This window comes from Dipodomys spectabilis, unplaced genomic scaffold, assembly GCF_019054845.1.
Source record: "Dipodomys spectabilis isolate Male_0828 unplaced genomic scaffold, ASM1905484v1 ptg000394l, whole genome shotgun sequence".
Taxonomy (NCBI): Eukaryota; Metazoa; Chordata; class Mammalia; order Rodentia; family Heteromyidae; genus Dipodomys; species Dipodomys spectabilis.
In genome coordinates this window covers 1,263,642-1,407,820 of record NW_024871071.1, presented here as the reverse complement: position 1 = coordinate 1,407,820, position 144,179 = coordinate 1,263,642, and the positions used below count along the sequence as shown (strand labels likewise).

Genomic DNA, 144,179 nt, shown 5'->3' with positions numbered 1-144,179 from the left:
ACAAAACAATGCAATTGTATCTAAGTATCAAAAAACTTCACAATCCTACCAGGAAAAATGGACATGTCAATCTAAAATTTTTCTTTATATTTTCATAGTATTGATCCTGAAACTTAAGTCAAAATATATTTTTAAAATGTGTATGTATATATACTTCAAGTAGATCCTTTGACAAATTGCCTTTATATTCCAAAGTCAATATACCACTGTCTCATTAACCAGAATTCTCTGTCATATTAAGACAAACATAAAGAGAAAATGAACATCATTCATTAGCCATACTCTATGCTTAATAAGACATTGAGAAGCAGTATCATTTACTGAAGAGTGTAGGTGATAGAACAAATTTAGTAGAGAGGTAGGTTAAAGAACAAATTCTAGGTTTTCATTATACAAAATTTTAATAGAGTTACCAGTGCCAGCTTAATTTAAGTTTTCTTCTCTAGCATGAAACATACCAATGAGAGAGAGGTTCAATCATAGAGGATGGTCAAAGGGGGCAATTAGTACAAAGTCTCTAACATATTGAAGTGTTCCTACTGATTGTTGTCATTTTTATTTAAATCATATATAGAATAAGAACCTAAAGATACTTTAGTGTTTGTCTAGTTGCAGAGCTAAATAACAGTGACAATAAGAAAAGTGATCAAAGGAAATATATATCTACCTCTGAAAGTTTAAATGTATGTATATTATTAAAATTAAAGTTGGGCTGGGAAGTTGGCTCAGTGGTAGAGTACTTGCCTTGCATGCATGAGGCCCTGGGTTCGATTCCTCAGCACCACATAAGCAGAATAAAGCCGGAAGTGGTGCTGTGGCTCAAGTGGTAGGGCACTAGCCTGAAGCTGAAGAGCTGGGGGACAGCACCCAGGCCCAGAGTTCAGGCTCCATGACTGACCAAAAAAAAAAAAAAAAAACTTTAAAATTAATGTAAAGTATTGATCCTGAAATGTAACAATTTCTCTCATTTGTAGTTAAACATTCAATGCCTTTCTTAAATGAGCAGAATTCATTAAGTGCAAAACTTCTTGCTTATTTCAATAAAATTTTGTGTTTCATGATTTTGTTCTGGCACAAGTGTGACACAAAGGAAGAAGTAGATGTCAAGAAAATCTGTGTTCTCTGAATCTTAGCCCTCTGGAATGAGTGTTTGAGCAGATGGAAAGAGGCTTTCATTAGAGAAGCATGGGGAAACAGGTCCCTTTTGCCCTGATGCCAATAGCCCATTTAATGTTTTAGTTATTAAGAACATGAAGGGTTAAAGTTTTGAGGCAGTGACCACTTGTTGCTTGTTTCTAGCAGAGCCACACAGCGGTGGTAATCCAAACACGTGGTTGGTTGTGTGCCTTTATTTTTTTTATTTTTGGGGGGGGTCCAGTTGTGGGGCCTGAACTCTGGGCCTGGGCGCTGTCCCTCAGTTCTTCAGCTCAAGGCTAGCACTCTACCACTTGAGCCACAGCGCCACTTCTGGCTTTTTTCTTTTTGCTTATGTGGTGCTGAGGAATCGAACCCAGGGCCTCAGGCATGCAAGGCAAGTGCTCTACCACTGAGCCACCTTCCCAGCCCCGGTTGTGTGCCTTTATAAACCCTGCAAATCTTTAGCTCCAGGTTCTCCTCCTAGGCTCCGCTGTGTCAGAGTGTAGGGCCTCTGAGCTGCAGCCCATTTAAATAAAACCTTAATACAGCTGCAAAGTCTGACTCTTGGTAGTCTTCTTGGTGGGGGTCCTGCGACCTGGGCACAACAAACAGAATATTTGTCATTGAATTATTCCACGGAGCAAAGAGCAAACAAATGTAAACTTATAAATATAATATATATTATATATATAATTATAATATATATGTGTTGTATAAATCTTAAATGGTATTGTTAACTTATAGCTTGAACAAAAACAGATATTTAAGTGTTATAAATGTCAATCATCAATTGACATCAAGTAAATGAGACATACAAGATAAACTTATATAATCACTAAATGTCCTATCATTATTATATCATATCATATCATTATCCACAAAAAGACAGGAATTTTCAAACATTGGTAACCAAAAAATAATGTCTTAACTGTATTTTCACAGATTGTGAAATTTTATCCAGATGTATAGTTTACCTTATAAAATAATTTTAAAACAATATAAATATTTTACTGTGGACATAAATAATGTGGAAATTTAAAGGGAAAATTTTATAGGGTATGAATTGGGAAATTTTTAGATGTGATATTGTCTTTAATTAGCTGTAAATTTTATGTCAAAATGAGGTCCAGATAGAATTTTTAACCCTTAGTTTTATTTTCTGGTTTTATGTGGCTACTCACATTTCCAAGCACTTACTTGAGGTACTATTTAAATATCAAACGAATCATCAGAGAGCTAAAGTGTTGCAGAAAAATGAAACAGAAAAGCTAAAACAGGCAGACAAGTGCCATCACAAGTAGCTCACACCTGTAATCCTAGCACATTTGAAGGCTGAGATCTAAGGAGTGTAATTCAAAGTCAACAGCAGTAGGAAAGTCCATGTTACTAATCATAAAAAAAGCCAAAAGGAACTGGCCTAAGTAATAAAGCCTTTGCCTGCCTTGAATTCAAGCCCTAGGACTAGCACTAAATAAATAAATAAATAAAGTCTACAGAATGGGAGAAGATCTTTACCAACTATGTATCTAATATCCAGAATGTAAAAGGATCTCAAGAAACTATACCAATCAAAAATTTTAAACCCAATTAATAAATGGGCAGTAGAGGGCTGGAAATGTGGCTTAGTGGTAGAGTGCTTGCGTAGCATTTAACTCTGGGTTCGATTCCTCAATACCACATAAACAGAAAAGGCCATTAAAGGCACTGTGGCTGAAGTGGTAGAGTGCTAGCCTTGAGCAGAAGCAGCTCAGCAACAGTGTCCAGGCCTGCGTTCAAGCCCCAGAACTGGCAAAAAAAAAAAAAAAAATAGGCAAAAGGGCTTCTGAGGAGAAGTAAAAACAGTCAATAAGCACATAAGAAAATGCTCAACAGTTCTAACCATAAAGGAAACACAAATCAAAACTAAACTGAGATTCCATCTCATCCAGTAAGACTAGCACCATCAAGAATAGAAGTAACAACAAATGCTAAAAGACTATGTGGACAAAGACCTCTATTACACTGCTGGTGAGAATGTAAATGAATGCAGACACTTTTCAAGATGGTTTAGAATTCATCAAAACTTTTAGCATAGAACTACCTATGATCTAATGATACCATTTATGGACATCTATTGAACACATTACAAATCAAACTACATCAGAGCAGTAAAAATACAAGTTAGTATACAATACAGTCATTTTCAAAACCCTGTTCATTGCTGCACTACCCACAATAGTCAAATAGTCAATTTATGGATAATGCTACAATGGATGAGAGGATACAAGATATAGATAGATAGATAGATAGATAGATAGATACAATATATATCACATTTTCACATTTTTCTCTCTACATATAATTTTCTTCATATGTATAAACACAATGAAATTTTCCCATCTACCAGAAAGAATAATATGTCATTTAAAGAGACATGAATAGATCTAGAAAAAATAAACATGTTAAGTGAAGTAAATCACTCTCAGAGAAGCAAATGACATATGTGGAAACCCTGTGGAAATTAGATCTAAAATACAAATATACCTTAATGTATATACTAGATTATAGGCATATATGCACAAGTTAACTAAAGGATGATACATTCAGGGAAGATTTCAAGGTTGTAACTTCTCTGAACAACTAAGGAACAATATAACAAAGGAAACAGAAAAAATGCTGTTATCAACAGCAACCTTTATTAGCCTCAATTTACTTTATTTTTTAAACTGCTACTTTTCATATTGTCTTTTTTTTTTTTTTTTTTGTCGGTCGTGGGACTTGAACTCTGGGCCTGGGCGCTGTCCCTCAGCTCTTCAGCTCAAGGCGAGCGCTCTACCACTTGAGCTACAGCGCCACTTCCGGTTTTCTGGTGGTTTATTGGAGATAGGAGTCTCACGGTCTCTCCTGCCCAAGTTGGCTTTGAACCGCGATCCTCAGATCTCAGCCTCCTGAGTAGCTAGGATTACAGGCGTGAGCCACCAGCGCCCGGCTCGTATTGTCTTAAAATTGTTAAATACATACATTCTTTACGGGAAAATTTAATCCTTATATTAGTTGCCTTTCAAAATTTAAAGTTAAAATTCTAATGAGAAAAGCTCAAATAATAATGTCTGAGAATTTTATATAATGTATGTATGCATCCAATGTTTTATTGCAAATAAAAATGAACAACTAAACTTATTTAAAGTCTTCAAATTTGATAGCAAGATAAAAATGTGTTTATAGTCATTTGGCAATTTATGCAATAAAACAGGCTCATGCCTCTAATCCTAGCTACTCAGGCGGCTGAGATCTGAGGATTGCGGTTCAAGCTCAGCCCAGGCAGGAAAGTCCGTGAGACTCTTAACTCCAATAAACCACTAGGAAACCCGAAGTGGCGCTGAGCCTCAAGTGATAGACCATTCGTCTTGAGTTGAAGAGCGCAAGCACAGCACCCAAGCCCAGAGTTCAAGCCCCACGACCAGGAAAAAAGAAAAAAAGAAATATTTCTACAAGGACTGCATTGTGCTCTGATCTGAAGAAATTTTTCTATATAAATTACTTATTTTTCTAGTTTCCAAACGCTGATAATCAAATTGAATGAAATCACTTAGGTTTTCTTCCATTATGTTTGTTTAGTTATTGTTCTGAAGTTTTGTTATTTAGATTTGAATGAAGAGAAAGTTGCAAATCTGGAGAAATTTTTCATTTCAAAAGTGTTTTACGATGATCCGTTGTTTTTCTTCACATTGCAATCTTTAATCTTTCTTAAGCAAACAAGTTTTTAGGTTTACCATAGGTTATTTATATTAGATACTTTTACTTAGTAAGAAAAACTTAATGACAATCTTTTTCACTAATTGCTGTAACTTCACATGCTAGAATTTGGTATTTGCAATATCCAGAATTATTTGCTAAAAAGATTAAAATTAAATAGTATATAAACTAACAGGATACACAACAAGCTATTACAAAGTGTTTAAGAATCATATCAAATTTTCAGTATCTCCTTCATAACTCATGGTCAGTTATTTTTAAATATGTAGATTATTTACTGTAAAGAATCTAAGACAATATCTGAAAATCTCAGAAGAGATGAAAGAAGCAGATGAATGTGAACTTGCACTAGCACTAAATGAATCAGTTCCAAAAACAACTTGTTTTTGGACTTCGTTGCCGCTGCAGAGTAATGTGGAACAGTAAACCTAGTATATAATTTTACATACATTCCAAGGAAACATTCACAAGAATTGTTTTCCAAAAGACATATTCTTTACCAATGAATAGTGGCAAGAAGTGCTCTTAGGACCAATTCTAATTTTTGGAAAACTTTATCCTCCTTTCTTATATAGTTGTACTATCACTAGCAATGCATTTTGAAGAGTTCAATTAGATTGCTAGGTTATATAACATTTTAATGCTATGCCTTTCAGATGTATTTTTTTCCATGACTCACAGGTCTAAAGTGAGAATTAATCAACTTGTCTGATCTATTAGAATTAGCTTCCCTAAATTTTTGCTATAGAAATGAAGATGATTTGGAGAATATCTCATTTTAAATTTTCAATCAAATAAATAATCTAAACAATTACATTCTATCTCCTGAAATTTAATAACAATCACAGCAAACAATCAATCAAGTGAACTTTGATACATACAAAATATTTCACAAATATAGATTAGTATTTTTTTATCAGTAGGAAGATTAAAACTAGGAATATAGAATCCCAGGAGCAGGAAATGGTGCTGTAGCTCAAGTGGTAAGTGCTAGCCTTGAGTGAAAGAAGCTCAGGGACAGTGTCCAGGTCCTGAGTTCAAGCCCTAGGACTGGCAAGAAAAAAAATCTGAGAGTGAGTTTCTCTGAAGTAATAAAAAAAAAAAATGTATTAACCCTGCAATGTTGACTTATTTCTGTGATCCTAGCTACTCAGGAGGCTGAGATCTGAGAAACAGTTTAAAGACACCCTGGGCAGGAAATTCTTGAGACTCTTAACTTCAATTAACAAGCAAAGACTCAGAAGTAAAGGTGTTGCTCAAGTGGAAAAGCAATAGTACTTAGTAAAAACAAACAATAACAACAACAACAACAAAAAAAAAAAAACCCTAAAAGCTTAAAGATCAGCGTACTGGCAAAAATAAATAGACATTGTATTAAAAGAGTAGGAAATTTGTGAATCTTGTACACTCATATATTTTTCTTCAGAACAACTTATCTTTATTATTCATACAAAATGTGAAAAAATAACATTGAGACCTAGACAGCTTTATAAGCCTCCTAAGTCAGTAAGTAGATCAGTCATAAGTCAGTAAGAAGATCCATCATAAGCACAAATCTGTATGCAAAGGATAAGATCTCATTGCTCATTTCTTCTTACCCACAAAGATATTGTGACCCTTGTGATTAGCAATATGTTTCATCTTTCCAAACTACAACTAAGGGCTGGGAAGGTGGCTCAGTGGTAGAGCGCTTGCCTTGCATGCATGAGGCCCTGGGTTCGATTCCTCAGCACCACATAAGCAAAAAGAAAAAAGCCAGAAGTGGTGCTGTAGCTCAAGTAGTAGAGTGCTAGCCTTGAGCTGAAGAGCCAGGCCCAGAGTTCAGGCCCCACGACCGGACCCCCCCCCCAAAAAAAAAAACACCAAACAGACAAACTACAACCGATTCTCTCATAAATTGTAACTATTTGAGTTAAAGTTCTCATTTTGCTTTGAACCTTAATATATCATGATTTTAACTGGTGACATATATTGATAGAAGTATTAGTTGGGAATGGAGGAAGGCAACAACAGCTCTGAAACTTTCCATAAATGGCTTAAGAAAAGTAAATTCAAACATGACAACAGTCTTAGGGTAATTCACCTGTGTTCTTTCAGCCTAAGTTAATACACCATCCTGAATTCCTTGTCTAATATCAAACAATGATGCCTTCCAAATGAAGCATTTAGAAGATGGATATCTATGACATCTCTCTGTCCCCACATGTATATGAGTTGTAAAATAATTAAATAAAACCTAAAACCAGGAAATTCAGAAATTGAAAAGCTCTCTGGTGCACTCTTCCATCAGCAATCATTGTTGTACATTAATGTACAGGATGTGGTTGTGATTTAGGATAGCAGTCCTGACAATTTGATGAAGAAAAGATAGAGCACTATGATACTATAGAGAGCAAAGCTGCTCTCCTATTTATCAATAAATGCATTAGGAATCTTACACCATTAAACCATAGATTGATTATAGTATGAAAGGAAAAGAAGCAAGTGCCAAATATGGTTCCCTGGTGTAACAAAGGTGTAAAAATGTAAGCTTTCAAAGTCCTATCATGACATCCTTGGATCGATGGCCTAATTCTATAGTGAAATTAATAGGAATGTTTCTATACCTCTCAATCAAGCAAACTTTCTTTGAAATAAAGAACTTGCTAGACTAAGAACTACAATGTAAGTACCATAAATAATAGGCAACATTTTTAACTCATAGGGATACATATATAAATCCATACCTCTGTTAAAATCCTGTAATTTTGCCTCATAGGAAGCAAAACATGTAACAAACAGAAAGCAAAACGAAAGTGTTTTATACATAAAATGCATTTTCTTTAATTGACCATTTTGAAAGAAGGGAAATTTTGGAATATATTTTATTGACTATAGTTTTCTAAAAATTGTGTGTATATGAGTGTGTGTGTGTGTGTGTGTGTGTGTGTGTGTGTGTGTGTGTGTGTGTACAGCATGTTCAATGCCAAGAACATGATGGTAACCTCTGCCACAGCCACTACCTGATGGCAGCTGCCATCTTCTAAGGCCACATGTCCATGAAGGAGGTAAACAAGCAGATGGCTCAACATGCAGAACAAGAACATTAACTACTTTACAGAATGGCTCCCCAACAATGTGAAGATAGTTGGGTGACATCCCCCCACATGGTCTCAAGATGTTGACCACCAACAACACAGCCATGCAGGAGCCCTCAAGTACATCTCAGAGCTGCCATCTTCTGGCAGAAAGCCTTCTTGCACTGGTATATGGGCAAGGGCACGGACAAGATGAAGTTCACTGAGGCTGAGAGCAACATCAACAACCTGGTGTCTGAGTACCAGCAATGCCAGGATGCCACTGCTGATGAACATGGGGAATTTGATGAAAAAATCTTGGTTGAGGAAGAGACTTAAAATGTCAAATCACTGGCAGTGCAACTGGAGTGCGAGAACCTGCTTATTGCTTCTCAAATGAATGGTGCTTTCCTGAGATCCTCTTGTCCTGCAGCAGGGTTCTTGCTGTGGATCATCATGCTCAGCCTTGCCTGTCAGGAACTCACTGACAGTGAATGTCATAATGTGGATTTCTTTTAAATATGATTGTTTTAAACTCCTACTTATATAAATAAAGAAGCACATGCTTTAAACCCTGAGTCTTTATTCTATTAAGTTTTATTCTTTAAATGTTTTTGAAGTATAAAGCTTCAGGATCTAATCTTAGCAATATAGGGCTTCTGATCTAAGAGTTTAAAATTACTGGCATTCTTGCATTTTCCCTGGCCCAGTTTTTTTTTTTTTTTTATTGTAAAGCTACTATACAGAGGGTTACAGTTACATGAGTGAGGTAATGAGTACACTTCCTCTTGAACATTGTTACCCCCTCCATTGTTTTCCCCCTACCATCCCCTCCCTCCCTCCCTTCCCCGAGGTTCTTTTTTTTTTTTTTTTTTGATTGTGATTAAATGATTACATAATTTCAAAGTCACAAGTTCATTCTAACTTCCCTGGAGCAAATTGTCTACCACAGTCTGTAATATATAACAGTGTTCACATGTTATATACCACATTTGTGATCAGCAGCATGGGGATATTTAGTAGTGGTTCAACCAGATGAGTGGGAGTTCTTTGTTTCTTAAGTCCTGTTAGTTTTGTCGTATCACCTAACCTTTTGGATTTAGCATCCACTTATCAGGGAGACCATGTACCGTTTGTCTCTTCGTTCTTGGCTTACCTCGCTCAACATGATTCCTTCTAGCTCCATCCATTTCCCTGCAAATGCCATTATTTTGTCATTTCTAATGGCTGCATAATATTCCATTGTGTATAGATACCATAATTTTTGGATCCATTCATCTGTGGTGGGGCATCTAGGTTGTTTCCATATCCTAGCTATTGCGAACAGTGCTGCAATAAACATGGAGGTGCACGTGTCCTTGTATATTGGTTCCTGTTGTTCAGGGTAGATGCCTAGAAGTGGTATGACTGGGCCGTAAGGGAGGTCAATCTTTAGCTTTCTAAGGACCCTCCAGACTGCTTTCCAAAGTGGTTGTATAAGTGTACATTCCCACCAGCAGTGTAATAGGGTTCCTCTTCCTCCACATCCCCTCCAGCATTTGTCGTTGGCTGATTTGTGGATGTGGGACATTCTGATTGGGGTGAGGTGGTATCTCAGGGTTGTCTTTATTTGCATTTCCTTCACCACCAGGGATGATGAACATTTCCTCATGTGTTTCTTTGCCATTTTTATTTCTTCATTTGAGAAGTCCCTCTTTAGTTCCCTTGCCCATTTAGTAATTGGTTTGTTAGGTTTGGGAGGGATTAGTTTCTTGAGTTCCCTGTATATACAGGATGTTAACCCCTTGTCTGATATATTGCTGGTAAATATTTTTTCCCAGTTAGTTGGTTGTCTTTCTAGCTTAGTTGCGATAGATTTAGCTGTGCAGAAGCTTTTTATTTAAAGGTAGTCCCATTTGTCGAGTCTCTCTCCAACTTGTTGTGACCCTGGGACTCTGTTCAGGAAGTTCCTTCCTGTGCCTATTAGTTCAAGTGTCTCTCAGAGATTCAGGTTTAATGTTAAGGTCTTTAATCCATTTTGAGTTGATGTTGGTGCATGGTGATAGGCTGGGGTCCACTTTTAGTTTTCTGCATGTGGCTGCCCAGTTTTCCCAGCACCAGCGGTTGAAGAGGCTGTGTTTCTTCCATTGTATGTCTTTGGCTCCTTTGTCGAATATCAGCTGGCTGTAGGCCTGTGGATTTATATCTGGATCTTCTATTCTGTTCCATTGGTCTTCGGGTCTGTTTTTGTGCCAGTACCATGCTGTCTTTGTTATTATAGCTCTGTAGTAGAGTTTGAAGTTCAGCATGGATAGCCCTCCCATATTGTCTTTATCCCCTAGAATTGTTTTGGCTATTCTAGGTCTTTTGTTGTTCCATATAAATTTTTGGACTGCTTTCTGTATTTCAGTGATGTACGTCATTGGGATTTTAATAGGAATTGCATTGAATTTGTATATTAGTTTTGGAAGTATCACCATCTTTACTATATTAAGTCGGCCTATCCAGGAGCATGGGAGGTCTTTCCATTTCCTAGCGTCTTCTGCAATTTCTTTCTTTAACTTTTTATAGTTCTCATTAAATAGTTCTTTTACATCTTTGGTTAGGTTAATTCCTAAATATTTTATTTTTGGGGAGGTTATTGTGAATGGGGTTGCTCCCTTTATTTCCCTCTCTTCCTGTACGTTATCAGTGTATAGGAAGGCAACTGATTTTTGTGGGTTTATTTTGTATCCTGCTATTTTGCTGAAGTGACTTATGATTTCTAAAAGTTTGGGGATGGAGTTTTTGGGATCATGGAGGTATAGTATCATGTCGTCTGCAAAAAGGGATAGTTTAACTTCTTCTTTCCCTACGCGGATCCCTTTAATGTCTTTTTCTTGCCTTATTGCCCTGGCTAAGGGTTCTAGGACTATGTTGAAGAGGAGTGGAGACAGTGGGCATCCTTGCCTTGTTCCTGTTTTTAGGAGGATTGGTTGTAGCTTTTCCCCATTAAGTATAATATTAGCTATTGGTCTGTCATAAATGGCTTTTATTGTTTTTAGAAATGTTCCTTCTATTCCTATTTTCTCCAGAGCTTTTAGCATGAATGAATGTTGAATTTTATCAAAGGCCTTTTCTGCATCTGTGGCGATAATCATATGATTCTTGACCTTGGCTCTGTTGATATGCTGGATTACATTTATTGACTTACGTATGTTAAACCATCCCTGTGTCTCTGGGATGAAGCCTACCTGATCATAGTGTATTATTTTTTTTATGTGTTTCTGGATTCTGTTAGCTAGAATCTTGTTAAGGATCTTTGCATCTGTGTTCATCAAGGAAATTGGCCTGTAATTCTCCTTTTTGGTTGGGTCTTTGCCTGGTTTGGGGATGAGTGTGATATTGGCTTCGTAGAATGAGTTTGGGATAGCTCCCTCCTTCTCTGTTTCTCTGAAGAGCTTGAGGAGTATGGGTATTAGTTCTTCTTTAAAGGTCTTCTAGAATTCTGCTGTGAATCCATCTGGTCCTGGGCTTTTTTTGTTGGAAGACTTTTGATAGCTTCCTGTATCTCATTATAGGATATTGGCTTATTTAATTGGTTAACTTCTTCTTTGCTCAGTTTGGGTAACTTGTATTTCTCTAAAAATGCATCCATTTCCGCCAGATTTTCTTCCTTTAGAGAGTATAGCTTTTGAAAGTAGTCTGTTAGAATTGTTTGGATATCTTGGGTACGTGTTGTGATGTTTCCCGTGGCATCCCTAATCCTATTAATATGGGTTTCCTCTCTTCTTTTTTTAATTAATCTTGCCAACGGGCCATCAATTTTGTTTATTTTTTCAAAGAACCAGCTTTTTGTTTGGTTTATTTTGGTTATGGTTTTCTGATTTTCTAATTGGTTAATCTCTGCTCTCAATTTGGTTATCTGGCTTCGTCTAGTAGCTTTAGGTCCCATTTTTTCTTGCTTTTCTAGCTGTTTTAGTTGCAACATGAGATTATTTACTTGGTCTGTCTCCATTCTCTTGATGTGGGCACTGAGGGCAATAAATTTGCCCCTCAGGACTGCTTTTGCTGTGTCCCACAAGTTTCTTTGTGAGGTGTTTTCATTTTCATTGAGTTGTAGGAAATGCTTTATTTCTTCTCTGATCTCTTCTGTTACCCAGGCCTTGTTAAGGAGTGTGCTGTTCAATTTCCATGTATTAGAGAAATTTCTGCGGTATGCTTTGTTATTGAGAGCTAGCTTGATTCCACTGTGGTCAGATAGGATACAGGGGATTATGTCGATCCCTTTGTATTTGCTTAAGTTCCTTGCATGAACTATGATATGGTCTATTTTGGAGAAAGTTCCATGAGCTGCTGAGAAGAATGTGTACTGTGTTGTTTTAGGGTGAAATACTCGGTAGATGTCAGTTAATTCCGCTTGAAGTATGGCCTCACTTAATTCGGTAGCTTCTTTGCCAATCCTCTGGTTGGTAGACCTGTCCTTTGGTGAGAGTGGCGTGTTAAAGTCTCCTAGTATTATCGTATTGGGATCTATTTTATTCTGTAAGTTTGAGAGCATTTGTTTGACATATCTGGATGCACCGATATTTGGGGCATATAAGTTGATGATGGTTATATCCTCCTCTTGGATTGTTCCCTTTATTAATATGTAGTGTCCGTCCTTGTCTTTCTGTACTGATTTTAATGAAAAGTTTATTTCGTCAGATATCAGGATAGCTACACCTGCTTTCTTACTGGGGGAATTTGATTGGTAGATCCTTTTCCACCCCTTCACTCTGAGTTTGTTTGTATGTTTGGCTGAGAGGTGGGTCTCCTGAAGGCAACAGATGGATGGGTCTTGTTTTCTGATCCAGTCCTCAGTCATTTTCTTTTAATTGGCGAATTCAGCCCATTTATATTAAGAGAAAGTATAGAGAGATGCATTGTTGTCCCTGCCATTCCGTTTTCCTAAGTTTTTCTTTTTTCCTTTCCTCCTGTGCTTGCTCAGTTAGACTTTGAGTAATGCCTGTTTGGGGCAGGTCCCAGTTCCTGGTTGCTTTCTTCAGGTTGTGTCCCCCCTCTTAGAATTCTTTGTAATGCTGGCTTAATGTTTATGTATTCATTTAGTTTTTCTTTGCGATTAAAAGTTTTCAGTTCTCCATCGAATGTGAATGCTAGCTTTGCCGGGTATATCAGACTGGGTTGGCAGTTATTGGCTCTCAGGGCTCGTATGGTGCTTTCCCAGGCTTTTCTTGCATTCATTGTTTGTGTGGAGAGATCTGCAGTGATTCTAATTTTTTTCCCGTTGTAGTATAGCTCCTTCTTCATTTTTGCTGCATGCAGGATTGTTTCCTTATTATTCAGATCCATCATTTTTACTATAATGTGTCTAGAAGTGTTTCTCCTGGGATCTTGCTTGTTGGGTGTTCGATAGGCTTTTGTGATGTAGTTAAGATGGTCGTTTTTGAGGTGGGGAAAATTTTCATTGACTATCTTGTTAAATAGGTGTTGCATTCCCTTGCTCTGGAATTCCTCACCTTCGTCCACTCCGATTATGCGAAGGTTAAATTTTTTAGCATTATCTGCTTGCTCTTGAATTTCCCTTTGGTTTAATTTGAGTGATTTTTCCATATCTGTCACTTTTTGGTCCAGTTGGTGTATTCTGTCTTCTGTATCTGACACTCTACCTTCCATTTCATTCACTCTGTTGACCGTGGCTTCTATTGTGGTTTGCATGGAGGAAATGGATCCCTTTATGGATTCAATGTTGGTTCTCAGAGTACTGATCTCACCTCTCAATGAGGTGAGATCAGTATGCATTACCTCTAATTTGGCGTTTATCTCACTTCTTACTGAGGTTTGTGCAGCTTCTATTTTTGCATCCAACTTTTGTTTGATATCCTGTATATCTTTTGATAGTTCATCCTTGTGCTCTTTCAATTTCTGATCCATTTCTCGCTTTATTTCTTGAGTCATTGCCTCCAGCAACCCTTGGATGTAGCTTTTGTCTTCCATTCCTGCTTTGCTCCCACTGGGGCTCTCCCCTGCGTGGCTGCTGGCTTTTGAGGTGAGCTTGTTGTCCTGGGTAGTGGTAAACCTTGTGATTTTTCTCTGTGATTTTCGCATGGGGGTTCAGGAGACTGCTCTTCAATCTTGTTTTGGTGTGTCTGTCTTTGCTTGGTTGCTGATTCTGTATTGGTAGAGAGAGTCTGTGCCTGATCTGGATTCTGTTGGGAGCCTATTTCCAGCTGCTATTCTGACTTATTTAGGATTCTCAGCTCTCTGCTGTAGCAATTCCCGCCTTTGGAAGGGTTGAGCAGCCTAGACTGCTTGTGTTTGCTCCTGCGGGTGCTCTTGGGAAGATCAGATGCTCTGGATGCACTCTCCCAAATACTGGAGTCTGCTATGGGCTCCTGATGTGTTTTTGTTTGTTTGTTTTGGGCTGGTTGTGGGCTTGAACTCTAGGTTTGGGTGCTGTCTCTCAGCTCTTCAGCTCAAGGCTGGCACCCTACCATTTGAGCCACAGCCCCACTTCTGACCCTTTTTGCTTTGTTCAGGCGCCGGTCCCCGGGCCTGGTTCCGGCCCCAGCCTGGAGCGCGCTCGTTAGGCCTGTGCTAATGTGTATACCACCTAGGTTATGCAGCCTGGAGGACACAGTTCAAATTTCTTCTACTGTTGGTAGTCTTGACCCAGGGGCACTGTTCCTGGCTTGGGCATTTAAGCTCCCTTCCAGGGGCACTCTTGCTCTGGCCTGGCCAGCAGAGTGTGCTCCACCGGCTGGTGGAGCTCTCGAACAGTTCCCAGTTTTAGTGGGTCCTGTGGTCCGGGTGTTGGGGTAGGGAGTCTAGGTCAGGGTCTGGGGATTCCCTCCAGCTCTGGTCTCCCTTGAGGGATTCACTGTCCCCTGTGGGGTACTCACCCTGTAGGTCGTCAGTTGTTGTTGCAGTCCAAGTTCAGTTGGGGTGGTTGCGGGCTCCCTGGCCCAGTTTTAAAGAATCTCTCAATAGTGTGCCAGTAGCAAAAAGCAGCTTGGGGATAAAGCAAACCAGACCCACGTTACAGTTCTAGTATCATTATAATGTTTGGAAAACTGAGAGAATTGAAGTTCAAGGGTTGCCTGGGGATAGAGTTAGCAGGACTTCATCTTCCTCCTTCCATCTGACACAGGACACCTGCCACCCAGTATGCAATCCTCTTTGGGAACAGGACCACAAAAAGGCAGGTGTAAATATCAGCCATCAAGGATCTACTTCTCTTTCAGACAACCAAAGGTTCGAATGTCATGCCCTATGCAGAGGGGTTTTCAGTCACATTCCCCAGCAACAGTAACAGGAACCCTGATCCCTGCCTTCAAACACAACTCTGATGGCACTCACAGGATGAATGTAAGATCCTAGTTACCAGGGTAGTTTCTCACAGCATCTGGCAGCTTTAAGGACAGAAGTGACAGCTATTTGGGGGAGTGAGAAGCTGACTAGTCCCATGGCGTACCTAAGTCAAGAAGGGGAGGGGAGACATGGCCTGGCCAAGTGACCCATTCACACTCTCACTTTTCCAGCCTTCAAAGCTTACTGAAGGTCACAGGGGGCTGGCAAGGACATAAGGAATGCATGGATCCAGCCTGTTGGGTATCTTTACATTAGATGAGTGTGACTGAAATCTCAAGTGCTTAGAACCTACACAATGGCCAGGAAGAGGGTGAGCACTTCTGTTTTTACAGGAAACCAAATCAGTCACTGGTTCTTTTTTTGTTTGTTTTGGTTGGTCATGGGGCTTGAACTCTGGGAATGGGTGCTGTCCCTCAGCTCTTCAGCTCAAGGTGAGCACTCTACCATTTGAGCCACAGCAAGACTTCCAGTTTTCTGAGTGGTTTATTGGAGATAAGAATCTCACAGTTTCCTGCCTAGGCTGGCTTTGAAGAGGTTTTCTCAGATCTCAGCCTCCTGAGTAGCTAGGATTACAGGTGTGAACCACCAATGCCCAGCAAGTCACTGGTTCTTTATGCCAGAATTTTTTCTCTCATTCTCCTTGCAGCAAGACTCCAGGGAGGTTGTCTGTGCCGGGCATTCCTTCCACAGCCACAAAAAAGCCTGGTGCTCTGTTAACTTTTTTTTTGAGAAACATTTTTTAATCCTGTAACTTCTAGAAAGCTCTAGGGAAAAGGTAAGATACAAGGTCCTTCCTACTGGGAAAACTGGGAAAAAGTAGGCTCCCTAAGCTTCACTCTACCAGTCACTGCTTCATTCCATCCAAGTCTCACTCCTTAGAAAGAAAACTGCTCCTGAAGCTGACCTCTTGTCCAAGAGAAATATCTGTCTTCACACTAGGGCAGAGTTAATAACTTCCAAGGTGGTAGTCATAAGGAATTGCTGATAGCAAGCAAACTTACCACCCCAGGTCTCTTGTCCATGTACCAACAAGGCTGGATAACCCCAAATCCTCCAAGGTTACAGGGTCACAACTGAAAACCAGGTGTGGGTGAAGCACTAGGATCCCCTCACCCTCACCTAGGGTCCTGGTCCTGACTCTCCTAAATCACAAGTATGGGCCTAGTGCACAATTGTCTCAGTCTTTGACTCTGAGGGTCTGCCTGTTGATAAGTAGCTTTTGGTTTTCTTCAAAATTATAAGAAACTGGAGAGAAGGACCAAGATGGTGACGGGGCAGTAGGGAAACGCCACAGCTCTCTCCAACCAAAAAGAGAGTTCGAGTTCCAATGTTTAATCTCCCCAAGAGACCGACAACAACAAAAAGACGAACACTCAGAGAAAAACCAGAGGTGGAAAATAACAAAAAAAGAAAGAGAGAAAAAGAAGAATTTCAGAACAGAGAAGAGCGAAGACCCCTCCCCCAACCTTTACTGGCCGCGCGGCAGTGTGCCAAGCCGCCGGCCAGCCGGCCCGGCGGGGGCTGCCTGAGCCACAGAGACACAGGGGGCTGCTTGCAGATCACCAGGTACCGGATTGCAGAACAGCGGATCGCCAGGAACAGAGAAACCTACCAGCCGGGAGTCTCCACGAGGATCCCACCCCCACCCCTCACTCTCCACCGGAGCGGAGAGGCTCCATCCCGCCAAAGCCGCCCGGCACCAGCAGCACGACAAAGGGACCTGTCCGCAGACCACCCGCCCAATCGCGATCGCAACTACCTGGAGGGGGGCCGCCCAACCCAGCCCGCAACCACCCCAACTGAACTCGGACTGCAACAACAACTGACGGACTGCAACAACAACTGACGACCTACAGGGTGAGTACCCCACAGGGGACAGTGAATCCCTCAAGGGAGACCAGAGCTGGAGGGAATCCCCAGACCCTGACCTAGACTCCCTACCCCAACACCCGGACCACAGGACCCACTAAAACTGGGAACTGTTCGAGAGCTCCACCAGCCGGTGGAGCACACTCTGCTGGCCAGGCCAGAGCAAGAGTGCCCCTGGAAGGGAGCTTAAATGCCCAAGCCAGGAACAGTGCCCCTGGGTCAAGACTACCAACAGTAGAAGAAATTTGAACTGTGTCCTCCAGGCTGCATAACCTAGGTGGTATACACATTAGCACAGGCCTAACGAGCGCGCTCCAGGCTGGGGCCGGAACCAGGCCCGGGGACCGGCGCCTGAACAAAGCAAAAAGGGTCAGAAGTGGGGCTGTGGCTCAAATGGTAGGGTGCCAGCCTTGAGCTGAAGAGCTGAGAGACAGCACCCAAACCTAGAGTTCAAGCCCACAACCAGCCCAAAACAAACAAACAAAAACACATCAGGAGCCCATAGCAGACTCCAGTATTTGGGAGAGTGCATCCAGAGCATCTGATCTTCCCAAGAGCACCCGCAGGAGCAAACACAAGCAGTCTAGGCTGCTCAACCCTTCCAAAGGCGGGAATTGCTACAGCAGAGAGCTGAGAATCCTAAATAAGTCAGAATAGCAGCTGGAAATAGGCTCCCAACAGAATCCAGATCAGGCACAGACTCTCTCTACCAATACAGAATCAGCAACCAAGCAAAGACAGACACACCAAAACAAGATTGAAGAGCAGTCTCCTGAACCCCCATGCGAAAATCACAGAGAAAAATCACAAGGTTTACCACTACCCAGGACAACAAGCTCACCTCAAAAGCCAGCAGCCACGCAGGGGAGAGCCCCAGTGGGAGCAAAGCAGGAATGGAAGACAAAAGCTACATCCAAGGGTTGCTGGAGGCAATGACTCAAGAAATAAAGCGAGAAATGGATCAGAAATTGAAAGAGCACAAGGATGAACTATCAAAAGATATACAGGATATCAAACAAAAGTTGGATGCAAAAATAGAAGCTGCACAAACCTCAGTAAGAAGTGAGATAAACGCCAAATTAGAGGTAATGCATACTGATCTCACCTCATTGAGAGGTGAGATCAGTACTCTGAGAACCAACATTGAATCCATAAAGGGATCCATTTCCTCCATGCAAACCACAATAGAAGCCACGGTCAACAGAGTGAATGAAATGGAAGGTAGAGTGTCAGATACAGAAGACAGAATACACCAACTGGACCAAAAAGTGACAGATATGGAAAAATCACTCAAATTAAACCAAAGGGAAATTCAAGAGCAAGCAGATAATGCTAAAAAATTTAACCTTCGCATAATCGGAGTGGACGAAGGTGAGGAATTCCAGAGCAAGGGAATGCAACACCTATTTAACAAGATAGTCAATGAAAATTTTCCCCACCTCAAAAACGACCATCTTAACTACATCACAAAAGCCTATCGAACACCCAACAAGCAAGATCCCAGGAGAAACACTTCTAGACACATTATAGTAAAAATGATGGATCTGAATAATAAGGAAACAATCCTGCATGCAGCAAAAATGAAGAAGGAGCTATACTACAACGGGAAAAAAATTAGAATCACTGCAGATCTCTCCACACAAACAATGAATGCAAGAAAAGCCTGGGAAAGCACCATACGAGCCCTGAGAGCCAATAACTGCCAACCCAGTCTGATATACCCGGCAAAGCTAGCATTCACATTCGATGGAGAACTGAAAACTTTTAATCGCAAAGAAAAACTAAATGAATACATAAACATTAAGCCAGCATTACAAAGAATTCTAAGAGGGGGGACACAACCTGAAGAAAGCAACCAGGAACTGGGACCTGCCCCAAACAGGCATTACTCAAAGTCTAACTGAGCAAGCACAGGAGGAAAGGAAAAAAGAAAAACTTAGGAAAACGGAATGGCAGGGACAACAATGCATCTCTCTATACTTTCTCTTAATATAAATGGGCTGAATTCGCCAATTAAAAGAAAATGACTGAGGACTGGATCAGAAAACAAGACCCATCCATCTGTTGCCTTCAGGAGACCCACCTCTCAGCCAAACATACAAACAAACTCAGAGTGAAGGGGTGGAAAAGGATCTACCAATCAAATTCCCCCAGTAAGAAAGCAGGTGTAGCTATCCTGATATCTGACGAAATAAACTTTTCATTAAAATCAGTACAGAAAGACAAGGACGGACACTACATATTAATAAAGGGAACAATCCAAGAGGAGGATATAACCATCATCAACTTATATGCCCCAAATATCGGTGCATCCAGATATGTCAAACAAATGCTCTCAAACTTACAGAATAAAATAGATCCCAATACGATAATACTAGGAGACTTTAACACGCCACTCTCACCAAAGGACAGGTCTACCAACCAGAGGATTGGCAAAGAAGCTACCGAATTAAGTGAGGCCATACTTCAAGCGGAATTAACTGACATCTACCGAGTATTTCACCCTAAAACAACACAGTACACATTCTTCTCAGCAGCTCATGGAACTTTCTCCAAAATAGACCATATCATAGTTCATGCAAGGAACTTAAGCAAATACAAAGGGATCGACATAATCCCCTGTATCCTATCTGACCACAGTGGAATCAAGCTAGCTCTCAATAACAAAGCATACCGCAGAAATTTCTCTAATACATGGAAATTGAACAGCACACTCCTTAACAAGGCCTGGGTAACAGAAGAGATCAGAGAAGAAATAAAGCATTTCCTACAACTCAATGAAAATGAAAACACCTCACAAAGAAACTTGTGGGACACAGCAAAAGCAGTCCTGAGGGGCAAATTTATTGCCCTCAGTGCCCACATCAAGAGAATGGAGACAGACCAAGTAAATAATCTCATGTTGCAACTAAAACAGCTAGAAAAGCAAGAAAAAATGGGACCTAAAGCTACTAGACGAAGCCAGATAACCAAATTGAGAGCAGAGATTAACCAATTAGAAAATCAGAAAACCATAACCAAAATAAACCAAACAAAAAGCTGGTTCTTTGAAAAAATAAACAAAATTGATGGCCCGTTGGCAAGATTAATTAAAAAAAGAAGAGAGGAAACCCATATTAATAGGATTAGGGATGCCACGGGAAACATCACAACACGTACCCAAGATATCCAAACAATTCTAACAGACTACTTTCAAAAGCTATACTCTCTAAAGGAAGAAAATCTGGCGGAAATGGATGCATTTTTAGAGAAATACAAGTTACCCAAACTGAGCAAAGAAGAAGTTAACCAATTAAATAAGCCAATATCCTATAATGAGATACAGGAAGCTATCAAAAGTCTTCCAACAAAAAAAGCCCAGGACCAGATGGATTCACAGCAGAATTCTAGAAGACCTTTAAAGAAGAACTAATACCCATACTCCTCAAGCTCTTCAGAGAAACAGAGAAGGAGGGAGCTATCCCAAACTCATTCTACGAAGCCAATATCACACTCATCCCCAAACCAGGCAAAGACCCAACCAAAAAGGAGAATTACAGGCCAATTTCCTTGATGAACACAGATGCAAAGATCCTTAACAAGATTCTAGCTAACAGAATCCAGAAACACATAAAAAAAATAATACACTATGATCAGGTAGGCTTCATCCCAGAGACACAGGGATGGTTTAACATACGTAAGTCAATAAATGTAATCCAGCATATCAACAGAGCCAAGGTCAAGAATCATATGATTATCGCCACAGATGCAGAAAAGGCCTTTGATAAAATTCAACATTCATTCATGCTAAAAGCTCTGGAGAAAATAGGAATAGAAGGAACATTTCTAAAAACAATAAAAGCCATTTATGACAGACCAATAGCTAATATTATACTTAATGGGGAAAAGCTACAACCAATCCTCCTAAAAACAGGAACAAGGCAAGGATGCCCACTGTCTCCACTCCTCTTCAACATAGTCCTAGAACCCTTAGCCAGGGCAATAAGGCAAGAAAAAGACATTAAAGGGATCCGCATAGGGAAAGAAGAAGTTAAACTATCCCTTTTTGCAGACGACATGATACTATACCTCCATGATCCCAAAAACTCCATCCCCAAACTTTTAGAAATCATAAGTCACTTCAGCAAAATAGCAGGATACAAAATAAACCCACAAAAATCAGTTGCCTTCCTATACACTGATAACGTACAGGAAGAGAGGGAAATAAAGGGAGCAACCCCATTCACAATAACCTCCCCAAAAATAAAATATTTAGGAATTAACCTAACCAAAGATGTAAAAGAACTATTTAATGAGAACTATAAAAAGTTAAAGAAAGAAATTGCAGAAGACGCTAGGAAATGGAAAGACCTCCCATGCTCCTGGATAGGCCGACTTAATATAGTAAAGATGGTGATACTTCCAAAACTAATATACAAATTCAATGCAATTCCTATTAAAATCCCAATGACGTACATCACTGAAATACAGAAAACAGTCCAAAAATTTATATGGAACAACAAAATTATAAGAAACCATAGTGTCTTTGTGGGGCATTTTCCCCATTGTCACAAGATGTTTATGAATCATGTTCTTCTGGAGCCCAAGATGACTGCAAAATGACTAGCAGGGAATGACATAGATCAAAGGGCATATATGCAAATTGTGGTAGTGGGGTGGGAGGCTGGATGTGTTTTTTTTTTTTTTATTTACAAGCACATCATAAGCATGTTTAAGTTTCCTCTTTGTTTCAAAAACTGCTGAAAGGGCTGGGAAGGTGGCTCAGTGGTAGAGCGCTTGCCTTGCATGCTCGAGGCCCTGGGTTCCATTCCTCAGCACCACATAAGAAAAAAGAAAAAAAAGCCGGAAGTGGCGCTGTGGCTCATGGTAGAGTGCTAGCCTTGAGCTGAAGAGCTGAGGGACAGCGCCAAGGGCCAGAGTTCAGGCCCCACGACCAGACCAAAAAAAAAAAACAAAACTGCTGAGAGATCACTTAATTTCAAGTGTATATATTATCTGTTTCTGGGAAAAGAAGATAGTAAAAGACTCACATTTAGATTGGCTCTGTAAAGGGAAATTAAAGTAAGTTGTATACAAAACACTGACAAGCACATCGGCATAATTCTACTTATATTTCTTCAAAATTCCATTTACTGTTATTATTTGTTCCTTTCTATGAAAAAAAATTCCACGAGCTTTTATAAACATTAAATTGGAATTTTGTTATTGTGAAAATACCTTACAGAGGGGCAAGGTAATCAGTACATTTCTTATCAAGCATTGTTGCCTCCTCTTTGTTTCCCGTTCCCACCCCTTCCCATCTCCCATCCCCACCACCCCACCCCACCCCCGCCCACCCATCCCACCCAGCCCAACCCAGCCAAAGTTGTAAAGTTCATTTTTCGACATAATGACTTGTACATCTCAATGTTGCAATGGGTCCACTATATCCCTATTTAAATGATTTGTTTTTGCCCTTCCCCTCCACAAATTATACCAACATCAAATACAGCAAAAGCGGGTTATACTGTGGGGAAGGGACATACAAAGCAGCAAAGAAATCATCATATAAATATGTTAGAAAAAATAGCATGAAAGCAAAAACATTTGAATACTTGTCTTGGGGTTCATTTCACCTAACATCAACTTATCTGACCATTTCTGCTTGTCTCAAACATATACTAGTTATTGCAAATAAGGGAAACCATGGGACCTATGTTTCTTTGGGCCTGGCTTACTTCACTTAATATAATTTTTTCCAAGCCTTTCAATTTCCTAACAAATGGGGCAATCTCATTCTTTCTGATGGAGGCATAGAATTCCATTGTGTATATATAGCCCTTTTTGTTGATCCATTCATCTACTGAGGGGCATCTGGGTTGGTTCCATATCTTAGCTATGGTAAATAATGCTGCAATAAACATAGTTGTGCTGGTAGCTTTAGTATGGTCTTGTTTGTGACCATTTGGGCAAATGCCCAAAAGTGGGATTGCTGGGTCATAGGGGAACTCTATGTGAAGTCTTTTGAGAAACCTCCATACTACTTTCCAAAGTGGTTGAATAAGTTTACACTACCACCAACAATGCAGTAGGGTTGCCTTCTGTCCACATCCCCTCCAGCATCTGTTGTTATTAGAGTTCTTGATGCTAGCCATTGGAACTGGCTGTTGTTTTGATTTGCATTTCTTTTATGGCTAGAGAGGTTGTCTATTGGCCATCCTTCTTTCCTCTTCAGAGAAGTTTCTCTTTAAGTCTTTAGCCTGCTTATTTATTGGGCAGATGTTTCTTTGAGGATTTGTTGTTGGGGGATTTAATTTTTTGAGTTCCAAGTATATTTTAGATATGAGACCCTTGTCCGTTGTATGCCTAGTGAAGATCTTCTTCCAATCTGTGGGCATTCTATTGTTCTTGCTAGCTATATCTTTTGCCATGCAGAAGCTCTGCAACTTTATGCAATCCCATTTGTCCAACCTTTCTTTTGTTGTGTTTCTGGGTCTCTATTAAGAAAATTTCGGCCTGTGCCAAGGAAACCTAGGGTTTCTCCTATTCCATCTTGTAATGTTTTCAGAGTGTCTGCTTTGACTCCGAGGTCTTTGATCCATTTGGAGTTGATTCTGGTGCAGGGTGATATATAAGGAACTAGCTTTAGTTTTCTACAAGTGATTAACCAATTTTGCCAGCACCATTTGCTGAAGAGGCTTTCTTCAATTCTATTTTTTTAGCTCGCTTATCGAAGATTAGATGGCTATAGGTCTTTAGGTTCATTTCTGGGTTTTCAATTCTATTCCATTGGTCCTGAGGAATGTTCTCGTGCCAGTACCAAGCTGTTTTGATTACTATGGCTTTGTAATAGAGTTTGAAGTTTGGTATTGATATTCCTCCAGCACTGTTCTTTCTGTTAAGGATCGTTTTCGCTATTCGGGGTATTTTATTCCCAATGAATTTTTGGATTGCTTCTTCTATTTCCTTGAAGAATAAGGTTGGAATATTGATAAGTATCTAATTGAATTTGTAGATAGCCTTGGGAAGTATTGCCATTTTCACGATGTAGATCCTTTCAATCCAGGAGCATGGGAGGTTTTGCCACTTTCTGTTTTGATTTCCTTTTTCAGGTTTTTAAAGTTTTCATCATAGAGATCCTTCACTTCTTTGGTTAATTCCTAGGTATTTTATTTTTTGTGGGGCTATTACAAATGGAGTTGCTTTCCTAATTTCAACCACGCTTTTCTCATTGTTGGCATACAGAAAAGCCACTGATTTTTGAGGGTTAATTTTAGACCCTGCTACTTTGCCAAAGTTTTGAAACAGCTTGAGTAATTTGGGAGTGGAGTCTATGGGATACTTTACATACAAGATCATGTCATCTACAAAGAGGGAGAGTTTTACTTCTTCTTTCCCTGTTTGGATCCCCTTTATGTTTGAATTTTGTCTTATTGCTGTAGCTAGGTATTGTAATACTAGATTGAAGAAAAGTGGAGAGAGTGGACATCCTTGTCTCCTTCCTAAGTTAACAGGAAATGGCTTTTGTTTTTCACCATTAAGTATAATGCTGGCTGTAGGTTTGTCATGTACAGCCTTTATTGTATTGAGGAATGTTCCCTGGATTCCTAGTTTTTCTAGTGCCTTCAGCCTAAAGTGGTGTTGGATCTTGTCAAATGCCTGGTTTTGGGATAAGGGTTATGATGGCTTATAGAATGAGTTCAATAGTGAACGTTCTCTTTCAATTTCATTGAAGAGTTGGAGGAGTATTGGTGTGAGCTCTGCTTTGAAGGCCTTGCAGAATTCCTCTGTAAATCCTTCTGGTCCTGGGCTTTTCTTAGATGAGAGGTCTCTTATTGCTGTTTGTATTTCAATGTTTGATAAGGGCCTGTTATGATGATTAAACTCATCTTAGATTAGTCACGGCATGTCAATATTTGCTAGGAAAAGGTCCATTTCTGCTAAGTTCTCAAACTTATTGACATGAAAGTTTGAAAATTATTCCCTTATAGTTTTCTGAATCTTGGTTATTTCTGTGGTGATGTTTCCATTCTCATCTCTGAGTTTATTTATTTGGGTGTGTTCTCTTCCTTTTCTGATAAGATTTGCTAAGGGTCTGTCAATTTTGTTAATTTTTTCAAAGAACCAAGTCTTTGTTTCATTGATTCTTTCTATGGTTTTTTTTGGATTCTAATTCGTTTCATTCTGATTTAATTTTAATTATTTCTTTCCATCTACGGGATTGGAGTTTATCTTCCTGCTCTTTATCAAGGAGGTTCAGCTGTCTCATTAAATTGATGGTTTTAGATCTCTCCAATTTGTTGATATAGGAATTCAGAGCTATAAACTTGCCTCTGAGTACTGCCTTTGCTATGTCCCAGAGGAGCTGGTAATTTGTGTTCATTTTTGTTAAATATCATGAACATTTGAAGTTAGTTTCTAATCTCTTCCCTGACCCACTGGTGATTCAACAGTGTGTTGTTCAGCCTCCATGTGTTACAGGACTTTCTTTGGTGGCTTTTGGTGTTGAGTTCTAATTTTATTCCCTTGTGGTCTGAGAAAATGCAAGGTATAACTTCAATGTTTCTGAATTTGGACAAGTTTGCTTTGTGACCTAAAATATGATCTATTTTGGAAAATGTTCCATGTGCTGCTAAGAAAAACGTGTATTCTGATGCTGCTGGGTGAAATATTTGGTAGATGTCTGTGCAATCTAGTTGATCTATGCAGTTGTTTAGATCTTCAGTTTCTCTGTTGAGTTTTTGCCAAGTTGATCGATCTAGGGAGGATAGTGATGTGTTAAAGTCCCCAACAATTAATGTCTTTGGATCTATGTGAGATTTGAGGGAAAGTAGTGTTTCTTGGATAAATTTGGGTTCTCCGTTGTTTGGCGAACAGATATTTAGAATTGTAATATCCTCCTGAGAGATCTGAAATTAGTATGTATCGACCTTCTTTATCTCTTCTAATTTTAATTTGAAGTCTATTTTATTTGATATTAGTATTGCAACTCCCGCCTGTTTATGGGGCCATTTGCTTGGTAGATTTTGTTCCAGCCTTTCACTTTCAAAATGTTTGTTTTTATGGGCAAGGTGTGACTTCTGAAGGCAGCAGATAGAAGAATCTTGCTTTTTAATCCAACTAGACAGTCTGTGTTGCCTAATTGGAGAGTTAAGTCTGTTAATGTTGAGAGATAGGATTGAGAGGTATTTGGGAGTTCCTGCCATGTTATCCACCTTCTTGGAGGCTGAGACAACTGGGTTCTTTCTGTGGTTCTTGGATTCTCAGTCAGGGTGCAAATTCTTGGCCTTTATTGTGGTCTTGTTGGTTTTCTATGTGTAGGACATCTTTAAGTATCTTTTGTAGGATTGGTATGGTTGAGATATATTGTTTCAGTTTTTCTTTACTGTGTAAGTTTTTTATTTGACCTTCAGTTATGAAGGAGAGTTTAGCTGGGTACAGTATTCTTGGTTGATAGTTGCTTGTCTTTAGGGCATGGAATACATCATTCCAGGTTCTTCTTGCTTTGTCTCTGCTGAGAAATCTGAGGTGATTCTAATTGGTTTCCCTCTATAGGTGACTGATCTTTTCTCCTTGACAGCTGTAAGGAACTTTTCCTTGGTCTGAATTGATTCTGAGTGGATTATGTGACGGGATGTCCTCTTCTGGTCTGGTCTATTTGGGGTTCTAAAAGCTTCTTGTATCTTAATAAGCCTATCTTTTGGCATGTTTGGGAAGTTCTCTGCTAGGATCCTGTTAAACAAATTTCCTAGACCATTAACTTCTGTCTCTAGGTGCTCCTCTACACCCATTATCCTCAGATTAGGCCTTCTGATGGTGTCTTCCAAATGTTGAATAGATCTATCATATTTCTTGGATTTGTCTTGGATAGTTGTATGTTCTTTCTCTATAATAGCTAGGCTGTCTTCAATCCTTGAGTTCGATCTTCTCCATGGTCTAAGCTACTGCCAGGACTTTCTACTTTATTTTTTCTTTTCCTTCTGTCAGCTTTGATGGCTTCCAATTCTTTGTTGGAGCTTTGTTTTAGATCTTGTATGAACTTCTTTACTTCCTTAATTTGGTGTTCAGTGTTTATTCTCAAATCACTTAGTTGATTGGTTATGGTTTCCTTGGATTCCCATTCCTTCTGTCAGGTTCCATTCTGCATTCCCTTTGTGGTCTCCCCGAATTTTCAGCTGTTTATGGATTCCATGAATGTCTCTATTGATCTTTGTCTATTCTCATCCTGCACTTGCAATTCCTGTATTACTCGTTGATTAGCTTCTTCACATTCATGCAATTGCTGTAATTCTCTTTGACTGTTCTCAGCCTGCTCATGCCATTCCTGACTTTCTGTCTGTTCTCAGCCTGCTCATGCAATTCCTGTTTCTCTTTGACTGTTCTCAGCCTGCTCACACAATTCCTTTACTTCTCTTTGAGTGTTCTCAACTTGTTCACTCTAGTTCTGTATCAATCTTTGAGTAGCTTCCTCATGCTCATTCCTATATTGACCTCTGGTTTGCCTCCTCTCTCTTCCTATCATGCCCAAACTGAGTCCTTTGCAGGTTTTCAATCTTTTCATTCACCATGTTTACCAGCAGTGTTTATAGAGCTTTTTGGGAACTCTCCTCTGGATTATTCATTATCTGTTATGTCACCTGATTATCATGAGTGGGAGTTGAGATACCTGGACTGGCCATTTTTCTTGTGTTTTTCCAGCTTGTTCTGCCCATTTGGTATGAAAGTAACACCAATTTTGGGCTAGACCACTATTTTAAAGGAAGCATCAACTAAAGTCCTGTAGTTGCACAGTCAAAATGGTTGCAGATACAATCTATTCAACATCAAACAACTATGGATTAATTGGCTAAGAACAGCAAAGAAGAATTTGGCAAACCAGAAATTATTAGGTTTAGGGACAAATGTGGGTGGAGAGGTAAAAGGAGAGTGAATTTAACCAAGGCTCAAAGAGGGAAATGGATTGAATAAATGATAAGAGATATTTTTTTAAAAAATAGAGGTCGAAAAACAAAAATTTAAATTTAAAAAGTGAGACATTTATAAATTATGCAGGTTTAAAGAAGTAATATTGAGAAAAGAAGAATAGGATCAGAGTAAGGGAGGGATAGAAAAGAGACAGGAAAAAATTAAAAATAAAAATTCTTAAAAAATTTTTATAGGTATAAGGAGATAATACTGCTATTAAAGAATTTAATCCTAAGAGGTTTTGATTTGAGTAATAAATTTCTGGGTTGTGTGTACACAATGAGGGATAAAGTCTAATAATCGACGACAGGTACATATCTGATGATGAGCAGAACAGAAATTAAGTCATGCAAAAAAGAACGAAAAAGAAAAAATGAAAAGAATGAAAAAGAAAAACAAAGAAGAGAAAAAAAGGCTCAAAAGGTCAGTAGAGATTTTTTTAAAAAAAAAATCACACACACACCTAAAACAAAAACTATGTGAGGAAAAAAAATAGAAAATAATTTTTTAATTAAAAATGCTTTAAATGTACAAAAAAAAAGTTCTTTAATTTTTTTTTTTTGGGGGGGGTGGATGGGAAGATTCTGTATCTCCCTTGTGTTCTAACCAGTCTCTTGGTGGAGTCTATGGTCTGCTTGTGGTGTTTGGTTTTCCTGTGGCTTGATTGGTTTCTTAAGTCAGTTTGTTTGAGCAGGCAGAAAAATGCTTAGCTTTACCCAGGATTTTCTGATCCTCCTCCCAGGCTAGTTCAGTGGGAGGGAGATCTGCTTTGAGTATCACAAAAGAGTGAGATGGCTGTTTCCTCTAGTTTGGAGATGATGTGATGAGGCTAGCTTCTGGGCAGGGTTGAGGCCTTTCAGCAAAGTGTAGCTTTTCCCTGAGGGGCTAGCTTTTGAGACACCCACAGAGCCCAGCCAGGAGCCATTCTCAAGGTTTATATTTACTGAATTTCAATTGATTGTCTAGGCTGCTGTAGGGAGGGGCAGCCTCTGGCTCTGTTTACCCAGTAAAGAACACACTTCTCTGGGGGCGGAGCTTCTCTGCCTAGGCTGGATGACTTTCCCCTAAGTGGAACTGAGCCTGGCAGGCCAGGTCAGGTTCCTGTGACCTACTAAATGACTCTTTTGTTTTCTTCCAAGGCCTGAGTAGGAGCTAGCTTCTCAGCTGGGCCTTTGTCAGTATCAAAGATGGAGATCTCAGGTGATGGTAGGCGGGAGATGGGGGGGGGCTTCCCTCCTCTACTCCCTGAGGAATAAGGATGTCAGGGTTCTACTATTGCAGGAGTCTTGGTTCCTGGGTCGTCTCTGGCCTGGGACCTGCAGGATGAAGATATCTGCTCCTTGTCAGTTCTTGCTGGTGTTGAGTAGAATCCACTCGTCTGGCGCCTTTGTCCTGGAATTTTTGTGTTGTAGGTATGGAGGCTCCAGCTGCGGCTGCTGCCATGGCTACCAGCAAGTACTCAGATCTGTCTCCTTGCCTGGATTTTCCCTCTCTGGCCAAACTGTCTGTACTGTGATGGCACACTTGGTGTAATTCTCTGGCCTTGGACTGTTCACTGGAACACCAAAACTGCTTTCTATGCAAGAGCTTGTTTAGCCTCTAGCTTCTCCTCCTCCATCTTCCTCCGACTTTTTTTTTTTTGAATAGGGGAAGGGAATTGGAACCAGAGCTTGAACCAAGTCCCTCATGTTTACTTGGTTTAGGCTAGTGCTCCACCAATTAGGCCATACCTCCAGCTTGGCTTTTTTTTTTTGGTCCAGTAGTGGGGCCTGAACTCTGGGCCTGGGCACTGTACCTCAGCTCTTCAGCTCAAGGTGAGTGCTCTACCACTTGAGCCACAGCGCCACTTCCGGCCTTTTCTTTTTTCTGCTTATGTGGTGCTGAGGAATCGAACCCAGGGCCTCATGCATGCAAGGCAAGCGCTCTACCACTGAGCCACCTTCCCAGCCCCAGCTTGGCTTTTTAATGATTGAGATGAAGTCACATAGAATTTTGCCTGGGATGACTTGAAACCCATTCTGCTCTCAGCCTTCTGAGTAGCTAGGATAACAGATATGAGCAACAAGCTACAAGTAATTTTTTCCCCCAAACATTAAAAGATTGTACATGGTATTCCTATAACAGCACTTGGGGAAAAAAAAACCCATATTAATATTTTTCTCAATCTATAAAAAGATAACATGTTACAGATAACATGCTACACTGGCACTGTGACCCATAATGAGTTTGGAAAATATAACAAGATTCAGCTTTATTATTACATCAGTATAATTTTAACCAAAAGGCATATTAATGTCAGTTTTTTAAAATATAAATATGTTTAAAAGTTGTTTTACAGTATGAGATACCAAGAAAAATACAGTTGTATAAACAGTCATATTGACCATCTGAGAAATAGGATCAGAACCTTACTATGGTAAAAGAAAATACATTTTTAAATCAATCACATCAATACTGGAAATGCTCTATGTAAACAAACATTCCAATCAATACCTCTTTTCTGTGTCAAATTTGTTATGTGTCTACTGTTGTTTTGACGACTGCATAGCTCAGTATAAAAATACAACAGTAAGTCTAATTAGGTAAATTCCAATTCAGAGCTCTTATTTTAAGACAAATATTATGCAAATACTGTATGGAAACAGACCTGTTATAAAGATAACTACTGTAGAAGAACAGTGCACATGTGACACCTTTTGCACAATCTTGATTATCTGCCTTTCTTCCTCCTCTTTGAAGTGCTAGGTTAATGTACATTTACTCTAAAAGTTACTAGAAGAGCATTTAAGAAAGGATTTTCTTGATAAGTAATTGCCAATTATTTCCTATTTTATAGGTTTTTGTACAGCCTTTCTTAAAAAGAATGTTTAATGTGCAATACTTGCAGAAATAAAATCCATCTTTAACTCAAACCCAATTAAGTATTATCAAATATAGTAACATATAGCTCAAAGCAGCAGTGATTCTCAGGGCAACAGGTGCAAGATCCAACGTTTTGATATATATTTACATCATTGTGGTCAGAATAGAAATGTACCAAAACTCCCTTTTCCATTCCACTTAAACTGGTTTCCCATGATTGCAACAAACATCTCCTGTGACATTAAGTTGTCATCAGCTTGTGTGATGCCTAGTTCACTCAATCTTTTCTTCCTCATCTGGCCTTTCTGTGTGGATGCAGCAACTATTTCACTTGCAATTTCATAGTTCCCCTCAGCCTGTTCAGAAAGGTCAGCTTTTACATGAAGTTCCATTTTGCCAGTCGTACACTGAATCAGCTCTTCTAGATCAACCCTTATGGCAGCATCTGCCTCTACACTTGTCTTCAGTTTCATTGCTTCATTTTCTAAAGAAATGCAAATCAAAACAACACTGAGATTCCACCTCACCCCAGTTAGAAGGACTTACAAAATCTAATGACAACAGATGCTGGAAGGGATGTGGCCAAAAGGGAATGCTACTGTTCTGTTGATAGGAGTGTAAACTTGTTTAACCAGTCTGGAAAACAATATGGAGGTTCCTCAAAAGACTACACATAGAGCTCCCTTTGACCCAGCAATCCCACTTCTGGCATTTAACAAAAGACCACAAATAAGGCCATACTAAAGCTATCAGTACAACCATGTTCATTGCACAACCATGTTCATTGCAGCATTATTTATCATAGTTAAGATATGGAAACAACCCAGATCCCCCTCAGTAGATGAAAGTATCAAGAAAATGTGGTAGATATACACAATGGAATTCTCTGCTTCCATCAGAGAATGACCTCGCTCCATTCATAAGGAAATGGAAAGACTTAGAAAAAATCATATTAAGTGAAGAAGGCCAAACTCAAAGAAACATACTCCATGGTTTCCCTCATTTGTAATGATTACTATATGTCTAGGATAGTCCTAGCAGAGTATCATAATAGCTCAATAGCTAGGTACATATGACCACATAAGATGATGCTAAGCAAAATGAACTCCAAGATATGGAAACAAGAGGTTTTCCTTTGTTACTGTTGTTTTTAATGTACTATGTGGAGTCATTTCATTTTTCTTTCATTTTTCCCCCAATGATTTATCCCCTGTTGTCACTGCATTTGATTTTGGCACCCTATGTATTCTATATACATTTATCTGAATTAAGGAAGGGAAGAGGAACAACAAAATGGTGAGACAAAGGACAAAGGTTGAACCAATGCAACAGTGATACTCATAAGATAATATATTGGAAATGAACTTTACAACTTGGGGAGCCTTGGAGGGGAGTAGTGGGAGAAAAACAAGGGAGGGAGCCAGAATGTTTGACAAGAAATGTACCCACTACCTTACATACATAACTATAACCCATCTGTACGTCATCTTGACAATAAAATTAAATTTTAAAAAATTACTAACCATGGTTTCCCTTATTTGCAATATCTAGTATATGTATGAGTCAAGCGGAAAAGGTCAGATAATGCGATGTTAAGAAAATGAACCCTTAGATATGTATTTTAATGTTTTTTTTCCTTTCATGCATTTGTTTCTAACGCATTTATAAGATTATCTCTTTGTAGCTTTGTATGTCCCTTCCCCACAGTATTACCCCTGCCTTCACTATATTTGATGTCAGTATAACTTGTAGAGGAGATGGGGAAAAACAAGTCGTTTAAGGATACAGGTGGACCTGTTGCAACAATGAGAAGTACAAGTTGTCATGTCCAAAACGAGCTTTACAACGTCGGTGCGGTGCGGGGTTGGGGGGGAGTGGGGGGAGAAGGATTGGGACTTGGGGGGGGACGGGGGAGGCTGGGAAGGGATGTGAAGGGTAAACAAAGGAGGAGGCTGCAATGCTTGATAAGAAATGTATGCATTAACCTGCCCATGTAATTGTAACCCCTCTGTACAGTGTGTACACAAAAAATTAAAATTTAAATTTAAAAAAAAATTATTAAAAGCCAAAAACTTGGAAACTGCAGAACCACAGAATTACAATACCAAAGTTCTGGGTGAAAAGTTGAACTTGAAAGTTTCTCTTATTCTGAGATTTTATGTTAGGGTTTCACTAAGCTTCTCTATCTCTATGACCAAGCATGTTCCTGTAATTATTTTCTTTTAACTATATTTTTTTTTTTGTCTTTTCTTTTTTTTGGTACTGGGATCGAACCCAGGACATTGCACTTGCTAAGCAAGCGCTTTGCCACTGAGCTACATCCCAGCCCTCCTGTAATATCTTTAAGTAGGGAAAGGATACTCATGTCCTAATTAGATGTTAGTGCTAAAATAAATTAAATCTGGTTCTCATATTAAGAAATTACAAAATAAACCATACCTTCAGTTTCATCTTGGGTATTTTTTTGCAGGTCAGAGAAAATTACAGGTTTCACCAAAACAACACCATAACCTTCATTATTATGTATCATATTATTTACCATGGATATCTTGGGAATGTCATAATGCTCATCTAAGAAGTCCTGTGACATTGAAAACAAATCATACTCAACATTGTCTGTTTTAAAAATCTTCTAAATTTTTCACACTATTCTAAAAATAAAATAGAAAAGATATGCTTACATGATACAACATTCCTTTAATTTTTAAAGAATCTAAGGCAGCAAAGCTTTCTCACAAGAGCCTTTCAATCACCAACCACAAATAGTATTAAAATTTATGTGATGTTTATACCTCTCAAAATAAGACAACAAAGCCTGGAATTGGTGGATCATGCCTATAATACTAGGTACTCAGAAGGCTAAGATCTGAGGACTATGATTTGAAGCTAGCTTAGGCAGCAAAGTCTGTAAGACCCTTATGGCCAATTAACCACCAAGAGGGCAGAAATCTAACTATGGTTAAGTTGTTAAGTGCTAACATTGTGAGAAAAAGCTAACAATAGCCCATTGGCTCTGAGTTTAAGCCACAGCACAAGCACACACCAAAAAAAGACAACAAAACACAAAAAAACTTCTTAAAAAAAATTTTGTTGGGGCTGGGAAGGTGGCTCAGTTGTAGAGCGCTTGCCTTGTATGCATGAGGCCCTGGGTTCGATTCCTCAGCACCACATAAGCAAAAAGAAAAAAGCCGGAAGTGGTGCTGTGGCTCAAGTGGTAGAGTGCTAGCCTTGAGCTGAAGAGCTGAGGGACAGCACCCAGGCCCAGAGTTCAGGTCCCATGACCGGACTCAAAAAAAGAAAAGAAAAAACTTTTGTTGTTGTTGTTGTTTGTTGTTGTAGGTCGTGGGGCCTGAACTCTGGCCCTGGGTGCTGTCCCTCAGCTTTTCAGCTCAAGGCTAGCACTCTACCACTTGAACCATAGCAACACTTCTGGCTTTTTTCTGCTTATGTGGTGCTGAGAAATTGAACCCAGGGCCTCATGCATGCAAGGTAAACATTCTACCACTGAGCTACCTTCCCAGCCCACTAAAAAAAGTTTTTTTTAAGTGAAACCATTCTAGCCTTCAGGAAGAGCACATTTTAGCCACCAACTCACCTTGATGAGAATCCCCTCCTTGCAATGATGGATCACATTGTCAATCAGGGAACACTGACTCCCAGGATATATCTCTATACCAGCACCCTGCAGGTTAAATAATGTCATCATTATTTAAAAGACAGTTTTTTAAAAGACAGGATTATAAAAAGTTTATTACAATCACATTCTAGCCTTTAATATAGTACAAAAATAAAATACAAAGGTAACTTTTATTTGATACATCTAATCAAGACTTCTATTTGCTCCATTTCCAACAAACTGATGATCACATCACTTTTTTAAATTTAACTTTTTATCTCTAAGAAGTTGTACGAAAAGGATTTCTGTTCAACATGTCAGTGTACAATGCATCTCCATCAATGTCACTCCTTCCATCATTCATCCTCTTCTCCAACTCCATCCATCCCTTCAAGTTACCTGGTTCCATTTTCATACATGTACACCGAACATTATGACTATAGAACATTATGACTATATTCAGGGACCTTTTCTCACTCCATTCATCTGCCCTCCCTCTACTAGTCCCAACTATTCCTTCTACCATCCTCCCAACAACATGTTTCCGCTTTCTGGTATTCAGCTTGTTAAATTTTAAGTCAGTCATTCAAAGGAGATATACCATTGGAATCATCCCAGTGTATATTATACTTTAGTTAATTTGTGTATATTGATCACATTACTTTCAAAACCTCACACACTCATACATATAGACACAAAATGCTTAAAAATGTCACATTGACTTTTGTTCTTTCATTCCAGATAATTTGTCTAGTTCTGTCAAAAATAAGCCATTTAGCAATAACTATTAAAATACTAAGATAAAAAGACCATTCTGAGAGGTAATAGAGAGAAATACGTTCTACTTTTCAAAAACAAGCCAGCTTAAAATAGACCTTAAAAAACTAATTCAGAAATCACCTCTGAGTTAAACAGCTCCTACTCCTATTACTACCCATGACAAAATCAGCATCTAATTTCAATGCTATTTATACCAAGTAATTTAAAAGACCCCATACAGGATCCAATTCTTGCATACTTCATGCAAAAAAAAAAAAAAAAAAAACGCCAATACTTTATTTCCTCATGATATGGTAGACACTTTGAAAACCAAATGTTCACTCATATCTTTATGGCTATTTGAGAAACCATTTAGGAATAATTTAATTCCCAATATATAAAAGAAGACATGTGTGCTCATTTATGACACAGCTATTGTATTATGCTAAATTGTTTTTCTAGGAGTCATAGTATACAGGGAGAAAGCATTAGCTCCTCATTTACAAGTGGATGGAGCACATGTAATCAGCCTAACACTTCTAGACAGTCTGCTAGCTGGGCACCGATAGCACATGCATGAACTGACTTTATATCTTTATATCTTGAATATCTAATTCATTCAGAACTTAAACCCAATAACTACTCCTTTTAAAGCAATAAAAAATTATCATACTTTGGCACCATATAAATCTGAGTCCTTCATTAAAAATTCAGCCGATGTTCGTATGGTGACACCTGTAGTTTCACATTGCAGTACACAATTGTCCAGTGTAGTCTTGCCATGATGAATAACTACAATGGAAACAAAGGGTTGCAGTAACTCATACCATAATCCTAGTTACTCAGGAGGTGGAGATTGGGAAGGTTTCAGTTTGAAGCCAACTTGGGCAAAAAATTATACAGATTGCATATCAACAAAAAAGTGTGATGATTCACACTTTTCACTTCAACTATGTAAATAAGGAATTGTAAACATGATCCTAGTGTAGGCCAGACTGAAAATAAACATGAGACACAATCCCAAAAATAACTAATAACAAAAGAGGACAGACACTGATGATGTATGCTTTAATCCTAGCTATTCAGGAAATGGAGATCTGAGGATTGCGGTTTGAAGCCAGTCTAGGCAGGAAAGCCCATGAGACTCATATGCCCAATTAACCAGTAAAAAACCAGAAGTGAAGCTGTGACTCAAGTAGTAGAACATTAGTTGTGAGCAAAAACAAGCTAAGGGACAGCACCCAGGCCCTGTTTTCAAGCCCCAATACCAGTACACCAAAAAAAAAAAAGAAAGAAAAGAAAAAAAGAGCTAAAATCACATCTCACATAGTATAGTGCCTGCCTAGCAAGTACAGTCTTGAATTCAAACCCTAGTACTGGAAAAAAAAAAAAAAAAAGGGAATGTGCCTATTTCAATATTAGAAATAGACTACAACACTAGACAGTCTAAATATTTCTCAAAGAATACCATTTAAAGTTTGTTAAATTCATAAAATATAAAACAAAGACTATAATATTTTCTAAAAGTCAACATTCTTAAAAAGAGACTAACAACCTCAGAAATGCAAAGTATTCATTCATTACAAAAAGTGCGTGTGTGTGTGTGTGTGTGTGTGTGTGTGTGTGTGTGTGTGTGTGTGTGTGTGTGTGTGTGTATCTTGGAAGGAAGAAGAATTAGTATCCGAAAAAGTAGAGCATACAAATTCTAGGAAGTCATACTAGAACAATGTGTCTTAGTTGGTTTTGGGTTGCTATAACAAACTGCCCAACATTGGGTAACAGTTTTTTTAAAAAAGAGGTTAATTTGAGTCATGATTCTATGTGTATATGTGCGCATGTGTGCGTGTCTGTGTGCACTCACGCACTAGTGCCAGTACTGGGACTTTAACTCGTGGTCTTGTGCTCTTGCTGGGCTTTTTCTTCTCACTGCTGTATCACTTGAGCCACACCTCCAGTTTCAGCTTTGTGAAGGTTAATTAAATCTATCACATTTGTCTGCCTGGGCTGGCTTTGAACCTCAGTCCTCAGATCTCAGCATCCTGAGTAGCTAGAACTATATATATGAGCCACTAGCACCCAGCTCTGGTGGCTTTCAAGTTCAGTCTGAAAAGATCTCCCCAGCTGTATTACAACAAGCATAAATGTAAAATGTCATATGCAGCAAGGGCACATGGACTACTAGCAAGGACGATTTTAGGGATGGCCCATCCTTACTCTTTTAAAACAACCCACTCTCAAGAAAACTGATCCACTCTTGTGATACCTGCATTAATCTATTAATGAAAGTGGACCATCTGTGACCTATTAGTTCCCACAAATCTCCAACACTTAAAAGAGCAAGCTCCCTTTAGAAGGCACACTGAATCTAAAGCATACCACAGTATTAAGAAAGCTGGCTTTGGCCTAGCATTACACCAAATACAAAAAGCACAGACCACAATATGTAGTGAGTTAAAAAATGTAATGACAAAAAAAAAATCTAACAAAAAAGAAACCAGTATTATATAACTCTTGGGGCTGGAGGCATGGCTCAGGCAGTAGAGCATCAGCCAATGAGCAAATGCATCAGATATGAAGTCTGAGTCCAAGTCTCAGACCAAAAAAGTCCCTCTTCAATGAACTACCTTTTCACTTTAGAGTAAGCTTCCTAAGTCATTATGTTATATACATAATTAATCAGCCCTCCATATACTCAAGGCATTTCATTAAATTCTATTTTCCATAGAAAGTATTCTTTCAAAGCCTAGAACAAATAATAAAACATGCAGATACTTACTTAAGATTCCTTCTACAGCATCATGCTGAATAAATTTTATGCTTGAGATTTTAATATCTGCCCCTGTGCAATCCACAAAAGTGTCCCCTTTGCCCCTCTTTTCTATCACAATATCATCTGGTATACCATACCCTATGGAAGAGAAAAAAACCCACTTAAATGTGAGGGGCAAAAACTCTAGGATAGATTTCTCTAGTTCATGATTCCAAGGGATACAAGTAGACCAGTATCTAAATAAAATCTATCTCCCCAGATACTTACATTAATTTAATGCAGTGTATTAAATTTTTAACAAATTCCCAATTTGTCCCAACATCAAAAAAATAATGATTCTCAGGGGCTGGGAAGGTAGCTCAGTGGTAGAGCACTTGCCTTGCATGCATGAGGCCCTGGGTTCAATTCCTCAGCACCACATAAGCAGTTAAAAAAAAAAAAAAAAAGTGGAAGTGGCACTGTGGCTCAAGTGGTAGAGCACTAGCCTTGAGCTGAAGAACTGAGGGACAACACCCAGGCCCAGAGTTCAGGCCCCACAACCAGACACCCCTGCTAAAAAAAATAATAATGATTCTCAACACTATGAAGGCTAAGGTAAGAAGATCACAAATTCAAGAAGGTATAACCCCTGTTTTCACTGTATTTGATGTTGGTATAATTTGCAGAGGGGAAGGAGAAAAAAAAGAAATTGTTTAAATAGGGATACCGGTGGACCCATTACAACAATGAGATGTTATGTCGAAAAACAAACTTTACAACTTTGGCGCTGGGGATGGGAAGGGATGGGAAGGAGAAACAAAGGAGGAGGCAACAATACTTGATAAGAAATGCACTCATGGGGTTGGGAAGGTGGCTCAGTGGTAGAGCGCTTGCCTTGCAAGCCTGAGGCCCTGGGTTCGATTCCTCGGCACCACATAAGCAAAAAAGAAAAAAGCCGCAAGTGGCACTGTGGCTCAAGTGGTAGGAGCACCAGCCTTGAGCTGAAGAGCTGAGGGACAGCGCCCAGGCCCAGAGTTCAGGCCCCACAACCAAACCAAAAAGAGAAAAAAAAGAAATGCACTCATTACCTTGCCCATGTAATTGTAACCCCTCTGTATGGTATTTTCACAAAAAAAAAGAACAACCTATGTTCAAAGTCAGCTTGAACTACATAATGAGTTCTAGGTCAACACAGACTACATATACTATATAAAAAAGAAACTTCCTAAAGATTCACAGCAGAATCAAAGGACTTTAACATATTCAATTTCAGCCCTTTTATCATTCTAATATTGTACAACTCTATGTGAATTTAAATCCAGCATTTCTCAAGATTAGCTAACTAATAATTCTGTTAAACACACTGACTTAAATGTTACAAGCTGACTTCAAGTAGAAAAAAAAAGGCTCATTTTACTAACACTAAATAACATCAAATCTGAGTATTTATAACTAAAAAGTAGTAGATTCCTATGGTAAACTCATTCCCAGTAATATCAACCCTATTAAATTGCATATTTCTTAATTAAATAAAAATCTGTTAATTCCTGTCACAAAAAAAAAATAGCATCAAATCTCTACAAAAGTTTTCTTTCTTTACAGTGCTGGGGATCAGATCCTGGAACTTTCACATGTAAAGCAACCACTCTAACACTGTATCAGCCCCAGCCCCTAGCTAAATCTTACAACTAATAATGCAATTTAAACTAAATGAATTTATAGAGTATCAGAAAACAAGAACTTGGGCTGGGAGTGTGCTTAGTGATACAGTGCTTGCCTAGAAAACTGAAGAACTTGCCAGGCACCAGTGGCTCACATCTGTAATCCTAGCTACTCAAGAGCCTGAGATCTGAGGATCATGGTTCAAAGCCAGCCCAGTTCAAATGCAGCCCAGCAGGAAACTCCATGAGATTCTTATCTCCAATAAACCACCAAAAAACTGGAAGTGGCCCTGTGGCTTGCCTTGAGCTGAAGAGCTCAGGGACAGTACCCAGGCCCAGAGTTCAAGTCCCACAACTGAAAAAAAAAAAAAAACAAAACTCAAGAACTTGACTGTATTTCATCATAAAACTACATAGACAAAACTTTAAGTAACAAATAACTCTTAGGCTGGGAAGGTAGCTCAGTGGTAGAGTGCTTGCCTTGCATGCATGAGGCCCTAGGTTTGATTCCTCAGCACCACATAAGCAGAAAAAGTCAGCAGTGACGCTGTGGCTCAAGTGGTAGAGCACTAACCTTGAGCTGAAGAGCTGAGGGACAGCACCCAGGCCCAGAATTCAGGCCCATAACTGACAAAAAAAATAAAAAAAAGAAATAACTTATTGTCTAAAGATTAATGTTGGCTTGATTAGATGAAAGCATTAGCTGCTCTAAACAGCAAGGTTACTTGAGGAGTACAGACAAGACTTTAAGAACAGTAGAAGATGATAAGGAGGCTCTATTCACAAGAATGTTACAGATATGGACACTGGATAATTAAGGATGTGGGTAATTTGTCTCTGTTTCCTTATATGAGCCTGCCTGTACTCTGCATATTTTCTACAACAATTATAATCTTTAGAAACATATATATAAAAAGAATTTCATGCTGAGGAACATTACATTTGATGTAATTATACAAATTACATAGGCTTAGCACTTAAAAATTGAAAACTCTAATTGATTTTCTAAACGAGAATACAAAGCTCTATTGTAATGTAAACCTGAATATAATACTCAATATATATCACTTGTTAATAAGAGTTATGAGTCACTCCATATATTCACATCAGACATATCATCTGTCCAATTCTCAGAAATGCTTGTTAATAAATGTAGTCATTTTTACACTAAACCAGAATTCAATATTATTAATATATAATTCATATTAATAGTGCCACTAATACTAATGATACTCTGGCAATTGTAAGTTCTTTGCTAACCTACATAGAACTAATAATATCAATAGATTGATAACTGTAACTATTACGCCAATGTTATTTTCCCTGTGCCAAAAAGTATATATAAAATGTCTTTATTGCAGTGCTTTATCCTGGAGATCACTGTAAACATATAGAGTATAACTGTTAAAAATTTATTTTTAATTGAATCTACCAACATTAATGTTATTAAAAATATATTTTAGTCAGGATACAAAGTGTAGCTTCTGTGACAGTCAGTAAGTTGTAAGAATTAAGATAACTTTTTGGTATCAATTTAAGGTGAATGCACTTCACAAAAATAAACTATATTAGCCAGGTACACCAGTGGCTCACACCTATAATCCTAGCTACTCAAGAGCCTGAGATTTGAGCATTGTGGTTCAAAGCCAACCCAGGCAGCAGAGTCCTTGAGACTCTTATCTCCAATTAACCAACAGAAAACCAGAAGTGGTACAGCCCATTGCAATAACCCGTATATCAAGATATCCATGTGTTGGATAAGAGCAAACAACAATTTTTTTAATATTGAAAAATTAAAAACATAAACTAAAATTAAAAAATTAAAATATTGCTGCAGTTGTTTTACCATCCTAGAAATTAAGTTTCTTTCTATAAGCTACCGACAATCTAAAAGCTAAAGTACTTTCTCGTAATGGTATTATTACTTTACATGTGCCTATAAACAACTTCCCATCATACACTACCACAAAGATCTGCAACTCGGAAGTGGTGCTGTGGCTCAAGTAGTAGAGTGCTATCCTTGAGCTGAGGGACAGTGCTCCACGACCAACAAAAAAAAAAAAAGATCTGCAACTCAGATCTAGGCTTTAAATACCCTTAATGTCCCAAGGCAACTCACTGAAAATCAAATGGGAGTTTTGGTAAGATTTGATTCACTCTCATACATGAGAGTTTGGCTGGATCCTCTTCTATACTCACCTTCTAACTCAATGGAGTCAGCAATGGAGAATGAACCATGTACCGTGTAATGGCCTGGACAAACAATAACAGTGTCACCTTCATAGCAGGCATTTACAGCTGACAGTGGATCACTATGAAACTAGAAAACAACACAGTGTAAATACTCAACCTGCAAAAGCAACAAGTATTGCTACAAATACTTTCATGGGTCACTTACAAATGGAGAAAAACTGCACACTTAAGTATTTCCTATGACAGTGCTCTGAGCCCAATGCACTCTTGAAGGGTTACAATGCTGACCAAGGGCAGAGCTCCCACCACTTCCTATTCCATAGAAAATCAGTTCTGGAAGCTCCCATAAATAATGGAGAATTCAGAACAACCTAGGAAAAACCTAAAGACAAAACCACCTGGTCCAAGAAACACCAGTACCTGAATTTCCATTTCTTCCTTACACAGCTTGTCCCTCAGCAGAGACTGAAGCAGACCAGTCCTCACGGTGGAAGAGACCACATGAGTCACCTTCTGGCCATTTGGACGTGTGCCCTTTGCTTGGATACTAGAGTTCTTCTGATAACCAAACACATATCTTAAAGAAACCAAAAGATCCATGAGTTCTCAGTAACACAGCTCCTAAGAAAGAAGCTAACTAGTTAAGAATAACAGAGACACACATACCTTAACAAAGGATTCTCAATGAGTTTTAGCTTTTGTTTCAGCTGTTCAATCTCTGAATACAGTTTTAACCCTTCTACCATAGTGATGTTTTCTTGCTCAGAATCAGAATTACAATTTGACAAACTGCTTCTCAGATTCAAGAATTTCCTATAATTCTCCTCACATTGCGACAAGAGATTGTGGTAGTCAACAATAAGTCCTGAGGGAACTCGGTCTTCAAGAATGTCATAATGCCTGAAAGTTTAAGAGCAAACTGAAATTCACTGGTTTTTGAGAACATTTTCCTATCTTAACTGGGATTATTTAATCTTCAGAGTAAGTTGTTCTGAATAAGTAAAAACTATTAGAACTTTAAAGTAGTACTTCATTAGGATCAGTACTTTTTCTTGTTTTGTAAAGTTTTTCCTTAAACGTTTGTACCTTACAAACATTATCAGGTCATAGTTGTAACATATAATTGTAATCGCTAATAAATTATTTTGCAGGGAACTGGTGGCTCATATCTGTAATCTGAGCTACTTAGAAGACTGAGATCTGAGGATCATGGTTCAAAGACCCCAGAACTTTTATCTCCAATTAATCAGCAAATCCCTGGAAGTAACTATGTGGCTCAAAAAAGAAAAAGCTAAGCAAGAGCATGAAGCTCTCAGTTCAAGCCCTGGAACTGGCACCAAAAAAAAAAAAGAAAGAAAAATAGATTTGAAAACATTCATAATCTAGAAAAATGTTTCAGTATTTTAGAAATCTGTATTTACCACAAATATTAACCATTTAATATTTTCATCTTTCAAGTAAGAACTTGACAGAACATCTTGAGTCAATTTAGTCTACTGTGTTTTATTATGTAGAGCAAAATTGTATACCTTTTAATTTTAAGTGAAAGCAAAGAATCTTCTATAATTCAATTAGTTTCACTATTTCTCAAATAACTATTTTTGAATGCAACAATAGGATTTTTTATGTACTCTAATTGAACTGTTTTGGTGTTTTTTGTTGTTGCTGTTGTTCTAGCAAAGATTTATTTTAGTATAACAGGGCTAAAGTAGGGGGAAACTGCAAGGGATTGGGAGTTAAACTGTGGCTCAAGTGGTAGAGCACTAGCCTTGAGCAAAAAAGCTTAAGGATAGCACCAAAGCACTGAGTTCAAGTCCAGGACCATGACAAAAAAAAAAGAGAGAGAGAGAAAGAGAAAGAGAGAGAGAAAGAGAAGAAAAAGAGAGAGAGGAAGGAAGGAAGGAAGAAAGGAAGGAAGGAAGGAAGGAAGGAAGGAAGGAAGGAAGGAAGGAAGGAAGGAAGGAAGGAAGGAAGGAAGGAAGGAAGGAAGGAAGGAAGGAAGGAAGGAAGGAGAAAGAAAGAAAGAAAAAGTAGCATTGTGGCTCAAGTGGTAGAGCTTGAGCTAAGAGCTCAGGGACAGTGCCCAGGCCCAGAGTTCAATCCCCACAACCAGAAGAAAAAAAAAAGGTTCACTGGGTGCCACGGCTCACACCTGTAATCCTAGCTACTTAGGAGGCTCAGATCTGAGGATTGCAGTTCAAAACCAGTTTGGGCAGGAAAATCCATGACACTCTTATCACCAATAAACCACTGAGAAAACCAGACATGGCACTGTGGCTCAAGTGGTAGAGCGGTCGCCTTGAGCTGAAGAGCTGAGGGACAGTGCCAAGGCCCAGAGTTCAAGTCCCATGGGAAAGGGAAAGGGAAAGGAAAGGAGAAAGAAAATAGTAAGAGAATAAGAGACATTTTCTGCTCCCCTGGCAGAAAATGGAAGTTACAGACTCAAAAATAAATTGAGGAGCTGGGAAGGTGGCTCAGCAGTAGAGTGCTTGCCTCACATGCATGAGGCCCTGGGTTCAATTCCTCAGTACCACATAAACAGTAAAAAAGGCTGGGGGGCTGGGAAGGTGGCTCAGTGGTAGAGCGCTTGCCTTGCATGGCTGAGGCCCTGGGTTCAATTCCTCAGCACCACATAAGCAAAAAGGAAAAAGCCGGAAGTGGCACTGTGGCTCAAGTGGTAGAGCGCTAGCTTTGAGCTGAAGAGCTGAGGGACAGCACCCAGGCCTAGAGTTCAGGCCCCACAACTGGACCCAAAAAAAAAATAAAATAAATAAAATAAATAAAAAATAAAATAAAAAAGGCTGGAAGTGGCACTGGGGCTCAAGTGGTAGCCTGCTAGCCTTGAGCTGAAGAGCTCAGGGACCTAGAGTTGAAGCCCCACGGCTGACAAAAAAAAAAAAGAATTTTATTCAGATTTACAGTGAGCCATTAACTTATTCTTAAACTGTCAATCTTTAAAAGTACACAGGCAAATGTGGTGGCATGCACATTCATTAAATCCCAGGAGTCACCAGGCGACGGTGGCTCACGCCTGTAATCTCAGGAGGCTGAGATCTGAGGATCACAGTGTGAAGCCAGCCTGGACAGGAAAGTAATCCTACCAGCTATAGAAAACACAATGTTCTCTAAGGTGAATATGGTATTTGCTATGGTTGATAGTCACAAGGTATACAATATAGAGAACTTCTTGGAACAGTGAAATTTCCCCACATTAGTTTTATTGAGGCTTCCATTTTATCAGAACTATATCAACATCAACTCAGCATAAGATAATGTCACTCATTGATATAGCAAAGACTAGGAAAAAGGCTAGGTATGACAGCTTGTGTTTGTAATTCAGTTTCTAGAAAGGCAGAGATCCAGGACTGTGATTCAGGCCTGGCTTTGTGAAAAAACTTGAGACCTTATCTGAAAAATAACCCAAAGAAAAAGAGAAAAGGGAGAGGGAAAGAAAGAGGAAGAGGCAAAAGGAATTAGAGAAGGGGAGTTGGAGAGAAAAGAGGAGTTGTAGGGAGAGGGAGAGATGTGACAAAGAGAAGAACAGGTTACAGATGAAAATAAGATTCTTATGTCCAATAACCTACTCAGAAAAAGCTGGAAGTAGTGCTGTGGCTCATGTGGTAGAGTGCTAGCCTTGAGTAAAAAGAAAACTCAGGAACAGCATCTAAGCCCTGAATTCAAGTGCCAGAAACAGAACACAACCATACAACCACATACACACACACACACACAAACACACAACCTAGGACTCTCAGGAGATAAAGGCAGGAAGATTTTGAGTTCAACAACCATACAACCACACACACACACACACACACACACACACACACACACACACACACACACACACACACACACACACACAACCTAGGACTCTCAGGAGATAAAGGCAGGAAGATTTTGAGTTCAAAGACAGCCTGAGCTACATAGTGAGACCTTGTCTCAAAAAAAATAAATAGGGACTAAGAAGGTGTCTCCATGGTAGAGTGCTTGCCTTACATGCATGAGGCCCTGGGATCAATTCCTCAGCACCACATAAGCAGAAAAAAGCCAGAAGTGGCGCTGTGGCTCAAGTGGAAGAGCGCTAGCCTTGAGCTGAAGAGCTGAGGGACAGCGCCCAGGCCTAGAGTTCAAGCCCTATAACCGACAAATTAATTAATTAATTTTAAAAAATTCTAGTGTCTCTACATCAATTTCACTTAATAATTTGTCAAGGGCTTATACTTGTTCTATATCTGTTTCTGTTTCTGAAATGGGAGTGGGAGTAGGGGGGTGTTTGTAACAAAGGTAAAATTAACATGAATAACTACTTTTCCAACACATACCAAGTCAGTTATAAATACTTACAATCTCAAGCGAGGCTCAACACATCTGACAAAATAATCATACTCGTCCTCCTCTTCTTCATCCCAGCTTCTCCAGATGTTTTGGTAGAAAAATCTGAAAAGGAGTTTACTTGTATTCAAATTCAATCACTGGCTCAAATGTTTTGCAAGGGTGACAGCTATAAAACAAATCAAAGTAATCCTACCAGCTATCACAAACACACAATGTTCTTTATTAATGCAGTGTTTGCTATGGTTGACAGTCACAAGTTACACAACATGCAGAATTTCTTTGAATCAGCTAGTGAAATTTTCCCACAACACTTGTTTTACTAGGATTTCCTTTTTATAAGAACTGTATTGAAGATCAACATCAACTGGGCAGAAAACAGTGCAATTTCTGGACATAGAAAAGATAAGGAGAGGGGCTGGGAAGGTGGCTCAGTGGTAGAGCACTTGCCTTGCATGCTCGAGGCCCTGGGTTCAATTCCTCAGCACCACATAAGAAAAAAAAAAAAGCCGGAAGTGGCGCTGTGTGGCTCAAGTGGTAAAGCGCTAGCCTTGAGCTGAAGAGCTGAGGGACAGCGCCCAGGCCCAGAGTTCAGTCCCCACGACCGGACCCACCCCCACCAAAAAAAAAAAAAAAAAAAAGAAAAGGTAAGGAGAAAGAATAGGTATAACAGCTCATGATTATAATCTAGTTACTCCAAAGGCAGAGATCCAAAAAGGCTGGGGCATAGCTCAAGTGGTACAACTTGCCTAGGAAACATGAATCCCTAGGTTCATTCCCCAGAACAGCCAAATATAATAGATAATAACAATAATAATATATTTCCTTATTCCTTATCTTAGACCAGTAAGAATCTCAACTGGAGGAAGAACAGTCTATTTTTGTATAGCTCCCCAAATGATTTAACATTTTTATTATAAAATTTTTCAACTACATAAAGAGAACAAAGGAATCATGAATAGTATATAAAGATCACTATCACCTGTTTTCAATAATTATCAACTCATAGGTTATCTTTCCTCATCTCTACCCCTCCCACTTACCCCTCTGCTCCTCTAACACACAGTCCTGACACGGGGTTATTTTGCAGCAAATCTCAGGGATACAACTTTCATAAATTTTAAATCTTTATATCAAAAAGTTTTAATTCCTAATATTATAAAACATCTGACAATGTTCAAATTTCTCTAGTTGTCTCTTGCTGTTGTTGATTTTATCTAGAGTCAAACAAGAGTTGCATTTGCTGTATCTCTTAATCATTTTTATTCCATAGATTTCCTTTCCTTCTTTTTCCCTGCAATTTATTTAACAGTTCCAAACACTCTGAATTTTGTTAATTATATACTTAAGAAAGTCATTTTCTGTGTTCTTCTATTTCCTTTATTTCTAGTAAACTGAGAGATCTAGAGTTTTCTGGTAAGAATACTTCAGGAGAGATATAATGCAATGCCATTAGGAAGCACACACAATGCCTGGTCATCCATTTTTTTGAGGTTAAGATGGATGGATACTGGTGTTATCAGTCTGATCTACCTGCTACATGTTCCCTACAAGTTTTTCAGTTGTACTTACCATTGCTCGCTGCCTGGAACCTTTTTTTTCCCATTAAGAGTTATAAAATACATATATTCTGATTTTTATCATTCCTTTCTTCTTACATAAGTTGGAAAACTTCTATTTAAAAAAAAAAACAAAAACAAAAAACAGGGGAGTTCACATGGGCACCCATGCCATCCAGCACAGGGTTGCCATGTCAGAGCTGCTGCAGCTCCAGGTGCAGGAGACAGTAGAGTGTACAGTGAAGACTGTGGAGAGAAAAAACATTTGGAAGACACAGGGCCTCATGTTCTGGTGCAGAACCACATGCTGTGAAGACAGCCAGGCTCCATGCAACAAGTGCCAACAGTATATCACTGACTGTTGCCACAAACCTCTGGCTCAAGCTCAGAACTGGTGACAAGTGAACTGGAAAAGTTCCAGGACCACCTGGCCCAGTGTATATATTACAACAACAGAACCAGATTCAATAGATGCAAGGAATAAGGAGATCCCTAAGCTTTTTTTGTTCAAGGATACCACTCTAACACTTCTGACTTTTTGGTGGTTAACTGTAAATAAGTATCTCACAAACTTTCTCACAAACTGAGCTAGCTTCAAACCACAATCCTCAGATCTTAAGCCTCCTGAGTGGTTAGGATTACAAGTATGAACCATTAATTCCTTTTAAACCACAAAACTAGAAGTTGGCCTAGATTTCCATATCATTTTTATTGGGCCACCACATCCCAGACCCTTCAGTGAGTCTCCATCAGTGCTCATTGCTGCTCTCTTGCCTCTTAAATGGGTTTCATATTGCATCTCCCTCCATTTATTTTCCATGCAGAAGCCAGAAATTTTCAAATACAAAGCTGGTCACCCTCTACAAAGAGCACAGTTGCTGCTAGTTTTAGTGTTGGACTTAGACCTCCTCCGGCCTATATGCTTCTCATATACCTGGGACTATAGGTATGAACCACAACTAGCCAGCACGATCCACAATTTTGAAGGCAGTTTCTAACCTACACAAACAAAATTGAATATCCTCTATCTTCTGCTAACATTTGCAAATACCAAGTAAAGAAAGTCCTTTTGCTATTTTTAAACTTTTTTGCAGGTTTGAAATGACTACAAAGTAAATATTTTAAACATTTTTTGTTTTTATTTTAACTTATAGTGTCCTAGAGGATGGATGTGTGGCTCAGTGGTAAATAAAGCATGTGCTTTGTAAGCAAAAAAACAAGATTCAAGAAAGAAGTTAAAAAAAAAAAAAAAATAGGTTCAATCTCCAGCAAAACAAAAAGGGATATTCCCCTAGTCTTTGAATATTTTTATCTTTTTTGTTTTTGAAGGTATTGAGGTTTGAATTCAAATTCTCACATTGCTACACTGCTGTTATATAGCCTCCATCCCTGTATTTCACTTGTCACTTTGAAGAATAGGATCTCATTTCTTGTATGGGTGCAAACCTGAGCTGCTATTTGTCTATTCTGAGGCTTCCCATAGTAGCTAGATCACAGGCACACATCAGTGTCCAGTTTCTCTCTGTGGAGATGGAGTCTTGCAGATTTTTCTGCCTGGGCTGGCCAAGTTAACCCACTTTAAGTCTTCTACATTCTAAGTCTTCTCATTTTAGGATGGCAGTCATCCTAAAATGAGAAAGGATTGTATTCCTGTCCATGCTGGCATTAAATATGATCTTATTGTTCTGAGCCTCCCAAATAGCTAGGATTACAATAATAAGGCAGTGGTGCCCACCAAGTTCTAAATATTTTTAAATACAGCAGTAACAAAGTTTTTACATCTTGAGTTTTAAACTGAGTCTAATCAAGACCAGAATTATTTAATTTATTGTTGTAATGTTATTTTTATCAATTTCTCTTCCTACCTGACATGCTCAATTGCAAGGGCTGTCTGGTCAAACACTCCAGAATCATCAAATACTACCCACAACTCCTGTAAGGGCAATCGATATTCCTTCAGATCAAGAAGCTCCTTCATACACTCCAAAGTAAAAGTGCTCACTTCAGATTCACAAATATATGGCTCAGCAAGTTTCACCACTGCCTTTAAGGCTGAAAAGTCCACATCTGTAACCTGAAATTTAAAATAATGTGACTCAACACATGGAAAGCAAAGGTAAGATGCACATATAAAGCACTATAAATAAATAGTTTACTTGTGTATAGGGAGAGGGGAATTTGTTCCAGCCCTGGGGCTTGAACCCAGAGCCTCAGTGCTATCTCTGAGATTTTTCTCAAGGTTAGTGCTCTACCACTTGAGCCACAGCTCCACTTCTTACTTTTTAGTGGTTAGAGATTAGAGTCTCACAAACTTTCCAACCTGGGCTGGCTTACAACTGTGATCCTCAAGGATCACCCTCATGAGTAGCTGGGATTACAGATAGGAGTCACCAACACAACAATGACTGTGTGCTTGGTTTTTAACCATGAAATAGGAGCAAAGAATAAATAAGCCCAGCAAGGTAAGGGTGGCTCAAGCCTTAATACTACTTACTCAAGGCTAAAATCTGAGGATCACAGCTTGAAGCCAATATAGTCAGTGAAGTCTAAGAGACTCTTATCTTCAATTAACCACCAAAAAGCCAAAAGTGAAGCTGTGGCTGAAGAGACAGCAAATAAGCTAAGGGACAACAGCAATGCCCTGAGTTCAGCACAAATAAAAATAAATAGAAAAGAACAAGCCCAGTACTGGTGGCTCACACCTGTAATCCTAGCTACTCCGGAGGCTGAGATCTTAGGATCACCATCCAAAGCCAGCCTGGGCAGGAAGCCCGTAAGACTCTTATCTACAATAAACCACTCAGAAAATCAGAAGTGGCACTGTGGCCCAAGTGGTAGAGCACCCGCCTTGAGCTGAAGAACTGAGAGACAATGCCCAGGCCCAGAGTTCAAGCCCCACAACTTACGGAAAAAAAAAAAAGAAAACAACAAGCCTAGTGTTTACCCTCATGGAATTCACACTGTAATCAGAAAGAAAAATAAAACAGGATAGTGTTGAACATGTAACAAAGTAACTATAGGTCTATGCCTTTACAAGATTATTTTTCTTTTTTTTCTATTATTTTATTGTTATTATTAAGGTATTATAAAGAGAGGTTACCATTTCATAAATCAGGTAATGAGTACATTTCTTTTTTTGGACATTGTCACCCCTTCCTTCACCCTCTCCCAGTAAAGCAACTCATAGTCACATTCCCTATTTAACATTTAACAAGGTTTTTTTTTTGTTTTTTTTTGGGGGGGGGGGTTTGGGGGGAGGGAGTTGTGATACATTGACAAATAATGAGAAAAATTCCAAGTTGTGATTTAAAAGGTTCAGTCAGCTGAAAAATAAAATTGTTCTTACTTTCTATATTAAGACACATTTGATTAATCCTGTTAGGCTAAAAAATGGGCTAGTTATCTAATGCCTATTTGGTTTATACTACTTAAAGAACTTCAACCAAGAAAGTAAAAATTTAAATAAAGCTCCACTGGACATAAAGAAGATTTTTCTTTTTTTTGATGTGCTGGTCCTGGGGCTTGAACTCAGGGCCTAGGAGCTGTCCCTGAGCTTTTTTCTCAAGGTTAGCACTCTACCACTGAAGCCACAGCTCTACTTCTATCTTTTTACTGGTTAATTGGAGATAGAGTCTCCTGCCTAGGCTGTCTTCAAACCTCAATTCTCAGATCTCAAACTCCTGAGTAGCAAGTATTACAGGTATGAGCCAGACCTTATTTTCTAGATGATCTCAAATACCTCCTTTCCTTTCACAGGTTTATAATCCATTTCTTCTTATCAAAGGACAAAGAAACTTAATCCACCTTAATTCCCTGGTAATTCCTTCCTGCTAACATTTAAAATTTGTGGAACACTTCAACTACTATGACAATTAGATGTAAAAAAACACATTATTTTCAATCTATTTATAAAATAGAATTTTGATATTATCAGTCTGAGGTAAAATGATTATAGGTAGAGACATCTATCTTAACAGAATTTAATTTACCTCAACCAACACCTCAAATACATTCGTGTGCCAGACTGCTCGCCATCCAGATGGTTCAAGGACCTTCTCTAAGAATTCAGCTGTGAATTCCCTCACCTCAGAGGCTTTGCAGTCAGCTACAAACAAATTCAACACAGTAAGAATTGAAAATGCACAAAGTAGACAGAAGTTAATAAATACATTTAAATCTACTTTTTCAGAACCAATAACTAGCAACCTAAGGGACAATCTACTAATAAACTTAAAAAAGAAGCAAAAAAGAACTTACCTAAAATGTAATCCTGATAGGCTTGGAATCGCTCATAGAACAAAAGTTGATTTGTTTGAAAAATTTCTGGGAAAAGAGTTTTTCCTTCTGGTACAAAGCTTTGTAAAATGGTACCTGGCTTATCACAATAATTACAGTCATAACATGAATCTTCATCTTGGAATAAACCTAATGAACAACAAAAATAAGCAGACTCAATTATCCCAGCACTTCAGTACTTATAGAGTACTCCTCTTCTATAAAACACAAATAAGGGTAAGTGTTAAGATGCTCTATTTACCTATACTGCTATTAGAAAAAACTATCTTTCAAACATCAAAATGTAATTTCTACTTCAAAGCAGTAAGGGCTTAAGATTTTTCACAAGTTTTTGTTGTTATTCTCTTAGGAAGAAAAGGGTATTTGTTGGTGTTAGGGCTTGAACACAGGACCTGGGCACTGTCTCTGAGCTTTTGGGCTCGAGATTAGCATTCTACCACTTGAGGCACAGCTCTACTTCTAGCTTTTTGGGGGGCACTTAATTGGAGATAAGAATATCATGAACACTCTCTTGTTTTGAACTATGAGCCTCAAACCTCAACCTCCTGAAAAGCTAGATTACAGGTGTAATGATTAGCATTTGCTAAGCATTATTTTTTAATTCAATAGAAACCACTCAAATTCTCTTTCAAAGTTATTGTTTTTATTTGTACTCTAATTACTCTAATTAAAATTATAATGGTCACATATCTTACAGAATTTTCTCCAGAAACCAATTCCATCAAACAGTATTAAAAGAGGGATCAGCTTTTTATACTACACCTCGAAGGGATTTAAGCAGCCTTCAAAGGAAGGCTTTCTATAGTGTGAGTCTGACAATGGCCTCTCAATAAGCAGGTATGAAAGGTTTTTAACACATATTAATTGTACAAAGGGTTTTCACTATATTTCCATAATGCATATAATGTACTTTAATCAGCTTCACCTCCCCATACCTTCTCCCTGCAACTTCCATTGGTTTTCCCCAAGCAGTTTCTTTTACAATGTCATATAGGAGAGAGAAAAAAATGTGATGTCTTTCTGAGTCTGGTCTATTTTGTTGAATATCATGATCTCCAATTTCACTGTTTTCCTGCAAATGACACAATTCTGTTTTTCTTTATGGCTGAATAATAAATACTACATTGTGTATATATACCACATTTTTTTTATCCATTCCTCAGCTGACAGACACCTAGGATTATTCCGTAACACAGCTTTTGTGAATAGCAATAATGTGACTATGCAGGTATCTCAATTGTATACTTAAAATTCTTCAGATATATACCCAGGAGTGACACCATTCAGGGCTCTATTTTTAGTTTTTTAGGGGTTTAGTTTTGGTTTTCTTGTGTCAATACTGGGCTTAAGCTCAGGGCCTCATGTTCTTGCTTAGCTTTTTTATTCAAGGCTGGTTCTCTACCATGTGAGCCATACCTCCACTTCCAGCTTTTTGCTGGTTGACTGGAGATAAGTCTCTCATATTTGTCTCCCTAGTCTGGCTTTGAACCTCCTTCCTCAGATTCTGGCCCTCCTGAGTAGCTAGGGTTACAGGTTTGAGCTACCTGCACCTGGTCTAATTTTAGGTTTTTTGAGGAACTTCCAGACTACTATGTATCAGAAGTAGTTTTGTTGTTGTTGTTGTTTGAGGGTTATAAAGTTTTATTTGGGAGTGGGGTTGGTGCTGGGATTTGAACTCAAGACCTTATGCTTACTGAACCACCTGAGCCACTCTCACAGCCCAGAGATCCTTAATAATACATAAGATTTACTTACTTAAAACTACTAGGTTTCTCAATAATTTCAAGGACTGTGTCTAAGGAAAAGATCAGAAAGTACAAACCACCCTAGGTCTGGTTGATAAGTACTTATGTTTCAAAAGGTATGATTTGGCCAGAATCCTTATCTAATTCAGTGCAATAAGATGTTTTTAATAGACATCTTAATTAACAAACTAAACAAGCAAAGCCAATGGTGGTAGCCTTTAGACTGGCAGAGTAGTTTCCAGACGTGTTTTAAGGGAAAGTGTGTAATACTGTTATTAGTAGCATTCCCACATCTTCCTTTGCTTTCTCCTTCCTTCCATTTCTTTGCCCTTGTTCAGACAATCAGAACTATTTTATCCCACAGATGACCCACATACTCAAGGGACTGCTGCTCACAAATTCTGATCACATATCACCAGCCTGTGACCATCTCTCTATGCCTCAGCTTATCTGTCTATAAAGAATATAAAAATAGCCAGGTGCTGTGGCTCATCCCTGTAATCCTAGCTAATGCAGGAGGCTGAGATCTGAGGTCTGTAGTTCAAAAACCAGCCCACGCAAGAATGCCCGTGAAGGGGGCTGGGAAGGTGGCTCGGTGGTAGAGCACTTGCCTTGCATGCATGAGGCCCTGGGTTCGATTCCTCAGCACCACATAAGCAAAAAGAAAAAAGCCGGAAGTGGCGCTGTGGCTTGAGTGGTAGAGCACTAGCCTTGAGCTGAAGAGCCAGAGTTCAGGCCCCACGACCGGACCAAAAAAAAGAATGCCTGTGAAACTATTATTTCCAATTAACTACCAAAAAAGCCAGAAGTGAGGCTGTGGCTCAAGCAGTAAAGCATTAGCCTTGAACCGAAAAAAGCTCATGGACAGCACAAAGGCCCTGACTTCAAACCCAGAACTGGTAAATAAATAAATATAAAAAGAATATGCCTACTGCAATTAAAAGAATTTAAGAATTTCTTAGTTATTTACAATAGAAATTGTGTGTGTGTGTGTGTGTGTGTGTGTGTGTGTGTGTGTGTGTGTGTGTGTGTGTTGTGCACAGGCACTCCAGTAAGTAACTGGGGCTTGAACTAAGGGCCTTACAATCTCACTTGGCTCAAGACTGACAAGACTGGCATTTTACCATTCAAGGATACCCCCACTTCACACTTTTGGGTGATTAATTGCAGACAAGAATTTCACGAACTTTCCTGCTCCAGCTAGCTTCAAACTGTGATCTTCAGATCCAAGCCTCCTGAGTAGCTAATATTACAGATGTGAGCCAACAGCACTATGTTTTTTTTACTATTTTGCTTTGTTTTGCCAGCTTTACTGAGTTAAAAGGTGTTCAAAATGATGTTTTGATGCATGCATACATTAGGAAATGACCATAGTAAAGCTGACATTTCTATCATCTCACATTAGCTTACTTTTTTTGTATACTTTTGTTTACTTTGAGTATACAATATACAGTAAACCTAACTATAGTCACAGTGCTACTTATTAGGTCTCCAGAACTTATAACTAAAAGTGTACTCTTCGACTAACATCTCCCAATTTCTCCCACCCACTAGCAACACATAGAAGCTCAGTCTCTAGACTCAGCTTTTCTCCATTCCATATGTAAGTAATAGCATATATGTCTTTTTTTTTTTTTTTTTTTGGTCGGTCGTGGGGCCTGAATTCTGGACCTGAGCGCTGTCCCTCAGCTCTTCAGCTCAAGGCTAGCGCCCTACCACTAGAGCCACAGCTCCACTTCCGGCTTTTTTTTTTTTTTTGCCTTTGTGGTGCTGAGGAATCGAACACAGGGCCTCATGCATGCAAGGCAAGCGCTCTACCACTGAGCCACCTTCCCAGCCCCGAATATTTGTCTTTCTTGACAATCACTTCAAAAATATAGCTCTGTTTTCCAAGGGGGAAAACTGAAACTAAACAACTTTTGCCAGCTCCACCACACCTGTGTCACTGGAACTGAACTATTTCCACTACACAGTATAAATGTCAGATGACAAAGTAATGAGAGCAGGGGTGTGGCTCAGTAGTGGCCCGCTTGCCCTAGCACATGCAAGGCTCTGGGTTGCCAAAAATAACTCCACATATACATAAGGGAAGAAGAAATACACACACATATATGCATACATAAGCACAGACAGATGATATAAATAGACAGTACAATTCACACATACACAAATACAGAAACAGACAGACAGATCCAGACATGAATGGAATCTCCAAGGAAAGGCCTGAGAGCTGAAATCTGGTTCCTCCAGTATCCACGCCCTACGGGCTCAAGGGCTACTCAAGGGCCGAGAGAAAGGCTAGTTTTCCCAAAAAGGAAAGTGAGAGTCCAGACGCGTCAGAAATGCATATAAAGTTAAGACAGTGAAGGCGCACGTGCTCCCGGAGTCCTGCAGCTGGGCGCCCCAGGCACAAGTCGCAGGAAGCCCACACAGAGTGGAGCTCTCCGGACCCCGAAGGGAGAGCGGGTCCCAGGCCCACCCGCCACCGTCGCCATCCTCGCCAGTCGAGCGCCTCACCCCGAAGGCCCAGCCGCCACAGAGACCATCCGCCCGACTCGGCGGTGCTCACCTTTTTCCAGGGTTTCCAAGTTCTCCTCAGAGGCGCGGAGAGTGCGTTGGCCCGCCATGGCCTCCAGCTCCAGGCAGCCGCCCACCAGCAACTCAGCAGTCATTTCAAATTTCTGCGGGAGTCCACCCGGGAGGCGTTACGATGACGAAGTCCCCTCCCATTGGCTATTCGAAGAGACGCAGTTTCCAGAGTCCCGCCTTTCCAGTCTCTGAGAACAGCACGTTGGCGCCACCTACTGCCTGGAGGACCGCGGTTCTCTTTCTATTTCATTTGCTGAGATCAAACTGGGAAAAGGTGTTGCAACTTAATTTGGGATGACTTACAAAAAACAAACAAACAAGGGGCTGGGAAGGTGGCTCAGTGGTAGAGCGCTTGCCTTGCATGCTCGAGGCCCTGGGTTCGATTCCTCAACGACTGGACCCAAAAAAAACCCCAAAAACAAAAAACTGGAGAGCAGATAGATGCTCAAGTGGTAGAGCATTAGCCTTGAAGATTTGAGCAAAAAAAAAAAAAAACCACTCAGGAACAGAGGCAAACCCTGAGTTCAAGTCCCAGGACCATCACACACACACAAAAAGTTATCACTGAAGTTTCTGTTTGTGCCAGTTGTGGGAGACACAATTACTAGAGCTGGTTTTGAACCATGAGCCTCAGATCACAGCCTCCTGAGTAGCTAGGATTACAGGCATGAGCTGCTGGCACCCAGAAATGTGTTAATTTTAAAATGTAAGGGGAAAAAAAGCTTTCAACAGTATAACATTAGATTTCAAATAAAAATCTGAAATTCTTAATTAACTAAAAAAATTTATTTCAACTAACAAATCATATTTTTCTGTGAAAACTTAAACTAGCAGAAACTTTTTTGTTTACATATCAAATACTATTCAAGGGCTGGGAAGGTGGCTCAGTGGTAGAGCGCTTGCCTTGAATGCCTGAGGCCCTGGGTTCCATTCCTCAGCACCACATAAGCAAAAAGAAAAAAGCCGGAAGTGGAGCTGTGGCTCAAGTGGTAGAGCGCTAGCCTTGAGCTGAAGCTGAGGGACAGCGCCCAGGCCCAGACTTCAAGCCCCATAACTGGACCCAATAAATAAATAAATAAATAAATTGCAGTCCTTCTCTGAACCTTCACTACTCAAAGTCTAGTTCAGGGGCCACACAGTTTTTAAAGAATGCAATATCAATGGAGCACTCATAGCTCACACTTGTAATCCTAGCTACTCAGGAGGCTGAGATCAGTTAGAATCCAGCTGAGGCAGGAAAGTCTAGAAGACTCTTAACTCCCATTAACCACCAAAAAGCCCAAAGTGGAAGTATGGCAGCCTGGAGTAAAATAACTCAATGATAGCTCACGGGCCTTGAGTCCAAGCCCAGGACAAGCACACATACATACATACATTCACACATACACACACAATCTCATTAGGCACTAGTGGCTCACTCCTGTAAAACCTAGCTACTCAGGATGAGATCTAAGGACTACAATTAAAAGACAGCCTACAAATTCTTTTCTTCTTTGTGTTCAGAGTGAAGTGCAGGTACAATAGTTCTCTCTCTCAATTACTGATGGCAGACCTGCAGAGTCCCTTTGGTGTCAATTTGGTCCAGGGACTGTACCCAGGCCCTGAATTCAAGCCCCAGTACCAAAACAACAACAAAAAACAAACTGAGCACCGGTGGCTCATGCCAATAATCTTAGCTACTCAGGATATTGATATCTAAGGACTGAAGTTCAAGGCAAAACAGGGAAAGTACATGAGATTCTTATTTCCAATTAACTATCAAAAAATACAAAACCACACACACACATACACACACACAAAAAAAATAACAGAAGTGAAGCTTTAACTCAAGTGGTAGAATGCTAGCTGTGAGCAAAAACGCTCAGGCCCTGTGTTCAAGCCCCAGGACTGATAAAAAAAAAAAAAAAAAAAAAAAAAGTAGGCAGTCTCTCCAGAAACCAGTGGCTCATGCCTGTAACCTTAGCTATTCAGAAGCCTGAGATCTAGAGAAGGCTAGCTCAGACAGAAAAGACTGCTGGAATCTGTCTCCAAATAATCAGCCAGTGGTATGGTGGAAGGCATGACACAAGTATTAGAACAGCAGCCTATTGTGAGGTGTTGAGTTCAAACTCTAGTACTTAAATAAAGTCCTAGGCCAGGCGCCGGTGGCTCACACCTGTAATCCTACCTACTAAGGAGGCTGAGATCTGAGGACCACAGTTCAAAGCCAGCCTGGACAGGAAAGTCCATGAGACTCGTATCTCCAATAAACCACCAGAAAACTGGAAGTGGCGCTGTGGCTCAAGTGGTAGAGCACTAGCCTTGAGCTGAAGACCTGAGAGACAGAGTTCAAACCCCATGACTGACCAAAAAAAAAAGTTCTGCCCTCCCACCCTAGACCTGCTGAATGACACTTGGGAGATCCCCAGTTCTCAGATGACAGCATTCACTTCTGCAGAAGCTTTCAGAACTAACCTTCTCCTGAACCTGTTTCTATTCGCACATGACTGCAGAAAAGTTTCCTGGATTTCTTGCCTGTGATTCCCATCTACTATATTGCAGAGCAAATCTGCATGCCTCTGGCCTTATCCCACTTCCTAGCACAGCCACAATAGGCCACCACTATTCCCACTCAGGCTGTTGAGACATTTGAGCAGTATCCTTTCCCAGAAGCCTGTGCCACCCTTCTACTCCCTCAAGAGTGAATGGCTCCCAGATGTTGTTCTTAATGCAGGGGTCTCAAATACCCACACCCAAAGAAGTCAGGCAGATGAGAAACTAGAGAAGTAGTCACTGGTATAAATCTGGCAGAGATTGTAGGTGTGGACCCAAATGTTTCCAAAAGACTGGGTGGAAAAATGAGCAGAAAAGAAGCCTGATTGGGGCATCTTTTTTCCAAGCCAACTTTCCAGCTTCCTTAGTGGAAGAAACATGCTGAAGGGAATGTGACTGTTGCACTGTGTCAGAGGCAGTGAGTTCTTGAAGACAAATACCAAGTCATATTTCTCTTTTTATTTTAAATAAAGAAAACAGAAATAGCTAAAGCTGCTACCAAAACAGGAACAAACCAAACCCAAAACTACTAGAGGGGCAGAAATCAATGAATTATAAACTTAAAAAACTACACATAGAATCGGTAAAAGAAAAAACTTGTTTGAAAAAAATTAATAAAATTGACAGACTACCCCCCCACCCCCACCGGCTAAGTTGAGTTTTTGAAAAAGGAGAGAAGAGATTCAAATCAATAATATCAGAGATGACAAGGGTTATCTCACCACAAACATCCAAGAAATCCAAAAGATTATAAGGGACAACTTTTAAACCTATACTAAGATAAGATGGAAAGTCTAGCAGAAATTAATATATTTCTGAACCAAGAAGATATAAGCCAGTTAAAACAGACCCATAAAATACTATGAGATTGAAGTAAGTAATAAGGAGTCTTCCAACAAGAAAAAGTCCAGGTCCCAAAGGAGTCACAGTTCAATTTGTTTAAAGATGAACTAACCAGTATTCTTCAAACTTTTCCATGAAATACAACAGAAGGATCAGTACCAAACATCTTTTTTTTTTTTTTTTTTGTCGGTAGTGGGGCTTGAACTCTGGGCCTGGGCGCTGTCCCTCAGCTCTTCAGCTCAAGGTGAACGCTCTACCACTTGAGCTACAGCGCCACTTCCGGTTTTCTGGTGGTTTATTGGAGATAGGAGTCTCACGGTCTCTCCTGCCTGGGCTGGCTTTGAACCGCGATCCTCAGATCTCAGCCTCCTGAGTAGCTAGGATTATAGGCGTGAGCCACCAGCGCCCGGCAGTACCAAACATCTTTTATGAAGCCAGCATTACACTCACCCCAAACCAAGTAGGGACTCAACAAAAAAGAGAACTATACACCAATCTCTCTGATAAGCATAGATGCAAAGCTCCTTAGTAAAATATTTGCCAACAGAATTCAACAGCCAATCAAAAAATATACACTATGATTATATAGATTTTATCCCAGAGATGCAAGGCTGGTTTAATATACATAAATAATACTATACTAACAAAGCCAAAGACAAGAACCACATGATCCTCTCAATAGATTCAGAGAAAGCCTAACAAAAAGCAACAACTGTTCATGTTAAAAAGCACTGGAGAAGTTAGGAATAGAAGGAACATACCTCAACATAATAAAGGCTATATATGACAGACCAACAGCCAATACCATACTAAATGGTGAAAAAATAAAACCATGTTCTCTAAAATAAGAAACAAGGCAAGAATGTCCATTTTCTCTCCAGGGCAATAAGGCAAGAGAAAGACAAAAAAGGATTCACAAAGGGAAAGACAAAGTCAAAACTATATTTACAGACATGATCTTTGTGTGTGTGTGTGTGTCAGTCAAGGGGCTTGAACTCTTGAGTTCTTCAGCTCAAGGCCAGCACTCTACCACCTGGGCCACAGTGTCACTTCCGGTTTTCTGAGTGGTTTATTGTAGATAAGAGTCTCACGGAGTTTCTTGCCCGGACTGGCTTTGAACTGCAATCCTCAGCTCCCAGCCTCCTGAGTAGCTAGGATTACAGGTGTGAGCCACCGGCGCCCAGCATTTTTTTTTTTTTTTTTTGGGGGGTCTGGTCATGGGGCCTGAACTCTGGGCCTGGACGCTGTCCCTCAGCTCTTCAGCTCAAGGCTAGCACTCTACCACTTGAGCCACAGCCCCTTATGTGGTGCTGAGGAATGGAACCCAGGGCTTCAGCATGCAAGGCAAGCGCTCTACCACTGAGCCACCTTCCCAGCCCCCCCTCCTTTTTTTAAAGACCTTTATTAACAGGTGCTTGCAGTTTGTTGACTTAAAAAAAAAAACTTTTATTACAAATTAAAAATAAAGTTCTTAAAAATCTCAACTTGACCAGATATGAAACAATTTAAAAACCTTTAAAAGTGTATTGAGGAAAACCATGCAGGGCTGAGAAGGTAGCTCAGCGGTAGAGTGCATGCCTTGCAAGCATGAGGCCCTGGGTTCGATTCCTCAGCACCACATAAACAGAAAAAGCTGGAAGTGGCACTGTGGCTCCAGTGGTAGAGCGTTAGCCTTGAGCTGAAGAGCTGAGGGGCAGCGCCCAGACCCAGAGTTCAGGCCCCATGACTGGCAAAAAAAAAAAAAAGAAAACCATGCAAAACAAAACAAAACACGTTTGCCATTACCAAAAGAGATGTCTTTAGATAAAAATAATAAAAACCCCATACTGCATAGTTAATGCAGATAGTTCTAGTTATCTGGTCAATGGGCAAAAAGCAAGCACTTAAGGTCTTCAGCTCCAATCTTTTATTCATTTCTTATTGTTGGAATTTCATGTTCATTTCTTCTTGTTGGATGACTAAACCTGATAATGGTAAAGACGGTAATCCAGCATTTACTCAGTCCTGCCCTGGTCAGCCTCAGGAGCGGATGAATTCTCAGCTAGTGGATCAGCTGCTTTTGTCTCTTTGCCATCTTATGGTTTAGGGTTCTCTAGGCATTTGTATCAGTAAGTGAAATTGAGGCGGTACGTTGAGGTGGCTGCTGACCTTGGGTCTCATCTCAATTATGACCTCTAAAGAGTGAAACAACCCATCGAGGCACAGTTAAAGGCGACAATTTTTTTTTTTAATTTACACTATTTACACCAGAAATGGGGCCTGCAACTACCTTGTCCTGGGCTAGATACCCAGAATCAAGAGCAGCCTCGACCACCAAACCGTGGGAACGCCAATGGGCAGCCCAGACCTATTTATTAGTTGGTCTGCAAACGTCCAAACCTCAGACCTCCAAAGTTTCAAACCTCCAAAGAGTAAGGCTTTTCCTTTTCTTCCTTCCTCCTTCTCTGTAGACCTCTCCACTCTCCACAGGCCTGCCTTGCTCTGCTCCGGGAGGTACCTCTAACAGGCCTCTCTAGAGGAAGGTCCTAAATGGCCTCCAGAGGAGGCTTGCCCGACCCTCCACAGGCCTGCCCTGACCTGCTCTCGCATACTTTCCCCTCCTGCACTTGAGCCACAGCGCCACTTCTGGCTTTTTTCTTTAGGCTTATGTGGTGCTGAGGAATCAAACCCAGGGCCTCATGCATGCAAGGCAAGTGCTCTACCACCGAGCCACCTTCCCAGCCCAGGCACATCATTTCTTAAGTACAAAAGTTGCCTAAAGTGGTATTTTCTAACTTTTCATGTACTCACAGAACCTGGGTTTATTATTCCCATGGTAATCAAATTTTCTTTGCTCTGAATTGAAGTTGTATCCATTATAGTTATAGTGAAATTGTCTAATAGTATGAAGTATTCTGCACTGACTCATGTATAGAGCAAAATGTTTTCCTCCAGTGATACCAGAGGAAACAGTGAACCCAGAGGGTCTGCATATGGCTCCTGTGATATTGATTCTCCATTCAAGTGGGCCAAAAGAAAATGTAGAGCAAGGTGAGAATGGTGGCCAGGTTTTATTCTCAGGCTTTCCTGTTCAAAGACGCAGCAGCAGCAGCAGCAGCAGCAGCAGCAATACACAGCACACTGTTCACAGGCTCATATCTTGTCCACCAGCAGCACCACCACACATGATGTCTCTTTACACATTCCCACTAGACAGAAAGGACATTTGGCAAAATAAGGCAGCACACATGTATATGATTCAAGGTTACTTAAATGTGCTGAACCCACTAATGAAATTGTGGGATTCCAAAGGTGATTTATGTGTTCAAGTTTGAGAAGCATTGATGCAGAGATGTGTATAAACAAAACCAGTTAAGAAAAATGATTTTGTAATGCTCATTATTCTCCTGGGCAGATATTAGAGTTACAGCTGAAAAAACCTGTAATTGGAGTTTAATCTTATATATACTATTCCATATTTTTCTATGGTAAGACTCACCAGTTTATATATTCTTCAGTTTGTAGTAGTATAGGAAAATATTCCATCACCTTTGTGTACATAATTCAGGACAGAAATGACTAAACCTGGCTTTATAAAATATACCAGACAAATATGCTTCTTTCAAACACATTTTATTATTAGAAGTTATTATTTTTATTTATTATTTCCAATGGCCATGAAATGTCTAATAGTTCTTGAATAGGGCTTAAACTCAGGGCCTGAGCTTTTTTGTTCAAGGCTATACTCTATCACTTGAGCCACTTCCAACTTTTTGGAAGTTGGAGGTTCACAGGAGGAAAAGAGTCTCATGTACTTTCTTGCCCAGGCTGGCTTTTACCATGATCCTTAGATCTCAGCCTCCTAGTAGCTAAGCCACCAGCACCTGACTTTTTTTTTTTTTTTGTCAATCATGGGGCTTGAATCTGGGCCTGAGCGCTGTCCCTCAGCTCTTCAGCTCCAAGGCTAGTGCTCTACCACTTGAGCCATATAGCACCACTTCCCATTTTCTGGTGGTTTATCGGAGATGAGAGTAAATTTTGTTAAGACACTAGGCTTTGGGATAGTTACATAGTGGAAAATTAATATGGGTGGAAAGCCTTTAGGGAATTAAGAGAAGTCATCATGCAAAAGTATAATGACTGAAAGCATAGATGGGGACTTGCTCAGTACTTAAAACCAGAGTTGAACAAGTGAATTCCATAAATACGAGAATGTACAAGAGTCCATAAGCACTCTACTAGTTTTAATGCCCATCCTGAGCTTTTTTTCTTTTTTTTTTTGGGGGGGGGGGGCGGGTGTCTGGTCGTGGGGCCTGAACTCTGGGCCTGGGTGCTGTCCCTCAGCTCTTCAGCTCAAGGCTAGCACTCTAGCTCTTGAGCCACAGCGCCACTTCCAGCTTTTTTTTCTTTTTGCTTATGTGGTGCTGAGGAATCGAACCCAGGGCCTCAGGCATGCAAGGCAAGCGCTCTACCACTGAGCCACCTTCCCAGCCCCTGAGCTTTTTTTCTTAAGGCTAAAGAGTTCTACCACCACAGCTCCACTTCTGGCTTTTTGAGGGTAACGGTAAATAGGAATATCATGAAGTTTCCTACCCAGGCTGGCTTCAAACTATGATCCTCAGATGTCAGCCTCCTGAGAAGCTATAATTACAAGCAATAGTCACTGGCATCCAGCTCAGTTAAGACAGTATGAAAAGTCCAAAATTGTTAATAGCAACTTTATTGTTTCACTGGGTGCAAAAAAATCATAATTTTGATTCATTTCCCATTAAATTTACAGTAATGGTTATACATAAATTATATAGACCACAAAATTTTCTATTTTATACTATTTAGAACCAAATTATTTCTGATAAATAGGTCTAGAGGACAACAAAAGTTCTTAATGAATGGCTGAGTCCAAATATGCAAAATATAGCTTCCGCTTTTGACCATGGTGGTTTAAACTTCTCAAACATGCATTATATTCTATTTTTAGGGAAAATGTTACACATGGCCTTATCTTGTGTTTAGGGAAAAGCCCAAGCTCAATCTCACAAACAGTATTCCTTTCCTCTAAATTAATCTCAAAGAGGACTAAAGAACAGAGACAGATACTTTTTAGGGTTAGTATTTCCTGGAAATGAAGAAAATACACAATCAACATTGAAACAAAACAAAAAGCAAGGAGAGTTTCATTAATAACCAAGATAAGTGGATTTTGTTTTTGTTTTTTACAGATCATGGGAGTTTTATAGCAGATCAGTCATGCTACTTGGGGAGATCAGACAGACTTGAACACATACAAAGTGAATGACTTTATTAAGGTCCTGAAGGTGAGTGTCCGGAGGTGCTGGGTAAAACACATCACAAGTAAAAAACGGGAAACCTACCTCAGCATTTCTGAAAGGCACAATCTATAGAAGGGAGACCTAGTTAATAAACCCTTACTGGATGTATGTGGAAAGGAGTATGAGCTGTTTAAAGGACGAGACCTTCATAGATTGGCCCCTCAGATTCTCGTGATTCCTGCCTCAAGCGCAAGTGTTCCAGTGTGTTATGAAAATGTTTGTTAATCTGCTCGGTTTCTTCACTGGACTCTAGATTTGGAAGATCTTCTCTAATCTTTTGGATAAGCTGGTTCAAAACCTGAATAGTTACCTATAAAAGAACATGTATAATTTCATGATCAAGCCTGTATCCCGAAAAGGTAATTCAATGTACTATAAGAATATATATGACTCTCACCAACTATCTGAGTAATTATGAAAAAGGAAAAAGGAGAACATGCTACCTTGTGCAACAACTCCTGGCTATTTATTATGCAAAATAAAAACACCTTGAAAACAGAAAAGCAAGGTTGAGGATTTAGTTAAGTAGAAGAGCACTTGCCTAGCAAGTACTAGGCCCTGAGTTTGGTCCTAAGCACCACAAAAAAATAAAATAAAAAAGCAGAGTACTATGAATCAGTAAAAGAAAAATAAAATGGGCCGGGTGTCAGTGGCTCACGCTTGTAAGCTTAGCTACTCAGGAGGCTGAGATATGAGGATTGTGATTCAAAGCCAGACTAGATTGGAAAGTCGATGAGACTCTTATCTCCTATTAACCACCAGAAAACCTGAAGTGGCACTATGGCTCAAGTGGCAACACACTTGAACTGAAGAGCTGAGGGACAGCACCCAGGCCCAGAGATCAAACCCAATGACCAACAAAAAAAAAAAGAAAAAAAATTGATTCAAGATACATCTCTGCCGACAGAAGGACTGTAAACTATGAATGAAAAAAGCCAGCAGGTAAAATGCAAACTCTGACTTTCACAGACAAAATGAAGCTACCCAGCAATAAACTTTTGTATACATTAAATCTTCTAGGGCAGAAAGGGAAAATGTTAACTAATGACACTTCCTAATTCACTTACCGCATCATTTTCCTTTTCATAAAAATAGATGTATCTATTCAGAATTTCTATAAAAAGCTGCACTTGTAGAGAGGGGTCCATGCACTGATTTGCTATTTTTAGAGCTTTCTTTAAGCATTCCATTACCCTCTTGCCTCCATGAAGCTAAGATAAAAAGAAAGAGATTAATAAACCATGTATGTCTCATTTTCACAAAACACAATGCTACAGTACTCTTTCATCAGCTTCCAAGATACTGTGCATTCTTCCTTTTAAAAAAGCAAAAGAATAAAGTTGACCCTTAGCATCTTAAGATCTCAGAAGTCTGACACTGAGCATGCTCAGGACATAGAGTTCTGTGCCAGACTTTGGATATTTGTAGGTCCATTTTTCCCATAATGCTTCCTAACTTCCACTAAAAATATGCTGCCTTTCAGCAAACATAAAACTTTCACTTGATCACTTCAAGTGAGCGCATTATGTGCCCTTTTTGGCTCGAGATTTACCACAGGAAGATGCTCCACACATTATTCTCTAGTCACTTCTTTTAACAAAACAAAGCAAATAACTTCATCCACTTTCTAAGTACCTCAAATATTTCACTCCAGAGCATGATTTCCCAGCAAACAATTCTGCAATTGGTAATGACCTTACCTCCTCCCCATTTTTATCTGTGTTTCTGCCAGACCAGAAAAGATGTGCACAAGTGCTCACAGCTCGGCCCTGATCAGGTTTTTTCAGAAGTTTGGATGCAGCGAGTGCACACTGAGTCCTCAATGGTTCATGGTTCTCTTCACTGAAGCACTTCATCCTCTCAAAAGTACCAATGATCAAAGTTATGGCAGCCAGCTGTGCTTTTGAATCACTGATTTCATCTTCATACACAGAAAATGCCTAGTTAAAACAAAGCAAAAGATTCTTCAAGTCAAGCATTTTCCAAAATTCTTTTTTTTCCTGTGAGGGTTATTTTTTCTTTTTTAAAAAATAATTTTATGATCTCAAAATAGTTGTGCAAAAGGGTTTCAACATGTCAATTTATGTGTCCAAGACAAAGAGTATGAAATCAGAAAACAGTGACCACAGGGAATAAACCAGAAGAGAAAAAAAGAAAGACAAAAGAAATAACTGCAAACAGTACACTAAAAAAAAAAAAAAAAAAAAAGAGGGAAAAAACCCCACAAAACCACCACAACAAAAATCCCTTGTTTCCATATCATGGAGACCATTTCGATTAGCATTATTTTATATGGTCATATGTACATAGTTACTGGACTACTGTGAACCTATGCTACGACTATCCTAAACTAACTATTACAAATGAGGGAAACCATGGAGCCTATGTTTCTTTGGAGCTGACTAACTTTACTTAATATGATTTTTTCCAAGTCTTTCCCTCTCCTTACAAAAGGAGCGATGTCATTCTTTCTGACGGAAGCACTGAATTCCACTGTGCTTATATACCACATCCATTCTCTATGAGGGGCATCTGGGTTGATTCCATATCTTAGCTGTGGTAAATAATGCTACAATGAACATGGTTGTGCTAGTAGCTTTAGTATAGCCTTGTTTGTGATCATCTGAGTAAACGTCTAGGAGTGGGAGTGTTGGGTCACAGGTAGCTCTGTTTAGTCTTTTGAGAAACTTCCATACAGCTTTCCAGACTGGCTCAAGCAGCTTACATTCCCATCAACAGTGTAGTAGCGTTCCCTTTTGGCCACATTCCCACCAGCATCTGTTGTTTTCTTTCTTTTTTTTTTTTGAGGGGGGGGGAGGGGTGTCCGGTCGTGGGGCCTGAACTCTGGGCCTGGGCGCTGTCCCTCAGCTCTTCAGCTCAAGGCTAGCACTCTACCACTTGAGCCACAGCGCCACTTCCGGCTTTTTTCTTTTTGCTTATGTGGTGCTGAAGAATCGAACCCAGGGCCTCAGGCATGCAAGGCAAGCACTCTACCAATGAGCCACCTTCCCAGCCCCGCATCTGTTTTCTTGAAAATGGCCATTCTAACTGGGACGAGGTAGAATCTCAATATCGTTTTGATTTGCATTTCTCTTTTTTTTCCAGAGCTGAGGACCAAACCCAGGGCCTTGTGCTTGCTGGCTAAACCCCCAGCCCCTGATTTGCATTTTTTTTATGGCTAGAGATATTGAAAATTTCTTCATGTGTATATTGGCCATTTTTATATCCTCTTCAGAGAAGTCTCTTAGATTCTTTAGCCCACTTATTAATGTGGTGGTTGTTTCTTTGAGGATTTGCTTTTTTTGGAGGGGAAAGGGTGCTTTTTTGATGTTGTTGGTCATGAGGCTTGAACTTGGCCTGGGCTGTATCCCTCAGCTCTTCAGCTCAAGGCTAGCCCTCTACCACTTGAACTACAGCGCCGCTTCAGGTTTTCTGGTGGTTTATTTTTATTTTTTATTTTTTGTCAGTCCTGGGGCTTGAACTCTGGGCCTGGGTGCTCTCTTTCAGCTCTTCAGCTCAAGGATAGCACTCTACCACTTGAGCCACAGCACCACTAATGGCTTTCTTCTGCTTATGTGGTGCTGAGGAATCGAACCCAAGGCCTCACGAATGCAAGGCAAGCGCACTACCACTGAGCCACCTTCCCAGCCCATCTGGAAGTTTATTGAAGATAAGAGTCTTATGGACTTTCCTGCCAAGGCTGGCTTTGAACTGCCATCCTCAGACCTCAGCCTCCTGATTAGGATTATAGGCATGCGCCACCGGTGCCCGACTTAGGGGGGTGGGGTCAGTTATCTTTTTGAGGTCTAAGTATATTTTAGATATGAGGCCCCAGTCTGTTGTATAGCTGGTGAAGATCTTCTCCCAATCTATAGGCTATTTACCTTGCTAGCTACGTCCTTTGCCATGCAGAAGCTCTGCAGATTAATGCAAGAAATAGAAGGATAATATGAAGAGGTCCTAAGATGGTGAGAAATCAATAGTTATCCCATCAGGAAGTAAAAGATTAAAACCATGTATATTACCATAGCAACTATAAACAAGGGACTCTTGGAAAGGAGAGCAGGTCCTCACCTGGGACATAAATTCATATGCTACTGTTTCATGATTTTCAAAACCAATTTCTCCAGCAGCTAGTGCTCCTTGAAGAAAAAGTCTTAGAGGTAATTCTGCCAGCTCTGCTTTAATTAAAGCACTGATAGTCTGGTGAGCAAATGAAAAGATCTTCTGGCATTTCTTTTCCCATTTGTCATCCTATAAGAAAAAATTATTTTAGATTACCTTAAGTTCAAGATTAACTTGCTCAAGAATATTCATTCTACTTAAAATTCTAATAGAACCAAACAGCAAAAGCAGTGAAGTTGAGCTCACAGTTTCCTGTTATTTTCCTTTTCTGTCTCATTTATGGTGCACACAAGTACATCAGTAGAATGTCTTCTCAAAACCCATTTGAGGCTGGCTGCTGCCTTTGCAATTTATATATATTCGATTGTTTTTCCTGATAAGAAAACAACACACCCCTAATTTTTGGAGAAAAATAGCAAAATATACAAAAAAATTTTTAAAATTAAATCACCCCTAAATCTGCCACTAACAATAATCACTGGTAACACTGTGATATTGATGTCTTCCTTTCTGCTTCCCTTATATATAAATGTAGTCAAGATCTTTGTGTGTGTGTGTGTGTGTGTGTGTGTGTGTGTGTGTGTGTGTGTGTGAGTGAGTGAGAGAGAGAGAAAGAGAGAGAGAGAGAGAGAGAGAGAGAGAGAGAGAGAGAGAGAGAGAGAGAGAGAGAGCTGTGGGGCTTGAACTCAAGGCTTGAGTGCTGTCTTTCAGCTCTTTTGCTCAAGATTGGTTCTCTACCATTTTGAGCCACAATACCACTTCCAGTTTTTTAAAAGTTAATTGGAAATACAAGTCTCAGAGGAATTTTCTGCATAGATTGGCTTCAAACTGCAATCCTCAGATCTCAGCCTCCTGAGTAGCTAGGATTATAGGCATAAGCCACTGGTGCCTGGCTTGACCAAGATCTTTGTGTATGATTTTGTTTTATACTTTAGAAAAGCTAACTAGAGCCAGGTGTTGATGGCTCCTGCCTATAATCCTAGCTACTCAGGAGTCTGAGATTTGAGGATCACGGTTCAAAACCAGTCCCAGCAGGAAAGCCTGTGAGACTCTTATCTCCAATAAACCACTAGAAAACGGGAAGTGGATTTTCACAATAAAAAAAAAACAAACAAAAAAAAAGGGGCTGGGAAGGTGGCTCAGTGGTAGAGCGCTTGCCTTGCATGCCTGAGGCCCTGGGTTCGATTCCTCAGCACCACATAAGGGGCTGTGGCTCAAGTGGTAGAGTGCTAGCCTTGAGCTGAAGAGCTGAGGGACAGTGCCCAGGCCCAGAATTCAGGCCCCACAACTGACAAAAACAAAACAACCCTGATTATATTAATTTTAATAAATTATGTAATTATATGTACTGTAATATAAAGGCTTGTATTATATTTTCAGCTTTTTACTTTACTTCTTAATTTCTTTTTTTTTTTTTTTTTTTTTTTTTTTAATTTAACTTCTTAATTTCTATTTGGAGTTTTTGTTTATTTTGTCTCTATAGTAAACAATTTAAAATAAGTTAGATTTTTTTTTTAGTTCTCTTTCCCATGTGCTCCTAATCCTAGGTCCTATGACAGTAGTGCTTGTGTATTGGTTTGTTTGAAGAAAAAACTATCCATAAGTCAATCCCTAGAATTTTAGAAGCAGCTCTGTGTGATCAAGTTAGGATTCAAGAGATTCTTATGCTATTTTGCAACCTTTGGAAATCATGTCATCCATTCCTTTTTGGCTGTTTTGTAATGCCAACGGATAGGTTTCAGGCCGTTAGAGTTAAGGGAAATAGAATCTTCAGTTTGTGGTGCCTTTGTAGATTTCTTGGGAGGAGGAGTTGATTTGTGTTTATGCATATTTCCTTCATGGGTATTTGTACACTTAAAGATATTTTCCTACTTAGCAGCCTCTTCATGTACAATAAAACATTGTAAAAAGATTAAAAAAAAAAGAACAGCGGAATAATTGGGCTTCCTAAAAAAAACAAACAAAAAAACAATATAGCTATATTTTGCCAGAAATGTAGAAACCACATTTCTAACACTTAAGGATGAATTGGCACGATACCACTGCTTTTGCTGATATTAACCTGAAGATTTATTGTAATTACTAGTAAAATTAAACATTTTACTATGTTCAACCACCCAAATTTCTCTCTGTAAAACAATCAGTTCTCTTTATTTTTAAAAGTTGATAATGATCATAGATTTAAGAATTAAACGCAACAATCCAAGTAATATGGCTCTTGGTTCAATGTGTGGCACACAGTAAGTTTTAGCTGCTGTTTTGTCTTGACTTTTTTCTTTTATTTTGCTCAATTTTCTCATCTTACTACTGAAAGTTTATACTCCCTGGCAACCACCCATCTACTCTCTTCTACAAATTTGATACTTTTAGATTCAACATGCAAATGAGCTTTTTTTTGTTGTTAGTTGTGGGGTTTGAACTCTGGATCTGGGCACTGCCCTGAGCTCTTCAACTCAAGATGAGTGCTCTACCACTTGAGCCACAGTGTCACTTCCAGTTTTCTGGTGGTTAATTGGAGATAAGAGTCTCATAGGCTTTCCTGCCCAGGCTGGCTTTGAACTGTAATCCTCAGATCTCAGTCTCTTTAGTAGCTAGGATTACAGGTGTAAGCCACCTGCGGATGGTTTTGAGAGTATCTGGCCAATTTTACATATTATAGTGTTCTCTACATTCATCTATATTGTCACAGACAGTGGGATTTCTCTCACTTTTAGGGTGGAATATTTCATTGTGCACATATTATGTATACACACCATAAATTCATTACTTTTCTACTGATGAACACTCAAGTTTACATGGCCATTTTAATTCATGTGAACATGTGAATACTGTTGATTAGTAATACTGAATACCTTATATACATGTCAGCAGTTTACCTATCTATCTTCTTTGGAAAAATTCCTACTCAGGTTTTTTTGGGCCATTTTTAAGTCAAATTACTTGTTTTCTTGCTATTGAGTTCCTTAACTACTTTGGATATTAACCCCTTCTCAGACATATGATTTACAAGTATTTTCTCCCACTTATTAGGTGATATTTATTATTGACTGCACCCTTGTATACAAAACCTTTTTAGTTTTGGGTTTGTTTTTTTTTGGGGCCCAGTCATGGGGCCTGAACTCTGGGCCTGGGCGCTGTCCCTCAGCTCTTCAGCTCAAGGCTAGCATTCTACCACTTGAGCCACAGCGCCACTTCTGGCTTTTTTCTTTTTGCTTATGTGGTGCTAAGGAATCGAACCCAGGGCCTCAGGCATGCAAGGTAAGCGCTCTACCACTGAGCCACCATCCCAGCCCACCTTTTTAGTTTTTTGTTTTTTTGGGGCCGGTCGTGGGGCCCGAACTCTGGGCCTGGGCGCTGTCCCTCAGCATTTCAGCTCAAGGCTAGCACTCTACCACTTGAGCCACAGCGCCACTTCTGGCTTTTTTCTTATGTGGTGCTGAGGAATCGAACCCAGGGCCTCAGGCATGCAAGGCAAGCGCTCTACCACTAAGCCACCTTCCCAGCCCCCACCTTTTTAGTTTTATACAATCCATTTGCTTATTTTTTCTTTTACTTTTGGTGTCACACCCAAAAACTCATTGCCAAGACCAATGTCGTGGCAATTCCCTTGGGAGTTTTATGCTCTCAGATCTTTTTTAATTCTTATCTCCATTTTGAGTTATTTTTTGTATATAAGATAAAGGCCTAATACTATTTTTTGGGAATAAGGACATCCAATTTGCCAAACACCATTTATTAAAGAAACTATCCTTCTCAAAATATCATATATTCTTTGTATTCTACTTAGTATTAAGATTGGTTAATTGTGTGTGCATGGATTTATTTCTAGACTCCATTCTGTTCTATTGTTCTATGTGGTTTTTTTTAAAATATCAGTACCATACCATTTTGATTAGTATAATTTTGTAATATGTTCTAGGTTTTATTAGTACAGCCACAAATTGGTGAGAAACATTGGATGAAATCTGTCCTAATAAAGACTGGCCAAAATATGCTGTTCATATTAGTAAGATTTCTGAATAAATCTTATTTTCTCCATTATTAGGAAGTTTACTAACATAAACCTGGCTGTCCAACTTTCACATACATGAGTATTTTCTTCAAAATGAACTTCTGAAGATTTTAGCAATGAAATAAACTCAGAAACATTATATATAATTCATGACATTATTCAATTACATGCTTTTATAGATATGTGATTATATGATACAGCTCTTTCATTAGGCAAAGTTAACTCAATTTAGAACCTAGAAAAAGCCTTAGCATAAATTTAAATTGCTTTTCTAAGTGTTTTATGTAATTCATAGGCTTGTTTATGATTTATGAACATCACTGTTAGGAATTATTAAAACAAGATGGATGAGAAACTAAGAGTTACTAAAAATAGGATTTTATTATATTATCATCTATCTATATAGATATATCTATAGATATATAATAGAAATTCTCTATTAATAACATACACACAGTGAGGATAAAGGGGGAAAAAATGTAGTGATATAGTTAAAAAGTAAACCCACCACTTTAGAATTCTCTTTGTATCGAAAAGCCAGCTGGTAAGCTGCAAATACCAAAGGTGGTAGTGTGAAGCGAATCCGCTGATTTCCACCAGCTCCAAAATGCTTTCGTGCTGTGTTTAAAATCTGACAACAAAAATTTTAATTTTATAAATTAGTAATCTTTAAAACCAAATAAGGGTTCTGATCATCAATCACTACTACTACCATTTTGTCAATACATACAGTATACTAGACTTTATGATGGCAGGCCCTTTAACGTATTTCTTGGTTACCGTTTTTACAATTGTTCTAGAAACAGATAGTGACCCCATTTCACAAATGGAGAAGTCCCAGGTTCAGTGAGGTCGTTATAACTAGCTCTAAGTAGCTAGTTAGGAGCAGGGATATATTTGTTACATATACACATAAGGATAAAGAATTAAAGCTCTATACTGGATGCTGATGGCTCACACTTGTAATCCTAGATACTCAGAAGGCAGAAATAAGGACTGAAGTTTGTAGCCAGCCCTGGGCAGGCAAATCCATGGGATTCTTATCTCTAATTAACCAGCAAAAAACTAGAACTGAAAGTGTGGTAGTGCATCAGTCTGGAAGGGAAAGCTAAGCCAGAGCATAAGACCCAAAGTTCTGCATAAGTTCCAGTATTGGCATTAAAAAAAATAAAATGAATGAATGAATGAGTGAATTCAGGGTCTGAAGTAAGATAGCCTTACATTTTATATTTAAAAGTAGATTCTAGGGCTGGGAAGGTGGCTCAGTGGTAGAGCGCTTGCCTTGCATACATGAGGCCCTGGGTTCAATTCCTCAGCACCACATAAGCAAAAAGAAAAAAGCCAGAAGTGATAGAGCACTAGCCTTGAGCTGAAGAGCTGAGGGACAGCGCCCAGGCCCAGAGTTCAGGCCCCACGACTGGACCCCCACCCCCAAAAAAAAGTAGATTCTAGGGCTGGGAATGTGGCTTAGTGGTAGAGTGCTTGTCTAACAGCATGCATGAAGCCCTGGGTTTGATTCCTCAATACCACATACACACAAAAAAGCTGGAAGAAGTGCTGTGGCTCTAGTGGTAGAGTGCTAGCCTTAACACAAATGAAACTCAGGGACAGTGCTGAGGCCTTAAGTTCAAGCCCCAGAACTGGCAAAAAAAAAAAAAAAAAAAAGCAGATTCTAGTACTTTCTACCTGTGTGATCCTGGATAAATGTGCCCCAAGTATTTCCAGGCCTAGCTGGAAAACCAAGTAATTAATGTGAACTGTAATCAGAACCTGACCCAGGCATGTGCTCAGAATATATTGGCTATGATGTAAAAACAACTATATGCATATTGATGGTAAATCATATTCCTACTTCAGAAAATATTAAGCCTATTTAAATTGGGAAAAATACCAATACAACTTAAAAGATGTACTGTAAAAGAAATGTGTAGATGTATCAGAAAAAAGCAGTTCCTCTTGTTTTTTTGTTTGTTTTTTTTTTGCCAGTCCTGAGGCTTGAACTTAGGGCCTGGGCACTGTCTCTAGGCTTCTTTTGCTCAAGGCTAGTGCTCTACCACTTGAGCTACAGTGCCACTTCTAGCTTTTTCTGTTTATGTGGTACTGAGGAATTGTACACAGCACTTCATACATGCTAGGCAAGGATTCTACCATTAAGCCACATTTCCAGCCCTCTAGTATTATTTTTTAAGGAGTTGTATAAAGAGGTAACAATTTTATAAGTCAGGTATGAGTACAATGCTTCTTAGGCATTTTTACCCTCTCCTCTTACAAAACATTTTTTAATATACAAAATAAGGAATAACATTCAAGTTTTATGAATTTCTCTGATATAATGGATGGGTAATTTCATTCCCTCTTACAACAGAATGAATTATTATATTCTTAAATGTACATAGGCATAACCAATCAGCCATTTTCTACTTAGAAAGTTGTATACTGGCTGGGCACTGGTGGGTCATGCCTTTAATCCTATATACTCAGAAAGCTGAGATAAGAAAGTCTAGGAAACTCTAATCTTCAAGTGACCATTAAAAAGTCAGAAGTGGAGCTGTGGCTCAAGTGGTAGAGTGCTAGCCTTGAGCAATAAAGCACAGGGACAGCATCCAGGCCCTGAGTTCCCTAGGACTGGCACATGCATGCACGTGTACACATGCACACATACACACACAATTGTGTATCTACTATGTGTGATATGAAACAAGATGAAAACATACCTCACACAGAAACATAAGGAATCATTTTAAAATAATGGAATAGTTACTATATGTGCGCAGAACACACTGTTCAATATTCATCCCTAAGAAAAGTCAAAAGCTATTACACTGGGTGCAGGTAATGACTAGACTTCTAGCCACTCTAGAGGTTGAGCTCTGAGAATCACAGTTGAAGCCAGCCCAGGCAGGCAAATCCTTGAGACTCCAATTAACCAGTAAAGAACTGGAACTCGAAGTGTGGTTCAAGTGCCAGCTTTGGGCAAAAAGACTGACAGCACCAAGACCCTGAGTTCACATATGTGCATGTAGACATAGACGTAGATGTAGACATAGACACAGACACACACACACACAGACACACACACGACTAAGACACTAGCAACTGAAATCAGCCTCTTATTCTAAGCCAACTATGAATAAGTACAAGAATGTGAACTATGGGCAGGAAATGTAGCTTAGTGGTAGAATGCTTGCCTAGTGCATGCATGAAGCCCTGGGTTTGATTTCTCATTACCACATAAACAGAAAAAGCCAGAAGTGCTGTGGCTCAAGTGGTAGAATTCTAGGCTTGAGCAAAAAGGAGCTCAGGGACAGTGTCCAAGCCTTGAGTTCAAACCCTACGACTGGCAAAAAAAAACAAAAAAGAATGTGAACTATGACATGCCCAAGAGGAGACAATTATGATCCATTCTCAAATAATTTCATTTCTCAAATGATCCCTTTTTCATTATAGTAGCCTAACAACTATGGTTAGCTACTTTGTACTAACAGTAACTAGAGTCAGACATGCTACTTTACACTAAAATAAAAGATTCATGATTTGTTGTTGTGTCCTGCTTGGGCAACTTATTTTATTCACTTCACAAAGATTAACTGAGGACTAATGGTAACTGAGGACTGATTTGTCTTTATCAGGAAATAAGGACTAAGGAAAAGGCAACTCAATTTTAAAGTTCTTAACGCACTTTCAATGTAACAAATACAACTTGGAAAAATAAAGGAAATTGATTATCAAGTTTGTATTTCTTTTACAGTTTATTATTAAAAGAAGTTTAATATAGAGTAATTATAGGATACCACCTAAAGACCAGTTTTTCTGGAACTCTCACAAAGTTTAAAAAGCAACAACAACAAAAACAATCCCAAACCATAGTATCTAACTTGTTTCTCATAAGATCCAAAAGTTTACAGTTATTCATTTATATAAAAGTCCTGGGCTGGGCACCAGTGGCTCATGCCTGTACCTACTACCTACTCAGAAGGCTGAGATCTGAGGATCACAGTTCAGGCAGAAAAGTCTGTGAGATTCTTATCTCCAATAAACTACTCAGAAAAGCTGGAGGTGGTGCTCAAGTGGTAGAGTGCTACCCTTGACCAAAAAGAGGCTCAGGAATAGTGCCCAGTCTCTGAGTACAAGCCCCAAGATTGGCAAAAGATAAAATAAAAGGCCTGGAGTTGGGCTCATACCTGTGATTCTAGCTACTCAAGGGGCTGAGATCCAGAAGCCAGTCAAGGCAGAAAAACCCACAAGATTCCATCCTCAAAATAACCAACTGTTGAAAATAAACTATAGAATTTGTGGGCAGGGATTGTAGGGAAAAACTGGGAGAAAGCAAAAGGGTGACATTGTCTAAAAGGAAATATATTATTACCTGACTTATGTAACTGTAAGCCCTTTGCACATTGCCTTTATAATAATACAAAAATAAGAACTGAAAAAATAACTAGCAAAAAGAAGGGGTAGCAGTTCTGCTTGAGTTCTAGAGTACCAACAAAGTAAGCAAGCAGACCAAGTACAAAACTGTAATTTCAAGACTCTAGTACCAATTTTTTTTTTTTTTTTTGGGTCCGGTTGTGGGGCCTGAACTCTGGGCCTGGGCGCTGTCCCTCATCTCTTCAGCTCAAGGCTGGCGCTCTACCACTTGAGCCACAGTGCCACTTCCGGCTTTTTTCTTTTTGCTTATGTGGTGCTGAGGAATCGAGCCCAGGGTCTCAGGCATGCAAGGCTCTACCACTGAGCCACCTTCCCAGCCCTCTTGTACCAATTTAAAGAAAAGAACACTCGTGGCTCATAACTATAATAATAGCTATTGGGAAACTAAGATCAGGAGGATCACCACTGAAGCCAATGTGGGCATACATGCAAGGCTCCTTTTCAATCAAAAGACTCCATCTCAACAGAAGTGAGAATGGTAGCACATTCCTACCTAGGAAGTAGGACTTTAAGTCAGAAATAACTAGTGCAGAGAGGAGTGAAAACATGACTCAGCAGTAAAACCCAGCTGGTAGAGGCACATGCTTGTAATCCTAGCACTCAGGAAGCTGAGGCAGGAGCATCAAATTCAAGGCCAACCTTGTTTCATAACACCACCCTCCTCAAAAAAAAAAAAAAAAAGAAGTAAAACCTCACAGATGCCATGAATATTTAATTCAGTTGAAATTTAATTAAATTGTTAATTAAATTAATTGTTAGGACCTGGCAAAGGGTTACAGTGAGTTAACACATACCAAATACTGCTGATCAGGGTCATCAGATCGCAGAAGATGAATGAATCGGCCCACAAGGCTCTGCTCATCAGCAAAGTCTTCTGGATCAGGATCTTCTATAGGTTGATCTGGCTGATCTTGTATCAATGTGGATACCAAATTCATTATGGAGTCCACCTGCATTATGAGAAAAACAAGAAATCCACTAAAGTTAAACCATCAGCATATAACAGCTGTCAAAACTTAAAATTGTTTCTGTGTAAAGTTACAAAGAAATATCAGTAAAATAATTTGTAAAAATGTTGCTACTTGATTGTCAAGACACACATATATGGCGACATGTGGAAAGAGATGCTCCTAACATTAATCAACCCCGGTTAATAAAAACTCTTTGTGGTGGAATCAGAGGTGATATATCTGCATATATTTCAAATTTTCTAATTTATATAATGAATAAGCTATCTGAAACATCTTTTAGATTAAATGACACTTCCTGCTTTCTCACATGTCTAAATCTCAAGGTCTAAGATAGTAACTACATTTTCTGTTTCTCTAAAATAAAATATTGGTATTATCTTACCTGGTCTTGAGAGACAATTTCTGTGTTATAATCTAGAACATTACTCAGCACATAACAACTCATGCTCTTTCTGGACTCATAGTCAAAATACTCAAAGAGTGGGTGAAAATGTTTTAATTTTAAGACTGTTAAGATATTGTTATAAGTATCAACAGGTATCTTCAAAAGTCTGGTGAGCTCCTTTGAAACTGCACTACTGGTAGCAATACTATAAAAAGAAAAAGAGCAATTAAGAAAAACAAATCCAGGACAAAAAAATTACTTTATAAAGATTTTCACAAGAATGTCACCTAACTTACTGTTCAAGGTTGAGCTTATTGAATATCTCCACTGTTGTTTCTAGAACTTTATCAACATAGTCGACACGATCTGGGTAACATTTCATTGCAAGATTAATTAGAGAGACTTGTAAAGACACAACATCCTCTGATGGCATATCTTGTCTAGACTGAAAATTTGAGAAAACCATACATTTTATTAATTTGCAACAGAGATATTTAAAAGTTTTGAGAACTTAGGAGAAATGCTATACAAACCTGTATCACTGTAGCCACCTGTTGTGAAAATATGTCAAAAAGTTTAATATCAGCTGGGATTCCAGGTCCATCTTCACGATGAGCAAATAAAGCTAATCTAAAAAAGAAAACAACTTTTATTTTAAAAGATATAGGAGCCGGGCGCTGGTGGCTCACGCCTGTAATCCTAGCTACTCAGGAGGCTGAGATCTGAGCATCGCAGTTCAAAACCAGCCTGGGCAGGAGAGACCATGAGACTCCTATCTCCAATAAACCACCAGAAAACCGGAAGTGGCACTGTAGCTCAAGTGGTAGAGCGCTCGCCTTGAGCTGAAGAGCTGAGGGACAGCGCCCAGGCCCAGAGTCCAAGCCCCATGACCGACAAAAATAAAAATATAAAAAAAAAAAAAAGATATAGGAATCTGGATAGTGGGACTATAGATGACATTTTATTACTTGCTGCTTTGCTGTTACTTTCTATAAGTCAATTTCTTCTAGAATATTAATATAGACTAGTACTCTACCACTTGAGTCACTGTGCCACTTCTGGTTTTCTGAGTGTTTTTTTGGAGATAAAAGAATCTCATGGCCTTTCCTGCCTGGGCTGGCTTTGAACTGCAATCCTCAAATCTCAGCCTCCTGAGTAGCTAGGATTACAGGCACGAGCCATCGGTGCCCAGCTTATGCTATCTTTCATACAGCATATTTGCAAAGCAGTCACTTATTATATAGAAGGCCAAGTTTTTTTTTTGGTTGGTTGTGGGGCTTGAACTCTGGGCCTGGGTGCTATCCCTGAGCTCTTCAGCTCAAGATGAGCATTCTTCCTCTTGAGCCACAGTGCCACTTCCAGTTTTCAGGTGGATAATTTGGAGATAAGAGTTTCATGACTTTCCTGCCTGGGCTGGCTGTGAACCTCGATCTTCAATCTCGGCCTCCTAAGTAGCTAGGATTACAGGCATGAGCCACAGGTGCCCTCAAGTTCGATATTTTTAAAAAGCCATTATGAAATGCCCAGTTTTATTTTTCTTTAACCAAGACAAATGGCTGAAACACAAACGGTTTTTACTAAACAGTATTTACTAAAGACATAAGACACTTTAAAAAATTTTTAAGAAGCCAGGCGCAGTTGGCTCACGCCTGTAATCCTAGCTACTCAGGAGGCTGAGATCTGAGGACTGAGTTCAAAGCCAGCCCAGGCAAGAAAGTCCGTGAATTTTTTTTTTTTGTCGGTCGTGGGACTTGAACTCTGGGCTTGGGCGCTGTCCCTCAGCTCTTCAGCTCAAGGCGAGCGCTCTACCACTTGAGCTACAGCGCCACTTCCGGTTTTCTAGTGGTTTATTGGAGAAAGGAGTCTCACGGTCTCTCCTGCCCGGGCTGGCTTTGAACCGCGATCCTCAGATCTCAGCCTTCTGAGCAGCTAGGATTACAGGCGTGAGCCACCAGCACCCGGCTCTGTGAAACTCTTAACTCCAATAAACCACCAGAAAACCGGAAGTGGCGCTGTAGCTCAAGTGGTAGAGTGCTTGCCTTGAGCTGAAGAGCTGAGGGACAGTGCTCAGGGCCAGGTTCAAGCCCCACGACCAACACACACATAAAAAAAATTTTTTTAAGAAAAAGTGACAGCAGAATGGTTTAATTGCAGTTTTTTGTTGTTCTGTTTTAGCAGTACTAGAATTGGAACACAGGGTCTCCCATGCCGGTGGTTCAAGTGAGGATTATGGTTCAAAGTCAGCCTGGGCAGAAAAGTCCATGAGACTCTTACCTGCAATTAACTACAAAAAAGCAGAAATGGAGCTCAAGTAGGAGAGCACCATACTTGAGCAAAATAGCTCAGGAACTCAGGTCCTGAGTTCCAGCCCCAAAACTGGCACCAAAAAAACCCCTAAAACTAAAACAAAAAAACAAAAACTGGGGGGGGGGGGGGGGAGGGGTCGGAATGTAACTTAATGGTAGAGTGCTTGTGTAGAATGCATGAAGCCTGAGGTTTGATTCCTCAGGACCACATAAACAGAAAAAGCTGGAAGTGGCACTGTGGCTCAAGTGGTAGAGCACTAGCTTCAAGCAAAAGAAGCTCAGGGACAATGCCCAGGCCCTGAGCAAGCCCCTGGCACAAAAAAAAAAAAACAAAACAGGGGGTGGGGAAGGAAGAATTATTACCTCTAGACCTTTACCATTAAAAGCTAAATTTCTTTCATGTCTAAGTCAGAGAAATATCTACTAGATGCTCATTCAGTTATACTAGTTATAGTATAATTTCTTCAAAATTCCTGACATAATAAAGATGCAATAGAAACAATTCACAAAAATACTTTAAATTCATTATTCCTATGTTAAAGCATTTACCTTCAAGTTTTAGAAGATCTTACCTGTCAATTAAAGCAATGATTATATTTTTTACATTTACATTTTGGTGTAACTCAGCACAGGCCCGAAGAAAAGGATTCAATGTCTGGAGATGAAATTCATCAGGAAAAACCTAAAAATCAAAATTAATTAATACAAATAAAAATATTTCATTTAATATTCTGAACTCATATATAATATTTAAAGTTCTTATTTGTGAAAAAAATCATTTAAATTTCATACAATTACACTCAAATACATTATTATTATTCGTTTTGTCCGTCATTGGGCCTGAACTCTGGGCCTGGGCACTGTCCCTCAGTTCTTCAGCTCAAGGCTAGCACTCTACCACTTGAGCCACAGCGCCACTTCTGGCTTTTTCTGCTTATGTGGTGCTGAGGGATCGAACCCAAGGCCTCATGCATGCAAGGCAAGCACTCTACCACCAAGCCACCTTCCCAGCCCGAGACTTTTATTTTTCCCAAATGTATTATTTAAACTCACTAAACATAAGCCCAGACAAAACTGGTCCATAAACAAGAGTACACCTACAATTAAACTAAAAGTAATTAATGAATACTCCTAATTTTTTTGGGGGGAAAAGCGTATTAATACAAAGAAATGTTAGGCACCAGTATCTCACCCTGAGTGTAATCCTAGCTACCTACACAGGGGGCTGAGATCTGAGAATCATGGTTCCAATTACCACTGGGCCAGCAAGTAAGTCTATGAGACTATTATTTCCAATTAAGCATCTAAATGCCATAAGTGGAGATGTTTCAAGTTGTAGAGTACCAGCTTTTAGTAAGAGAAAGGGTGGCCTTGAATTACTAAGAGATTTTTCTGCGTCAGTCACTTTAGTGGCAAGGGCTACAGTTATAGGCACATGCCCAAGATTTTTTCAAGCCAGTAAAAATAAATAATCGGGCTGGGAAGGTGGCTCAGTGGTAGAGCGCTTGCCTTGCATGCCTGAGGCCCTGGGTTCGATTCCCCAGCACCACATAAGCAAAAAGAAAAAAGCCCGAAGTGGCGCTGTGGCTCAAATGGTAGAGCGCTAGCCTTGAGCTGAAGAGCTGAGGGACAGTGCCCAGGCCCAGAGTTCAGGCCCAACAACCGGACCCAAAAAAAAAAAAAAAAAAAGTAAAAATAAATAAAAGATGAGTCCTTTTGAGAATGAAATAAATCTCCCTACTTACCTGAATAATACATTCCATGAGATATTCTTGAGCCAAAGCATCCCTACAATTCACAACTTGTTCCAGTATACCTGTCAAAACAATCTAAAATGAAAGAAAAACAATAATGGTGAAAAGATCATTTTCAAAATTCTAAACTATCCTTTCACAACATATTGAACATATTCCCATGTATACTTCATTTTTAAACTTTAAAATTTTTCAGACATTTTAAATACAAAATATGAGTTCTTATTTAGCATAAAATTCATATAAAATAAAGCTAATTCTTCTTATGGTTTGCATTTGTGTGTTTGTTTGTGTATGTATGTATTCTAAGAAATCTCTTATATCTTTTTGTTTTGAGACAGGGTCTCATTATGAAGCCTAAACTTGTCTTGATTCTCTATCCTCCTGCCTCAGCTTGCTGGGATTACAAGTGGGTACCAGAACAACCAGCTAGAAATTTTAATGTACTCTAAGGTGATAAGAGATTTCCTCTAGGAGTTTTAGGCTTTATATTTATGTCTTCTGTTGGAGTTTTGGAGTTTTTCTATTTTTAATGAGGGGAAAGACTTAGAAATTTTTGTTGTTGTTATTGTTGTTTGCATACAAATTTTTAATTGTTCCAGAAGGATCTGTTGATGTTGCCCTTGAACATTTATGAGAAAATAATTGGGGCTAGATGCTAGTGGCTCACACCTGTAATCCTAGCTATTCAGGAGGCTGAGATATGAGGATCGCTGTTCAAAGCCAGCCTGGGCAGGAAAATCTGAGAGACTCTGATCTTCAATTAACCACCAGAAAACCGGAAGTGGCGCTGTGACTTAAATGGTAGAGTGCTACCCTTGAGCTAAAGGGCTGAGCGACAGTACCCAGGCCTAGAGTTCAAGTCCCACAACTGACAAAAAAGGAAAAGAAAAGAATAGAATTGGGGAACCTGGTGCTGGTGGCTCATGCCTGTAATCCAGAAGGCTAAGATCTGAGGATCATGGTTCAAAGTCAGCCCAGGTCAGACAATTTATTTCCTGTAAACTACTCAGGAAAGGCCAGAAGTGGTACTGTGGCTCAAGTGGTAGAGTAATAGCCTTGAGACAAAAAGTTCAGGGACAGTACCCAGGCCTTGAGTTTAAGATCCAGGTCTGGCACAAAAAAAAAAAAAAAAAAAAACAATAAATAACTGGGCTGGGCACTGCTAGCCCAGTCCTATAATTATAGCTACACATGAGGCTAGGATCTGAGGACTATGGTTAGAAACCTACCTGAGCAGGAAAATCTATTACACTCTTATCTCCAATTAGCCATCAAAAAAGCCAGAAATGGAGCTATGACTAAGTGGTAAAATGCTAACTGTGAGCATCCAGGCCCTGAGTTTAAGGCCCAAGACCATCCCCCACCCCCCAAAATTGGGTCACACACAAACACATAAACTAAGAATGGATTCTCTAATCTAGGGATTGGCAAATCTAACTCTCTGGTTTTGGTTTTGAAATGCTGACAGTGGAACCCAAGGCCTTATGCATGATAGACAAATGCTGGCCTACACCCAATTCTCCCTTCTTATTTTTTAAAATAAAGCCCTACCTACTCATTTTCTTTTGTTTTAGCTGTTTTTGTCCTACAACTGCTGAGTTTACTAGTTGTATACCAGACAGTTTATAATGTTAAAATATATCATATCTAGTGATTTACAGTGAAAGTTCACCGATTCCCCACTTCATTTTTTTTTCGTAGATTTGTGTCTTTCTTCACTATCCCTTTATGTGTCTATCCATATTTAAAGATGTTAATACACACTATATACACTTAGGTGCTGGCCTAGAATTTAGGCTGTGTACTCCAACTTTATCCTCTCTAAAAATGTTTATGCTATGTTGACCTTTTTTTATATACAATTCTAGATTTCAATTTTTTTTAAAGCTTGCTAGTATTTGATTGAAATTATACCGAATCTGTAGATAAATTTAAGGAAAACTCTTTCTTCACAATACCAAGTCTTTCAACCTACAAACATAGTGTGTCTTTCAGTTATATTAGGTCTGGACAAAAGATACTGAAAAAAGGTTTTTCAATCTAATGTTTAACAATTAGATTTGAGTTTATATATTACAACAAGATGACAGGCAAAGAGATATAAACCTGTTTGTAACGTTCCACATTTACACCTTCCAACTGACTGAGGCGCACCAAATTTGTTCCCACTAAAATTCTCAGTTCTTGTCTTTCTCGTTCTCTTTTTTCTCTATCTCGGCTATGTCCTTGATGTTGCATTCGCACCCAGAGCTTGTTCATTTCTGCAAAGTTGAGCAGTACAAAATCCATGGAGTCACTAATATCACCAGTTGTTTCTTCACTGCAAAACAAAAAAGTCAGAAACAACTTTATACAGGATTTAAATTATAGGAACAACTTAGCTTTTCTCTGTTCTATGCATTTCCTTCTTCATTTACTTTTAATGTCAAGGTGATGTACAGAGGGGTTACAGTTACATAAATAAGGTAATATGTACATTTCTTGTCAAACTTGTTAACCCTTCCCCCATTTTCTTCTTATCTCCATAATATATTCATGCTTTGTAAAAAAAAAAAAAAAAAATTTCATTGGCTTAGCATAGTTATTTTAAGGACAGAGTCTATCAGAAAAAAGAACAAAAGAAGAGGACACAATACAAATTTAAGGAAACAAATACTTTCCCCAACTCTACCTGAACTTGCTAGCAACTCCTTCAATTCAAAAAGTTTAAAATAAATTGATACTTATGATAAGCCTGTTACATTTTATTGTTGTAATTTGTTTTCAGTTGAAATGTGAGCATTTGAAGAACTGCTTTTTTCTTTCTTTCTTTCTGGATTAGAGGCCTTATGATTGACCAACTTCTGTTTGCTTGTTATTTTGGACATGCAATCTAGTGACTCTTTCTGCCCAAGATGTCCTCCAACTGTAATCTTTGGGATCTCAGTCTCTTGTGGGCCTAGGACTACAGGCATGTGTCAACAATACCAGGCCAACTTTAAGTTGTTATATCTCTTTTTTTTTTTTGGGGGGTGGGGGTGCGGTCGTAGGGCCTCAACTCTGGGCCTGGGCGCTGTCCCTCAGCTCTTCAGCTCAAGGCTAGCGCTCTACCACTTGAGCCACAGTGCCACTTCAGGCTTTTTTATTTTTGCTTATGTCATGCTGAGGAATCGAACCCAGGGCCTCAGGCATGCAAGGCAAGCGCTCTACCACTGAGCCACCTTCCCAGTCCTTTAACTTGTTATATCTCTTAAGACAGAAACTTAGTTTCCAATTTTTCCTTTAATTAATTAATTTTTTTGTTAGTCATGTGGCTTGAACTTGGGGTGGGGCACTGTTCTTGAGCTTTTGTGAAGTGCTTTACTACTCTAAGTCACAGCTCCACTTCCAGGCTTGATTCGAACCAAAACCTCAAATCTCAGCCTCTTGCGCAGCTAGGACTGCAGGCATGAACCACCAGTACCAGGGTTCCAGTTTTTAAGTTGGTTGCCTAATTAAGTGCTTAAAATTGAGTCAAATTAGGCTGGGCGCCAGTGGCTCACACCTGTAATCCTAGCTACTCAGGAGGCTAAGATCTGAGGATCACGGTTCAAAGCCAGCCCAGCAAGAATGTCCGTGAAACTCTTGTCACCAATAAGCCACTCAGAAATCCGGAAGTGGCGCTGTGGCTCAAGTGGTAGAGCATTAGACTTGAGCTGAAGAGCTGAGGGACAGCACCCAGGCTCAGAGTTCATGCCTCATGACTGGCGAAAAAAAAGAAGGAAAGAAAGGAAAAGAAAGATGAGAAGAAATTGATAGGACCAGGCATGGTATTACGTAAGAACTTGTAGAGACAGGAAGTCAGGCTGAAGCCAGCCCTGAGCAAAAATATAACAAAAGCAAATAAGGGCAAAAGATGTATGTAGTTCAAGTGCTCAAACCCTAGTACCACAAAACATACAAAATAAAAGGGAGAGGAAAAAAAGAGGAATTGATGCAAATACTAAATGCCACTAATGAAGCACAATGCTGGTGGCACACCTGTAATCCTAGTTACTCAGGAGGCTGAGATCTGAGGGTCATGGTTCAAAGCCAGCCCAGGCAGAGAAGTCTGTATTAATCACCAGAAAACCATAAGTGGTGCTGTGGCTCAAAGTGGTAGAGCTCTAGCACTGAGCAAAAGAGCTCAGGGACAGTGCCCAGGCCCTGACTTCAAGCTCACCTAGTTGTTTGAAAACTATAGTAGACCATCTGACATTGCTGTCAGAGAACAGTACAGTCACAGACGAAAGAATGGTAGTTACAGAAAAGGTCTCTAGGCTAGCCTTGAGCTAAAGAGCTGAGGGACAGCGCCCAGGCCCAGAGTTTAGGCCCCACAACCAGACCCCCCCCCCCCCAAAAAAAAGAAAAGGTCTATGTGTCTCATACATGGAAGTCTCTATGAATGATGGAAGATTTTGTTTTTTTTTCTGTTTAAGAGTAATTATGCTCACAGATCACTAAAATCACATATTCTGGGGTAACTAACAGTCCATAAATTATAAAAACTGGCAGATATTCAAGAAATAAGAAATAAGAAAAACTGGCTAATGGAGAAAGTTAAGCATATTTCATATTACATCGAATACAATTTTCAGAATGTACTAATTTTAAATATTTTAAAATGAGGGAAGTAGGAAATAAGGTGATATGGTGTATGATTAAAGTACATTATATATACATGCAAATGAACATATACTCATGAAAATAACATAATAAAATCCACTAAAAACTGTTTCTTTAAAAAAATTAAAGGTAGGAGGAAAAACAGGTTTAAGAATATAGATTGAGCCGGGCGCCGGTGGCTCACGCCTGTAATCCTAGCTACTCAGGAGGCTGAGATCTGAGAATCGCGGTTCAAAGCCAGCCCGGGCAGGAAAGACTGTGAGACTCCTATCTCCAATAAACCACTAGAAAACCGGAAGTGGCGCTGTAGCTCAAGTGGTAGAGCACTCACCTTGAGCTGAAGAGCTGAGGGACAGTGCCCAGGCCCAGAGTTCAAGCCCCATGACCGACAAAAAAAAAAAGAATATAGATTGAGGGCTGGGAAGGTGGCTCAGTGGTAGAGCGCTTGCCTTGCATGCCTGAGGCCCTGGGTTCAATTCCGCAGCACCACATAAGCAAAAAGAAAAAACCGGAAGTGGCGCTGTGGCTCAAGTGGTAGAGCCCTAGCCTTGAGCTGAAGAGCTAAAGGACAGCACCCAGGCCCAGAGTTCAGGCCCCACGACTGGAACCAAAAAAAAAAAAAAAGAATATAGATTGAAAGCCGGGCGCTGGTGGCTCACGCCTGTAATCCTAGCTACTCAGGAGGCTGAGATCTGAGGATTGCAGTTCAAAGCCAGCCTGGGCAGGAAGAGACCGTGAGACTCCTATCTCCAATAAACCACCAGAAAACCGGAAGTGGCGCTGTAGCTCAAGTGGTAGAGGGCTCGCCTTGAGCTGAAGAGCTGAGGGACAGCGCCCAGGCCCAGAGTTCAAGCCCCACGACCGACAAAAAAAAAAAGAATATAGATTGAAATTTACCAAAGTGCATTATATGCATATACATAAATATCACAATGAAAATCTTTTGTACAACTAGTTTATACTAACAACAGTAACAACAAAAAAGAGCCAGATACCAATGGCTCACACATGTAATCCTAACTCAGGAAGTGGCAGAAAGTCCAAGAGACTTCATCTCCAATAGGCAGCAAAAGAGCTAGAATGGAGGCCTGGTTCAAGTGGTTGAGCATGTGCTATGAGTAAGAAAGCCAAACTGGAGGGAGAAAAGTAATAATTTGTTCTCATATGGGGGGGGAGGGATGTTCTAAATTGTGTCAAATGAAAAAAAGCAAAAACAATCTGCATAATAACACATTTTAGATCATACTACATATACTGAGGCGTTCTATATCACAATGGAAATCTATACACAAAATGCTACTAGAAACTAATTGGTTGTAAGGATTGAAATTTTCTTATTTTGATATATATTGTTTGTAAGTGTTCTATAATGAAAAATACGTAAATAAACCAAGATGACTACTTACTCTGTTGGCTCTCCTTCATCAGGTAAAATGTTTCTGGTACACTGAAGAAGATAATTCCGAAGAAATAAACCTCTCAATGGATGCTGTACACCACGGCACATTTCTACCAAATCTTTCAAAATATCTTTCCTGGACTGAGGAAATGACTTGACATATACAACTCCAACTGTAATCAACAGATAGCTAGGAAAATTATGAGGAGACATTTAATTAGAAATAAAATATTCAAATCAAGAATTTGGTAATGTCCAAACATATTATATACATTAAATAAGATAGGAACAATGTTATCTTCTCCTAAATTATGAGGAAAACATCACTTGATTTAATACACTAAAAACATAAAAAAGAAAGCAAAAATAAACAAATATCACCGACTTTTTTTTGACAGGGTTTCCTATATTGCACATGCTAATTTTAAACTCAAGATCCTCTTCCCTCAGCCTCTGGAGAACTGGGCTCATAGGTGAACACCAAGTCTGGTTGACTAACTGATTTCTAAAAATACATACACAGAGATGGGCATGATGGCTCAAGTCTGTAATCCTAGGCTTAGGAGGTAGAGATGGAGGGGTGGCAAATATCCCCTAACCTTGTTAGAATCCACCTAACAAGTGCAAGGCTCTGATTTCAAATTCCAGTATAGACCAAAGAACAAAAAGAACATACACACTAATCAGTCCTCTCTGAACTATGTTCAGATATGTTCCAAGATCCCCATTCAATGACTGAAACTTCGGGGCTGGGAAGGTGACTCAGTGGTAGAATGCTTGCCTTGCATGCCTGAGGCCCTGGGTTCGATCCCTCAGCACCACATAAGCAAAAAGAAAAAAGCTGGAAGTGGCGCTGTGGCTCAAGTACTATAGCGCTAGCCTTGAGCTGAAGAGCTGAGGGACAGTGCCCAGGCTCAGAGTTAAGCCCCCACGACGGGACCCAAAAAAAAAAGACTGAAACTTCAGATAGTATTGACTTTTCCTGTATATACATATTTATCCTTTTATAAATTAAGGACATTAAATGAACAATAATAAAATAATTATGACAATATACTGTAACAAAAAGTTGTATGATTAAAATTAAAAAGTTATGTCTTTCTTTTTCTTTTTTTTTTGGGGGGGGGGAGGGGGTCCGGTCATGGGGCCTGAATTCTGGGTCTGGGCGCTGTCCCTCAGCTCTTCAGCTCAAGGCTAGCGCTCTACCACTTGAGCCACAGCCCCACTTCCGGCTTTTTTCTTTTTGCCTATGTGGTGCTGAGGAATCGAACCCAGGGCCTCAGGCTGCATATGCAAGGAAGGCAAGTGCTCTACCACTGAGCCATCTTCCCAGCCCATCTTTCTTTTTCGTGCTTTCATATCGTATTTTATTAGGTACACCCTTGTGATGATGTGAGATGATATAAAACCTGTGTGGTAAGATGAAGTAAGATAAGTGACACTGAGATAGCTTTACACTACCAAAATAGCATAACAGTTGATAGCTACGATGGCCACTAAGTAACTAAATGTAAACAGCATATACAATGTGGACATGCTTGACAAACCATCCCTAGTAGGGGCAATGCAAGATTTCATCATGCTACTTAGAACAGTTTACAATTTAAAACTTTATCACGTCTGGCACTTTCCATTTAAAATTTCTGGACTATGATTACCAAGTATAGTCAGATAAGATGGTGGGGGGAGGTGTCTCACTATGTTACCAAGTGTAGCTAGATAAGGGAAGAGTATTAAATTACCATCTACATGTATCTGTCGGTCCATCTCACCTTTAAACATACAGGAAAAGATAGTTAATTTTTCTAATATTTAAAAGACCTTAAAATAACATGTCCACTTTTTTTTCTATTTTCAAATTCTAATAAAAAGGAAATTTACTCAAATAATAAGTATTCGCCACAATGTTAGACTCAAATTGTTAAGAAATCAGATACTCAAAGTTAATTTTTATAAAAAAAAGAATAAGGTAAGAAATATAGATATAAAAGTGTTCAGATTCTAATTACTTACAGCCTTGGGATTATGTTTCCAGCATATTGTACAAGCTCATAGAGATCTGCTACTTTTCGTCCTTTAGCAAATTCATCTGTCAGGTAGACCTCCAAGTAGTGAAGCTCATCAGAAATAGCCATATCTTTTCATTATGATTAAGGACTCAAAGATACTCCAACCAAAACTCTAAAACTTATTGAAGTCATTGAAACTATGGGGCAGGGACAGGGATGCAGCTGAGAGGTAAGACACTTGCCCAGCATGTATAAAGCTTTGGGCTCAACCTACACAAGATTAGAAACTATGGAGAAAGCTAGGTACAGTGTAAGCATATAAATCCCAGCACTCAGGAGGCTGAGGCAGGAGGACCAGACTGGAAAACACAGTTAAGTCCCCCCTCCCGCACCCCCCCTCGCCCCCTTCCCCCCCCCCCCCCCCCCCCCCCCGCCTATCTTTAAACTGCCTAATAGCTTTTGAGAAATACCTGAGAATTGAAATATAGTAACAAACCATTTAAAGAGTGTAAACATAGAGTAGAGGGTTTAGTTTAGTGGCAGAATGCAAGTCTAGAATGACAGTGAACCAGTTAAATCCCCAATCTGCAAAACACAAAAGTTTAGCACAGAGGCAGGTGTCATGGTTAACTCATAGCTATAATTCCAGCTACTCAGGATGCTGAGATCTGAGGATTGCAGTTCAAAGCCAGCCCAACAGGAAAGTCCCTGAGACTCTGATCTCCAATTAACCACTCAAAATGCCAAAATAGTAAAGCAATAAATACTCTTGAGCAATAAAGCTCAAGGACAGTACCCAAGTCTTGAGTTCAAACTGCAGAAAGGACACCAAAGGAAAAAAAAAGTTTAAGCACAGAAAGCAAGCTTTTTTTTTTTTTAGTACATCTTCAAGGAAGTTGAATACTTTTTAAGATAATGAAGAACGGTATAATTCCAGAAAAATTTAATAAGTAACAGAATTGGTCTTATCAAGAAATAAGTGTATTGTAGATGGGGATGGGAGGGGAAACCTAGGAGAAGCAAGAGAAAGGGTGACATTGTCCAAAAAGAATTATACTCTTTACCTGACTTATGTAATTGTAACTCCTCTGTATATCATAATAAAAATTAAAAAAAAAAAACAGTATGGCCCATATGCTTGTATTTCAACATTGAAAAGATACAAAGTTCGTAGTAGCTTTTTGGTGATAACATAGACGTCCGGAGTTCACCAAGCATGTTAGAAGCATGTTTCAGAGCGTCCATAAGTTTGTTTTTGTCCTACAGAAATACCAAGAGAACTGATCAGAATGCTTAATATAAATATTTACCTTGATTATACAAATTCCTTCTATCATGAATTTATTATAACACAATTCAAGAGTATACAACAGAAATTATTTTAGTGACATAAAAACAAACTTCATGCCAGGCACCAGTGGCTCATGCCTGTAATCCTAGCTACTCAGGAGGCTGAGATCTGCGGATAAGGATCACGGTTGAAAGCAGAAGTCTGTGAGATTCTCTTTTTTTTTTTGGTTGGTCATGGGGCCTGAACTCTGGACCTGAGCGCTGTCCCTCAGCTCTTCAGCTCAAGGCTAGAGCTCTACCATTTGAACCACAGCACCATTTCTGGCTTTTTCTGCTTATGTGGTGCTGAGGAATCGAACCCAGGGCCTCATGCATGCAAGGCAAGCACTCTACCAGTGAGCCACCTTACAAGCCCCTCTGTGAGATTCTTATCTCCAATAAACCACCAGAAAACCAGAAGTGGTGCTTTGGCTTAAGTGGTAGAGCACTTTCTTTGAGCTGAAGAGGGCAGGTGTAGAGCACAGGCCCAGAGTCCAAGCCCCACCACCAACAAAATAATAATAATAATTTTTTTTCTATTTTTTTTATTTTTTGTGAACATATTGTACAGAGGGGTTACAATTACATGGGCAAAATAATGAGTACATTTCTTATCAAGCATTGCAGCCTCCTCATTTGTTTACCCTTCACATCCCTTCCCAGCCTCCCCCTGCCCCTAATAATAATAATTTTTTAAAAATTAAAAGAAAATAAACTTCATGCTGTTTCTCTTTTGTGTTACTTCTCTGGACTTCAAGTTTTCAACAGCTAGAGACTAGGAAATTGCTCTATTAATTCACTACGTTTTTTTGTGGGTGGGGAAAAGTATCTGAGGATCTTCTGGCTAGGTAAATGCTGTTTGATCCATACTCCAACTCATTTTGTTGTAAATGTTTTGTTGTTTTTTGTTGTGATCCTGGGGCTTGAACTGAGGGCCTGGATGCTGTCCTGAGGGGATTTTTGCTCACATCTAGCACTCTACCACTTGAGCCACAACTCCACTTCTGGCTTTTTCATGGTTAACTAGAGATAAAAGTCTTACAGACTTTTCTTGCCTGGGCTGCTTAGAACCTCAATCCTCAGATCTCAGCCTCCTGAATAGCTAGGATTATAAGCATGAGCCACTGGTGCCTGATCTGCTTTATTTTTTAGTTTTTCTTTTTGTCAGTCATGGGGCTTGAACTCAGGGCCTGGGCACTGTCTCTGAGCTTCTTTTGTCAAGGCTAGCACTCTAGCACTTGAGCCACAGAGCCACTTGCAGCTTTTTCTGTTTCTGTGGTACTGAAGAATCACCCAGGGCTTCATGTTTGCTAGGCAAGCACTCTACCACTAAGCCACATTCCCAGCCAGCTTTAGTTATTTTTGAGATACTATCTTGTGCTTTTTGCCTAAGGTTGCACTCACACTACAATTCTTCTAGACCTCTGCTTCTACCCAGCTAGAATTACAGTCCTGAAACCACACCTGGCTTCTTTTTTGAGACAGTTTCCCTATCTTTTTGCCCAGTCTGGCCTTGAACTTCCACACTTTTGTCTCTGTCTCTCATGAGGCTAGAATTACAGCATGAACCACCAAACACATCCCATTATTTTCTATTTTACTGTGACCAAGTGTTAAAATAGTAAACTGTCTTGAAGTAAGGTAACTTTATCTTGTCGATGGCTTTATCATAGGCTAGACCCTATAGAACTATTTGGAAAAACTATCCATGAAACTCTGTTTTTCTCCTGAGTTCTTTATACCCTCGAAATGTCCATATGCCCCACTTAACTCAGAGATACAAACAATTCTTTAAAATATAAGAAACCCTATCCATTTACAGACAAAAGATACAAGCAAGTGCAAAACTAATTTTCTCCATTCCAAGATCCTCAGTTTTCTTTCCAAATTAGGTAATCAAAAAATACAATAAAATAAGAAAGCATAATACTAAGCTTAGAAAATATAAGATTGTCTAAGTACCTGTTTTCTAATATTCTCTTAAACCAAGTTATATAGTTAAGCATTTTGGTGTTTACAAATCTGTAGCTGAAAATATCTCATTTTCATTTTTTTAAATCTTTCTTGCTGTTGTTTTTAATGTATTTATAATGTACCATGTGATTTTATTATTAGAATATTTTTTATTGTGAAAATACTGTACAGAGGGGTTACAATATGTACTTTGATAGGAATGCTGATCTTATCAAAAAGGACTTGCAAGATCACTGCTGACAAAAGTTAAATTAAAGAAATATGGAAAATGAACATATATGAAACACAAACTTTACAATTTTGGCGGGGAGGAGAGAAGGAAAGGAAGGGAGTGTAGTTGTGGAAGTGGGAGGGAAAGGAGGGTAGGGGAAAAACAAAAGGAGGAGGTAACAATGTTTGATAAAAAAAATGTACTCATTACCTTGCTCATGTAACTGTAACCCCTCTGTACAGTATTTTTACAATTAAAAATAAATAAATAAAATTAAAATAAAATAATTTTAAAAGAAAAAGAAAACCGGGCTGGGAAGGTGGCTCAGTGGTAGAGCACCTGCCTTGCATGCCTGAGGCCCTGGGTTCGATTCCTCAGCACCACATAAGAAAAAAAAGCCGGAAGTGGCGCTGTGGCTCAAGTGGTAGAGCGCTAGCCTTGAGCTGAAGAGCTGAGGGACAGCGCCCAGGCCCAGAGTTCAGGCCCCACGACCGGACCAAAAAAAAAGAAAAAGAAAACCTAAGACTGTTACTAAAGTGTAATTGTTAACACTACAGCAAGAAGGCCTACTTAAACTAGCCTACTTGTTTTGATTCCTTCCATTTTCATCCAGTCTATAGTATTTACAGATTATTTCTTTGTTTTCTTTTGGTTTTTGTTGTTGTTGTTGTTTTTGGGTCCAGTCGTGGGGCTTGAACTCTGGGCTTGGGCGCTGTCCCTCAGCTCTTCAGCTCAAGGCTAGTGCTCTACCACTTGAGCCACAGCACCACTTTTGGCTTTTTTTCTTTTTGCTTATGTGGTGCTGGGGAATCGAACCCAGAGCCTCATGCATGCAAGGCAAGCGCTCTACCACTGAGCCACCATCCCAGCCCTTACAGATTATTTCTATCTCTTCGAATGTTAAAATATATTAAATAGCATCAGTGTGTAATTTTTAAGCTAGTTTCTATAATAAATGTATCTATTTAGAATAAAAATTAAAAGTCTAAGATCCAGGGAGGAAAGAAAAGCTGAATAATTCAAATTGAAACGAATTAAAACCATTTATGCAACAATTATTATTTTGTGCCTGCAATTGGGCTTGAACTCAAGAGTTTCATGCTCTCAAAATTTTCTACCACAGGGGTTGGAAGGTGGCTCAGTGGTAGAGCGCTTGCCTTGCATGCATAAGGTCCTGGGTTCGATTCCTCAGCACCACATAAGCAAAAAGAAAAAAGCCAGAAGTGGCACTGTGGCTCAAGTGGTAGAGCGCTAGCCTTCAGCTGAAGAGTTGAGGGACAGCACCCAGGCCCAGAGTTCAGGCCACACAACCGGACCCCCCCCCCAAAAAAAATTTCTACCACAGATGGCATTCAATCACTGAGGCACACCTCCAGTTCTGACTTTTCCCCCTCCAGTCACAATGATTAAATTCACAGCCTGGGTACTGTCACAGACCTTTTGTGCTCAGCGCTAGTGCTCTACCACTTGAGTCACAGCACTTCTGATTTTTTGGTGGTTAACTGGAGATAAGAGTCCCCTGGGGCGGGGCTGGGAAGGTGGCTCAGTGGTAGAGTGCTTGCCTTGCATGCCTGAGGCCCTGGGTTCCATTCCTCAGCACCACATAAGCAAAAAGAAAAAAGCCGGAAGTGGCGCTATGGCTCAAGTGGTAGAGCGCTAGCCTTGAGCTGAAGAGCTGAGGGACAGTGCCCAGGCCCAGAGAGAGCTCAGGCCCCACGACTGAAACCCCCCCCCCCCCCAAAAAAGAGTCTCATGGGGAATTTTCTAACTGAGCTATCTTTGAACAGTGATCCTCAGATATCAGCCTCCTGAGTAGCTAGGATTATAGGTCTGAGCCATGGGCACCTGACCAGTTGCAGCTTTTTCTTTTTCTTTTTGTCGGTCATGGGGCTTGAACTCAGGGCCTGGGCACGGTCCCTGAGCTCTTTTGCTCAAGACTAGCACTCTATCATTTTGAGCCATAGCAGCACTTCCAGTTTTTGACTGGTTAATTAGAGATAAAGTCTCATATGGGTTTGTCTGCCAGAGCTGGCTTTGAACCACAATCCTCAGATCTCAACCTCATGAGTAGCCAGGATTACAGGTGTAAGCCACCCAGGCTTGACTTGAGTTTCAGCTTTTTGCATGTTAATTGAAGATAAAAGAGTCTCAGAGATTTGACTGCTAGGCTGACTTAAAACTTTGATCCTCAAAGCCCAGTGCCTGTGGTTCACACCTGTAATCCTAGCTACTCAGGACGCTGAGATCTGAGGATCACGGTTCAGAGCCAGCCCTGGCAGGAAAAGTCCATAAGATTCCTATTTCCAATTAACTATCTGAAAGCCAGAAGTGGTTCTGTGGCTAGAGCGGCTAGTGGTAGAGAGCTCACCTTGAGCTGAAGAGCTGAGGAACAGTGCCCAGACCCAGAGTTCAAGCCCCAGGACCGCCAAAAAAAAAAAAGAAAGAAAGAAAGAAATTAGGTCAGCTATTAGTGTGGTGATGTTAAGAGTGATGTGTAGCCGGGCGCTGGTGGCTCACGCCTGTAATCCTAGCTACTCAGGAGGCTGAGATCTGAGGATCGCGGTTCAAAGCCAGCCGGGGCAGGAGAGACCATGAGACTCCTATCTCCAATAAGCCACCAGAAAACCGGAAGTGGCACTGTAGCTCAAGTGGTAGAGTGCTTGCCTTGAGCTGAAGAGCTGAGGGACAGCACCCAGGCCCAGAGTTCAAGCCCCATGACTGACAAAAAAAAAAAAAAGAGTGATGTGTAAAATAAAAGGCAAGTTCTCTAGTTTTCACAAGCTTATATTCTAACATGCAAAACATACAATCTATTCATATATGTAATACTGATAAATATGCTTGATACACTGCTAGACAGAAGTGAATCTAATGACAGATGTTGGTGGATGCTGAAGATTGGATTGACCAGAAGCTGTAGGCTATTTCACCTTAGAAAACATTGCACATGCTTCCTTAGGAACCTATAATCTATAATTGTGTCTCTCAGATTTTCATTCTTACCAGGCATCTCTTCATCTGAAAAGACTGTACCTTCACAGCCTGTATGGCTTCATCCAGGAGCTTTTCCTGCTCATCCTGAGGTGACTGCTGTGTTGTAGGCTGCAATAAAAATGTAAAACACAAAACTTTCACTAGTGTTTCATAAGTACTTTAGCACAATTTTTATTTCTATGGTTTAAATCACAGTCCTCCTTCAAGACTTTCACATATGGTTCATTCCAGCCCTGATCTCAAACTAACTAATCAATTCTGACAACTATTAAGGTGACTCAACATTCTTGAGGAAGGCTGCCCTCAAAGAAAGAGGGATGTTCATAAGAACATAAGGGGTATGTTCTGTTAATACACTCTGAATCTAACCAGAATTTAGCTCTCAAACCAAGCTACTTATGATAGGTACAGTCCAATCCAAATCTGACAGACTCTTTTCAGGCCAAATAATTATAGAACACTAACCCAGTCTACCTTAGAAACTAAACAACTTGGAAATAAAATAGCTAAATTTATTGTTAATCATTTATAGTAGGAAATGATAAAGAATACTCTCCTCAAACACCTAGCTCATATTTCAGAAACACAAATATACAGCTATTCAGGATATATACTCTTCTCTATCATCAGCAAAAATCTGCTTGCACAATAATTAGCTCTTATCAAGTAGAATTATCCATTCCTTCATATCATATAAACACCTCTACCACAGAGTGCATCCATTATAATCACAAATAATGCTCATTTTATGTCTTTGATATCTAAAATACATGTGTGCTTCATAAACATTCATATGAATAAGCTGGTTCTTAATGTTTAGATTATATATTTATAAAATTTTTATTATTATGTGGTACTGAGGAACTAGACCAGCATGCTAGGCAAGCACTCGACCACTGAGACACATTCCCAGCCCGTAGACTGTATAGTTAGTGTGTGTGTGTGTGTGTGCGCGCGCGCGTGTGTGTGCGTGCATGCGTGCGTGCGCGCACACGCGCGCGCTCCAGTCCTGAGGACCTGGGTGCTGTCTTTTAGATTATTTGCTCAAGGATGGCACTCTTATTACTTGAGCTACAGCTCCACTTCTGGCTTTTGGTGGTTAGTTGAAGGTAAGAGTCTCATGGACTTTCCTGCCTGGGCTGGCTTCAAACCATGATCCTCCAATCTCAGCCTCCTGAGAGGTTCAAAGCCAGCCCAGGCAGAAAAGTCCATGAAATTCTTATCTCTAAACAAGCCACTTAGAAAACCAGAAATGGTGCTGTGGCTGTGGCTCAAGTTGGTAGCGTGTTGGCTTTGAGCGAAAGTGCTGAGGGATAGCACCCAGGCACAGAGTTCAAGCCCCATGACCAACCAAAAAAAATTTTTTTTGACTAAAGATAAAATGTCTTGGGGCTCAGTGGTAGAGTGCTTGCCTTGCATGCATGAGGCCCTGGGTTTGATTCCTCAGCACCACATAAGCAAAAAGAAAAAAAAACCGGAAGTGGTGCAGTGGCTGAAGTGGTAAAGCGCTAGCCTTGAGCTGAAGAGCTGAGGGACAGCGCCCAGGCCCAGAGTTCAGGCTTCTCGACCAGACCCCCCCCCCCCCAAAAAAAAGATAAAATGTCTCTTACACAATGAGTTAAAAAATATGAAAGGCAAAGACCTATACCTAAACATGAAAGCAAAATCTAGTCTGTTTCATAAAAACAAGCAAACAAACAACATTTCATTTTGAGATTAACAAAGAAATACAAACCATATAAACTACTTCTGAACACTAGTAGTTTATAAAAATTAAAACTCTGGGGCTGGGAAGGTGGCTCAGTGGTAGAGTGCTTGCCTTGCATACATGAGGCCCTGGGTTCAATTCCTCAGCACCACATACACAGAAAAAGCCAGAAGTAGAACTATGGCTCAAGTGGTACAGTGCTAGTCTTGAAGAGCTGAAGGACAGCACGGCAAAAAAAAAAAAACTTTTGATTTTAGAAAGAGAATAAGAGCTGAATAAATAACCGAGTACTACTGCAACTACTCTTCATTTTCAAAGAAAAAAGTGCTGCCCATTATTCACCATAGCTAAGATATGGAGCCAAACCAGATGCCCCTCAGTAGATGAATGGATTTTAAAAAATGTGGTATGTGGGGCTGGAAAGGTGGCCCAGTGGTAGAGTGCTTGCCTTGTGAGCCCGTGGGTTCCATTCCTCAGCACCACATAAGCAGAAAAAGCCGGAAATGGTGCTGTGGGTCAAGTGGTAGAGCACTCACCTTGAGCAGAAGAGCTGAGGGACAGTGCCCAGGCCTAGAATTCAGGCCCCAGGACCAACCAAAAAAAAAAAAAGAAATGTATTCTAAAAGGGCTGGGAAGGTGGCTCAGTGGTAAAGTGCTTGCCTTGCATGCATGAGGCCTTGGGTTCCATCATTCCTCAGTACCACAGAAGCAGAAAAAGTCGGAAGTGGTGCTGTGGCTCAAGTGGTAGAGCGCTAGCCTTGAGCTGAAGAGCTGAGAGACAGCACCCAGGCCCAGAGTTCAGGCCCATGACCAAAAAAAAACACAGAAAATGTGGTATGCACATATATATATATATATATATATATGTATATATACATATATATGTATATATACAAATATATGCCACATATATACACATATATACATTATATATATATATATACACACACACAAACACACACACACACACACACACACACACACACACACACACACACACACACACACACACACTGGAATTGTATGCCTCCATCAGAAAGAATGACATCACCCCATTCATTAGGAAATAGAAGGACTTGGAAAAAATTATATTGTTTTTGTTTTTTTTTCTTGGTCGTGGGGCTTGAACTCTGGGCCTAGGCACTGTCCCTCAGCTCTTCAGCTCAAGGCGACCGCTCTACCACTTGAGCTACAGCGTCACTTCCTGGAAAAAATTATATTAAGTGAAGTAAGCCAAGCCCAAAGAAACATAGGTCTCATGGTTTCCCTTATTTGCAATAACTAGTACATGTCTAGGACAAGCAAAAAAGGTCAAAAGCTATGTACGTATGACCATATAAGATGATGTTAAGCGAAATGGACCCCAAGAAAGAGACACAAGTGTTTTTTTTTCTTTCTTGCTATTGTTTTTAATGTACTTATAATGCACTAGTGATTCTTTTCTTTTTTATGTTCTTCCCCCACAGTATAACCCGTTTTCACTGAATCTGATTCCACCCCTGTTTTCATTGTATCTGATTCCCATATCCTGCATCTTGTATATACATTTTTATAATTTGGGGAGGGGAAGGGATATAACAAAATGCTTAAATAAGGACACAGGTTGACCCACTGTAACAATGAGATGTACAAGACACTATGTTGAAAACGAACTTTACAATTTGGGGGCGGGATGGGGAGGGCAGAGTTTGGGAGGTGGGGAGAAAAGGGATGGTAGGGGAAAAACAAAGGAGGAGATAACAATGCTCCATAGGAAATGTACTCATTACCCTACTGTAACCCCTCTATACAGTATTTTTACAATAAAAAATATATATGAAAAAAGAAAAATGTGCTGCCAAACACTGGTGGCTCATGCCTGTAATCCTAGCTACTCAGAAAGCTTGAGATCTGAGGACTGCAGTTTGAAGCCAGCCTGGGCAGGAACGTCCATAAGACTCTTATTTCCAATTAGCCACCAGAAAACCAAAAGTGCATCTGTGGCTCAAAGCGGCAGAGTACCCTCAAGCAAAAGAACACAAGGATAGTGCCCAGGTCCTGAGTTCAAGCCCCAAGATTGAATAAAAAACAAAAACAAAAAAGGAAAAAGTACCTTTTAATGTTAACTTAAAGTTAACTTAAAGTTAATGTTAACTTAAAACTTTTAATGTTAACATTAATTTATATGGCAGAGCTGTTACATAAAATGCTGGTTTCAGTGGTAAGGAGAATGACAGTATTTAAGCATTTAAGGATTTGGAAGTTATTATTCCTCATGTGCTAGTCCTCGGAGAACTTTAGTAAAGCCACCCTATCTTTGCCTTTGGTTTGATTTTTATTTTTGGCTCCTTACCTATGCATGTAATAGATAGCAATTATGAAAAGCAATGGATTTCATTACATTCAAACAATAAACTTTGATACATGACATTTTATAACAATAAAATTGACATATCCGCCGGGCGCTGGTGGCTCACGCCTGTAATCCTAGCTACTCAGGAGGCTGAGATCTGAGGATCGCGGTTCAAAGTCAGCCCGGGCAGGAGAGACCGTGAGACTCCTATCTCCAATAAACCACCAGAAAACGGAAGTGGCGCTGTAGCTCAAGTGGTAGAGCGCTCTCCTTGAGCTGAAGAGCTGAGGGACAGCACCCAGGCCCAGAGTTCAAGCCCCACGACCGACAAAAAAAAAAAAAAAATTGACATATCCAATTAGTACAGTTATTACCACCTTTATCTCCAACAGGTTATTTAAATCTTTCCAGATGGAAGGACTCTCTATCTTTTAAACAATAACTTTCTGTCCTGTCTCAAACAGTTCTACTTTCTCTGTTTTTACTACTCAAGTTACCTCACGTTCATGAAATCATAAGACTCTTTGCCCTTTTGTGCTTGATTTATTTTACTTAGCTTAATCTCTTCAAGATTCATTCATATTGTAGCAAGTTAGCATTTCTCTATTTCAAACACTAAATAAATTCAAGCAATTCAGGAAGCTGAGCTCTTTAGATTCCAGGTTGAAAGCCAGCCCAGGCAAAAAAGTTTGTGAGACTCATTTCCAATAAAACGAAGAAGAAAAAGGAGAATAAGAAGGAGAAGGAGAGAGGAGAGAGGAGGAGGAGGAGGAGGAGGAAGAAGAGAGGAGAGGGAAGAGGAGGAGGAAGAGGAGGAAGAAAGAAGTAGTGGAGCTATGGCTCAACTGATAAGAATGCTAGATGAAGAGAGGGGGAGGGAGAGGGGAAAGGAAGAGGAAGAGAGAGAGAGAGAGAGAGAGAGAGAGAGAGAGAGATCACCTGAGGATCACAGCAGAAACGGAACTCTAAGTATGAATCATCCAGGGACAGTACCCAGACCCACAGTGCAAATCCAACGAAGAAAGGAGGGAAGGGGAAGAGAAGGAAGGGGGAAGAAGATGATGATTTGGGAACTGGGCCACGGGTGGCTAATGCCTATAATCCTAGCTAATCAGGAGGAGATTTGAGGATCAAGGTTCAAAACTAGACCAGGCAAGAAATTTGATGAGACTCTCATCTCCAATCAATTAACAACCAAAAAACTCAATGAATCTGTGGCGCCATTAGAGGTAGAGCACTCATCTTGGGCAAAAAAGCTCAGAGACAGAACACAGGCCAAGTTCAAGCCTTAGTACTGGCACAAATTATTATTATTGTTGTTGTTGTTTGGGCAAGGGAATGTAGCTCTCTTACAATGATTACCTTTAGACTCAAGCAGGTTCAAGGTCCAAAACAAAGAACCCCATAATCTGAATAACAGATTTGTACTAATGTACTAGTACTGAAGGAATCCTATGATGAAACACACCATGAATTTTTTTTTTTTTTTTGGTCCGGTTGTGGGGCCTGAACTCTAGGCCTGGGCACTGTCCCTCAGCTCTTCAGCTCAAGGCTAGCGCTCTACCACTTGAGCCACAGCGCTACTTCCGGTTTTTTTCTTTTTTGCTTATGTGGTGCTGAGGAATCGAACCCAGGGCCTCATGCATGCAAGGCAAGCGCTCTACCACTGAGCCACCTTCCCAGCCCCACACCATGAAATTTTAACTATTCTCAGCTTCATCTATTGGAAATAATCTTTCTTGTCCACATGAAGAATTTCTGCTTATCTTCCTCAAAATTAACCCACATGCTATCTCCTGTAGTTTTTCCCAAATTTCCCAGGCAAAACTCTCTTCCAAGAATCGAAAGCACGGAGTTGACACTGACATAAAGCAGCCCTCACACTGCATTACAGGAAGTTCCACAAGCAGGTCCCCTCCATTTATTTGGACTCACTGACTAGCAAAGTCATGGCACTAAAGCACACAAATATTTGATTAACTGAACCATTCTACATTTTTAGGACTGGGAAGGACCAAGGAAATCAAGATTTCTTTCCAGATGCAACAGTGACACTCAAAGACTTACTTAATCAAGGCATAGAGAAAGTGGCTGTGACAGGTTTCTTTTCCCAATAATATTTATAAGAACTGGACCATGTGTGATTCACTATTCCTATTTGGTTTACTCAGCATGGAACTGGAGTACACAGTAATTCATCAAATGTTTCCTTTATTAAACACTATAAATGATAACTAATTAATGTTGAGAATCCAGACAAAAGTTAAAACTTTACACTAATCATGTATCAATTTCCAATTGCAAGAAAAAAAATCTAAGAAATAAGAAACATGATTCTGTAAGATACTATATTAGGAAAGTTGTATATGTCAAAGATTTATTCTTGTTATCTCCTATTTATATATTCAAAGTGAAATCTATGAATGAGATATTAATACTCACAGCATACCAATACCACCAAAAATTTATACGGTGGAAACTACATCAAACTCTAGGTTCATATTTTGAGGAAGTTCAAGTTTAGTAGGCCAAAGCCACACACACCACTATTTGCTGCCATGACAGAGAGGTCCTAAGGAGCATGACTACTTGTGGGCGTAAAATCCACGTAAAGTACTTGGATATCATCAGTGAGGAAACGAGTGAGACAGGGTCAGTCCGCAATGAACAAATGTCAGAAGAAACAAGCACCAGCCTTTCCAGCTGTTAGGATTAGTGGAAGACAGAAAGAATGCTTTCAGGAAATCCCTAAGCAAGTTCCTAGAATTCTCTGGCAACCACTGCAAACAAGGGCCATACGGCCACGAAAGACAAGGAAACCACGGCGGACCCCGTGGAATATGTTTACTGAAGGGGAAAAGCCCGTGGGGCCGGACGAACACAGCTAAGCACAAAGGTGAAAATGCAACATTTGGGCGGGTCCCAGCGCCACCACCTCGCAGACTCAGGCGCTCCGTTCGCCCCCAACCTGGCCATTCGCTCAGACCTGACACAGGCTCCCAGGTGGCCGATTCCACTTAAGAGGCCTTCATAGGCACCCAGAACCTCCTGGCTCAGCCACCCCCCTTCAGAGGAGCCGCCTGATCAATCGCCGCAGCCAGGAGCCGCCGCCCACCCGGGCCCGGAGCAACCAGCTTGCGGCCTTCTTCGTTCCGACTCCTACCCTGCAGGCCAACCAGGGTGGTTCTAGCCCCGATAAGGCTGCGGGCCCCCTATACTCAGTCCGCGGGTCTTTGGGCCGGTGGGAAAAAGCAAGGACTGCGAGAAGGGTCGGCCTGGAGCCCACCACCCCCACATCACTCACCATGGCGACTCCACTGAGCCAGCAGCCAGCAGCCCCGAACGCCGCGGAGAGCCTCCCCCGGTCAGGTGACGCTGCGGCCCCTCCAAGCCCCGCCCCTCCTAGGCCCGCCTCCACGCTCTGCACGTGATTCGTGGATTGGACGGTTTCTAGGAATCCAAATCTCGCGTGTTTATTGGCTCTTGGCCCTTCACGCTAGGCTGACGGGCCGAGGCGCCAGTTAGTCTATTCATAGAATGTGGGTGTGAGCCGGAGGGATGCAGGGCCGCAATTGGTATTCTTCTGCCGAGCAGAAAGGCTGAGAAAATGGTGTTTAGCGAGTTTGTTTTGAAGGAAGGAATAAAAAGAGAAGCTGTCTACAAGGTCCACGGTATTCACCCAGGATACCGCACTGGTTCATGCGCGTGCGCGTAGGAAAGACTACGCTTGGTGTAAGGGACAGCCTCTTTGTCGCGTTTCAACCAATCTAATTGCGCCAGGGGTTGGCCCTGACGCTCACTGGCCAGCGCTGCTACCGCGTTGGGTTTCGTCCCACGGTAACTGTGCGCGGGAGTCGTTTTGGTTGGCGCCATGGGATCGGGACTGATCCCGTGCTTAGCCCCGCGCCTAGGACTTTCGGAACCTGAGGTGCTGAGGTGAGTCCGGGTGTTCTCGCCGAGAGAGAGACCCATGCCTTACGGTCCGGGTCCTTCTCAGGAGTCCTTCCCGCGCCACTGTTGGTGCTGAACAAGGAGCGCCGGGATGAGGGAAACTTGGGGCCTACTTCGAGAAAAAAAACTCGCCTGTGATCCTCCAATCGCAGCCTCCTGAGTAGCTCGGATTCCAGGCGTGAGCCACGGAACCCTGGCTGAGGGGCTTGGTTTTTGGAGGTACTGAACTTACTTTTGCCAGAAAGCACTCTGTTAGGTATATGGATGTCTGGTGTCAGAGCTGTGGTCCTGTCTTTGAGGATTTCCTCTCCCCAAAGAATATGAGTTACTTTCCCAGCCCCAAATAAACTTGCACAGTAATTGGTTCCAGGATGAAATCCACCAATGTTTACCTAGGTCAGACAAAGACAAACTTTTGAAACAGTTTTAGTGAATGCATTGCCCTTATAAACCAGGAAAGCAGAAGAGTACCTGCGACTATCCCAGGTGAAATGTATCAGTCTGTCTGCACATACTACAGAAACCAGCAATGCAGTCATGTGCCTAGACCTTGCAGCTTCCTATATGAAGTACCCCTTGGACAGGGTAAGTACATCCCATTTAGTGTCCAAATAATCTTATGCAACACTAAAGCTTAACAATTGCATTTTAATTTTTAGTTGGACAAGACTTGGTCAAAACTCTTAGTTTTTAAGCTTTTCCTGTATGCCCTGAGTTATTCTAAATAAACTTCAGAGTCATTTTATCCAGTTAGGGAAAAAAATGCAGTGTGTTTATTTAGTTACTCTGATTCTCTCTTTCTTAATGAAGTTCATCTTTCATGCTGCTATTATATACTTTTGTGGGGAGGATGAAGGGTATCAGTACTGGGGCTTGAATTAGCTTTTTCCACTCAAGGCTTCCATTCTACCACTTTAGCCACAGTTCCACTTCAGCTTTTTGCTGGTTAGTTGGAGATGAGAGTCGCATGGACTTTCCTGCCTGGGCTGGCTTTGAACTATAGTCCTCAAATCTGAGCCTCCCAAGTAGCTATGGAGCTACCAGCATGATCAGCCCCTGGTTATAGCATTATACTTCTAAAGCACATATTTTAAAATGTGTGCATATTTTTAGTTTTTGTTTTTTGTCAGTTGTGGGGCTTGAACTCAGGCCCTGGACACTGTCCCTGCTCAAGGCTCATGCTCTACCACTTTGAGCTACAGCACCACTTCCGGTTTTTGAGTGGTTCATTGAAGAAGAGTCTCTTGGGGACTTTTCTGCCTGAGCTGGCTTCAAACCTCAGTCCTCAGATCTCAACCTCCTGAGCAGCTAGGATTACAGGTGTTAGTCATCAGCACCCAGTTTTCATGTTTCTTTTATCCTGGTTGCAAAATAGTTGAGAAAAACAGCTTTGGAGTTAGGAAGTTTCACGTGTTGAGAAACCAATTCTTATCACCATTGATAGCTCTATGAGCCTTTGATCTATGAAATGGACATGAGAATATCCATTTCATATACTATATATAACACAGCACAGTATTTTTGTCATAATGAATATACTCTTAAATGGTCTGGTTTTTTTCTTTAAAAAAATACTCTCTTCAACTCTGACTTCAAACTATGATGCTTGGTCAACACATTTCTGTACTTTAATAACTTATGGCTTTGCTAATTAATAACTTCCCATTCTTTTCCTAGAATGTTCTGCAAGTTGTCTTACATCATCCTTCGTATCCATTGATTTTGAAGCTTTCTATTTTAACTCTTCTAGTTAGGATTCATTTCCCACATGGTGGATCCTTATGTTTGTCTCCTTGATTAATCCTCCTCTCCCTTTGCTATCTCTACTTCACCCTCACTTTATTCCCATTACCTCCCTCATTGTTTTCTCAATAATTTTCACATTGACACTGCTGAAAAACAAGTAATCATATGTGTATCTTTCCTATTGTTTTTATTCTAACAGCTTGGACATGTTAATACTAAAATTATCTTTGTATACATATACCTGTCTCTAAAGAATGAGCTCCTAGAAAGCAAAAGTCTTCTTGATATGATTACTGATTTTTTTTACTGATTTTTTTTTTGGGGGGGGGGAGTTGTTGGTTTGTTTTTGCCAGTCCTGGGGCTTGAACTCACAGGGCCTGGACACTGTCCCTGAGCCTCTCTGTGCTCAAGGCTAGTACTCTACCACTTGAGAACAGCACCACTTCCAGCCTTTTTCTGTTTATGTGGTACTGAGGAATTGAACCCATGGCTTCATTCATTCTACACAAGCACTCTACCACTAAGCCACATTCCCAGACTAGGTTTTTTTCTTAAATGAAGCTAAGCCTTTGTGTATAGAGTCATTTGTCACAGAATTAATTTTGAATACCTGATGCTACTTACTCTATATATATTCTATATAATATATAGAACTTATATGTGCTTTTTCTTTCAAAGGCTTATTTAATTAAACTTTCTGGTTTGAACAAGAAGATGTACCAGAGCTATCTTAAATCTTTTGAGTGTTTACTGGGCCTGAACTCAAATATTGGAATAAGAGACCTCAGTGTACAGTTTAGCTGTACAGAAGCAGTGAACATGGCTTCAAAGATTCTACAAAGGTATGAGCATACTGAAACTTAAAGCCCATATTGATAAATAAGCACAACTACCCAGTGATCAATTCTGAGGAACTTCCATTAATCCTTGCTATTTGGGAGGATTATGTTTCTAGACCATTCCAGGCAAAAAATTGGAGAGACTCCATCTCAACAGAAAAAGCTGGTCATTTATATCCCATTTATAACAGGAAATATGAATGGGCACATTTTAAACCAAGGTTGGCTGGACAGAAAACCCTATAGCAAAATAACTAGAGCAAAAAGATCTGGAGGCATGCCTCAACCTGCTTAGCAACTCCACTAATGCAACAAATAAATAATTAAGATGCTAAAGTGACAAAAAGACTTATGTCATAAACATTGTTAGTTCTGTTTTGTATTTTCAGCCACGTTTGAAATGTTTTCTTACAAATAATTTTCCAAACACTAATCTGCTCTAGCTATGAAGCCAGTCTTCCCCAGACACAGCAAGTAGATCTTGACTTATCCAGGCCTCTGTTCACCACTGCTGCACTACTTTCAGCATGCAAGTAAGTTCTCAATTTTTAAGTGACTCTTTCATTCTCATAGAACACTGCCAATTAGTTGATTTCAACACAGAGCATATTTTCCCTTACAGATAACACAAGGAATAGTAGCCAAGTGGCCAGATTCTCTGTTTATCCCACAGTGTAGCTGACAGTTGGAACTAGTGTTGCCAGAAATTCATTTGCTAAGTGGCAGGCCATATATGTAAGCTGGGTTTCTAATTTCAAAGTTTGCTTTTCATGAGTGATAAAGTCTCTCAGAACTGTGGTCATATGTGATTTTTAATTTTTTTTTTTTTTTTTTTTTGTCGGTTGTGGGGCTTGAACTCTGGGCCTGGGCGCTGTCCCTCAGCTCTTCAGCTCAAGGCTAGCGCTCTACCACTTGAGCCACAGCGCCACTTCCGGTTTTCTAGTGGTTTATTGGAGATAAGAGTCTCACGGTCTCTCCTGCCCGGGCTGGCTTTGAACCGCAGTCCTCAGATCTCAGCCTCCTGAGTAGCTAGGATTACAGGCGTGAGCCACCAGCGCCCGGCTTTAATTTTTTTTTTTTTTAGTCAGTCGTGGGGCTTGAACTCTGGGCCTGGGGCACTGTCCCTCAGCTCTTCAGCTCAAGGCTAGTGTTCTACCACTTGAGTCAGATCACCACTTCTGGTTTTCTGGTGTTAATTGGAGATAAGAGTCTCACAGACTTTCCTGCCCAGGCTAGCTTTGAACCACAATCCTCAAATCTTGGCCTCCTGAGTAGCTAAGATTACAGGCATGAGCCACTGGCACCCAGCGATTTTTAATTATTTTTTAAATACAATTGGGGCTGGGAAGGTGGCTCAGTGGTAGAGCGCTTGCCTTGCATGCATGAGGCCCTGGGTTCGATTCCTCAGCACCACATAAGCAAGGGGAAAAAAGCCCGAAGTGGCATTGTGGCTCAAGTGGTAGAGTGCTAGCCTTGAGCTGAAGAGCTGAGGGACAGCGCCCAGGCCCAGAGTTCAGGCCCACGACTGGACACCCCCCCCCCCCCCAAAAAAAAAAAATTAAATAATTACAACTGCTCTTGAGTTTATCAACCATTCTGTAATATCTGTGTCTATGCTGAGTTATTGTCCTGGAAATGTTAGTAATTGTTGATATCTTTGCCTAAGTTGTCTTGTTTAATTTTGCCAGATACCTTCCTGGGGGTTGGAGAATATACTTGGTTATTTTAAGAATAGGTTTCTCACTACCTATCTGCTAATTTAAGGGTGTTTTGGTTCTGCTAGCTACAAACCTAGGAGTGATTGTCATTTATAGAAAATGTCCCTTTAGGGGCTGGGAAGATGGCTCAGTGGCAGAGTGCTTGCCTTACATGCATGAAGCCCTGGGTTCCATTCTTTAACACCACATAAGCAGAAAAAGCCAGAAGTGGAACTATGGCTCAAGTGGTAGAGCACTAGCCTTGAGCTGAAGAGCTGAGGGACAGCGCCCAGGTCCAGAGTTTAGGCCCCATGACTGACAAAAAAAGAAAAAAGAAAATGCCCCTTTAGGGCTGGGAATGTGGCTTAGTTGTAGAATGCTTGCCTAAGCACACATGAAGCCCTGGGTTCAGTTGCTCAATACCACATAAACAGAAAAGGCCAAAAGTGGCGCTGTGGCTCAAGTGGTAGAGTGCTACCCTTGAGCAAAAGAAACTCAGGGACAGTGCCTAGACCCTCAGGCTCAAGCCCCAGGACTGGGAAAAAAAAAAAAATCCCTTGAATTCAATGAAGATACATACATATAGTTAATGTGGCTGTTAATACAGAAATCAGTGAAAATAGTTTAAATAGCCCCACTTTTGAAACTATAGTACACCAAGCAAGAAAGGTCTGAACATGTCTATTATCCTGAATGAGAAATCTCTTTTTTTTTTTAATTAGTAGTTGCTGTAGAGGATTATTAGTGGGAGGGGTAAGAGGTTGTAATTCTCCTGTAATATAAATACAAGCATCATGTATTAAGTTGTTTTAAAGATACTATGATTTTCATTCTACAAATTACATCAGAAGTTTATTAAGTAGTTGAGGAGGCATGAAGCTCCAATAGGGATGAGGAACTTTTATGCTCCAAGGACCATGTGGATAATTATAACATCATTCACAGGCCATACAAAATAATTAATACAGGCAGGCAGCCACAGGCCACCGACAAGAAGCATATGTCTATCTTGTCATTTACTGAATGATTGGGGCTTGGGGGGCAGGGTGTGTGAACAATAGGCCAAACATTCCCCACCCCTGCTACAGCAAATATCTATGTACCCCATTTGTTACAAAGTAGATTCTATGTGCATTTTAACTCTCAGTTTACTAAATAAAGCTTTAGAAGATAAATTCCCATGGGTCTAGCTAATGACATGGTAAAAAGTTGAGGGTGTTAACAAATCATAGGCAAAAGAAACTAAGTTTATCATCTGGTTTGCAAAAAAAAAACAACAAAACAAAACAAAAAAACTATACTGGTCCTGAACAAAGCATTGTGTGAAATTCTTTTGTAGGATTCTAAAGCTGAAAGTGGATAAAAACAAAATGGCAGCCACTTCGGGTGTAAAGAAAGCTATATTTGATCGACTGTGTAAACAGTTAGAGAAGATTGGACAGCAGATGGACAGTGAGTATTAATGTATTATTGGAGTATTAATGTCTTATTAGAAAATGTGAATTTATTGGTAAGTCATACTTTTGTGTGTATGTGTGTGTGTGTGTGGTCTTGGGGCTTGAACTCCAGGCATAGGTGCTGTCCCTAAGATTTTTTTTTTAACCAGTCCTGGAGCTTGAACTCAGGGCCTAGGCACTGTCCCTAAGCTTCTTTTTGCTCAAGGCTAGCACTCTACCACTTGAACTACAGCTCCTCTTCTGGCTTTTCTTTGTTTATGTTGTAATAAGGAATTGAACCCAGGGATTCATGCATGCCAGGCAAACACTCTACTACTAAGCCACATTCCCAGCCTAAGCCTAAGATTTTTGCTCAAGGCTAGTGCTCTACTACTTCCAGCCTTTTAATGGTTAATTGGAAATAAGAGTCTCATGGACTTTCCTGATTGGGGGAGCTGGCTTTGAACTTCAGTGTTCAAATCTTAGCCTCCTTAGTAGCTAGGTTTACAGGTTTGGTTTATTAGCCTAGCTACTCTGGAGGCTGAGACCTGAAGATTGAGGTTCAAAGCCAGCCCCCCACACAGGAAAGTTTGTGAGACTCTTATCTTCAATAAACTACTCAAAACTGCCAGAAGTGATGATGTGGCTTATGTGGTAAACGGAGGGCTTTACTTGAACAAAAGATGCTGGCTGGGAAGGTGGCTCAGTGGTAGAGCGCCTGCCTTGCATGCCTGAGGCCCTGGGTTCAATTCCTCAGCACCACATAAGCAAAAAGAAAAGAGCCAGAAGTGGAGCTGTGGCTCAAGTGGTAGAGCGCTAGCCTTGAGCTGAAGAGCTGAGGAACAGTGCCCAGGCCTAGAGTTCAGGCCCCACAACCAGACCCCCCCCCAAAAAAAAAAAAAAAAGAAAGCTGCTCAGAGACAGCACCCAGGTTCAGAGTTCAAATCCCAGGACCAGCAAAAAAAATAAAAAAGGCATAAGCAATTGACACCCAACAAAAGTATTTTCAAGCTGGAAAATGCTGCTTTAGTTAGAAAAATGCTTTCTCTTTTTTTTTTCAAGTAAAGTAGTTTAATAACTTAAAATGCCTGTGGTTCCATGAGTTCATGCCCAGAAAAATGGATTCTCTGTTAATATACTCCAATATTCACATACATACATAAGCTAAATTAGAACTGATTCTAAGACTGATAAAAGAAACAGCAAGAAAAGAGAAGGGCACATTTATCTTCTCTTAGACATTGGTCCATAACTTTTGTGATCCAAAATATGCCCAAATATTGGAATTGTGAACAGGAGAAAAAAAAATTGACAACACTTCTTTTTTTAAAGAGGCACCTGGAGACTTAGGTAGTCCACCAAGGAAGAAAAAGAAGATGGTTGAACCACTAGCTACGGGTAAGACTTATAATATACAGATATTGAGATTAATGTAGTGTAATTAATGAATATTCTTGTATTGTTCGAGTAACTCTTCTCATAAGAGCCAGATTTAGAGTAAATCCTGATCATTATTCACTTTATAAACAATTATTAATGGAAGTAACAGAACTGTGATTAAGAATATGTCCTAAAGCCAGGGGTTGGGAAGGTGGCTCACTGGTAGAGTGCTTGCCTTGCATGCATGAGGCCCTGGGTTCGATTCCTCAGCACCACATAAACAAAAAGAAAAAAGCCGGAAGTGGCGCTGTGGCTCAAGTGGTAGAACGCTAGACTTGAGCTGAAGAGTTGAGGGACAGTGCCCAGGCCCAGAGTTCAGGCCCTAGGACCGGACCCCCCCTCCCCCCCCCCAAAAAAAATGTCTAAAGCCAGGTGCTGGTGGCTTACACTTGTAACCTAGCTACTATGGAGGCTGAGATTTGAGGATCATGGTTCAAATCCAGCCCAGCAGGAAAGTCCATTAAACCTTTATCTCCAGTTAACCACTAGAAAAGTTGAAGTGGTACTGTGGCTCAAAGTGGCAGAATCCCAGCCTTGAGTGAAAAAGCTCAGGGACAGAGCCCAGGCCCTGAGTTCAAGTCCCATGACCAGAAAAAAAAAAAAAAAGAATATGTCTGAAGCCAAACTGCCAGGGTTCAAATCATGATTTGACACTGTTAAAAGCTTCAGACAAGCTGAGTGCTGTTAGCTAATGCCTAGCTAGTCCTAGCTACTCAGAAGCTATTCTGAGGATGAAAGTTCTAAGCTAGTCCAAGCAAACACATCTTGGAGACTGATTTCCAATTAAGTGGCAAGAGCCAAATGTGGAAGTTTGTAGCAGGTGGCAGTAGCCTTGAGTGAAAAATCTTAAGGAAAAAAAGAAAAGAAAAGAAAAATCTTAAGGAGAGTTTAAGGCCCTGAATTCAAGCCCTAGTACTGGCACCAAATAAAGTTTTTAGACAAATTTAACAGAGTGTTTTGGAGCAAGGAACAACTCAGAAGATCTGAGGTTCACAGTTCAAAGTCAGCCTGGGTAGGTAAGTATATGAGACTCTTTATCTTCAGTTAACCACCAAAAAGCCATAAGTAGAAGTGTGGCCTTAAGTGAAAAAGCTAAAGGAAGCCCAGTGTCCCTGGCTCACACCCATAATCCTACCTACTCAGGAGGCTGAGATCTGAAGGATCATGGTTTGATGCCAACCCAGGCAGGAAAGTCTATGAGAGTCTTATCTCCAGTTAACCACCAAAAAAAATGTTGGGCTACAGCTCAAAACTCTAGAGAATTAGCCTTGAAAGAAAAAGCTCAGGCACATGCCTAAGCCCCGAGTTCAAACTCCATGACTGACAGAAAGAAAAGAAGGAAAGCACCCAGCTCTAAATTCAATCCAGTATTTTCTCTCCCTCCCTCTCTCTGTCTTTCTCTTCGCTTCACTTCTCTTCCCTTGCCTCTCACAGTCTCACATGCATACATGCGTGTACTCACAAAATTACACAGCATTCAAATTTACAGAGCTCATCCCAGGAGTTTTAAATGGGTGCTTTCATAGATTAAATTTGGAAATAAACCTAGCTAATATATAAACCTGGAAACAAACCTGGCTAATGTCTTGTTATTTGCCTTACTTAGGCATTCTTGCAGGTAGATCACTAATTGTAACCAGTTGGCTAGATGGCTGATTGTGACTGGCTGGTGGTTTTTTTATTAGTTATTAAGAAATATCTAAAATTCCAGTTTGTTTAAAAAAAAAAAAAGGTCTAGTTATAAAGACAGTCTCAGGCCATGGGCCTTGAACTCAGGGCCTGGGTATTGTCTCTAAGCTTTTTCTACCAAGGCTAGCACTCTACCCTTTGAGCCACAATGCCACTTTGGATTTTCTGGTGGTTAACTGGCAACAAGAGTCATGGACATTTCCTACCCGGGCTGGCTTCAGACTTCAATCTTCAGATCTCAACTTTCTGAGTGGCTAGGATTACAGGCATGAGCAACCAGTGCCCAACCTAAACTACTTTTTATTGATTTTAACAAGACCTAGGGGCTGGGAAGGTGGCTCAATGGTAGAATGCTTGCCTTGCATGCATGAAGCCCTGGGTTCCATTCCTCAGCCCCCACATAAGCAGAAAAAGTCGGAAGTGGTGCTGTGTGGCTCAAGTGGTAGAGTGCTAGCTCTGAGTTAAAGAGTTGAGGGACAGCACCCAGGCCCAGAGTTCAGGGCCACGACCAAAAAAAAAATTGCCGGGCGCTGGTGGCTCACGCCTGTAATCCTAGCTACTCAGGAGGCTGAGATCTGAGGATCGAGGTTCAAAGCCAGCCAGGAAAGTCCATGAAATTCTTTATCTCCAATAAACCACCAGAAAACCGGAAGTGGCATTGTAGCTCAAGTGGTAGAACACTAGCCTTGAGCTGAAGAGCTGAGGGACAGCATTCAGGCCCAGAGTTCAAGCCCCACAACTGACAAAAAGAAAAAGAAAATAACAATTTCTGTGAGCCCCAATTTGCTAATCTACAAAATGTGGTAAATACACCACACTTCATAAGATTGTGGTGAGAGTTAAGTAAATACTGTTTAAAGTTCAGCATGAAAAAAATATACTTGGAGTATGATGGGAAGAGAAAATGAAAACCGGTATTTCTACATTTCAGCATTGTGTTCTCTCTTTACAACTGAAATTGATACTTTAAATAAGCTTACTTCTTTTTTTTGGGGGGGGGGGTCTGGTCGTGGGGCTTGAACTCTGGGTCTGAGCGCTGTCCCTCATCTCTTCAGCTCAAGGCTGGCGCTCTACTACTTGAGCCACAGCACCACTTCGGGCTTTTTTTTCTTTTTGCTTATGTGGTACTGAGGAATCGAACCCAGGGCCTCATGCATGCAAGGCAAGCGCTCTACCACTGAGCCACCTTCCCAACCCCTAAGCTTACCTTTTTAAAATTTCATTTGTAAACGTAAGAATTTTGAAATTACTTTTTATAATTTTCTCATAGAAATAGAGAAGGTAGAAGACATCCAATGTAAACTACAAAAAGATGAAGATCTGACACAAGATTATGATGAATGGAAAAGGAAAATTTTAGAAAATGCTGCCAAGGCTCAAAAGACAACAGCAGAGTGACTTCTGCTTCCAGATTGGTATCTGCTTCTGTTAGGTAGTAAACCGTTCTCCAGAAAGATTTGAGGGCTTTGATGAAATTGGTTTGAACTTTCAGAACAAGGTTGCTCACCATTGCCTTAGTAGCAAAGAAACCAGAACACAGACGAATTCTGGACAGTGGACTGGCTTTTGACATGAGAACATGTGGACTGGCTTTTGACATGAGAACATTACATCAATCACAGTGTCTTACATACTCTTGACTCCACAAGTCTATGCTGGAGTTGCAAGTCATATTTTCTGTTTTAAACTAATGACAATCTGGTTTTATCCTGAATATATATTTTAGGCTGAATGGAATCTTACAGGTTTTACTTACTTTTTTTTAGTAAACTTTTTTGGTTTACCTCAATATATTGCAGTCAAAGCTAGTAATTTTTTTTAATTAAAAATGCATTTTCTGTCAGCTTCAAGGAATCGTTGGGCCAAATCTGTGTCTTCACCAGCAGGAAAAAAAACCCAGGTTTCTGTACATTGAGCTTCAATGCTCACTATACGACAATTCAAATCATACTTTCTGGGTTGAAGACCATACTCAGCCACTCACCACATGTGAAACATTGATCAAAGCAATTCACTTTATGATTCATCTGTGAAATAGTAATAATGATTATTACCTCAGTATAATTTTAAGGAGTGTAAAAGCCAATACATGAAAACCATTTCCTGTGAAAGTAAATACTGTGTAAACATTAAAGTATAGAAATGTTATTTGTGAAATATGGCAGTAAAATCCCTTTAAACACTTTTTAACATATATAGGAATGTAAGATAAGTCTTATCTAACCCATGTGCTGGCAGCTCACCTGTAATCCTATCTACCTAGGAAGGTGAGATCTGAGGATTGCAGTTCAAAGCCAGCCCAGGCAGGAAAACCCATGAGACTCTTATCTCCAATTAACTACAAAAAAAACAGAAATGAACATAATAATAACTACATATATAGTTATTTCTTTTGTTATTTTTATTTATTTATTTATTTTGGTGAGTTGTGGGGCTTGAACTCTGGGCCTAGGTGGTGTCCCTGAGCAAATTAGCTCAAGACTAGCGCTCTACCACTTGAGCCACAATACTCGATTTTCTGGTGGTTAATTGGAGATAAGAATCTCACTGACATTCCTGCCTGGGATGGCTTTGAACCATGGTCTTTAGACCTCAGCCTCCTGAGTAGCTAGCATTATAGACATGAGCCACCAGTGCCCAACACAACATATTTTTTTAAAGAACAACAGAAGTGGAGCTGTGGCTCAAGTAATAGAGCACTAGCCTTGAATGAAAAAACTAAGGGCAGTGTTGAGACCCTGAGTTCAAGCCTCAGTATTGGAACATAAAAGTCTTGTTCAGGCTGGTGGGTACTAAGTAGAAGGGGAAAGGTGAATGGAGAACATAAATATGGGCAAAATACTTTATGTCCATGTGTTAAAATGGAACGTGAAGCTTGTTGAGATGGGTTTGGGAAGGGAAGATGAAAAAGGAGTTAATATTATATTTGGATATGTAATAATGAAACACCTTTATATGTTGATACTAATTGAGAATTTAGAGAAAAAAATATATGTCCTCATATAGAATTATAATCAATGAAGCAGTTGTTAGAGGTATCAAACCAGACATCTGAACTAAAATTAAGAAGATTTATGTAGGAAATATTCCCAAACCTTAATTTGTTGAAGTCTTGGTTCCCAGTGCAACAACGTTCAGAGGTGAAACTTTTGAAAAGTATTTGGGTTCTGAGGGCTCTGCAGCACAGGATTACTCTATTGATAGGTCCATAATTTGACCAGTAAAGTAAAAGAAATTTAGAAGGTGAGGTCTTGAGGGGAGGCATTCCTTAGGGGAATCACCTTGGGAATTACATCTTATCCTGTCCCCAACCAAATGAACATGAATTAAGATTGAGCCAAAATCTTCCCTCCTTCAAAATGTATTTATTCTTTTGTCACAGCACCAGAAACCTGATGTAATTCAGTGTTCTCATAATGAATTAAATGTGTCCAAATGTTTAAGATCTATTTTGAATCGCCTTAGTAATAAGTACTACAAGAAAGGTGTGATTCATCCCTATTGCATATACCTAGAATGACTAAAAGTGATTTTTTTTTTGTCCTTCCACCCTTTTAATTCTAAAAGTTTCTCAGAATAAAGCTAAAGGTGTACCACAGTGATCTCAATGTGGGCATAATACCTGAAAAGCCCTGTGTTATTGAAAAATGAAGATGAGCTTAGGAACCATACAAACTTAGACTTAAATTCTGCCACTTGTCCCCTAAGAAAAGCTTAAAGCTTCAATCAGCCTCAGTTTTCTCATTTATAAAGTAAATATCTGCCTTATGAATTTTACTACTTCTGAAGTACATTTAGAAAGCATTTGCTGGGGGCTGGGAAGGTGGCTCAGTGGTAGAGTGCTTGTCTTGCATGCACTCTAGGTTCGATTCCTCAGCACCACGTAAGCAAAAAGAAAAAAGCCAGAAGTGGTGCTGTGGCTCAAGTGGTAGAGCGCTAGCCTTGAGCTGAAGAGATGAGGGACAGCGCCCAGGCCCAGAGTTCAGGCCCCACGACCAGGCCCAAAAAAAATAAAAAGTAAAAAATTGAAAGCATTTGCTAAATTGTAGCATTGAAGTAAATGGGGGCTGGGGAGGGAGTTCACTGGTTATGTGCCTGACTAGAATACACAAAACACTGGGTTCAATCCTCAGCACAATCAATCAATAGGATAAGTCAGTATTTGGTTACAATTACATGGGCAAGATAATGAGTAGAAATATTTATTTTAATCTAGTGCCAAGATTTAAATTTCTAGCTTTGAGCCCAAAGCAATGTATTCATCATGTTTAATTTTTTTTTTTTTTTATGTCTGTGGGTCTCATGCTTGCTAGGTAGGCATTCTGGTGAGCCATATATTTAGATCTTTTGTTTTGGTTATGCATTAGATAGTGTCTCACTTCCTGCCCAGGTGAATGCTTGAGCCACAATCTTCATGGCTTCCCATCATAGCTAAGATGACAGGCTCATACCATCACAACCAGCTTGTTCCATTGAAATAAAGTCTTAAGAACTTTCCTGGCTGGCTTAGGATCATGATCCTCCCATTCTCAGCCTCCCAAGTACATAAGATGACAGCACATAAGATATGTGACTCTCAACATCTCTGTGTGTGAGTGTGTGTGTGTGTATTGGCTTAAACTCAGGGCCTCACATTCTCGGTTTGTTTACTCACAGTAGTTCTACCACTTGAGCCATGCTGCTAGTCCAGCATTTTGCTAGTTAATTGGAGAAAGAATCTCAAAGACTTTTCTGCCCAGTGAAAGACCCTAGTCCCCTAGGATACTTTCGTCAACGGGAGGGCGCCCCAGAAACTCAGACTCCAGGCCAGGAGATGCAACAAGCAAGAGGAGTTTATTTGACGTTTGTGCAAACGGACTCTCTGCCTCTTGGAAGGGAGAGAGTCCCGAGCAGCGGTTACAAGCCTTTTGAAAGGCAAAAACCATAAGATTAAGGCATAACACAAAGCGTCCCATGATTGGTCCGTTTAAAGGTCACCATATACACCAACAATCACTTTGCCACGTGGGAAATTTGGTAACACTCTTTGTAAAATGATGGGCGCAGTACAAAGCGGGGGGGGGGGGGGGGGGGGGGACTGGGGCTAATAATTGGTCAGGCTAGCTAGTTATTGTGCTCTAAACTAATTAGAGGGTACTTCTAAGGTAATTTAGGAGAAGTGGTTGCCAGATAGTCACTATCTCTGACCCTGACCAGGGGGAAGTAGTTGCCAAGCAGCCAGGAATGTGTCAGGTTCTTTGTCAGGTACTCCCTGCCAGAGGGTCGTTAATTTCAAGGTCCCACTGTTAGGGGAGTTCACATCCACTAGTCCTGCCAGATGGTCATTATCTCGGGGTCCCATTTGGGGAATTCCTGAACAGGGACTAAAAAGAAAACGTACTTGTTTGTTCTTTATTTATGACCACAGACCTTGTCCTGGGGCTAATATCTGGACTCTGAGATTTTTACCCAATTCCTTATTTCCAGGGAGGGGGTTGGTGCTAGTGCAAGCAAGTTTACAAAAGCAAAATCAGCAGTTAGCAATTGTAAAATGTAACTCTAATTTTTAATCTTTCAATACCTTCAAATTAACTTGAAATGATGAGGCACCTAACTATACATGTTAATATTACAAAACTCCTAAAAGTAGAGATAACAAAGGGTGAGGTCCTAAGTAAGATGAGTTGGGAAAGTGACTTAGTGGTAGAGTGCTACCTAGCACTCATGAAACCCTGGGTTTGATTCCTCAGTACCACATAAACAGAAAAGGCCAGAAGTGGCGCTGTGGCTGAAGTGTTAGAGTTCTATCCTTGAGCAAAAGAAGCTTAGGGACAGTGCCCAGGCCCTGACCTCAAGCCCCAGGACTAGTAAAAACAAAACACAAAGATAGGATTACAGATACAAACTAACGATGCCAACTCAATCTTTTGGAAGTGAACCATTCAGTACCATATATTCACATTACCTTGCAACCAATCTCCAGAACATTTTTATCTTGCAAAACTGAATAGCCATTAAATCATTCCCTAATCTTCCCTCTCCAGGGTACCTGGTAACCTAGTTCTTTTGCCTCTGAATTTGACTGGTACACTTTTTTTTTTTTTTTTTGTCATTTGTGGGGCTTGAACTCTGGGCTTGGGCACTGTCCCTGTGCTCTTCAGCTCAAGGCAAGCGCTCTACCACTTTAGCCAAAGTGCCACTTCTGGTTTTCTAGTGGTTATAGATAAGAATCTCAGACATTCCTGCCTGGGCTGGCTTTCAACCATGATCCTCAGATCTCAGCCTCCTGAGTAGCTAGGATTACAGGCGTGAGCCACCAGCACCCGGCTTGACTAGTACTCTTACAGGAATTATGCAGTATTCTTTTTTTTTTTTTTTTTTTGGGTCCGGTCGTGGGGCCTGAACTCTGAGCCTGGGCGCTACCCCTTAGCTCTTCAGCTCAAGGCTAGTGCTCTACCACTTGAGCCACAGCGCCACTTCTGGCTTTTTTTCTTTTTGCTTATGTGGTGCTGGGGAATCGAACCCAGGGCCTCATGCATGCAAGGCAAGCACTCTACCACTGAGCCACCTTCCCAGCCCAGGAATTATGCAGTATTCTGTGGCTGATTTATGTCACTTGGCCTAATGTTCTCAGGATTCATTCATCTTGTAGTGTTTTCAAGGTTGAGTAACTTGGTATTGTGTATCCTGTGTCATGCCATTGACGGGACACTTGGATTGCTTCCTCTTGGCTGGTATGAATAATGCTGCTGTAAATATAGTTATACAAATATATCTTAGAGATCCTATTTTCAGTTTTTTTGGGGGGAGATCCCTAGAAGTGGGATTACTGAGTCAGTAATCTGGAGGAGTGATCCTTTTGTCCCTATTAGCCACACAATATTACATTCCCACCAGTGGTTCCCAAGATTAGTTTCTCCATATCCTGTCCAGTTCTTTTCTTGCTTCCTTTTGCTTAGTTTAAGGTTTGGATTGTTAAAATAGTAGACATCCTAATGGATATGTGTTACCTCATGGTGGCTTTTGTTTGCATTTCCCTTATTATATCAAGCCATTTATTGGCTGTTGTATAATTCCTTTTTTATTTAATTTTTGCCTGTCCTGGGGATTGAACTCAGTGTCTGGGCTTTGTCCCTAAGCCTCTCTGTGCTCAAGACTAGTGTTCTGAAGCCGGGCGCTGGTGGCTCACGCCTGTAATCCTAGCTACTCAGGAGGCTGAGATCTGAGGATCGCGGTTCAAAGCCAGCCCGGGCAGGAAAGACCATGAGACTCCTATCTCTAATAAACCACCAGAAAACCGGAAGTGGCGCTGTAGCTCAAGTGGTAGAGCGCTCGCCTTGAGCTGAAGAGCTGAAGGACAGCGCCCAGGCCCAGAGTTCAAGCCCCAAGGCCGACAAAAAAAAAAAGACTAGTGTTCTGCCACTTGAGCCACAGTACAACTTCTGGATTTTTCTGTTTATGTGGTACTGAGGAATTGAACCCACAGCTTCGTGCATGTTAGGGAAGCTCTCTACCACTAAGCCACATTGCCATTCCTGGCAGTTGTATATTTTCTTTGCAGACATGTCTTTTCAAGTTCTTGTAGTTCTTTATGTGTTCTAGATATTAAGCCATTCAGATACACTATTGGAAAATGTCTCCTCTATTCCTTAGGTTGCCTTTATACTGTGAGTCTTTTCTTGTGTAGTTTTTCATTTTGATAGTTTATTTTTGCTTTTCTTATCTGTGCCTTTAAGAGTTTTATAATTTTAATGTTTTTATTTAGGTTTCTCATCAAGTTTAAATTAAACACATTGATTTTGAAATTACACATTGAGAGTCTGATAAATTTGAAATTTCATTGTTTATATATATTAGAATAAACATAAAATGTACTGTGCTAGTAGCTTGTGGCTAACACCTATAATCCTAGCTACTCAAGAGGTTGAGATCTGAGTATCCAGCCCAGGTAGAAAAGTCTGTGAGACTCTCTTTTCTTCTTCTTGCCAGTCCTGGAGCTTGAACTCAGGGCCTGGGCACTGTCTCTGAGCTTCTTTAGCTCAAGACTAGCACTCTACCACTTGAGCCACAGTGCCACTTCTGGCTTTTCCTTCTTATGTGGTACTGAGGAATCCAGGGCTTCATGCATGCTAGCCAAGCTCTTTACCTCTATCTAAGTCACATTCCCAGCCCTGTAAGACTTTATCTCCAGTTAACAAGGCAAAATATCATTCTTAATTTCTACCTTAAGGCTGATAGAGAACTAGCCCATAGAGGAAAAAGCTGATCAAGATTAGACCTCAGTGTCTTTGCCTGAGTAAGCAGTGCATGCCTCCTGGATACCACCCCTTGTGGCTTAAGGTATTATGGGCTCCAGGCTCTTTGCCAGTTGACTGACTCCACCCACCACCTACAAGCCTTCAGGACAAAGTAACCAGCCCCATCCATGGCGGACACTTCTGGACCCAGACCCTGGGACTCCAGGAGTCCCTTCTTTAGGTAACTAAATGGGTAGGTTTAATTCCAGTAAAGAGAACACGTGTATTCAGGCAGGAAGAGAAGTTTATTTTACCAAACTGCTTGCCCCAGCAATGCAAGGTGGAGACCACATGGCTGGAAAAGGCAGGCTGAGATCTGACCAGGGTTTAAGTAGGATAAGGGCCGGGAGAATGTGTGGCCTCACTGTATGCAATGTGACCTCAGGGCCTGTGATCTTCCTCCAGTCAGATGGGAGGTGTGACCAGGGGCAGCCCAGATGTGACCTCGGAGGGGGAGGTGACTACCCAGGTGTGCCAGTTTCCTAGGTGACCACAGGTACTGGGTAGAGACTTAGCCAAGAGGAGGGTGACCTTATACCTCCCTTTCTTCCTGTCTATGGGGTCCCCTAGAGACACCAAGAGTCAGTCTCTCTCTCCTCTCTCCCACCCCATTTAATTAGGTCTTTGGGGATGCCTTCTCCTATTTATTGGGGCCCATTCATTTGCCTTCCCGCTCATTGCCAAGGAAACGGCAAGGAGTCCGAAGTCCCCTACACCCAAACCCTCCTCTACCTCCACCGAGGAACCACCTCCCCAACCACTGCTTGTTCTGTTCTGCCCACCAAGTTCTCCTCTACCTCCACTCCAAGTCCTCTGCCATAAACCTCCCAGCTATTTCCACTAAAAAGGGAACTTTCCTTGTCTTGTAGCAATCTCCATATCCCCCTCCCCTTTCTCTCTCTCTCTCTCTCTGACATCTAGACCAGAGATCATTTACCATTACAACACCTCCATTCCGCTGATAGCTCTTGGACTTGTACCCTTGAGAGTGAGATGCAAGCAGGGTCCCAGGGACCCCTCTAGGTTCCCTCTTAAAGGCTAGCTGGCCTGGATCAGTGTTTCATGAGCCTAAGTCTTTTCTCCATCCTTGCTGTTGTAAGCACATTCCTCCTGTCCGTAGCCAGTCTGGATTCTCTAAGTGAAAGCTGTCTGACTGCACCAAGCCTGAGAGCAGTTAGACAGATAGCATACTCCAAGCAAACCTATCCTTTTGGCCTTCAGGATTTGGACAATAATCCATTTCTTTTCTCTTTCCTGAGTCTACTCACTTCAAAATCTGGATTCTTAATTTCTCCCTTAAGGCAAAACACCTCTATGAGGTTGCTATTACCTCCCCCTAACCTTCCCCCCACCTCATTTCCTGCAGAACCCAGAGATTGACACCCACCTAGGAAGAGACAAAGGCCACATGGTGGGATTTCATGTGACCTCTACTCTCTCTCCAAGCTTTGCCAAAATTATTCTAAAGGTTTTCTGTTCTTGTTACCAATGTTTGTTTATCTAAGCATGGAGATTCTGTTAAATTCTGTTTGTTGGCTAAACCTTAAGTCTTGCCTGTTTTTCTAGCATTGACCATGTGGTTCTATCATACAGTGGGCAAAAATGTCTTTCGCCATTAGAATTCCAAAAAGAAACTTACGGCCGATTTTCATTAAAAAAAATGCCTTAAAACTTTTGTACAGGGGCTGGGAAGGTGGCTCAGTGGTAGAGCATTTGCCTTGCAAGCATGAGGCCCTGGGTTCGATTCCTCAGCACCACATAAGCAAAAAGAAAAAAGCCAGAAGTGGCGCTGTGACTCAAGTGGTAGAGCGCTAGCCTTGAGCTGAAGAGCTGAGAGACAGTGCTCAGGCCCAGAGTTCAGGACCCAGGACCGGACCCAAAAACAAAAAAAAAACTTTGGTACGGAAGAGTGTGTGTGAATATGTTCAAAGTTATCTCATTGTAATAGATGAAAACTGCCATTGTTAAAAAAAACTGCAATTGTTAAAAGGAAAAATCTTTATCAATGGAAGTGGTATAAGGAAGGAGACCAAACCCTGCTCTTAACCAGCTGTGATATATGCCTAAAATCTAAGAAACTGCTCTGACCTTACAACCTGCTGAGTGAGTCACAGTTCACCTTGAGGCAGTTCTGAAGGAAAAAAGCAAGCAGTTTTCATATTTTGAGTTAATCCAAAATACAAATGAAAAAGCATGGTTTCTGTAAGGTATATTAAATAGGTAGGTTTCATTAGGTAGCTGATGAAGAGAACACCAAGTGGTATTCAGGCACAAGTGGTATCTAGGCCAAGTAAGGGAAGGTGTGGCCACACTGGAATCTGGATGTGACCTCAGGGCCTGGGACCCTCCTAAGGTCAGATGGGTGGCCTGACACTGGATGTATCGTAACAGAAGGGAGAGGTGACTGCTTCCAGGTGGACCAGTTACCTAGGCAACAGTTACTGGGTGGAAACAACGTAGAGGTGGGGAGGTGTCTACACAGGGTCAACTTGGCCTAGGGCAGACCACAGACAGGAACTTACATTCTTGCCTTTGTTACCAGCTTTTTCTATATCCCATTCATTCTATATAATCCAGACACTATAGTCCAGTTACATGAAATTTCTCCCTCCCCTGTAATGTGACACAACTGGACTTATGCTCCAAATGGAACTTCCCTGGCTTGTGGCCAGAGTATGTTTTGCCTTTGCCATTCATATTACTTGGTCCTGCCACCTTGTCAGCCTTTTTGCATATCATCTTTTTCAAGTTTCTCTTTAATAGAATTACAGCCTTCACTCAGGACCTGTGAGCAAGTCAAGGACATCCTATTACTGTAGGCAGAGATTTCTCTTACACCTTCCTGCCCTACCCAGCACAGACCTGGATCCTGGTGACTCCTCCATGCCCCCATGTCAGCAGCAGCAAGTAGCCAGGACAACCAAGGACCCCTTCCTCCTCCCCACCCCCTCCTTACCCCCTCACCTCCCCACCCCTGTCTCCCTTCGGCCCATTTTTTCAAGTACCCAAAAGACCCTATAAGGAAGGATCTGCGTTTCCCATCTAGGTCCAGTTTTTTCCTTATTCCCCAGAGTCAAGCAAAGCACCAGGTATGTGCTCAGGTGCTAGTCTGCAGGCAGGTCCATCTGACCTAGACACTGTTAGGTTTTTAAAAAGAGGTAACTGAGTAAGAACAGCACCACGCACGTGGTATTCGGGTAAGGGGTAGGTTTATTCATCATTCCAGCTGGCACCAGGCCATGTTGGCCCTCCACGTGGCTGGGAAAGGCCTGGGAAAGAGAGAGAGAGTGCTGGGAAAGAGAGAAAGAGAGAGCTGCGAAAGAGCTGAGAAGGAAAGAGCTGAGAGAGAATGTCTGGGCCTGGGCTCAGCCTTATCTAGGGTATTGGGTGAAGAAAGGTGTGGCCACACCAAATTCAGACATGACCTCAGCGAAAGCAGATGTGACATCTTCCAGGTGTGCCAGTTGCCTAGGTAAAGCAAGTACTGGGTGGAGACTTTGCTGCAAGGATGGTGGAGACTTCTCACCATCCAGGAGCCGGCCTTACATTCTAGCTTTTTAATAATCATGAAATAGGGCAAGGATTCTCTCTGGCTACTTCCTGCTGACAAGGGACATCGACAATAGGTGTAAAAGGCTGGAATTTGGTCCCCTCCCAGAGAAGGCAGCGAGCAGCAGCTGTCCCTTTGTGGCATTAGCCCTTAGATGAAGTCTGGAGAAGTCCCATGAGGTATTGAGGGGCTGGAAAAAAAATACTAGAGAGCAAATAAATGGCAAGAGGAAGGACTTGGGGCTGAAAAATATTGGTAGAAATGTCCCTAGCTACTTCTGACATCTGGTTACTAGGTAGAGGAGAAGTCAGTTAACAAAGGCAAGAATGTAAATTCTTGTCCAGTTAATAGGTAGACAAATATGGACATCTGATGGGCAGGCTTCTTTCTTCTACTGACCTCCCGGCTCTGGTTAATTTTGAAAGGGCAGGCCCAAAGTAGCTTATGTGACATCATCTCCTCTTACTCTTCTCCCTGTTCCCTTGTTCCCCAGACTGGCTGAGTCTAGGTGCTCCTTGCTGGGATGGCTTGTCCCAGTTGGTATTCAAGTAGGATTGAACTCAAGGCCTGGGCACTGTCCCTGAGCACTTCTGCTCAAGGCTAGCACTGAACCACTTTGAGTTATAGTACCACTTCCAGTGTTTGTTGGTTCAAGATAAGACTCTTGAGCCATGCTTCCAGCCTGGCTCTTTGCAGGTTAGTTGGGAGATAGAGTCTTAGGGATTTTTCAGCTGGGCTGGCTTTGAACTGCAATCTTTGCCACAAAAGCCCTTTATTATTTCCAATTAAAGCAACAAGGAGATCAAGTAGAATAAGTACAGTTTACCTGGTTCTTATCAAGAATTGCCAACAAATATTCTGAAATGACAAAACTCATTTTATGTGAGAATCTTAGCACAGATATGCCCAATATTTTAGAGTCATGTAGTCAGTACCGTAATACACAGTACAAAACAAAAAAGGCCAAACTCAAAACCTAAAATTTTGACAACGTTTAGACATCTTTGCTAACAAAGCACATCAGACGGTTGGGCCTCCATTACCAGGGCCTGTGAAAAGACCAACTTGTTAGCAAGGCACCTTAGAATTGATGGAGTAGTAAGCTTGGTGAAAGGTTAAGGGTCAGATGGGATCAAACCCTTAACCCACCATGTGGCCAAGATGGTGAACTCAAGATGGCGAATTTCTGGAAAAATGCAAAGAAACCCTCAACAGATACATCAAGCCTACATTGGCTGGCTAGCCTTTGAGAGGGAACCTAGAGAGGGGTCCCCGGGACCCAGCCTGTGTCACACTCTTCGGGGCACAAGCCAAAACGTAGAAAAAAAGGAGAGAAAGTTGGACATGATTAGCAAAGAGAGCCTAAAAGTAAACAGACTTCTGCCCATGTACCATTGCAGAGGCAAAAACTGTCTAAAACTGAGAATGGCATAAAAATTGACTCTCAGCACCCCATTAGATGTGTAGGAGAGTCAGTCTAGTGAGTGAAGGAGAGCCAACCAGACAGAAGTGGCGTACCGACTTCCCCCAGAGCCCTCTAGAGAGAAATGGCCAAGCCCCCAAAACCAAGCATCTTCGGCTTCAGAGGTGACTGGCCTTTCAGCTAAAGGCCGTAGGAGCTCTCTGGCGTGGCGCCACATCTGGACAGAGACTGAGCAACAGAGAGCCGTAGAGAGTAGTTTCACTCACCAGAGTGAAGAAGTGGTGTGGACGTGGATGTGAAGGCCTGCAATGGTATTGATGTGCTGTATCTGCAGCAGACAGACCAGTTTGCAAAAGGCCATCAGAACTGTGGGTATTCCTCAGAGCAAAAAGGGAAGAACAAACAAAAAAAGAAAAAAGAGGGAAAAAAAACAGAGAGGAATCCCACCTATCCTGACTTTAAGCCCTTTATCCGAGTCACGGCACCATTTATGTTAGGTTTTTAAAAAGAGGTAGCCGAGTAAGAACAGCAGCACGCACGTGGTATTCGGGTAAGGGGTAGGTTTATTCTTCATTCCAGCTGGCACCAGGCCATCTTGGCCCTCCACGTGGCTGGGAAAGGCCTGGAAAAGAGAGAGCTGGGAAAGAGAGAGAGTGCTGGGAAAGAGAAAGAGAGAGAGCTACGAAAGAGCTGAGAACGAAAGAGCTGAGAGAGAACGTCTGGGCCTGGGCTAGGCCTTATCTAGGGTATGGGTGGAGAAAGGTGTGGCCACATCAAGTTTAGATGTGACCTCAGCGGAAGCAGATGTGACATCTTCCAGGTGTGCCAGTTCCCTAGGTGATGCAAGTACTGGGTGGAGACTTTGCTGCAAGGAGGGTGGAGTCTTCTCACCATCCAGGAGCGGACCTTACAGACACAACGTCACACTTGTCCTCCAAGAAACCATAGCTCATTTTTTATTCCCTGTTTCCTTGTTAACATCTATATAAACCCACCCCAAAATCCAGTCCCTTGCACAACCTCCAAACCAGAGGGAGGGTCTGTGCCCGTTGATGTTCCTCAATAAACAGTCCTTGCCTATTAACAATCAAGTCTGGCCTATTCCTTTTCCATTCTCCATTTTCCCAACATTTATAATTATAAATCCCTGAATATCCCTAAACTATCCTTCTACTATTTCTCGAATCAGGGTCAAAACAAGACCCACATTTGACATTGAGTTCCTAATTTTCCAGAATAAAACAACATATGCTCATTGTTTTTAAAAAAAAAAAAAAAAAAGGAGCTGGGCACCCGTGGCTCATGCCTATAATCCTAGCTACTCAGGAGGCTGAGATCTGAGGATCACAGTTCAAAGCCAGCTTGGGCAGGAAAGTCCGTGAGACTCTTATCTCCAATAAACCACTAGAAAACAGGAAGTGGCGCTGTGGCTCAAGTGGTAGAGCACTCGCCTTGAGCTGAAGAGCCCAGGGACAGCGCCCAAGCCCAGAGTTCATGCCCCACCACCGACCAAAAAATAAAACCAAAAATAGGAAAGAGGAAGCAAAGAAGGGAAGAGGGTAAGAGAGGGAGGAAAAAGGAAGGGAGGAAGAGAGGTAGGAGCGGGAAGTAGGAGTTGAAGTGTAGTGAATATTACGAAATATTGATATTGCATGTTATTGAATACTGACATAGTATTACTGACATAGTGTGATATAGAATACTGACATAGTGTGTACTGACATAGTGTGTTATTGAGTACTGACATAGTGCATACTGACTGTAAGGTCTACACAGGAACACCTCCCTACCTCTTGGCTAAGTTTCTACCCAGTACCTAGGTAACAGGCACACCTGGAAGCAGTCACCTTCCCCAGCTGCTAGGTCACATCCTGGGCCACCTCTGGTCACCCCTGTTAGTGTTATGCTCACCTTTGGTCCTCAGCTCCACCCAGACTGGGCCCCCCTCTCATCCTGGAGTTCCCTCCATACAGTTGGCCCCTCCCTCTCTCTAACCAGACCTACCAGCACTCCCATCTACATCACTTCCTATACCTCAGACCCTCCTGCTACCTGGATGGTGGTGGAGGCCATGTGTTCCCTCTTGGGGGAAATATGGCTCCTCTAATAAATCTTCTAATAATCTTTCTCCTGCCTCTGCATGGTCCCCTGGGATGGATGTGTGGGATCCTCCTCTTTCATTGGTGGTCCCATACAGAGATAGGCTCCCCAGTGGATTTGCTCCCCTTCTACTTTGGAAGGGGGTTGGACCAGCTGCCCTGGGACCCATCCTGAGATCCTACACTCTGGTCACCAGAGGACCACCAAGGTAACTTTTTCCTGACAGAGTACTCTACCAGCTCATCCAACACCGCTAAATAAGTCCACTCCAAGGTAAATGACCAGTTTATCCCAGGTCTGGGTTTCTGATCCCGATACCTCAGTGGTAAAGCCATCTGAGCCTTTGTGGGCTGAGCCCCCCTCCATCCTCACCCCAATCCCACCTACCACCCACCCCCCCAGCAAAATCTTGGCCAAGTGCCCGGACCTAGCCGCAAGGGGCCTACCATGGCCCAAGAACAACCACCACCACCCCCCGTGGGCCTACTGTGGCCCAAGGAACCCCCTCCCCCCCCCCCCATGGATAAATGTGATGACGTTCTCCACTGGAAGGATGACCCCCTCTTTAGGAGCCAACCCGCACTGTAGAGGATGCTCTATTGTAGGTGCATGGGAAGGACACTAAATTTTTTTTTACAAGCTTCTGGTAACCTCTCCCTTCTTCCAACTAAAGGTATTCACAAGTATTTGATATGCTAAATGCCTTAGTACAGCCCTGGAAGAAAGTAGCTTGTTTATACTCTTTGAGATGAAGGAATGGATGAGTTTAAGTTTAAACTCACTCCCACCCCTCCAAAAAATGGTTAACAAGTTTGGATATTAACAAAAGTGTAAGGTCTGCACAAGGACACACCTCCATCCCTCTTGGCTAAGTCTCTGCCCAGAATCTGTTACCTAGGTAACTGGCAGACCCGGAAGCAGTCTTCTCCTCCTGCTAGGTCACATCCTGGGCCACCTCTGATCACAAGCCTCCCATCTGATCTTAGGAGGGTCCCAGACCCTGAGGTCACATCCAGATCCAGTGTGGCCACACCTCTTCCTGTCCCTGGCCTAGATAAGTTCTGGCCCAGGGGTGGGTCGTCCCGCCTTTCCTCTTCAGCCATGCCTCTCCACCGTGCATAGTGGGGGCAGCAGTTCGGTAAATAAACTTCTTTTCCTGCCTGAGTATCACGTGGTGTTCTCTTCATAGGCTACCTAATGAAACCTACCTATTTAATATACCTAACACATGGTGCCATGACTCAGATGGGGTTTTTGAGTTGGAAATGTTAGAATTTCCTAACCACCCCTTTTCCGTGAACCAAACTGCCTTGAGACACCAGGCGAGACTTTTCACCAATACCATTGCTGGCCTTCACATCCACGTCCACCACTTCTCTACTCTGGTGAGTGAAACTACTTTCTAAGGTTCTCTGTTGCTCAGTCTCTGTTCAGATGTGGCGCCACACCAGAGAGCTCCTATGGCCTTTAGCCGAAAGGCTGGTCACCTCCAAAGCCGAGGGCACTTGGTTTTGGGGGGTTGGCCATTTCTCTCTAGAGGGAAGTCAGGATGCCACTTCTGCTTGGTCAGCTATCTTTCACTCACCAGACTAACTCTCCTATGCATTTAATGGGGTGCTGCAAATCACACCCAAGCTGTGAAACCCCTTTGAAATGCCTCCTGCACTCCCTGGAAAGCCAGAGCGCCTAATTTTAATGCCATTCTCAGATGTAGACAGTTTTTGCCACTGCAATGGTAAATGGTCAGAAGTCTGTTTACTTTCAGGCTCTCTTTGCTCTCTCTCTGTGTCTCTCTCTGTCTCTGTCTCTCTCTCTCTGCCAATCAAGTCCAACTGTCCCTTTCTCTTTTCTACAACATTTTGGATTGTGCCCTGAAGAGTGGGACACAGGCTGGGTCCCAGGGACCCCCCCCCTCTAGGTTCCCTCTCAAAGGCTAGCCATTCTAGGTTTGAAAATTGTCAGAGTTTCCATTTGTTTAGGTTTTCTTTGCATTTTTTTTCAGAAATTCTCCATCTTGGCCACATGGTGGGTTAAGGGTTTAGTCTCATCTGACTCTTAACCTTCCACCAAACTTACTACTACACTCACTTCTGCAGCCTCCCCTGCTAGCCACAATATTTGCAGCAAAGCCAGCCCGGGCTGAAAAATTCCTAAGACTCCATCTCCCAACTAACCTGCAGAGAGCCAGGCTGGAAGCATGGCTCAAGACTCTTATCTTGAACCAACAAACACTGGAAGTGGTACTATAACTCAAAGTGGTTCAGTGCTAGCCTTGAGCAGAAGTGCTCAGGGACAGTGCCTAGGCCTTGAGTTCAAACCTCCTTGAATACCAACTGGGAACAAGCCATCCCAGCAATGAGCACCTAGACTCAGCTAGTCTGGGGAACAAGAGACCATGGAGAGGAGCTGATATCACATCAGCCACTTTGTGCCTGCCCTTTCAAAAGCAACCAGAGCCAAGAGGTCAATAGAAGTAAGCTTGCCCATCTAATGTCCATACCTGTCTTCCTATTAACTGGACAGGAATTTGCATTCTTGCCTTTGTTACCTGACTTCTCCTCTACCTAGTTGCCAGATGTCAGAAGTAGCTAGGGACATTTCTATCAACATTTTCAGCCTCAAGTCCTTCCTCTTGCCATTTATTTGCTCTCTAGTATTTTTTTTCAGTCCGTCAATGCCTCATGAGACTTTTCCAGACATCATCCAAGAGACTTGCCTCCTCCTGACTTCATCTAAGGACTCATCGCCCAAGTGATAGCTGCTGCCTGCTGCCTTCTCCCAGAGGAGACCATATCTCAGGCTTTTACCACTACTCTGGCATCCCTTGCAAGCAGGAAGTAGCCAGAGAGAATCTTCACCCTTTTTCATAATTATCAAAAGGAATGTAAGGTCTGAACATGCCTCCCCTCTGACCTTGGGAGGATCCCAGATCCTGAGGTCAATCCAGATCCAAGCTGGCCACACCTTTCTCCCACCAGGCCATACCTCTTCCTGTCACTGGCCTAGATAAGTCCTGGCCCTGAGAGGTGGGCCCCACCCCCCCTTTCCTTTTCAGCCATGCTTCTCCACCACGCGTGGCGGGGATGGGAGGGAGGGGGGCAGCAGTCAGGTAAATAAACTTCTTTTCCTGCCTGAATAGCGTGTGGTGTTCTCTTCATCGGCTATCTAATGAAACCTACCTACTTAATATACTTTACAAAAAAAAAATATATTAAATTCTGTTAAATCTCCTCTAGCATTGAGCATGTGGTGGAGCTGCTGTTTTGCTCCTACTCAACTTGATTCTGTGACCCTCCCCCGCACCATTATGCTAGGCCACGTGTCTGTTCATGTCTCGTCTCCTGTTAAGTTTCTTGTTGGTGGCAAAGTTTTGTGTTAAACTGACCACATGGTTCCATCATAATTAGGAAAAGTAATGAGATGGTGGAGGATGTAAAGATGGAATATGATATTTGACTTGGATTGTGTAAAATGGATAATGAATGATTTTAAGATATAAATGTAAGTGTGCTGTGGGTAAGACTTCCCTGGTAACTCATTACTTTAGCTAGTAACTGTAATTGTAACTCTAACTCTGCTTCTGCTGTTTTCTGACCAATGGGAGCCCTAACCCAGTGGACCATCACCAACCTTTGTTCTATTCCCCTGCTTCCCACAAGCAAAACCTTGGCAGGGAAACTTAAACTTAAGATGTGCATTTCTTGTTGTTACAAGAATTGGCTAAAACCAACACCTAGCCTCCCCTTTCCATGCCCTAGCCCAAAATGCTTAAAAGCCCATATGGGCCGCACTCGGGGCCATTTCCTGGGATCTCAACTCTAGGTGCGGTCCTGGCGTGTCAGCACTTTTTGCTCAACAAAATCTTTTACATTTTCACTGCAGACTGAGTGGTCTCACTGCCCCTCCCCACTACAGTAATACCGCTAAAATTTCAAAACTTTTAAACGGCTGGTTTTTAAATCTAAGCGTGCTTTATAATCTGCACAAACATGTCTGTGTCTATTTGTCTATATGTAAGTGGTTATGCTTTCAAGGTTACCAAGTATTCTGCAGACTAAAAGATTTTTGTCAATGAAATCTGTGATTTCATCTAAATTGCTTTAAAACTTTGTGACTAGACTATAAGTCAAAGGGGGGGAGGGGGAGGACAGTTTTTAAGCCTTGGGAAAGGAGTGGGGAAAAAAAAGACACTTTCCTTTGCAAAGTAAATGAAATTGGTGATTAAGTTGGCTGTGATTTATGTCTTTCCTATGTCCATCTATGCTAAGAGTTAAATATTGTAGCTCTGATCATGGCTAGTAAACTAAGGCTCAAGTTTTAATTCTGTTTTCTCCCCTGTGTGCTGATCAACTCCCTTTAAGATCAAGGGACCAAAGTGAAGCCAGTGACACCAGCCTGCAAAAGCCAGTGTAAACCAGTTCTTTTTGTTTTTTTTGGTCGGTCGTGGGGCTTGAACTCTGGGCCTGGGCGCTGTCCCTCAGCTCTTCAGCTCAAGGCGAGCGCTCTACCACTTGAGCTACAGCGCCACTTCCGGTTTTCTGGTGGTTTATTGGAGATAGGAGTCTCACAGTCTCTCCTGCCCGGGCTGGCTTTGAACCGCGATCCTCAGATCTCAGCCTCCTGAGTAGCTAGGATTACAGGCGTGAGCCACCAGTGCCCGGCTTAAACCAGTTCTTTTGAAAGAGGCCATCCCAGCCCCCTTGAGTAGAAAGTGTAAGGTCCGCTCCTGGATGGTGAGCAGACTCCACCCTCCTCGCAGCAAAGTCTCCACCCAGTACCTGTGTTACCTAGGCAACTGGAACACCTGGAAGAGGTCACATCTGCATCCGCTGAGGTCACATCTGAATTTGATGTGGCCACACCTTTCCCCGCCCATACCCTACATAAGGCCTAGCCCAGGCCCAGACTCTTTCTTTTTCTCGCTCTGTTCTTTTCTAGCTCTTGCTCTTGCTCTTCTTTTCTAGCTCTCTCTCTGCTCTAGCTCTTCCCTCTCTCTTTCCCAGCCACGTGGAGTGCCAACCTTGCCTGGTCCCAGCAGGTCTACTGGATAAACCTACCCCTTACCCGAATACCACGTGAGTGCTACTGTTCTTACCCCTCTCTCTGCTCTTTTCTAGCTCTTTCCTCTCTTTCCCAGCTCTCTCCCCTTCCCAGGCCTTTCCCAGCCACGTGGAGTTCCAACCTTGCCTGGTCCCAGCAGGTCTACTGAATAAACCTACCCCTTACCTGAATACCACGTGCGTGGTGCAGTTCTTACTCGGCTACCTCTTTTTAAAAACCTAACATAAAGTTACCCAACCCCACCCTAAAGGGAACAAGGGAACAAACAAGTATCTCTTACTATCCCAAATTAAGACATGTATCTCTCCTTAAGATGATTGGTAAAAGTATGTGACTCAGTGTAAAATGATTGGCTGCCTGCATGCAGACCCCGATGCAATACTTTAAATCTATTGGCTACTAATGCTCGGGCTTTGCCATAACGGATAATATAGTCCTATATAAGGTCACCCTCAGGGAAGCTAGGGGCTCTCAGCTGCTGACTGGTTTAAGGTCACGCTGTTAGCCTGAGCCTGCTCGAATAAAAGTCTTATGCTTCTTGCATGAGAACATCTCTTGGTGTCCTCCATTCAGGCGAGCTTCTCGACCCTTTAACTTTAACCAATATATATATATATATGTATATATATATATAATTTTACAGGTAACCAATGGGAGGTACAACAGTCCACACACGCTGGGAGCTGCCACAGCCTTGCCCAGACCTTGCTGGCCTTGCTCCATCACACATGACCAAAAGCCTGTTGATTTGGGGTAAAATACATGCCACTTCAGCTATTCGGTTCTGTAAATGTTAATCCCCACAAGTTAGACCATAAGGAGTGTATGAGCAAAGGATATAAGCTGACTTCTATACTATTTTACAATTGGATGTATTTCTAAAAAGAGAGAGAGAGATGCTACAGTGCTAGTGAGAGACCAAAATAAGTTTAGCAGTAATTTCAAACTAAACTATAAGGAAAATGTGTCACCTGATACTAGAAAATAAGTGGTAGATCCTGCTCCAAGACAATGTAACAGTAAAAATTACTAAGAGGTCAGGCCGCCCTGACCAGTTCAGGAATTTGAGACCGCCCGGATCAGTTAACCCCCCTACCCTAGCGGGAAGCAATTTAGAGCAGGAAATGATTTAGGAACAGTACCCTCAGTTTAACATTCCTGGTCAGCCCACCAATGAGATGCTTGCTATGTATGATTTAACCTATCCTATAGCCATTAAGCTGGAAAGCCCTTACCCTTACTAGACATGATTTACCCCTAACCAATGAGCTTGAGACAATGTTTTAATGAGCCTTCCCCCACTTGCTACATACTCAATAAAAACCCTGCTGGACAAGGGGTTGGGGCTCACATTTCGGACCTGCTGTGTCAGGGAAGATTTGTGAGTCTGGCTCAAGCTGTAATAAATGACTCGTGCACTTACACTGGCGACGGCTCCCTGGTATTCTCTGGTGAAGTCTGCGGCCTGGTACTTCACTAGTCATTAAGAAAAACTGATAAATTCCTAAAGGTAACAGACTGCAGAAAAATGTCACTCTTTCTATTCACTGAGTCTCTGGCAGGGCAGCCTAGAGGGAAAGGGTGTAGCCCAACATTACAGTGAGGCATTTAAATGCAAATTAAAGTAACTTTAAAAAAGGGATTAAAATGTCATCCCCTTGGTAAAAATTTGGGAAGTTGTGGGGAGTGGCTGGCATCCCAGAAAGATAAAATTTTCCTAAAGGTTTACTTCAAAGTAAAAAGATAAATTAGGATTATTCTAGTATGCCCTTAACATTATTTTGTAACAGTTTCCAGCAGGCCAACCGGGCTAGTGCTATAAGCAGGTAAAACCATGCTTATAAAACTACTTCCAGGGACTGGGAAGGTGGCTCAGTGGTAGAGTGCTTGCCTTGCATGCTTGAGGCCCTGGGTTGGATTCCTCAGCACCACATAAGCAAAAAGAAAAAAGCCAGAAGTGGCGCTGTGGCTCAAGTGGTAGAGCGCTAGCCTTGGGCTGAAGAGCTGAGGCCCAGGCCAGAATTCAGGCCCCACGACCGGACCCCCCCCCCCCAAAAAAAAAAAAAACAAAACTACTTCCAATGACCATCTTTGTTGCTTTTAATTGGAGTAAAAGTGGCCATTTGTAAAAAAAAAAAAAAAAAAAAACTGGTTGATTTGGGAACTGCAGTTCAAAGCCAGCCCAGGCAGACAAAAGTCCCTGTGATATTGTCATCTCTAATCTGCCAGCAGAGTGCTCAAAAACAGAGTTGTTTTGGAGTTTAAAGTGTCCAAGTGCTAGCCCTGAACTGGAGAGCTGAGGGACAGCACTCAAAGCTTAAGTTCAAGTCTACCAACTGAACAAGGAAAATGCCAAAGGTGCATATATCCCAACATAGAAAAGGCACTCCGAGGGGCTGGGAAGGTGGCTCAGTGGTAGAGCGCTTGCTTTGCATGCATGAGGCCCTGGGTTGGATTCCTCAGCACCACATAAGCAAAAAGAAAAAGCCAGAAGTGGAGCTGTGGCTCAAGTGGTAGAGCACTAGCCTTGAGCTGAAGAGCTGAGGGACAGCGCCCAGGCCCAGAGTTCAGGTCCTACGACCGGACCCCCCCTTCCCCCCAAAACAGAAAAGGCACTCCGAGGATCCTGGCAATGTTAAACATCCAGAGGCAATTACAAGAAATTGCTTGGATGACAAAAATGGTATCAGATCCTGAGTTACTTGAGCTTGGCCCTCCAAAAAATTGATCAAGCCAGGAGGTCATGAAAAGATAGTTTGTAAACATTTCTATCGCCTATGTTGGTCTAACTGGGCAAAACTTGCCAGTCATCTGTAATAGTGGGCAGTAAAAGCTAAGGTTATAAAATGTAAATCCTAAACCTCCTATATCTGCACAAAGCCTAATTGGCAATAACTTCTGAGCTGGTTAATGTAAGGTCTGAACAGAGACACCTCCTACCTCTTGTTGAGGATGGTGGTGTTTGTATGTGCTTTTTCCGCTTCTTAGAAGGACAAGGCAGTGAGGAAGGGTGAACAAATGCAATCACAGTATTCAGTAGATACTATCTGGAAAATGAATTATGCAATTTGGGAGCAGGGCCAGGAAGGGAAAACTGGGGAAAAGTGAAGGAAGGGGTGAGTGTCCAGACACCTCCTACCTCTTGGCTAAGTTTCCACCCAATATCTGTTACCTAGGTAACTGGCAGACCTGGAAGCAGTCACCTTCCCCTCCTGCTAGGTAACATCCTGGCCCACCTCTGGTCACATGTCTCTCATCTGACCTTAGGAGGGTCCCAGACCCTGAGGTCACATCCAGATCCAGTGTGGCCACACCTCTTCCTGTCCCTGGCCTAGATAAATTCTGGCCCATGGGTGGGTCGTCCCCCCTTTCCTTTTCAGCCATGCCTCTCCACCATGCATGGTGGGGGCAGCAGTTTGGTAAATAAACTTCTTTTCCTGCCTGAATAGTGCATGGTATTCTCTTCATCAGCTACCTAATGAAACCTACCTATTTAATAGACCTGACTGTTAAATTCATCTGTTAAAAAGCATGTAGAGCTGAGATTATGTTCCTATTGAGATCTGTCTAAAGGCCTGCATGGGTAGGTATTGTTGGGGCCACTAGAAATCAGATTCCTCTGTCAGCCAGAAAATGCTTTTATAAACCAGGGTGTTAAAGGTATGCTGCTGTAGCCCAAGAAAAGGCCTGTACATTTTTTAAGGGTTAAATGTATATAAGCCACCTTAAACAGGTTGCCCAGAGGCAGTGGGCAGTACTTAGAATGCCAATCAGTTGCAGGTTAAAGACATCTACTGGGTTTTATTTAAAAACAAACAAACAAAAAAAACTGCTGGCACGGTGGCTCACGCCTCACACAGGAAGCTGAGATCTGAGGATTGCCGTTCAAGGCCAGCCCAGGCAAGAAAGTCCGGGGAAACTCTTATCTCTAATAAACCACCAGAAAACCAGAAGTGGCGCTGTAGCTCAAGTGGTAGAGCACTAACCTTGAGCTGAAGAGCTGAGGGACAATGTTCAGGCCCAGAGACCGACCAAAAGAAAAAAAACTCTGACAAGTAATTGTTAGCCAATTGTTAACAAATTATAGGTAACCGCTCTCTCATTGATCTCCTTGTTGATTTAATTGGAAATAAAAGGGCCTTTGTAACAAAGACTCCTTTTGTCACAGTTCAAAGCCATCTTGGGTACAAGAAATCCCTCTAAAACCCCTTCTTCCAGCTAATCAGCTCAGAGCCAGGCTGGAGACATAAATCCATACTCACCTCTAAGTTGAAGGCTGAAAGTGGCATTGTGACTCTTAAGTGGTAGAGCACTAGCCTTAAGCAAAAGGGCCCAGGGGCAGTGCCCAGGCCTTGAGTGCAAACAGTAAATGCCAACTGGGACAAGCTATCCCAGCAATGGATGTTGCGACACCAGCCAGGACAAAATCAGTCAGTCCTGAAAATGGAAAACCATGGAGAGGAGTAAGGAGATGACATCCTAAATGGAGTCACTTTATGCATGCCCTTTCAAAATTAATCAGAGGGCTGGAAAGGTGGCTCAGTGGTAGAGCACTTGCCTTGCATGCAAGAGGCCCTGGGTTCGATTCCTCAGCACCACATAAGCAAAAAGCCGGAAGTGGCGCTTTGGCTCAAGTGGTAGAGCACTAGCCTTGAGCTGAAGAGCTGAGGGACAGTGCCCAGGCCCAGAGTTCAGATCCCACGACCGGACCCCCCCCAAAAAAAATCAAAATTAATCAGAGCCAGGAGATCAAGAGAAATAGTTGCTTGCTTGCCCACCTAATGTCCATACCCGTCTACCTTCTAACTGGACAGAAAGTTAACAGTCTTGCCTTTGTTACCTGCTATTTGTATTTATAGTAGCTTCTGATGTTCTCCCCTACCCACTTGTCCAAAAAAACCTAGACACCCCTTCCTGTCTTCCTTGCCCCGGGTCCAGTTATTCCACCTTCCCTGTAAAGGGCTGCAACTGGGCTTTATACTCCATGGCATACTCCACTCTCTTGAGCTGCTAACAGCAATTTTTGCCTTAACAGCAATTTTGCCTTTTATTAATTGTGTCTTGCATTTTAGATAACTATTGTCATGGAAAAAGGAGGACCTTTACCAACCACTGTCAAGCAGATACTTCATGGACGGTACCTGGCTGAGCAACAAAACAGACCCCTGACTACTTTGCCCCTTGACAGCAGGAAGTAGCTCCAGAAGAATCGACTTCTGCCCATTACCCTCCCCCCCACCCCTGCCTGTACCCCCTATTATTGTTAAGCAATAGAGCAGAGAATATTAGTGTTAAGCTCACCTTTGGTCCTCAACTCCACCCAGACTGGGCCCCCCTCTCATCCTGGAGTTCCCTCCATACAGTTAGCCCCTCCCTCTCTCTACCCAGACCCACCTGAACTCCCATCTACCTCACTTCTTATCCCTCAGACCCTCCTGCTACCTGGATGATGGTGGAGGCCATGTGTTCCCTCCTGGGGGATATATGGCTCCTCTAATAAATCTTATATTAATCTTTCTCCTGTGCCTGCCTGCCTCTGCATGGTCCCCTGGGATGGATGTGTGGGATCCTCCTCTTTCAACCCCTCCCATCTGATCTTAGGAGGGTACCAGACCCTGAGGTCACATCTGGATCCAGTGTGGCCACACCTTTCCCCCACCTGGCTACACCTCTTCCTGTCCCTGGCCTAGATAAGTCCTGCCCCAAGAGTGGGTCGCCCCTCCCTTTTTCAGGCATGCCTCCCCCACCATGCTTGGTGGGGACAGCAGTTAGGTAAATAAACTTTCTGCCTGAATAGCATGTGGTGTCGGCTACCTAATGAAACCTACCTATTTAATATACCTTACATTGACATAGTGTGTTAATGAGTACTGATATAATGTATACTGGCATAATGTATTATTGAATACTGACATGCAGTTCCAAGCCAGTCAGGGCAGAAAAGTCCATGAATGGGACCCTGATCTCCAATTAATCAGCAAACAGTTAGGGGGAGAAAAAAAAAGTATGGCTCAAGTGGCAGAGTACCAGCATCGAATGAAAAAGCCAAGCAAGAGTGCAAGGCCCTAAATTCAAGCCCCTGGTCCCAACACAAGGAAAATTAAAAGTAAAAGGTAATCAAACTCACTTTGTTCATTTATCAGATTGATGAAGCTTGGTAACAGTATACTGAAGGTGTTTGGGGGAGCCAAAACGAACTCAATTTTTAATATCCCAGGAGTCCCCCCCCCCAATCAAAATACTGGTTCCTCACAAGCCCCCAGGGTCAGGAAATACGCTGTTTGTAGAGACCTAGGAAATGTAGAAAGCCCTGTTGATTGTTGTGATGTGGTTGTGAGGTCTGCAGCCCTTTTTGGTTATCAATAGCCCAGATAAGATCTGCAGTCTTGTTTAGTTAACAATAGTACAATAGCCCAGCCACCTTTACCTCTCCAGGAAGGAGCAGCCTTATCCCTGCCCCCAGGAGTAATAATATTCACCTGCTTTGGGGACCCACAAATTCGTACACCAATTCAAACCAAAATGATAGGTTAGTTCAACAGTTACTATGAGACAGACTGTAACTTGATTGGCCACTTACATAATGTAAGGTCGGCCCCCTGCATGGTGAGCAGACTCCACCCTCCTTGCAGCAAAGTCTCCACCCAGTATCTGCGTTACCTAGGCAACTGGCACACCTGCATCCGCTGAGGTCACATCTGAATTTGATGTGGCCACACCTTTCTCCGCCCATACTCTAGATAAGGCCTAGCTCAGGCCCAGATGCTCTCTTTTCCAGGCTCTCTCTTTTCCCAACTCTCTCTCTTTCTTAGCTCTTTCCTGGCTCACTCTTTCCCCAGCTCTCTCTCTTCCCAGCTCTCTCTCTTTCCCACCTCTTTCCCAGCTATCTCTTTCCCAGCGCTCTCTCTTTCCCAGCCATGTGGAGGGCCAACGTGGCCTGGTGCCAGCCAGACCGATGAATAAACCTACCCCTTACCTGAATACCACGTGCGTGGTGCTGCTCTTACTCGGCTACCTCTTTTTAAAAACCTAACACATGAATATGCAATCTTTATGTGTATGTGTTACAATCCCATTGGCCACCTGTTTGTGGCCAGGCTTGACCACATGGATTTTGCCTTTAAAAGCCCTAGCTTGCGGGCTGTTGAGGGTTGCAGTTTCAGCTCTGAGTCTGTGCTGTGTCCCTGGCTGGTCAGCTATCCACTTCCCCAATAAAGTCATCTTTTTACATAAGGCTGTCTCTGAGTTGTGGACTCTTTTCCCCATAACAAAGGGATCATTCACATCCATCTAAGGGAACCATGTGGAGCCAGGCAGGCACAGGAGAAAGATTATTACAAGGTTTATTAGAGGAGCCATATTTCCCCCATCCAGGTAGCAGGAGGGTCTGGGGGCCAGAAGTGAGATAGGTGGGAGCTTAGGTGGGTCTGGGTGGACAGAGGAAGGGGCCAGCAGTACAGGAACTCCAGGGCTGGGAGGAACTCAGGGCTGGGTGGAGCTGAGGACCAAATAATGCTTACTTCTACATTGTCCCATTTTTTATATCAGGTATCTAAATTACGGTCATGCCCAAACTTCCATCTAGTTATTTCACATCTAGAAATAAACCATCAATATTTGGACTGAGACTTGGGCAAAATATTTACGGAGGCACCTTTGCTATGGTCCAATAGAAACAACCAGCACATGGTTGTTAATGAGTAGGAAGCCTCCTCTCTATGACCATGAGTAAGAAGAGTAAGGTAACAAAAGAGACATGATAATGCAAACAGAGAAAGAGGGAAATCATTGGGAATCACAAAAAAGATTAAAGGAAGCCGGGCGCTGGTGGCTCACGCCTGTAATCCTAGCTACTCAGGAGGCTGAGATCTGAGGATCGCGGTTCAAAGCCAGCCCGGGCAGGAGAGACCGTGAGACTCCTATCTCCAATAAACCACCAGAAAACCGGAAGTGGCGCTGTAGCTCAAGTGGTAGAGTGCTCGCCTTGAGCTGAAGAGCTGAGGGACAGCACCCAGGCCCAGAGTTCAAGCCCCATGACCGACAAAAAAAAAAAAAAAGATAAAAGGACAGCTGTGAACCAAGAAGAAACAGAAGCTATGCAAAGACAAGTTGAGAAACATCAACTGCACCAACTCTATGTTCCCTGAGGTCGAGGGGAGATGAAGACACAATCACAGCTAAAGAAAGGCAGACATGGGGCTGGGAAGGTGGCTCAGTGGTAGAGCACTTGCCTTGCATGCTTGAGGCCCTGGGTTCGATTCCTCAGCACCACATAAGAAAAAATCCGGAAGTGGCGCTGTGGCTCAAGTGGTAGAGCGCTAGCCTTGAGCTGAAGAGCTGAGGGACAGCACCCAAGCCCAGAGTTCAGGCCCCATGACTGGACCCAAAAAAAAAAAAAAGAAGAAAGGCAGACAGACTACTCCATATTCCACGCCTCTAGTTCTCAATAGCCCTAAATCCAGGCATTTGGCAATGACTCCTCCTGTATAGCAGCCAAGGAAATCTATTTTGTCTTTCCTAGTAGCAGATACTTTATCAAGAATCCATCTTGAAACCAGGCCTATTGTTTGAAACTAAGCTAATCTGGGGACCTGAAAACCAGGAACAATTGCAACTGTGCCTGTGTGAGAGATAGTGCAGATGGTGGGTGAAGGAAAGTCATAGAGCCTGAGCAGTGAAGGGTGTCATGGTTGGTAGATTCACCCTTATTGTCAATGAGAAAACCCTCTCAGATGGAAACTGGTGGCTCACAACTATAAGCCTAGCTACTCCAGAGACAAAGATCTGAGGTTCTCACATGGAAATGAACTAGTCTATAAGACTCATATTTTCAATTACCCATCAAAAAGGTAGAAGTAGAGCTGTGGTTCAAATGGTAGAGCACCAGCTTTAAGTGAAAAATCTAAGGGACAACACCCAATCCCTGAGTTCAAGTTTCAGTACTGGCAGAGAAATAGAGACAGAGAAAGGAAAGGAGAGAGAGAGAGAGAGAGAGAGAGAGAGAGAGAGAGAGAGAGAGAGAGAGATCACCTGAGGATCACAGCAGACACAGAACTCTAAGCCTGTAACTGGTGGTAAGCCTTTGACTTGTTGCCCCTGGGGACACAAATTGGTGGAAGCTTGCAGTAAATGATAAGCTGCTTGGCTCACAGGGGCATAGTGGCTCACAGTATACAAGCTTCTAATGTGAAAGTAGCCCTGAAACTAACAGCTGACCTTGACCTAGGAAGCTCAAAGTTGAAGAGTTCAAAACCTGGTTACCTGCCCCAGCAGGATATATATATAATGCC

The 144,179-nt window shown here is 41.1% G+C and overlaps 3 protein-coding genes across 3 annotated transcripts; 1 reads left to right on the top strand and 2 right to left on the bottom strand.

Annotated features, from left to right (window-relative positions):
• Nucleotides 1-31,048: 31,048 nt before the first annotated feature.
• Shcbp1 (SHC binding and spindle associated 1) lies at nt 31,049-56,517 on the bottom strand. Its single transcript, XM_042667381.1, has 13 exons — nt 56,415-56,517; nt 52,062-52,229; nt 51,794-51,909; nt 49,670-49,878; nt 46,258-46,350; nt 42,577-42,810; nt 42,331-42,487; nt 41,917-42,037; nt 38,084-38,215; nt 35,981-36,099; nt 34,528-34,614; nt 33,372-33,513; nt 31,049-31,416 (listed from the first exon to the last, which is right to left on the bottom strand). The coding sequence occupies exons 1-13, from the start codon at nt 56,515-56,517 to the stop codon at nt 31,091-31,093; spliced, it is 2,007 nt and encodes a 668-aa protein (XP_042523315.1). The 3' UTR covers nt 31,049-31,090.
• Nucleotides 56,518-64,492: 7,975 nt separating this feature from the next.
• Nucleotides 64,493-105,076, bottom strand: Vps35 (VPS35 retromer complex component). Its single transcript, XM_042667362.1, has 17 exons — nt 104,986-105,076; nt 97,651-97,749; nt 92,297-92,393; nt 91,138-91,261; nt 89,132-89,314; nt 85,209-85,422; nt 83,091-83,174; nt 81,918-82,027; nt 79,573-79,669; nt 79,336-79,484; nt 79,037-79,244; nt 78,478-78,633; nt 73,764-73,886; nt 69,193-69,372; nt 66,819-67,058; nt 66,186-66,329; nt 64,493-65,428 (listed from the first exon to the last, which is right to left on the bottom strand). The coding sequence occupies exons 1-17, from the start codon at nt 104,986-104,988 to the stop codon at nt 65,249-65,251; spliced, it is 2,391 nt and encodes a 796-aa protein (XP_042523296.1). The 5' UTR covers nt 104,989-105,076; the 3' UTR covers nt 64,493-65,248.
• A 265-nt stretch (nt 105,077-105,341) lies between these two features.
• On the top strand, nt 105,342-116,636 carry Orc6 (origin recognition complex subunit 6). The gene is made up of 7 exons (XM_042667363.1): nt 105,342-105,617; nt 106,088-106,217; nt 108,057-108,220; nt 108,661-108,750; nt 111,254-111,366; nt 112,683-112,748; nt 115,750-116,636. Exons 1-7 carry the CDS (start codon nt 105,553-105,555, stop codon nt 115,875-115,877), a joined length of 756 nt encoding a protein of 251 aa, XP_042523297.1. The 5' UTR covers nt 105,342-105,552; the 3' UTR covers nt 115,878-116,636.
• The last annotated feature ends 27,543 nt before the right edge of the window (nt 116,637-144,179 follow it).

Bases quoted from the DNA above. Each gene is read 5' to 3' on its own strand.
- Shcbp1 (XM_042667381.1), bottom strand. From the start codon at position 56,517: ATGACTGCTGAGTTGCTGGTGGGCGGCTGCCTGGAGCTGGAGGCCATG. The intron at 49,879-51,793 runs GTAAATTAAATT...TTTAAATTTCAG, and splicing joins TATTTGAGGTGTTGGTTGAG to GTTACAGATGTGGACTTTTC. The intron at 42,488-42,576 runs GTATGTGTGTCT...GGTTTCTTTAAG, and splicing joins ATTGAGAATCCTTTGTTAAG to ATATGTGTTTGGTTATCAGA.
- Vps35 (XM_042667362.1), bottom strand. The intron at 69,373-73,763 runs GTGGGTTTACTT...TTTTTCTTATAG, and splicing joins ACAAAGAGAATTCTAAAGTG to GATGACAAATGGGAAAAGAA. The intron at 66,330-66,818 runs GTAAGGTCATTA...TTTTTATCTTAG, and splicing joins CAGATAAAAATGGGGAGGAG to CTTCATGGAGGCAAGAGGGT.
- Orc6 (XM_042667363.1), top strand. From the start codon at position 105,553: ATGGGATCGGGACTGATCCCGTGCTTAGCCCCGCGCCTAGGACTTTCG. The intron at 106,218-108,056 runs GTAAGTACATCC...TTTCTTTCAAAG, and splicing joins TGAAGTACCCCTTGGACAGG to GCTTATTTAATTAAACTTTC. The intron at 108,221-108,660 runs GTATGAGCATAC...AATCTGCTCTAG, and splicing joins GCTTCAAAGATTCTACAAAG to CTATGAAGCCAGTCTTCCCC.